General features: G+C 45.1%; 3 protein-coding genes across 15 annotated transcripts in view; 2 read left to right on the forward strand and 1 right to left on the reverse strand.

Annotated features, from left to right (window-relative positions):
• Positions 1-24,111, reverse strand: part of SETX (senataxin) — a 61,576-nt gene extending 37,465 nt beyond the window's left edge. Inside the window, exons 1-6 of one of the 7 annotated variants that reach the window (XM_061604195.1) lie at positions 23,951-24,111; positions 14,532-14,709; positions 7,509-7,707; positions 5,957-6,066; positions 4,060-4,279; positions 2,991-3,110 (exon numbers count right to left, since the gene is read on the reverse strand). In XM_061604195.1, coding sequence (XP_061460179.1) covers positions 2,991-3,110; positions 4,060-4,279; positions 5,957-6,066; positions 7,509-7,707; positions 14,532-14,708 — 826 coding nt within the window. In that variant the 5' untranslated portion in view covers position 14,709; positions 23,951-24,111. The other 6 variants (XM_061604199.1, XM_061604196.1, XM_061604202.1 and 3 more) reach the window with 6 other exon arrangements.
• TTF1 (transcription termination factor 1) lies at positions 18,071-46,379 on the forward strand. 7 transcript variants are annotated; one of them, XM_061604206.1, is made up of 12 exons: positions 18,074-19,612; positions 20,424-21,208; positions 27,737-28,578; positions 30,436-30,686; positions 32,108-32,293; positions 33,441-33,519; positions 35,770-35,900; positions 37,357-37,579; positions 39,974-40,063; positions 41,883-41,948; positions 43,484-43,569; positions 44,684-46,379. In XM_061604206.1, exons 3-12 carry the CDS (start codon positions 27,740-27,742, stop codon positions 44,893-44,895), a joined length of 2,163 nt encoding a protein of 720 aa, XP_061460190.1. In that variant the 5' UTR covers positions 18,074-19,612; positions 20,424-21,208; positions 27,737-27,739; the 3' UTR covers positions 44,896-46,379. The 7 variants fall into 7 exon arrangements, with proteins under 7 accessions (XP_061460194.1, XP_061460187.1, XP_061460190.1 ...); XM_061604210.1 differs by lacking the exons at positions 20,424-21,208; positions 44,684-46,379 and adding an exon at positions 44,092-44,647 and having other exon boundaries at positions 18,071-19,612; XM_061604203.1 differs by lacking the exon at positions 20,424-21,208 and having other exon boundaries at positions 18,073-19,612.
• A 1,267-nt stretch (positions 46,380-47,646) lies between these two features.
• On the forward strand, positions 47,647-113,030 carry CFAP77 (cilia and flagella associated protein 77). The gene is made up of 6 exons (XM_061604490.1): positions 47,647-47,913; positions 93,582-93,681; positions 94,707-94,935; positions 109,276-109,381; positions 110,878-110,979; positions 112,842-113,030. The coding sequence occupies exons 1-6, from the start codon at positions 47,713-47,715 to the stop codon at positions 113,028-113,030; spliced, it is 927 nt and encodes a 308-aa protein (XP_061460474.1). The 5' UTR covers positions 47,647-47,712.
• The last annotated feature ends 8,866 nt before the right edge of the window (positions 113,031-121,896 follow it).

Here is a 121,896-nt window from a genome sequence, read left to right on the forward strand (position 1 = left end):
AATCAAAAAGCAAACCCTTTTAGGTCCATGAGGGAAAAAGTAAAATCCAGAATAGCTGTGCCATCCTTCTACTTTTTTCCCATTCCTCTTCTGCTTGCTTTCATGGGATTGTTTTGCTGCTATGCTACTCTAGCTTTCTGTCATCATTTGTGAACTTTACTATAAACACTTAACAACCACAGCAACCACAGCAACCACAGCAACCACAGCAACCACAGCATATCCTGCCCTTTGTCCCAGAAGGAGCCCAAGGTGGCAAATGGAATACAAAAATCTATAAAACGTCTTTAAAAACAAAACTTCTTTAAAATATCTTAAATTTAAAACATCTTAAAAAACCAATTCCAATACAGATGCAGACTATGTCTCTATTTAAAAGGCTTGTTGGAAGAGGAAGGTCTTCAGCAGGCACCAAAAAGACAGAGATATTTAAGGAGATGTTTAACTGAGATGTCTATTATTTAAGGGGAGGGAATTCCAAAGGATCGGTGCCACAGAACTAAAGGTCCGCTTCCTATGTTGTGCAGAACGGACCTCCTGACAGGATGGGGTCTGCCGGAAGCCCTCACCTGCAGAGTGCAGGAATTGGCTGGGTATGTAAGAGAGGTGTGACAAACAGTGACCATGGGGTTGTATCCTATGCTAGCCCTACTCAAGAGTAGATCCACTGAAATTGATGGGCATTACTAGCTTAGGCCCATTAATTTCAATGCGTCGGACACATTTTTATATGCTTCAATCCTAGAAGACTACCCACAAGGAACCAGGCACTCTGTTGCAGGACATCAAGGATGCCTTTAGCTGCCAGGTCAATATGGAACGTTTTTGACTTTGATGGTAGAAAGCTTGATAGCCACTCACTTGAGATAAGCGTTTCTGTCATATTTTAACACTCGAGTCAACACTGACTGTATGTATGTTTTATGAAAATTTGAATAAAAATTATTGTAAAAAAAAAAAAACACTCAAGTCAACACTGGATGTTGCTTTTTGGGTGGGTGGGGGTCTCTGCTTGGCTGACGTCCTTATCAGCATGTTCCCATGTGGAACCACCTCCTCCCAAAGCTGGCAAACTGCCAAGATAAGAGATACTGGGAAATCTTCCACTATGGTTGCTAGATTTGGAGGCTTGTCACTGATAGATATGGAGCTCCCAAGTGGTGAACGCGACATAAGAAAATAACACTGATCAGCAAATAACAGCAACAAGCAAAGAAGGTCTGCAAAGCAAACCGCCTTAATAATTAACAGTGCTAACAAAAGATCTTAAGCAGCAGTAAATATACATGAGTCAATGTTACAGTCTGGAGAGCTTTTAATGTCACTAAAATGGATGCTTTTTCTCTTAGAACAGCCAAAACGGAGGTACTATAAAGTCTGAAAGTGAGTTACAAATATTCATAGGATTTCAGTCTGAAGGAGGTCTGTCCAAATATTTTTCTGTTCCTCAGAAGAGGAATACCACACCAATCTTCCAAAAAGACACTCCAAAAACCATAACGGGTGTTATGTCCTGCCTTCAAGTTGATTCCGACTTATGGCGACCCTCTGAGTAGGGTTTTCATGAGGCTGAGAGGCAGTGACTGGCCCAAGGTCACCCAGCGAGGTTCATAGCTATACGGGTGTTATATTAATAATTCTCAGTTACTTAAGTCCATTGCTTTCAGTGGCTCTACTCTACAACTCAGATGGATCTCGCCCAATAACCTCAAAACACACCAAAAAACAAAGAAGCTTCCAATGACATTTGAGGTCTGCTTCTTATTATTAGGAACTAATTGTCAGCCATCATCCCTATCCTATGCAATATTCGGCACTTTGCCTTCACCAGTCCCTTTCAATTTCCCTACCTCTACCATCTATTAGACTTCTTTCTCTCTCAAATGGATGCCCAGTAGATCTTTTCACGTCAGCAGTTTGTGTATATGACTTGTATTTTAATATTTTTTCCCTTTTACATGTGATGAACTGTGGTAGCCTATGGCTTTGAGCAATAAACATCCATCCCATTTATGCTGGCCAATCACACAATGCAAAGTTGGATAGGTTTGGAGGATGGGAATAAAAGAACACAGATTACTAACAATGGCTTTCTGCCCATTTTTCTTTATTTTCCTTGTAAGATGTGGGGGGAACCTTTGGTCCTCCCAATGTTGCTGAACTACAACTCCCATCAGCCCCAGTGAGCTGGGCCAAAGGCCAGGAAGGACAGCGGTTGTAGTGCAGCAACATCTGAAAGGCTAAACATTCCCCCACACCTGTCTTAAAACTTAGTAATAAAAATGATTAACAGAAAACCCTTTCAGGTAGTATCCAACCACATTATATTCAAAGTATATAATTCAATGAAATGTATGGACCTACATCAGTGATGCCCATTAATTTAAATGGGTCAGCTCAGACTACGAACGTTATTCTTAGTGGTGTGGATCCAACTAAGTTCAACTCAGAGTAGACCCACTGAAACTGATAGAGCTAAGTTAGTCCTATCTATTAAATGAATATCTGAGTACAAGTATTAGTCTTAGTATTACTATTTATAAGGGATTGTGTCTAACTAAGTTTTACTCAGAGTAGGCCCACTGAAATTAATGGATCTAAGTTAGCTATATCTTATTTTCAATGGGGGTCTACTCCGAGTAGGACTAACATTGCATATAACCCTAGATTTCTTACCCACTCTTCACCATGAGGTCCCAGGGTGGTTTACAACCATTCTAAAATATAACATTAAGAATGGCTTTTAAAAAGTTACAAACAAGAGATTAGGATGGGCCCCAAAATATGTACCTCAGGTGTCAACCAACGCTGGATACAACCCTTTGCCAAGAACTCAGTTAGCCTTTGCATTACACGATAGCATTTACGAATTAAATAACTGATTCAGGATACAGTTCCAGAAAAGGAATTATCTTACCCCCAGAGAGTGGACACTCAAGACTATATTTAACTTGTTTCATCACTGCCTTCAATGACTATGAGTTAGTTACCATCTTTTTTACTCTTCATGGTGTTCATTATGGATTGCATGAAGTCATTCTGCTTGTCTGGACCGAGCAGCAACGAATCCATAGCTTGTTCTTCCAGCACCATTAACAACATGCAGATACCTACAATGAGAGCAACTGGAAACTTCAGGAGCCGTAACTGGCCTTTAAGCTTAACCCTGCAATTTTAATCCACAACCAAAATGAAACCTACGTATGGAAGTACACTTGTTTACATTCCTCCCAGACTTGGATGTAAGAAGAAACCCGCTGGATCAGGCCAAAGACCCATCTAGTCCAACATCTTGTTCTCACAGTGACCAATCAGATGTGCCAGTGGGAAGCCCACAAGCAAGACCTGAGCACAACAGCAAGGCTCCCCTCCTGCCGTTTCCAGCAACTGGTACTCAGAAGCACACTCCCTCTGACCATGTAGGCAGAACAGAGCCAAGCATTTGTCTAATCTTCTATTAAAGCCATCCAAGTTGGTGGCCCTCACTGCCTCCTGTGGGAGCCAATTCCACAGTTTAACTCTGCGCTGCGTGAAGGAGGACTTTCTTTTATCTGTCCTGAAATCTTTCAACGTCCAGCTTCACTGCATGTCCATAATTTCCAATCTTATGAGAGAGGGAGAAAGGTTGCTGTGGATTTGTTTCCCCCCCCCTTGCTTGCTCCGGGGGGGGGGGGAGGCACCCTTTCCTAGTGTCATGAGCCCACAGTCAAAGCATGAAGGAGATAAGTCAGTTTTGCCTGCCAGCTACCCAGGCCTCATTTTGAAATGGCACTCCAGTTGAGCAGAGATGGGCCACAGGTCTGATTCAGTACAAGGCCATGTACATATGTGCGAGCTGGGGAGAGAGAGAGAGTTTGTAGGTTGGTTGCACCCACTTCTCTGGCCACACCCACCACTGGCATGTGGCCCTCAGACGGTTTGCTATGGGACAACGTGGCCCTCAGGTGGGGGGGGGAATTAGCCGTCCCTACAGCACCGCAAAGCTACTACAACTCCTCTTGGAAGAGGGCCGACTTAAATCCTTCACACTTTGACCTATCTCAGCATGTCTCTACTCACCAAGCCAGTAGTTTTTGTAATTGGTGGAATCGTACAGGTGGGATGGCAACAGGATGAGCTTCCCCTTCTCAACCACTGATGAGTTATAAATTTCAGGATTCTCAATGAGGCCCAGCTCTATGACTTTGAACAAGCAAGTCAGCACCTCCTGGATGTCATAGTAGTCATCTCTGTCCACCTTCCCTAGGCTCCTGGCCGCCTGGATGGCCCACCGACGGATCTGCATGTTTGAAAGGACACGGGAAATCAAGGAACCACAAACGAAACTGTTAAGGCAATAACAATTATTGGTTCAGGGCAACACAGAGGTGGGCTTTTCCACTGGCAGCACCAGTGTTGGAGAATGCCCTCCCTGCCGAAATACGAGATGCCCCATCAGGATTGGCATTTGGCCGGCCCTTGAATTCACACCGGCCAAGGCAAGCATTCCCCCCGAACTTGATCTAGTTGTTTTAAAGGCTTAGCTGTTCTAACTGTTATGCTGTTTAACTGGCTTCTTTTATGGAAATTTTTAATTCTGGATGTTTGACTTGACTTTGATGGAATTGTTTTATTGTGTATTTTAATTATGTATGGATTTTATGACATTTTATATTTGCAAACCATTTGTGCATGTAAACAGGATGGTGATGCTTCCTTTCAGTCTTAATTTTCAAGTTGGTGTGAAAGACAATTGTTACTAAGTCCAAACAAGAGGTTCACATTGCAAACCACACAGCGTAGATACCAGTTTCAAAGAATGCTTGTAAGAAGGCCATTGTCTTCCTGACAACCTCCTCCCTTCCCATCCATCCTAGACTACTGAGGGAGAAGGAACCACCTCTTGACTTGTACAGGATTGTATCCAATGTTGGGTCCTACTCAAGGGTAGACCCACTGGCATTAACGGACATGGCTATCTTAGGTCCACTAATTTCCATGGGTTACTCTAAATAGAACATAGTTCAATACCACCCATTGCGTACTCAAGTGCTTCACACCAACAAAGGAACCCTCTCCTCAGTGGCACTCTTTGCTGAAGCTCATCACCACAAATGTGTCCAGTGAGTGCAAGAATAGCATATAACACAAGGGTGGGCAACCTGCGGCTCTCCAGATGTTGTCGGGCTCCAACTCCCATCAGCCCCAGCGAGCATGGCCAATGGTTAAGGACAAAGGGAGTCAAGCAACATCTGGAGGACCACAGGTTGCCCACCTGTGCTGTAGGGGTTCAGTGTGTTGGCCTGGGACTGGGGAAACCCAGGTTCAAATCTTTATACAGCAATGTAGTTCCCAGGCACATGAAGTTCTGAAGGCGCATGAGGCCACCATCTTGCTGAAGCTAAGCAGGTCTAGTCAGTGCCTGGATAGGAGACCGCCTGGGAAGCCTTGGGATTCTTGATGGAAGAAAGGTGGGGTATAAATGAAATAAAAAAAATAAATTGGATGATCATAGGCCAGACACCACCTCACAGGGTTGCTATGAGGAGGAAAATGGAGTGGGGAGGGGCTGGGAGAAGAAGAACCATATTTTTTGGAAGAAGGGCAAAATTAGAAAAATGTAATAAACTCTGTAAAAATTATTTATGAGGACACCACAAAAAAGGAACAGCCTGAATGTTACCGTATTTGTTACACCTCGCTCTTTAGCAAAAAAGGATCTCAGAGAGGCTTAAAAAACAAAAAGTGAGGACTCATTTTTTTAACTTTCTTCTCACAAAGTAGAAAGATGGCAGCCGCCAAGAGTCTGAACCGTGACAAGGCCCTGAGCCTGCTTAAAAGAAGCAGCTTCTTCAAAAAGGAGATTATGGCCCTCTGTATTTCAGAACTCAATCCGACATTTAAGAACCTACGAAGAGCCTCCAGCCAGGGAAACAAAGAAGAAACAAGAGAAAAGAAGGAAATTAAAGCAGCTCACCACTTCATTAGGGTGTACCATGAGCAGGTAGATCCCCGGATGTTTGTCAACTACCTGATAGGAGTAGTTGGTTTGCTCCATCTTGCAAAGAGCCTCGATACACAGCTCACCTACGTTTGAGAGAAAGAGCACCAAGGATTAAGGATGTCACTATAACTATCATATGAAGGAAAATGCTACCTTCAGAAGACAAAAGTCATTCTCAAAGAATCATACAACAGGAATGGACTCTGTGGAGTCGTTTACGTTCAGATCAACACTCTATGGAGGGTTTTTATCCTATAAAGGGTCACAGGAGAGATACCTGCCTGATATTTTCATGAAATTCCCCCCAAAAGGAGATTTGGCAACCCTCCCTAGGCACCTTATTCCATCACTGAACTTCTGTTATTGTCTCACTGAGGCACAACAGACCAACACCTTGTTCTTTCAACACCGTTAAAATACAGGTGCCTACAACAAAAAGGAATCTGCCTTGGAAAGTTTGGCAGAACCTCACACTCCACATCCACAACCAAAATAAACCTAAGAATTTAACTGAACTCATCTGCATCTCTCTCAATGGCAAAACGTTAGATTTTAAGATCCTTGCAGTAGGGTTCTGGTGTTGTTGTTTTTTATCATGTTACCGTGAAGCTCCATTTACACTGATGATATTATAAAGTGGTTGTCATAATGCTTTATCTTAACCTACCTTTCTGCTGTATAAACCCTATTGCTTCTTTTTCTGTCTTCAGTACATAAATTAAAAATTAATCCCATATTGAATAAACTACCTGTTGGGCATGCTTTTAAGTTGATTCCTGCACTGAGTGGGGGGTTGGCCCTTCCAACTCTATTGTCTATGATTCTATGCAACAGGAAGCTTAATCTTCCTTGGCCTTATACCAATTCAGACCACTGGTCCATCTACCTCAGTATTGCCAACACTGACTGGCAGCAGCTTTCTAGGGTTTCAGAAAGATCTTTCTCAGCTCTGCCTTGTTCTACCAGGGATCCAGTCTGGGACCTTCTGCATGCAAAGCAAGTGCTCTATCACCGAGCTATGGCCCTTCCAATATTTGGAAGAGATATGACAGATGGATGTGTTAATGCATTTTAACGGCATTTTACTGCTATATAGTGGGTTGTGTTTTTTTAATATTGCTGTGATCTGCCTCAGGGGTAGAATATACATGCTATAAACAAAAACAATCCTCCTTGTGCACAACTTTTTATGGAAATAGGAAAAAAAGCCAGTCAATACACCACCTCCAGTTGTATTCCCAGAAGACCACCGCTAAGCGATTTGTTACAACTTGCTTTCGACATCTGCTTTCACTTACTACTATGCTTAGGGCAGCTCAATTAAGTTCAGGCACCACCAGATACTCGAACTGAATCAAGAACTAATCTGAATCATTGTTCTTTGCTGCTAATCGAACCATCTCAATAATGAAAGCGGCAATAATGAACCATCATTATTCATGAACTAAATCAAGAACCAAATCGAAAACTGACACTCGAACTGAATCGAGAACTGAATCAAGTTCTGGAGCCACCAGATACTCACTGAGACGTTCATGAAGCAGCAGATAGGGGTACTTCAGTACTTCCAGCAATGGCACCCTGAGGTGCTTCTCGAAGTCAGGACCCGTGTAACAGGACAGTGGCGTTTCACTGTCTTCTTCCACGATGTAAAGGTCATCTGCCTCCTTCATCCGTTTTTCAAAGTGTTTAATAAGTCGAGTAGTTTCAACCTCCCACAGAATCTGCAAGTATATATATGTCTAAAGAATATCTAAAGAATTCTAGAATAGATATTGCAGCCGCTGACTCTGCTGCCCTAAGATGACGCCTGCTGAAAATCTGCAGATTCTAATGCCCCAAGTGGGCAAAATGGGAGAGAACCAGAGAGAAGAGGAGGCAGTTTAAAGTGGAAATAAATCAGAAGGATTTTTTTTTTTAAATCACAGCAGATAAACAACGGATGTATTCAAGTTTATAAGACATGGAGGCATAACTCAGAAGGTATTATATATGATAAATGGAAAAACAAAAGCACACTGTGCACAGATAGGTTGTATCCAAGTAAGTTCTACTCAGAGTAGACCTATTGAAGGCAATGTCCATTATACTCTGAGCAGGACTAGCACTGGATACAAACCCAAGGAAACTGAGAGGTGAGGAAGTTTAAGGAACAGCACCTTCACAGAAAAGCAGGGTACAGTAATTACACCAAGCATATAATGTGAAATAAAACTCTATGAAAGCATAAAGGTGAAATGGCTATTACATGCAATAATTACTGCAGGCTAAATGAGTTACTACTTCAGACTATTGGAAAAACCTACTTCCTACCCCTGCTCTTGCGCTACCACTGTTACGTTTCGGCCAACCAGGTTATTATTTTGATGGCAGCAGCGCCTGACCGACCTACAAGAGGGTCTTTTACAGCAGCCTGTTCTGCTTAGCACTCTCTTCCAGCGCACCCAATAGGCAACAGACACATGGGACTGTTCTCAGTGCTTTATTCACACCCTGCCATGAATACACTTCTAACAAGCAATACTCCAAGCTCACATGTAAGTTCACACATAAACCTATTAACCTGATACCTAAACAAACAGTTTACCATTCCACACATCCACTTAACCTACTAACTGAGTGACCAGACCAGCAAGGAGGTAGTTCTTACTAAACTTGGTGTTAACACTGGTCAATTGTTGTGCAGCCCCTCTGAAGGGTTGAGCGGTGGTGAAGATGATGATGTCCCTGTTGCTACCACTGGTCATTATATAGGTCTTGCTTCACCTATTTAACCCCAGGCATTCCCAACTTAACTCTTGCCACCTGGCATGTAAGGGCTCACAATCATCCCATATTTTCCTAATAATAATAATAATAATAATTTAATTTATGTGTCGCCTATCTGGCCAATGGCCACTCTAGGCGACGTACATCTCGGTTACAATAAAATACATCATAATAATACAATACAAACGATAAAAACTCTACACAATGACAGTTCAGAGTAGTAGGCAATTTGTCAAAAAGATTAACCCTCCCCGGAAGTCCCGAAGGCCTGTCTGAAAAGCCAGGTCTTCAAGGCCTGGCGGAATACATTCAGGGAAGGGGCGTGCCGAAGATCATACGGGAGGGAGTTCCAGAGAGTGGGGGCCGCCACTGAGAATGCCCTCTCTCTAGTCCCCACCAACCTAGCTGTTTTAGTTGGCAGGACTGAGAGAAGGCCCTGTGTGGCTGATCTTGTCGGGCGGCATAATTGATGGCGTTGGTCCTATAATGCATACAACAAATGACCTCACTTGGTTTTTTTCCCTCTTTGTGCATATTATTCCAAAACTTACACTATTCATAAACATGAATGCTTTCCTTATTCTCTACCACTATCAAACATTCCATCTTGCCCTTAGCCTGCTAACATATCTAATGTTCCTATCAGCTGTCCTTAGACGCTTTGCTTCAACCAATTCCAGGCTTTCTAGCTGTATCACTATCCTTAATGAACCTAAACATGTCCCTACAGCTGGTATTAAATTCACTCTCCTTAAGGGTCCTATCAAAGAGCATATTCTGGGGTTCCAGGCTCTCTCCAACCCCACAAACATGACGTATCACAGCCTAACACCACCACGCTAGTCAAAGTATGCTAAATTCCCAGCCTTATAGCAATGTGGAATATACGAGAGAATAAGGGGGGGAGGAACTGTTATAGCTACCTATTGGTAGCAGAACTCCCAAGAAATGGACTGGTGCAAACTCGGATGCAAGTTAGTAGAAATCAAACCAGTGTAGGAAATCCAAGAAAAATTAATCAGGAGAAAAACAGTAAAAACAAAAAATTAAGTGAAAACCGTGAAGTCTGAGTTTCACCAGAGAATAAAATGACATTAAAAAACAAAATTAACATGATTTTTGTAAGGAGAAACGGAACAGGACAATCTGCACACACACAATCAGCATTTTAAAAAGTACAGAGCGAATATCAAAAGCAGGATTAAAAACTAGGAAAGGAGAGGTGCGTTTAGCTCTAAAAAGGCACTAAAAATCTAATTAAAATGGAAAATTAAAAGCTCTTCTCACCTGTACCAGAAGTACCATAATGTGGGGTTGAGGTGGGGGGAGCAGGCAAGCCTGTCTAGGGTATTAGTAGATGGCTAGCCAGGAGAGGGGAAAAAGCTCTTTGCAACTCAAATTTCTTTACTGTCTAAAGACAAGGGGTTTTTCCGTTTATTTGAGGGAGAAGGCTAATGCAGTCCTATGCACTTATCAGGAACACTATGAGCCTGCCAAGTGCTTGGGAAGAGGCAGCATCTCATCCTTGTATCTTCTGAAAACCGGCCTATTGTTCCAAACCTCAACCAGAGCCTAGTCAGCATTATCTGTCATTTCTCACATTTCAAAATTCTGGCTGGGAGAGATCAGGAATGACAGCCTTGCTTGCAAATCACGTTTCTGAATCCACCACTTCCTTTGCCGCCTGTAGTTTGTGTACTCCGCTTAAACTGGGCCTACTTGGCGGCCAAATACCTCAGCCTTTTTGTAATTCGGCCACAGTCTTCAAACAATGCGCTTGAGCTCTCCATGGCTGTTTGTTGACTCACTGTACCAGCTTTAAAAAAAGGGATATATAGCCAGGATCATGGAAGGTTACAGCAAAGGCTAATTGGGGTCACTGGTGCAGCAGAGCAGTACCAAAAGGCCGCCTAAGTATTAAGTCAAGCAGAAAATGAAGCAATATATGACAGGCTAGGCCTCGCATACAAGAGAGAGAGGACTGCAGCAATAACCTACAAAGCCTTGTGGCACCTTAAGACCAACAAATGTGTTAGTAATGGTGAAAACGACTAAGGCTCCATCCGCACTACACATTTAAAGCACAATTACACCACTTAAACTGTCACAGCTTCCCCCAAAGAAGCCTGGGAAGTATAGCTTAAGGGTGCGGTTAGGAGACCCCCTATTTCTCCTTCACAGCTACAATTTAGGATTTTGAAAGTGAAATTCTTTTTCACGGGATTCTTTTTAAGGAGATAGTTAAACCACTCTGGAAATTATAGCTCTGTGAGGCGAATAGGGGGTCTCCTAATAACCCCCAGCACCCTTGACAAACTACACTTCACTACCGAAATTTAAAGACATGCCTGTTTACCAAGGCATTTGATGGCTGATAGGTACTAATTTTGAAGGTTGTCATGGCCATTAACTCTGAGAGTATTTGATTGTTTTTTAAATGTTTTAGATGTGTTTTATTTTAAATTGCCTTGTTTTAAAATGGGTCTGATGAGAGCCTTGAGCCCAGGAACACCTGGAGGGCTAAAGGTTTCTCATCCCTGCTATAACGTAATTCTCGGCATTTTCCCACAGGCTTGTTATGGTCTGATGAGCTGCTGGCTGCCAAACAGTGCCTCCTTTATCAACCAAGGTCTCTCACACAGACTGCTGTCATGGCTGTTCCTGAGTTCACTGAACCCACTAATCCTTAAGGTCTGGCAAAGCCAGGTTTATTGGGGCTGGGGAGTGTTGATGGGGGAAATGTCAAATTGTGAAAAGCTGCATTATTTATTTAAAATGTTTATATAGCACCCATTTTATTTGATTTCACTAAGAATTAAAGACAACCGATTCAACAAAACAGTCATAATGTGATGCAGGGCAGGCCTCAAACTGGAAACTCAGGCAGCCAGACCCAAACACCTCGTTTTCCATCTCTTTGCTAGAGTTTGCTGCCACTTGCAAGATTTCCCCACCCCTCTTTTAGAAATCCATTCATTTAGGGGTCACTAAAGCAGCGCCTGCAGAGGCTTTGCTTGGAGCCCCCAAAGCAACCAGGGCATGCCAAGACAGTTCACTCTGTTGTTATTGCCAGCCAGCCACCTGGAGGTGGACGTCCCCTGAAGGGGCTCATTTTTTTTTTTTAGTGTGTGTGTGGGGGGGAGAAGGAGCAGAGGGGATATCCCCATACATTCATCCGGAAGTACATGGGCAGGATGGGTGGGCACACACAGGGGTGCGCAAGCAGCGCGTATGGGCAGTGCATGCGCATGGAGGAGTGATGCATGCATGAGGCGGTGGGGGAGGTGTAACCATTGGAGTTGGGGTGGTGTGGGATGTTTGTGGGGAGTGTAAATAATTTTATAATTTCTCGTATATGCATCATAATTGTCTTATGTCTGTATGGTAGATGTAGATTTGCAACACAATTTGACTGCATTATTGATGTTTTCCCAGAAACAATATTAGTTTCTGGGGAACTATAATGGGGAATTTTTATATATCCATATATAAAATAGGAAATATATTTAAAGAACTATAAGAAGTAGAAAAATTAAAAAAAGAGCAACAGACCTGTTTATTGTTAACCTTTATATTGCTTAAGCGCTGTCTTCCGTATGTCCTATAGCAACAGGTGGGCCAGGTATGCTTGGCATACCAGGAACAATGGTATAACGTTATGCTTGGTAGCGACTGGCCTGAAGAGCATCAGTCAAGGGGACAGCAGAACAATGCTATAGGACTGTGCCTGCATACAATTGAAGTCTATTTGCACATGCCCTCTTCTATCTAGGCAATTCTATTACCTGATTGGTTTAGAAATATTATTATTAGTTTACTTTATTATTTAAAATATTTCTATCCCGCCCTTCTACCCTTCTATAGCACACATATATAACAAAACACACAATAAAAACACAAATTAAAATGTATAAAATACAATTAAAATACATAAAATGCATTACACACACACACATACAAACATGTATATATGTGCCTACAGATATAAAAGAGTGAGAATAAAAGAACTTAAAAGATAAAAATAAAAGATAAAAATCTTTGTTAAACAATGTCAGTCTGACCCGTCAGTCCCAACCAAAGGCTCTCCGGAACAAAATAGTTTTTGCAAGTTTCCGGAAGACCATCAGGGAGGGAGCAAAGTGGGCTTCTTGGGGCAGGGAATTCCAAAGTCTGGGAGTCTGGGAAATACTACAGAAAGGTGTAACGTATTGCTTTAAGGTAGCTGTATGATTGGTGGAATAGTTTCTTACGCTTGATTTTGAGCTGTCTAAAAGGCCCATGCAGACAGTGCCACGTGGCAGTCCCCACCAGTTGCTTTAGGGAGGCTGTCTCTGCGTACGCTCGTATAGAATAAAGGCCTACTTTTGCCTGAAGCCTGTGTGCTCTAATTCCTTAAGGACCCCCGGTCCAAGAACCCAAAATTCCCCATCAACTATTTATACGTTATGTACTTTCAGGATTTAGTCTTAGGACATATTCCTGAAGAAATATATCAGAGAAGAATCTGAGGCAATAGGGGTTTAAGAAAATTGCCATCCTTGTACAGTCTCCATTCTCCATCTGAGGAAGTACGAAACGGGATGCCATCTAGGAGATCCCGTTAACAACTGGAATATTTGGAGCATTTAATTATATCAATTTGGCAGCTAATTAACAACTGGATTAATTAGAGTACTTCATGGTGTAGCACTTTATAGATGTTTATTTGGTAGCTCATCAGCTTGTCTTACTTACAGTATTGTAATTTTTGTACACATTCATATTAACAGCATTTTATTTTTGCCTAATTGGTTCCTGTTAGTTCCTTCCCTGTTTTGTTCTCATGCTGAGGACCTTCTTCTCCTTTTGGCTGCCAACACAGCATAAGCCAACTAGCTGATCAGGCCAACTAGCAGGTGAGGTTCCTACCAAGCCTGGAGTTGTGCGGGGTGCTTCTCAGATGGTAAGTGATTTTCATTCAAGAAGCCCTGCCCAGATGGTCAGGTGGGATTTACTTAATTAATACATTGTGGTACATCAAAGGCTTGTGGTCAGCTCACACTCTTGCCACACCACGCAGCTTCTTGACACTGGGTTGTATCCAAACCTAGTCGTACTCCACATGCTTGGGACTCAAGTATCTAAACGAACATCTTCCCCAGTATCAACCATCTTGGATCCTACTATCAGCAAGTGAGGCCTTTTTTTGGGATGTCATTACCAGGTATTGCTCAGTTGGTGGTGACCCATGACAAGGTCTTTTCAGTGGTGGCTCCCCATTTGTGGAATGTCCTCCCCAATGAGGTGATTTGTCCCTGTGACTATTGGCTTTCAGAAGGAATCAGAAAATATGCCTGTTTACCCAGGCATTTGATAAGCTGAAGGAGATCGTTCCTGGCATTCCGGAGATCACTGGATGAAGGTATGCTTTTAACTGTAACTGGTTTTTAGAAGGTTTCAAACTATTTTTAGAATGCTTACTTGTTTTGTTGATGCATTTGCCACCCTGGGCTCGTCCTGGATCAAGGGCGGGATATAAATTCAATGAATAACAACACTCAGAATAGACCCACTGAAATACATGACTAACGCAGGCCTATTAATTTAAAAGGGTTTGCTCTGTAATAAAACTTATGTTATGCAAAACCCATTGACCAAGCCCGCCAGCTGGATCATGTTCCCCACCCCTGACCTATCCAATTACAATTGGCCTTCCACTTGCCCAGATCTGCTATGGCTGCATCAGCCATCTGCCAGCCCCAACACAGGATACAGTGGGCTATAAATGAAAGCAAATTACCTCATGGAACAATGGCAACTCATCCCTTGCTTTATGGTACACATCCACACACTCCAGGCAACAGCAGAGGTCATCACTGGCTGCATCAGATTCCTTTTCGGGCAACATACGGGAGGCATAGCTTTTTAACAAGATGGCAACTGAACCACCAGGGGTGCACCAACAACACGTACTCATTCTGCAGATAAACACATAAACAAGAAGGAAAAAGAGAGAGGAAATAATTATTGGAAGACATTAACACAGAAACAGCCTCAGCCAAGTTCAACAATGTAAGAAGCTGCCTTTCATGGAGTCAGACCATCGGTCCATCTGTATTGCTCCGGCCATGGGCTTTCAGGTTTGAGAGATACCAAGGAAAACGATAAGACAGATTCTTGGTTTGCTTTCAAGGAAAGAAATTTGTTGAGTAACTTACAGCACAAGGGCGTACCCAATAAATGGGACAGACTGAATGGTCCTGCAGAAACCAGTGTCAGTCTGAACAACCCCACTGGGCAGCAAGAGTTTCTTATATAGCCAACTTGTTTACAAGGCACAGTGATGATTTTATGTAAGTGATTAATTGCCACAAAACATCAAGTCATGGCCTATCAGCATAGCATTCAATTGCTTATCTTATTAACAAGGCACTTTCTCAAAACAGTAAGTAATTGCTACAAAGCACTAGATCATCGCACTAACTAATGCTACTGATAAACGGAGCATCTTGGCACCCTTCAGCGAGCTTCCTGGAAGAGCATCAAACTGCTCCCTGAAATGTAAACTTGTTAGCCCTTTAGATAAGATACCAGGTAGGCTCCAAGCTGATTGTTTACATTCACCTTACTTCTCACAAGCTGCCAAGAAGATGCTAAATCATTACAAACACTGACAGGTACCAAGGCTCAAAGAAAGAAAATCATACACAGGGTTCCCTAAAAGCAACCATACATGTGCCTTATAATGGCTATATACATGTATTTGCCTATGGGCCTACACCATCTAGCTCAGTATTGTCTACACTGACTGGCAGCAGCTCTCCAGGGTTTCAGGCATGGGACGTTGCCAACTGGAGGTGATGGGGATTGGATCTGGGACCTTCTGCATGCCAAGGAGATGCTCTACCACTGAGCTGCAGCCCTTTCCCACGAAACGTCCATACACAGACCCACACTTGTACATACAAGAACCTCCAATATTATTTTGTTATCCGAGAATGACATTGCCAAGGTCACTTACCTCTACCCCACACACACACACACAATCCCTACTACCTGCCGGTATGAAAGGGGTACAGAGCAACTGGCTCCTAAGCTCAAGCATCACCATTACCCAGCTCATATGCTAGCATCAACACATGCCTGCTGTGCAAAGGTTTTCCCTTGCTTAATTCCTCATGATAAAATCTAAACTGCACACTGACCACTGAAATCTCACCATGAATGAAGTGAATGAAGGGGGGGGATTTACAGCCTGTTCCAGCAGCCAGGCTTTCCTTAGGAACGGCCAGGGGGGGCGTAGCTGAGCGGTTCAAATCACCTCAACCACAAACTCCCAAGATGATAGACCCCTATTGGTCTCACCTCAGCCCCTCCCCCTTCCATTTGAAATATGGTGATACTAGTCTACCTTGCAAGGCTGTGGTAAGCATCACTGAGATAAAGGTATTATTAAGAACATCTGGATGTGCTATACAAACGCTAAACAGTATAATTCCCTGCAGCGTTTGCTTTTTATACAGAAAATGGTAAAAGTATATGTAAAGCTGCTTCCCTCATTTAATTTCAAGCTGAGACTAAAACAACTCACTCGAGTCGTCATGTCAAATCATGAGCATTTGACATCAATCCAAGATGTCAAACCAATTTGAGCTTCCAAATATGCAAACAGCGGGTTACAGCTAGTGGCCTGCTTTCTTAGTGTCTGCTTCCCATTGCAACGTCGAGGCAGCGTGATGACCTTAGCTATGGTCTGTCAAGTCAAACTTCACATCACACCATGGTTTGCCACCCCACTTCAAGACATGGTTTCCAATCCTGCCAACCATTATTTGCTAATTCAGGTATCATGCTAAACAGTAGCTAATCTTCCTTAACTGCCTCTGAATTGACTGGGATGCAAATAAATAAAATCTATCCATAAACACATATTAAGCAGACAAATGCAAGCCAAACTGCCACTCTCTCCCCTCCCCCTATTTGCATTTGCATTTGCTCTTTTTTCTTGACTTAACCACTTCCTGTTGCCACCGTCTTCTTGCGCTTCTTGCATGTTCTTTGGAACTTACTATCTGCCCATGTTTTGTTATTTGTTTTATAAGCTAACATACCTCAGAAATAAGTTTGAAACAAAAGCACCGGTAGTGCTTGCTTAACATTAATAAGCAAGGAGTTCCTCAACGCAGCCACAAGCACACTATGTGTCTCACAGCACCTCTCCTGCATCTGAAAACATACCTCTTCTCCCAAGGCTAATCTTTGACTCGGCTTCTGTTTACCACTTCCTGGTCTCATCTTGTTTCTCTTCTCCTGTGGGGCATGTCTTCTTTAGCCTGTTAGCCTGCATGCAAGGTGGGTGCCCTACCACAGAGCTATAGATCTTCCTCACGAAATACAGCTGTTCCTTGGCTTGTATGATGTCACCCCTCCCCCAAAAATCCAATTCCAATATCAGGACAAGCAATTTCAGGATGTGGCACACAATGACATAGACCTCACTCTTCTCACTTCCAAATTCATGTGGACGTCCCCTGGATTTCAACAAAACTCATTTCTGGGAATAACAATTTTGCCATCGGTGTAATGGTTACAGCAGCCTTTCCCAATCTCTGGGTCCCCAGATGTTGCTGCACTACAACTCCCATCAGCCCCAGCAAACACGGCCAATTTTCAGCAATTATGGGAACTACAGTCCAGCAACATCTGGGGACCCTAAGATTGGGAAAGTGATTATGACTGTAAAGAACCCCAAATCCCTGCCACAGGTTTTTGGGAAGTAACTCGACAGCTGCCAATTTACCAGGACTAGAATAAAACCAAAACTAACCCTGCAGGGAACTGTCACCACCCCTTATCTGGGTGCACTGTAGATCAAAAGGAAATCCAAAGTCCCCAATAAACGTGCCAGGGATTCCAAGAAGCAAGAGCCACAAGCCACACTCACTACGTCTGGAGCCTCAGTCCAAAACTCAGCTATTCAGTAGCTGTTTGTCTTGCGGTCAAGTTACAGGATTTAGAGCCACACTGGTCCCAATGAACACACACCAAGTAAATGTGAGATCATTTATGAGGACAACAACAGCCAAGAAGCTAGATGACCAATCTGGGGCTCTCTGGGGATGGAAAGTTTCAGGAATTCACCACAAGCGCAGATGGGCAGATTTACTGCCTCCACACACAGTGTCCACTGTGGCCTTGAGCGCTAGGCACTAAGTGATAACACAGCTGTCTCCCCTCAGCGCTAACAAGCTGCACCTGCAGCTACTAAGGCGGCCTTGATTTTTCCAAGTGCTGATGCATCCCAAAATTCCATGGAAGATGTTACCCACAATCTGAGCTGAGCCATTTTAGTTATGTCAGCCCAGGTCTCCTTCATGAGGAGACTAGGATTCCAATCCCCTCTCAGCCAGGAAGCTCGCTGGGTGACCTTGGGCCAGTCACTGTCTCTCACCCTAATCTACCCCACAGGGTTGAGGTCTGCGGTATTGCGCACCACATCCTGGAACTGCTCGTGCTCAAAGGTCAAGAAGAAGAGAAGTCCAGCAGCCAAGGCCGCTCTGAACCCTTCTTCTTCCTCCTCTTGTGGGAAACAGGCAGTGTCCCCTGGGGACAAAAATGCACCCCACTCCTCCATTGAAGAGTTTTGCTGTTCTGCTTGGCGTACAGAAATTCTTATGACCTGATGCAGTCCGTAGCCTTCCACTGAAGTCTTCCTAGCACAGTTTTTAGATACCATTTTGGGGCAGGAAAGGCCCAGTAGCAATATATGAAAGCCTTGCCTTCAACATTTTGTTCACTGTTCTAAAAGAAAATCTTCCACAGTCCATTATTTTTCAACTGTTCCAACTGGGAAATAACAGACAGGAAAAACATTCCCTCCCCCCAAAAAAAATATTTTCCAGTTTTTTTTCACAGGCCTTGATACCTCTAAGCTGTCCTGAAAGCACCTTCAGGGTTCACCTTCTACACTGCAGACAATGTTTGCAGCGTACTTTCCTCTTCAGTCTCCCCCACAGTTCAAGAAATCAGATGCTTAATAGCATTCCATCTCCTTATGGATGCAGAAGCCTCCCAGAGGGAATATCAGTTTTTAGGTCTTGGAGAGAGAACAAGTATAGCAGAAGTGCGAAAACAGAGAGTTGAAGACAATCTTGCACAAGACTACCACCATTTCCTGTGGAAAAGGCTCATCTGCTCCAGGGAAGGAAATCTCACCACAATAAATACAGGCTTAATACTAAGGCAAGGGTGAAGAAATGGAGCCGTCCGGATGTTGTTGGGACTCCAAATCCCATCAGCCCCAACCAGTGTGGCCAGGGCTGCAACACAGCGGTGAGAGCACCTGTTCTGCTCAACGACTGAGCTTAAAGCCAAGCTCCACCAGTGTCCAGTCTTCTACGGGTGTGTATGAAATTATGCTAGTGTGTCCTCGCTGCAAGACTCTTGCATTGCTTCTGTGAAAGAAGACCCAACTCACCCCCTCCCAAGGCTCTGGCAAGCACACGGGACTTGGAGGAGGGAGGGGCTGGGGAAAACCACAGCTCACGGCTGGCTGGCGGATAAGCAAAGCTGAAAATGTATGGAAGCCTGTTGATAGGCCTCACGATAATTAACAGGGGGCAAGGAAATTACTCGAACTTAGAAAAGATTGCAAACGAGGCCTCTGATAGCGGGAGGCAACGGGAAAGCTTCTGTGGCGGAAGAAGAGTTACGAGACATTTCCACGCTATGCGAGTGGCACAAGAGAGATAAGTGTGGATGTTTCAAGGCTAAAGAGAGATGTTTCAAGACAGGATGAGAGGTGCATTTAAAAGAGAAGTGGCTGTTAATGGAGGGCAGCATCCAATGCATCCGTGTTTGATGAAGCAGGCTCTTGCCACAGTAAGTTTGCACGTTTTAAAAGGCACTGCAAGAATTTGCCTTGTTTTCACCGGGGGCGGGGGAGAGAAAAGGAGAGAAATAAAACAAGGCAACTTCCGGGGGTGGGTGGGAGAATAGCATGGGAAAAGGAAGATCAACTTGCCCCCCCCCCAGCCATTGGCAATGAGCTTCCTTCCTATCCTTCCGGTCAGAGAGACCTCTGCTGTTGTCTGGCCACTGGACAGGTTTGTTTTATTTTGTTGTTGTATTGCTTTAATCTGCTATAAGCTCTTTTAGGAATGATTTGATTGAAAAACAGGGCATACATTTTTAAAATGAATATGGTGGGCTTAAGGAGGAGTGTATGGCCCTATCTGCACCATACATTTAAAGCAGCATCATACCACTCTAAACAGGCATGTCTCCCCTACCCCACAAGCATCCTGGGAACTGTAGTTTGTAAAGGATCCTGAAAGCTGTTAGGAGAGACCCCTTATTCTCCTCATCAGCTGATGAGCAAGGGGTTAAATCCAGCTCAGTTTGGCAGGATTCAGTGCAAACCCTTTCCTGAATCTGGAAGGGGTTTGTATTGAAAACCCCTGCTAAAACAAGGGTTCCACACATACCCCATTTTAGCAAAGCGCTTTGAAGTCCCAACTTCTGAACTTCAAAATGCCAAATTGTCTGACATCATTGTGACATCATGTGACTGACAAGTAGGCAGCCCATGAGACCAATCCTGATAAAGATCTGGCCTGTGGAGCCAAAAAGGTTTCCCACCATTGCTCTGTTTGAATAACACTGTTACATTCCTCTGTGTTCTCTTCTCCAGGCCAAACATACCTGTTCCTTCAACCTTTCATCAAACAACTTGTTTTCCACATCCCTGACTATTTCCGCGACACTCCTCTGAACCCATTCCATTATGGCTACATCCGTCTTAAACTGCATTTCCCAGAATTAAGACACAGTATTCCCAATGAGGTCTGATTAACACAGAGTAAAGTGGAACCATTTGTTCTCGAGACATACTCCTGGGAATTTATCTTTGTGATAGATTTCAGCTCCTGCCAACAGCTCTGGAAGTTAAATTTAGCTAAACAGCAGGGTATGAACATTAACAATAGCTTCCAGAAGACAGCTGGAAACGAGAATATATCAAGCAGTTTCTGCACTTGGTAGAGGACAATAATACATGGAAAGTGCTGCTGGGTCAGACCAGTAGCCTGCTTCTCATAGACCAACCTTTCATCCAAGAAGTCAACACACGGGTCTTCACCTGTTGTTGCTCCCAGCAGCTGGTTCTTGTGGCTAATCACTACTGAGAGACCCACATGCTTACCTAAATCCTTTTTAAAGACATCTAAGCCTCTGACTATCACCACATTGCATGGCAGACAGCTTCATAAATTAATTAAAGCTTTGGGTGAAGCAGCATTGCATTTTGTCTGTCCTGAATCTCCAATTTGCAAGAAAACTTGCACCAGGAGTTGGAACTTCCAGGAGGCTGGGGTAGAGGACTTGCCAGCACTGCCCTCTCCCAAATTTCCCTTTTTGCTGCTGCTGGGTTTCCTCTGAAGGAGCAAAGAAGGAGCCAGCTGAAGATCATCTAGCCTGGTGAGAGGACCCCTCCCCTCTGAACTGTATTTAAGTTAGGCTCTGTTAGGTTCCTTGGAGTGTATTAAGACCTGCATAAGCAGTTAGAACTTCCAGGAGGCTATGGAAGAGACATTATGGTCATTGCTCTCCTCAGCATTTCCCTCTTAGATACTGTGGGTCTCTTCTGGAGAAAAGAAAAGAGCTAGCTAAAAGCCATCTAGTCTGGTGAGAGAATTCCTCCCCTTTGAACCATATTTAAGTCAGGTTACTTGGAGTGCTGCTCAAGAGCTCCATTGCCTTTCAGCTTTCTTTTTGCTGTGTATTAGATTATTTCTTTGGTAATATTCAGTTTATTCTATGTTTGCTAAATGGTTTTGCTCTATTTGAATTGTTATGTTTTGTAGACAGACTTCTCTCCCCCACCCAGTGCACTGTATTTTCATCTTTTGAATGATTGTTGAGAATTACTTCAGGTACAGCTTACTGTAGAAAGGTAGCATGTTAACAAAAGCAAGTTTCTGAACAGGTGGTAGATATTTTGGGGAAGTGTCCTGTGCCTTATCACAAATCCCTAGGGACTTTCCAGTTCTAGCTCCCCAACTGTGGAATACACTCTGCAGGAAGGTCTACCTGGTGCCTTCCTTAACATCATGATATATATATTTTATTGCGGCCGATGGCCAATACAAAATCATCATACCGTTAAAACCATTTTTTAAAACAAATTAAAACCAGTGTTGATACTCCTTATATGGACTTTTGATTTAGCAGTGTTCTACGAATTATAATTGCTGTGGCGCAGAACTCCTCTCCTCTGAACTGTATTTAAGCCATGTTCTCTTAAGCCTTCTTAGAGTGCAGGAAGACCATAACCTGGTCTAAACACTTGCTAAATTGTTGGTTTTTGTCTTATTTGAATTTATGGTTGCCGTTTGTAAACTGGCATCTCTCCCCTACTATTATTTTGAATGTTTGTTGCAAGTTGCTTCAGGCACAGCTTGCTGCAGAAAAGTGGCATATAAACAATCAATTTCATCTGACAGCTGCACATCCTGGAATTATAAGTGAGAGAAACATCTTTCTCCACACCATACATAATTCAATAAACCTCTATGACATGGGTTCTTAACCTATGGTCTGTGGACCCCTAGGGCATCTATCTGTGAGCTAGACACAAAAAACAAAACAAAATCATGTTCCAACACTGTAAAATAATCCGTATGCAAGTGTTGTGTGTGTGTGTGTTTATGTGCATTTTTCTGGGGAAGGGGTCCATAGCTTTCACCAGGTTTTCAAAGGGGTCTGAGACCCAAAAAAGATTAAGAACCACTGCTCTGTGATGTCTTGTCCTTAGTTACCTTTCTTTTAAACTTAAGAAGCCCAAATGCTAGTGGCTTGTTACTAAACTACTGAATTGTTACTGTGGTCACAGGATATGACCAATATTGCCTTGTGGTGTGTAACTTGCAATCAGTGTTGTAAGATTCATATGTTGGATTGTTCTGTCAGCCTTTCCTCTTAGAGTGGCTCCTGATAATCTTTGGTTGCCCTTTTCAGGCTTTGCAGTATGAAAGGCACACAGGAAGCTGTCTTTTACCAAGTCGGCCCACTGGTCCACCTTGCTTGGCTTTCTTTACGCTGACTAGCAGTGACTCTCCAGTAAGGAACACTCTCAGCCCTAGCTGGAGATGCTGGGGACTGAACCAGGGTCCTTCTGCATGCAGTGCAGATGCTCTATCATTTCTCTCCATTTTGGGTAGGATGGGGGGAAAAACACCAAGGAAATTATTACATGCTGGGCTGCTGGGGGGGGGAGGGCAGGGAGATATATATGGCCACTTCTATGGTGGGTTGAAGCATTATGTTGTAAGGGTGAGATACATAGGAGCTCTCTCATTTACATCTACACGTATTGAGGGGGAAGAATCAAATACATGAGAGCTGATTCCTGTGGGGGGGGGTTCAAGAGACAAAAATCAAACAGTTTGGGGGGGCTCTCTCAGATGTATTAAGGAGAACCAAATTTATTGGGGGGGAGTTCTGCTGTTTGCGTGTGAAAAAGGGAGGGAAGCAAATACATGGGGGTCCTCTGCTGTGGGTGGGTTGGGATGAGGTAAATGCATGGAGGAGCCTCCACGCCAGGTGGGTCAGGAAAGGGAAAGTCAAACATACTGAAGCCCATGTGTGTATAGAAGAGAAAGAGTAGCCCAAATATAAGGGGAGGAGAGAAGAGGATGGCTGTGGGGGAAGAAGGGCCCAATGCATGGAGGGCCCCTCTGTGTGGGTCGGAAAGGGGTGGGTGGGAATGAGCCAATTATATGGGGATCCTCTATCACGTGCAAAAAAAAGAGTCACATACATGCCAGACCCTTCCTGGGTATACTTTAGGACAGCAGAAGAGACAAATACCGGGGGGGGGGTAGGAGGAAGGCTCCTGTGGGTCATATACACACACACAGTATGTGGGATCTTTCTGTGGGGTGGAGTGGGATGCGGGGAGAGATAAGGCAAAGGCATTTTCTAGATTGCCTTAGAGGGGGGAGAAGAGGAAAACGTTGTGAGGTGTCTCGGGGAGGGAAGAGTGTAGAAGCGCCCCTCCCCTCATTAATAATAATAATAACAACAACAACATTTTGTCCTCCCCTTCGCTGCCCCCCTTCTCCTCTAATGGGGTAGAGAGAACAGAAGCGCTCCCCTTCCCCTCACTAATAATAATAATAATGATTTATCCTCCTTCCCCGCCTCTTTGTCGCCCCTCACCTTCTCCTCTAGGCGGGAGCCTCCTGGGCCAAGCTGCTGCCATGGGTGTGCCCGCAGGCTCGGCCTTCTTCGCGTCTCGCCCTGCTCCTCCCGCCTTCCTGGCCTCAAGGCGGGCGCCGGGCGTAGCCCTCCCACTACACACCCGGGCAACTACTCTCCCTCCTCACCTCCCTCCTCACTCTCCCGGCCTCTCCCGGCACTTCCGGTCAGACTGGCTCCGCCCCCATGCAACGGAAAAGGCCGGCCCACCCAACACCTCCCCTGCGCGCGCTAGCTCCGCCTCTCCTCCGGCTCCGACCATAGAGTTAGGAAAGAAGCAGAAAATCCAAAAGGGGTTTTAACCGGAAGTCGCCATGATGGCCCCTCCTTACGCCCCCCCTCCGTTAAGTCTATGGTTGAAGCTGGAAAAAAGAAAAGGAAAAGGCCCTCCAACCCACCCACTCACAAGGGTGGAGAGTTTTACTCAGAGTGACCTATTGCAATGAACGGACCGGATTTTAGTCATGCCTTTCATTCTTAGTGGGTGTACTCTAAGGAGGACTAACATTAGATATAATGGTCACACCCACATTTAATGCATATTTCTCCCTCCCAAAAGAATCCTGGGAACTGTAGCTTGTTAAGAGTGCTGCTGGGAGTTGTAGTTCTGTTAAACTACAGTTCCCATGATTCTTTGGGAGGAGCTGCATGCTTTAAACGCGCTCTCAATGTATTTAATTGTTTATTTGTTTAAGAGTATTTGTACCCCACTCTTCAGCCAAAAGGTTCCCAGACATACAGTCAATTAATACAAGCCAGTCTCTTTTCACAGGCTTTACAATCTAAAAAGAAAACACCACACACAAGAAAAAATGAGCATGGAGGGAAGAGGAAAGAGGCAAGCTCAGGCATCAATTCTTCACTAGTAGTTCTATTGTCAGGATCACTCAGAATTCAGAAAAGTCATGATCATTCAGACCATGATATTCCCGATCTCTGTGTATGGATGTGAAAGTTGGACAGTGAAAAAAGCAGAGCTTGGAAAAGTTACTTTTTTGAACTACAACTCCATCAGCCCCAGCCAGCATGGCCACTGGATTGGGCTGATGGGAGTTGTAGTTCAAAAAAGTAACTTTTCCAAGCTCAGGAAAAAAGTGGATAAGAGAAAAATCAACTCATTTGAAATGTGGTGGTGCAGGAGAGCTTTGCGCATACCATGGACCGCAAAAAATACAAATAATTGGGTGTTAGAACAAATTAAACCAGAACTATCACTAGAAGCTAAAATGATGAAACTGAGGTTATCATACTTTGGACACATCATGAGAAGACCTGATTCACTAGAAAAGATAATAATGCCGGGAAAAACAGAAGGGAGTAGAAAAAGAGGAAGGCCAAACAAGAGATGAATTGATTCTCAGATCTGAACAGGGTGGTCCAGGCCAGATGCTATTGGAGGTCGTTGATTCATAGGGTCGCCATAAGTCGTAATCGACTTGAAGGCACATGACAACAAAATGTGCCTATTATTATTATTATTATTATTCAAAAGCTTATAATATAGCGCTTATATGCTCAAACGAACCCTGGCCCTCTTAGGTGGGTCCACGTGGTTTCCAACCCTGCTCTTTCTCTTGGGGAGCTCGGAGTGGCGGACCCAACAACAAGCCTGTGAGGTGGGTTAGCTCCTTGGGGGGGGTGGAGGATCACCGTACTTAAATTATTCCCTCAAAAGCCAACCAACTCCAACCTCATCATTAACCTACACAGTGGAGCCCAAAATGGAGACTCTTATTTCTCTCCCGCCCCCCGCAAAAAAAAAAGCAACCCGGAAGTTGGGCAGGGTGCGTCGACTCTAAACATTCTAGCCTCCTCTCCTCTATACATTTTGCCAGCAGGAAGCTGTAGTAGCGTACAGGAAGCGGAAACGAAGCCCGTGGCATGTTTGAGTTGAGAGTTGTTCCGTTTTTGGCGCTGCTGCGGGGTGAACGTGCAGGAAGGGAGCAAAAGATAAAGATATATAAAGATAAACGTGCTCCACGAAGGGGCTTGGAGGGTTAGTGGGAAGACCTGGGGAGGGGGGTTCGTAGGTGTTTTTAGCAGCTGGCAAGGTTGTTGTTGACTTATTAGTATTATTAGTAATAATTATGTCTTATTTGTTACTTAAATTATATTACTTAAAGGCTGTTATTAGCGTTGTTTATTAGTCAATAATTATAAGTTTATTACTTAAGTTATTTTAAAGATTATTATTAAAAGCCTTATTTGTTAGCATTATTAGTCTTATTTATTAGCATTATTATTATTATTAGCGTTATTATACTTTGGGCTGTACTTTTCAACTGCCCAAATTGCTTTCACATGTGTTATGTGTTTGTTACATTTATTGCCCATGCTTGGTACAGGGAGCTGGACTGCTAGCTTCAGTCATCCCTTGCTGTTGGCCACATTGGCTGGGGCTAATGGGGGTATTAGGGTAGGGCTGGGGCTGTAGCTGAGTGGTCAAGCCTCTGCTTTGAATGAAGAAAGTCCCAGGTTCAGTTATCAGTGGCATCTTTCGGTAGGATTGGGAAATACCCCTGCCTGAAATCCTGGAGTGTTGCTGCCAGTCAGTGTAGACAATACTGAGCTAGATGGACCAATGGCCTGACTTGCAACTTCCTGGAAAAGGCCATATCTCACTGGTACAGCACCTGCTATACATGCAGAAGAGCCCAGGTTCAATCTCTAACATCTCTAGGTGGGGCTAAGAGTGTCCCCTGTTTGAAACGCTGGAGGTTCAGCTACTAGTCAGTGTAGACAATAGGGATGTAATCCGCAGCTGCCATGAATTTGCTGCTGATCCACTATACACACATGCACCTTCCACCACAGAGGAGGAGGAGGCAGGAGAGGAGCCCCCCCCCCAAGCCAAATGACAGAGTGGATGCTTTGGCAACAGCTTCCCCAGATAGAGCCAGACTGGTCTGGGGTGGGTGAATATCCATTTAATTCTGACCCCCTGCAGTCAGGATTGTGGAATTTTCACCCCTTCCAGCCTGCAGCCTGTCTCTTGCCCCTCAGTGTGGCGCTTCCTCTTCCTGTATCCTCCTCCGCAGTCTGGCCCTGCTTGGGGAGGCTGTTGTCAAGATCTCTGCTCCATCGTTTGGCCCAGGGGGGGGTCTCCTCTCCTGCCACTGCCTCCTCCATGGTGGCAGATTGGCGGCTAATCTGTGGCAAGCGGATCCCATCCCTAGTAGACAGTACTGAGCAAGGTAGACCAGTGATCTGACTTGGTATAAGGCAGCTTCCTATGAAGCTTTAGAGGGCACCACATTGGCTACGTCTGTTCTAGCAGAAGCTTTTGTGGACTAGACCCGCTTTTCTCAGCTGCCTAAAGAGTTACCCAACACCCACTGTGAGAACAGGATGCTGGACTAGATAGGCCATTGGCCTGATTCAGCAAGGGGGCTGACACGAATTATGAGTAACAGTGGGGGGGGGGCTTTTGCCTTCCAGCCCTGCCTGTGGGCTTCATGTAGACATATGACTGGCCACCGTGAGAACATGAGGGTAGACTGTGTGGGCCACTGTCCTACTCCAGCAGGCTCTTCTTATGTTCTCATTGAAGCTCACTGGGTGACCGTGGGCCAGGGTTGTTGTGAGGATAAAATCTAGCCTCCCATTAACTCACCGGCCACCTGAATGAGGCTTGTGGGCCACTGCTTGGGAACCGTGCCTTAGTCTTTAAAGTGCCACAAAACTGGGTCCAATGTTTGAGTTTTTACCCCCCCTCTCTCGCTCTCCCTCACCCCCCCCCTTTTACAGAAAATGTTTAACAGGGCAGAGGCATTGACTTCAAACGGCTTTCACCTCTTTGGCTTGGCAAAGAAAAAGAAAAGCGGCAATTTTAACAGAGAGGCGAAGGCAGGCCTTTGTTCACCTCTCTCATCCGATCATTCCTCCGTTTTTTCTTGGCATATTGAGGGTCAGGATACAAAGAATAGCAAGGTCCCTGGAAAGAAATCAAAGGAGAAGAAAGCCAGGAAAGAGCCTTCAGACTCCCAGGTAGACAATCCTTGGGTCACTACAGAGAGCGAGTCTAATAGCGAGGCTGGAACAGGCACTTGCGTCCGCAAGAAGAAGAAGAAGAAGAAGAAGAGGAAGAAGAAGACATGTCGGCCTTGTGAACAAGAGGGTGGTGGTGACCTCTATGTCCCTGAGACTCCAGAAAGGGCAGGTAGCCAGCCTGAAGATGATGACTTTGACAATGTGGGCGCACTGGAATCCACGCCCTTTTGGAAGAAGAAGAAAAAAGCACTGTTACTAGCAGAGCAGGTTGAGGCCAGCAGAGCTTCCAACAGGCACAGGGATGCTGACCTCAGTGATGCAGAGGGCACACAGAGAGACTTCTTTGCACCCTCTCCTCCCTCAGCACCGCAAACGCAGGATTTGAACGTTTCCCAGGAGGTGGTTGAGTTGGAATTCAACAGCCCTGTTGCGCGAAAGAAGCTGCATAAGCGCAGAATAGCGCCCAGCGCCCATGATTCCATTGCTACCAATGTTGGGCTCATGGTGGAAGGATCCACCAAGTCTGTTGGAAAACGTGAGCAGGTACTGCAGCAGTGTGGCTCTCCACTTAAATTGTCCAGTTCAGTGGGCGATAACAGGTGAGCTCCTTACCTTGGAAGGACTTTCTAGGCAGACACAGGGAAAATATAGCTACTTCGGTGTTTTGGGCGCTGCGTTGCGAGCGTTGAAAGGGTTCCGAGCACGTTCTCAAGGCTAAACTAGGCTGGATAGCAGCAGACCTCTTGTATGCCTCTCTGGAGGATCGGGGTTTCAGAGAGGCACCAAAAGAGGTCTGTGCATGAGGAAGGTTGAACCTTCCCTCCCTTAGCCTCTGCAGGTGAAAAAGGCACTTGTAGTTCCTGCCCTCAGGCTTACAGTCTTAAACACATGACACAAAAGGAAAGTGAGGGAAAAGGCAGGCTTGGGCATTAGGTCTTACATACAAAGTTGAGCAGGTCATGGAGCTGGATCCTAAGCATCACAGGAGGGCTGCCGCTTTCTCTCCCGTTGGTGGCCCCCGTGGTGGCAGTTGATAGCTAGAGCCGGGGGGGGGGGAGAGGGGGAGAGACTCAGCTGGATCTGGCTTTAGGCATGATGGAAGGTGCCCAATGGGTGCATTCTCTCATTTTTCTGGTGGCCTGGCTTCTTTTAGCCAGAAAAGCAAGTTTTAAATGTGGTCTAGTGGTTAAGTGCTGGGAGACCAGGGTTCGAATCCCCACACAGCCATGAAGCTCACTGGGTGACCTTGGGCCAGTCGCTCCCTCTCAGCCTCAGAGGAAGGCAATGGTAAACCACCTCTGAATACTGCTTACCATGAAAACCCTATTTGTAGGGTTGCCGTAAGTCGGGACCGACTTGAAGGCAGTTGTGATGCATCCTTCCCTGGCTCTCCCTGTCAGGTTCTTACCTGCGCGTGGCTACTGCCTGTCACTAGGCACCACCAGGGACTCCACCAGTCCGGACCGCTCTCTCTTATGGTTTCTCTCCCTGCTCTAGCACAGATCTCAACAGATCCCCCTGCTAGGCAACCACCAGTAACGTCCCAATACTAGTATTCCCAGAGACTCTGAATACTGGTATTGTTATTCTCTTCACCGCTGCCACCATTTGTTACAGTACCCCTTCAGCCTTGGTCATTACCTTACCCTCCCTTCTGGTCTGTGAAACCCCAGCCAAGGATCAGGCCTTTGGTAAACCAAATTAAGTATTTATTACAGATAACAAAGCTAACAAGATTAACAAGATTTCTTCTTAAGGCACATAAGCATATGGTTTTACTCAATACTAATCCGAACTCCACCTCCCTCCTGGTAAACAACTCTCTAAACCCCACCAAGCAATCCACTCTTTCTCTTCTCCCCCCCCCCGATTCCACTCTCACTCTTCCTTTTATACATTCAGCCATTTTAAAAACTCAGCCAATCATCTTGCATTCTACTGCCCATTCACTCCCCCTCCTCTTTCACTCCACTTACCATGTATCTTCTAAAACAACACATACCATATATACATTAATATAGGAACATCACAGCAGTCCATTTCATTTTCAACACATTTGAAAACAAAGAGCTCAAGGGAGTTTTGAACCAGGGGCTTTGAACCCTTAATTGTTTTTTAAAAAAGCACATTCTTACTTAATATTTTTTGCAAACACTTGTTCGCAATCTTGGCTGCGTACAAATATGGCAGTAAATAGTGTAAAAACTACCGTGAAATTGCATTCATAATGTGGATACAAAATACGCCGCAAACCTGCGTATCAGATTAATTTGTCGGCATAGCTGTATCATCCCTTGGGGAAAGCCTGGATGAACAGATGCTTTTTAAGCACATGGCTGAATTGTGATTATGTATTTCATTTAAGAATTGCATCCCAAAGCAATTTATAATACCGATAAATGCCAGTACTATCAGGGCTGACCTTCTGCACACTTTACATTGTGCCCTCACAACAGGCTGCAGAAACCCCCAACTATTGCCTGTTCAGACGCAGAGGAGTCGTCTCCCACCAAAAGTTCTGCTTCCAGCACCTTTTTCCTAGTGGACAACGAGTTTGTGGAATCTTCTAAGCTTAATGTGAAAGATCTGGACTCTGTCACCCAGGAACTGGAGGAGTTCATTCCTCACATCAGGTGCCTGAGCACTTCAGCGGTCAAGCAGCTTGCTAGTCGAGATCTGATCAGGTTTAAAAACTTTAAGAGAGAAGGTACGTATGACCCTAAGCGAGGATGCTTGTTGCTTGGTCGGGCTCTTCAGTAAATCAAACGGCCCAGCAGTGTCTGTGTGTTTGTGTAGTCTTCAAAGCATTACGTAAAGGGGATTAACCCACCCAAAGAAAAGAGCAAGGCTCTCATATGGAGAGAATGGGAGGGAACACCACATCTGTTGAATGCACTTTAGGGAAAAAACAGAGTGTTCTTTCACTTCTTGGGAGGCCAGGGTTCAAATCCCCTCTCAGCCGTAAAGCTCACTGGATGACCCTGGGCCAGCTACCCCATTTCTCAGCCTAACCTATCCTCACTACCTTGTTCTGAGGATAACACGGGAGGAGGGGGGAAACCGTGTACACCACCTTGAACTCCTTGAAGGAAAGGTGGGATACATACGTCGAGCGTGTAATGTGTGATTTAAGATGATTATGAACTGCTTAATCATTTACATTTTTAGGCTGGGTACATAAAAATGAGCCATGCATAAAATGAAAACAGTAAAAGCATCCTGAAACCGAGCACTAACTTAAAATGTCTGCTGGAACAAAAAGGGCTTTGTCATGAGCCTGAAGTTCAGCAAGGAGGGTGCCTGTCTAATCTCAGCTGGGAGTTCTACAGGCTTGGGCCCACTACACTGGATTCATGGCTTCTAGTCGTTAAGAGCCGTGCATCTGAGCCACGGGGGACCACTGACAGAGTGGGATGGATATACGGCAAGGGCAGCCTATAATATATCCTAGACACACACACACACACACCCCAGTGAGATATAGAGAGAGATATGGTACATTGCCCATAATACATACATATATATATACAGAGAGAGAGAGAGAGACATATACACACAGACATGTGATCCGTGTGTGCTATAGCTGAGATGGGGAACCTATAGCCCTCTTGATGTTGCTTGCAGCAGGGAAAGGTAAGGGTGTCATGTTATTGAATCCAGTTCAGAAAATCAAAAGGCATTGTTTATCCTCCCCGGGGCTCACATGCACAGCTTGTATCCACCAAGAGCTGTGTGCGTTCAGTATCTTGGGTCCATATTTATTGGGAGTTCACTTCCAGTTGAATTAGATGGGGCCCCTTCCTGTTGAACTTACAGTGCTTACTGAAGACTTTTTTTTTTTATTCTGGCAGGCTTTTTAATTGAATCCTGATTTTTATAGTTTTAACTCATTTTTTTTCTTGTTTCATTGTATGGAGTCTCCTTTATGCTGCTTTTTGCTCTCTTAAACACATCTTAGAGACAAGAGTTGGGAGCAGACAAGTAATCTGTGCCCTAGACATCATCACGCATCCCTGAAAGCCACAAAGTCCAGCTTATGGGTTTTTTTCATGAGTGACAACACTTAAAAGGCCTGGTCTAAAATTTGACATTTTAACTTTCCTGTTTTTCCCCCTTTAAATGTTTTAGGCATTTCAGTGAAGTTTGGGAAGTTTTCAAAAAAGGAAAATGATCAGCTGGAGCGAAACATTGAGGCCTTCTTGATGGAGAGTGGAATAGAGTCTGCAGAAAAACTGCTGTTTGCTCACAGGTTTCCCCAGGAGAAAGATGCCATCAACAAGCTGAAATCTGAAAATTTGTTTGGTACAAAGATTGGTCAGTGTTCGGGTTGTTTTTTGCTTGATAGCAAGAGGGGGATCTTGTGGAAGGATTTGCCTTTCTAGTATATTTGTGAAGCTATGTACAGTAAATTCCCTCAACTTTATTCCAGTCAAACCATAACCCATACCTGTATTTGTAAAGTTTTCTGTGTTCAGTGCATTTGGACACGTCTTAAGATGCCGTAAGCAAATTTTGCATGATGGTTCCTGAGCTGGAGGAGCAGGTTTTCGTCTTACGTTTGGATACTGTTGGATGCAACTTGGATCAATATGGTGGACTGAACCATAGGTACTTAGGAAGCTGCCTTGTAACGAGTCAGACCAATGGTCCTTCTCGGTCAGTATCGTCTACACTGACCTGCAGCAACTTTGCAGGGTTTCAAGATGGGGGCTTTCTCCCAACCCTCCATGGAGATGCTAGGGGTTGAACTTGGGACCTTCTGCGTGCAAAATAGATGCTTTATCACTGAGCAGTGGCCCTTCTCCAAAGGCTTTCAGAACTGCGCAGAATTCCAAACTGCACTGATTTTTTTTCTTAGAATTCTCGAGCTATGCCAGATAACAAGCCTGCTAGTTATAAATATACCGATAGCCTGAGGCCCTCCAGATGTTACTGGACTAAACCCCTCCATCTCCTCTGATCATCGGCCATACCAGAGAGCCGCAGCGCCTCCGTTCCTATGATGGGTGGAGATGTAAGCTCATCAACCTTAAAGGGCTTAAGCATATCTTTTTGCCATTTAGCAGAAACCCCCCCAAAATCAATCTCTCAACATGGACAGAACGTTCCACAGAAGGAGAACGAAAAGGTTCTTCCTGTTTTCTAAAGCTCAGGTGCATCTATTCTGAAAGGGAAATCTTTGCACATGCTTTCTGATTGTTATACTTAGTTTTCTTTATTCACGCCTCTAGTAACGTCCGTCTGAGGTAGATCCAGGTTCAAATCCCTACTCAGCATATAAAATGCAATGAATAAATAATTACAGCCTGGAAAATCACTGTTAAAATAATGTAACAACAACTTTAACTCCATCCATTACAGCAAAACCAATAATCAGCTTAGCTCCTTAACAGGCCCTGTAAAAAATCACCCTTAATTACAGAATGCAGATCTGAATGCATTTTCATTGTTTCTCCCGAAGCTCAAGGAATTCCACGGCCCTGGAGACTTGTATATTACCGAGCAAGGAAAATATTTGATCCTCAGAATTATAACGGGAGGTAAGAAAAGCCGCCAGACTTCTCTGTGTTTGCGGGTGGAGGGTTGATTAGCAGCCTGACACTCTAGGAGATGTCATCGTACGATTGCTGCCTTATACAGAGTCAGGTCCCTGGCCTAGCTAGCTCAGTATCATCTCACCATTGTTCCTCAACCTTGGGTGCCCAGACGTTCCTGGACTACAACTCCCATCATCCTTGGCCATTGGCTCAGAGGCTGGGGTTGATAGGAACTGTAGTCTCACAGCATCTAGGGACCCAAGGTTGAAGAACAGTGGTGTACACTAACTGGCAGCGGCTCTGCAGGGTTTCAGGCAGGAGTCCCTCCCAGCGCTACCTGGTGGTTTGTAGCCCATCTAGTTACATGTATAGCCAAAGTAGAATGGATCTCCGCTTTAGCCTGAAGGTCTGTATCTCCCCTTCAGGGCCTCAGCATTTCTTAGGTATTCAGCTTGTGAGTGTTTCTGGCAGAGGGATGGGTCAGAGGACAGTCAATGTAAATATTGTTAGCAGCACAGGTGTCTTATCAGTTGCTTCTAACAAGCTTGAGGCGAGTGTGAGGTAAGCGCATAGCTTGCCAAGAGATGGTTTAAAGGTGCCAGGACGCCTTGGCTATCTGCATCACTAATTAGTAGCATGATATAGCCTTTTCTAGTCATTAATACTTATTTGAAGGTGCCTTGTTAACCCAAAGATCAATAGACTAATACGTTGAGATGCGATGACTTGATGCTTTGCAGTAATCAGTCATTTGTGTAACCTCATCATTGTGCTGGTAAACTTGTATGCTATAAAAGTGTCTCTTGTGCCCAGTATGGGTGACACCAGCTTCTGCAGGGCTGTGTCTCTGATTCACTTTTATTGAGAGCACTTGCTGTGTGCTGTAAGTAACTCAAACTTTATCTCTTTGTAAGCAAAACTCGTGTCTGCATCTCATCTCTGGTATTCCAGCAACCTGAAGTGTTACATGGTGCCAGGGTTTGAACCTGGGACCTCCTGCAAGCAGTAAAGGTGCTCCAGCACTGAGCTACAGGCCTATTCCCAACCGTCAGCAAAAGATTGGAAGGGACTGGTTAGCCTAGAGAAGACTCTGTGCAGTAGGCCAGGATAGCATTCTTCAAATCTCTGAAGTGCTGTCATGCGTAAGACGGCAAAGACTCAGGAACACGGGAAGTTGCCTTGCACTGAGTCAGACCATTGGTCCACCTACCTCAGAATTGTCTCCACTGACAGCGGCTCTCCAGGATTTCAGGCGGGGATCCCTCCCAGCCCTACCTGGGGAATGCTGCCGGAGATTGAACTTGGGGTCTTCTGCACGCAAAGCAGTTGCTGTGCCACTGAGCTACAGGACTCCTTTTCTGCAGCCCCAGAGGGCAGGTCTAATGGGATTAAGTTACAGGAAGGGAGATACTGGCTGAACAACGGGAGGGACCTTTTTGACAGTCAGAGCAGTGTGATAGCGGAACTGGCGAGCTACGCAGTGTTGTGTTTTCCCTCGCTGGAAGGTCTTCAAGCAGCAGCTGAACAGCTCTCTGCTGGGGATGCACCAAGTTTGGATTCTCTGCATTGAGCAGCAGGCTGGACCAGATGATGTAGGATTCTATGAAAAAGTTTTATTTTGTGCGAGTCCATTTACAAATCGCTTGCAGTGATTTCACAGTAAAAGCATCCATTTAAAAAAGCCTCAGATTGCAATACAGATGCAGACATTTAAAAGGCTTGTTGAAAAAGGGAGATCTTCAGCACTTGCCAAAAAGGCAGTAGAGATGGCGCCTGTCTGTTACTTACCAGGTGGGGGCCACCCTGCTAAAGGAGCTCCTGGTAAGAGAGTATCTACAGGAGGCCATCTTCTGCAGAGCTCAGTGTTCAGTTGTATATATAAGGGGTGAGGTTGTCTTCTAGGTTCAGCCATTTCCTCCTGAAATGGCTCAGTTACCAAAGGGTGCCCATGGGATCATTTTATTTTATTTAAGACATTTATATGCAGCTTAAGTATTTACGTTTCTCAGCAGTGTACACAAAACCAAAACAGAAAATAAACATAAAAACGAATCTTAGAAACCAGTCTTAGAAGATTTATTATTGTTATTGGGAGGTACCTGTCGGGACTGCTTTAAGCTGGATTCCTGCAGTGGGCAGGGGGTTGGACTGGATGGTCTTATAGGCCTCTTCCAACTCTACCTTTCTATGATTCTAGATTAATGAGAAAAGCAATCTCTCTCTCTCTCTCTCTCTCTCTCTCTCTCTCTCTAGGTATTCCGAGGTGGAGAAAAAGAAACTCAAGAAGTATCAAGCCATGTACGGTAACAACTGGAAAAAGATCTCTGACTTGATGTATCGAAGCAGCCACTCGGTTCAATTAAAATATTCTCAGATAAAGTGTGGTACGTTAATGCTCTTCCCCACTCACCCCTGGTCAGATCTCCCCAGTCACTATCTAGTTTAGCAAATTATCTAGTTTGCCATTAACGAGCGGGGTCCTGCAGGGCTCAGTCCTGGACCCAGTACTCTTCAACATTTTTATTAATGACTTGGAAGAGGAGGCTCAGGGAATGCTTATCATATTTGCAGATGATACAAAATTGGGAGGGATAGCTTAATATCCTGGAAGACCTTTGAAGGGATTTTGATAGGCTGGAGCATTGGGCTGAAAACAACAAAATGAAATTTAACAGGGATAAGTGCAAAGCTCTACACCTAGAGAAAAAGAAACCAAATGCACAGTTATAAGATGGGAGATACTTGGCTCAGCAATACTATGCATGAGAAGGATCTTGGGATTGTTGTTGATCACAAGTTGAATATGAGCCAACAGTGTGATGCAGCTGCAAAAAGGGCAAATGCTATTTTAGGCTGCATTAACAGAAGAATAGTTTTGAAATCTCATGAAGTATTAATTCCCTTCTATTCAGCACCGGTTAGGCCTCATCTTGAGTACTGTGTCCAGTTGTGGACACAAAGTATGGTGATGCAGACAAACTGAATAAGTTCAGAGGCGGTCAAAAAGGATGATCAGGGACTGGAAATAAAGCCTTATGAAGAGAGACTGAAAGAACTGGGCACATTTAGACTTGAGGGGAGATAGGATAGCCCTCTTCAAGGACTTGAAAGATTGTCACACAGAGGGCCAGGATCTCTTCTCAATTGTCCCAGAGTGCCGGACATGGAATAATGGGCTCAAGTTACAGGAAGCCAGATTTTGTCTGAACATCAGGAAAAACTTCCTAAGTGTACGACAGTGGAACCAATGATCTAGGGAGGCAGTGGGCTCTCCCAGCATTGCAGGCATTCAAGAGGCAGCTGGACAGCCAACAGCCGGGTATGCTTTAAGTTGGATTCATGCATTGAGTAGGAGGTTGGACTCGATGGCTTATAGGCCCCTTCCAACTCTATGATTATGTGAGTCTGTGATTCTGTTCCATGATCCTGTTCCTGACAGTAGCCAGCCAAGTGCTTCTTTAAAGGAGACTTCCTGACATAAGCGCCTGCAAAATGTCCAGCGCTGATCACAAATTACATAACTTGTAAGAAATGGTTCTTTTAGTGTGGCAGCACCTGCTCTTTGGAACTCCCTGCCTCTTGACACCAGGCAGGCGCCTTCACTGTATTCCATTCGGTACCTGCTGAACACTTTTTTGTTTAGGCACATCCAGAAACATGGATGTTGATCGGTTTTAATTTGTTTAGCTAGTAGCTGTTTAAGTTGTTTTAAATGTGTGTTTTTAATTACTCGTTTTGAACTATTGGTGATTTTTAATGTGTGTGTTTTTGTAAACCACTTAGAGATTTCTCTACCATTAAGCGGTATATAAATCTGGTATGTTTATTTTATGGATACAGATCCCAAGTCTGGCCCTTGGAGTGAAGAAGAGACGGAGAAACTAATTCAAGCCGTCGAGGAGACGCTGCGGTCTAAAGTGAAAGGGTTGGATTCTGCGTTGACGGCGGAAGACGGGGAGCAAGCGTTGATGCTCCTGCGTGAAAATCTCTACAAGGGCATTTCGTGGATTGAGATCGAAGCCAAAGTGGGGACCCGGCACTGGAGGCAGTGCAAACAGAAGTGGTGAGCCCTAATGCAGGGGTTGGGAAGCTGTACCCCAAATTCTCAGCATCGCTGGACACTATGGAGGTCCACAGCTCAGGGGTAGAGCATGTGCCTTGCATGCAGAAGGTCCCAGGGTCAGTCCCTGACATCTTCAGGTAGGGCCTATAAGTCTCTCTTGACTGAACCCTCGGAGAGCTTCTTCCAGGCAATATAGGCCAAGGGTCTGACTCGATGCAAGACAGCTTCCTGTGCTCCTATTAAATTGGCCCTTTACAGGAATACCCCTCATTAACCTACGCAATGGGTCCAGATCGAGTACGTAAACCGAAAATGTACTTAAAGTGAAGCACTACCTTTTTTCACTTATCGATGCATGTATGGCGCTGCAGTCGTCATATATGGGCATAACTGATGTAAATAACGCGTTTATAACTAAAATAAACACAGTAGGCCTTATTTTAACAGTACATACTGTAAGCAAGTTTGTAGTTGGAAACTGATCAGGCAGTGGCGTCATGCCGTTAAGTGTCCGTTCTTGCGAAGCGAAGTACGTAAACGGGAATGGTGCTACTGTAAATATGTCCGTACTAGCGAGTGTCCGTAAAGTGAAGGTCCATATAGTAGGGTATTCCTGTATTCACAACCCATGAGGACTAGAATCTTACTTTTATCATTTGGGGAAAAGGATCATAGCTCAGTAGCAGAGCATCTTCCTTGCATGCAGAAGGTCCCAGAGTCAGTCCCTGACATCTTCAGGTAGATGGGAATTGTCCCCTGCCTGAAATCCTGGAGTGCCACTGCCGGTCAGTGCAAACGGTGCAGAGCTGGATGGGTCAGTTATCTGACTCTGAATGTAAGAAGTCTCCTTATACTGAGTGAGACCACTGGAGGGCTCCTTCAAAGAGGCTCCCTTTAGCCAACGATCAGCTTTGAAGCCTCTGCAGCGTGGCAAAATGCTCCTAAAACTGGAGCGTTTTCCCTTCTGCAGAGAAAGCCATTTGTATGCAAAGCGCTGGGGGAAGTGCTTTGGATGCAAACTGCTTCATTTGGAAGGAGAGGGGGGGAAATGCTCCTTTTTAAAAACGGAGCATTTTTTTCTTTCCAAAGGAAGATTGCAAAGTCGCCAGCGCAGCACTGCCCAAGCACTTGACAATTGTCGGTGCTTTGGGGCTTGCCTGCGCAAGCACTGTGCAAGCCCTGCATTTGGGGTTTCCCAAACGCTAAGCTCAGGGCTTGGGTAAGCACCCAGGCGCAGCGCTCCCAGAGCACCAACAATCAGCTGATTGGTAGGCACTTGGAAAACACTGCAGAAGGTGCTTTGCAGGCACCATCTATCAGTTCATCAGCAGTGCTTGCAAAGCCTCTTTTGCCCAAGGCCCTCCTCACCTGACATCATATATGACATCAAGTGTAGGGCAGGTGGGCACGGCTTGGCCAAAAGGGCTTCACAGGCCAAGGGGGGGAGGCCTGGTGGTCCGCAGGTTTCCTGTCCCTGACCCAGAAGTACAAAGGGTCTTATTTCGCATGAAACAACCAAGTCATGGACCAATCAATAACTGGTGAACGATAAAGAGGAAAACTCAAGACACAAACATTATGTGACAAACATGTACGAACAAAAAATGAACAATATGTGTCTTGAGAATTAAGCAACCAATGTGAAACTTGTACGTAAAGAGGTGTAATAAACAGTCCAATTCGATTCTATCAGTTGATGGAAATTCCCAAATGTATAGTCGTTTCGGTACTACTTCAGAAGGGACGGCTGTCCTGGACGGCAGCCGAGCTTGGCTCTGCTTATTGCTGTAGCCTCCCCAAAGCCAAAGCAGAAACAAATTTTGTCCAAGGGAATAATTATCCCACCAATATCCCCAAACCCTCTAAAACAGGGCACAAAATGCCAAAGGAAGATGACCAACTCGTATAAGGCCTCTTCTATGTGCTTACAAAACACGTGTCACTCCAGCATAGGAGTGGAGAAACCCTTTTTTTCAGTCCAAGGGTCACCTCCCCTTCTGGGCAACCCTCCAGGGGCCACATGGCAGTGGTGGGCGGGGCCAGAGCAAAAGTGGGTGGGGCTGAAAATGTAAATTTTACATTTGTACACCAGGCTAGTTTCATCTCTCGCTCTCACTCACACACACTCACACCCCTTGTATACTCCATCCGGGGGAGCAAGAGGCATTATCAGAGTTGAAGGATGCATTGCAGCCCGGCAAGAACACTCAGGGTACACAGCAGGGCCAGCGAGGGGTGTGTCCTAGAGAGAGGTCTGAGGGCCAGATAGGGAGCCCTGGAGGGCCACTTTTAGCCCTGGAGTTCCTGAGGTTTTCCAACTCGGGTGTAACACATCGAGGAAGAGCAAGGCAACGGGTAACAACTGAAATCAAATTTTTTATCTTTTTTTAAAAGGCTTTCCGTTTTAACCAAAAGGATGTCCGGTGGGCAGACAAGGAATCATGGACTTGAAAATCTACAGGTCAAGATCAACCTCATTGAAAGGTATTTGCCAAGTTGTACCCAGGTACCCTATAAGTACCTGGAATTAGTCTAGGATCAGGTAGCCCCTCCATTGTACAGCTCTAGAGTAAAATAAGCGCAAGTGCGTGTCCCCCCCCCCCCCCCCAAAAAAAAAGACAGATCCCCTCTCCAAAGAGCCTATTTAGGAATATAGGAAGCTGCCTTATACTGAGTAATATCTGTTGGTCCATCTAGCACAATATGTCTGCACTGACTGGTAGCAGCTCTCCAGGCCTTCAGGTGGGGAGTCTCTCCTAGCCCTACTTGGTGATGCCATCGGCGATTGAACCTGAGACCTTCTTCATGCAAAGCAGTTGCCCAACCACTGAGCTACAGCCCTTTCCTGCTTCTCCATGAAATTTCAGCAGCCACATAGTTCATATTTTATTTGTTTGTTTATTTATTTGCGGTCAAAGACCCGTCCTATTATAGGCAAATAGCAAAATACAGATCAGTTAAAACTTTAAAAAGAAAAATAGCAGGTATAAAAACAGGACATTTTATTCTTCTATAAACAAATTAGTCAGACCAAACTTTGGATTGTAGTATTTGGGCGGCATATATAAATTTGGCAGCTCTAATTGTAATTTCTTTATTGGATCCTGATAAAAGATAGCAAATCATGTTATCCGGGGCCATCGTAAAGATGTTTTCCGTTACGTTGGATAAAAATTTATATCGTATGGTTTCGTATATTGGGCAATCAAACACGACATGGAAAAGTGTGTCAATATTGCCTTTCCCACAGAGGCATAGACGCTGATCATAGGGAATTCCTTGGTATCTCCCTAAAAGTAATGCAGAGTGAAGGGAATTAAATCTGGCCCTACTGAAGGCCAGACGAAGATTTGGAACTGTGAGAAAGTCCAAATACGGAGCATGATTGTAGGGGTCTACCTTTAATTTAAAGTGAATGGGAGAACAGGTTTTTGTAGCCATTGTGGTGGCTGTTTGTAAATCTATATCCTTGAGTCGAGTACGGATATCACATTTAGCCGAATTTATGGTTTGGGTTGCTAAATATTCAGGTGATAGGCCTATTGAGAGTAGTTTACTCCTAATTTTTTCATTCCAACTTGATGAGAAGGAATCACTCCAAAGGTGTATTAGGTATCCCAAAAGATGTTCATAGGATAATCTGGCCCAATAGTTAGAGGCCGCCGTCCACGCTAGGCATTCTATGGAGGGAAGACCTACTTCTAATCTGAGGGCTGCTGCCGGAACGCATCTCGATACGCCCAGAACCCAACGTAAAAAGAAGGAAAGAACAGCTTCTACTGCGGAATTAAATGCATGGATCCAAATAGCAGCTGAGGGATAATTTTTCTTTGAAAAACCTGAATAGCTGCAGGCACGTAGCTTCCTCCTTTGTGGAAAAAGTAGCGGAGGATTTTTTTAGCGGTAATGCGTGCATTCAAAATAGCAGCCCTTATATGTGTAGCCCAATTCAACGACGAATGGAAAATGATACCTAGATATTTGTATTGCAAGACCAAAGCAATTTGTTGTCCTTTTACTGTCCAGGAGCCGAGTGATTTGCGTCTCGAGAACACTAACAGTTCATATTTTAAATAACAACTGAAGGTCCTGGGAGATTACTTGGAATTCCCCCAAGAGAGACAGAAAGAGGGTGTTTGTATTTAAAGTATCTGCAGGCATGCTGAGTTTTGTCAGTAAACCAAGATAACTTGGCCAATGGAGGTGACTGATTAAACCAGGAATTGCTCGTTCGTGTGGATGGAATTGACTGTCGTTGAAAACTTGTAATAAACAAATAACCCAAATTGCTTCTATATTTCAGGTTGTATGAACTGAACATTGAGGACACAAATGAAATCGACTGGGAAGATCTCTCCACACTTGTAGGGTAAATTAAAAACAATAGTCGGTAATGCAGGGAAATGGCTGGCAGCTCTGTCAAGAGCGTGGGGAACCTTTGGCCCTTCAGATGTTGGTGGACTACAACTCCCATCAACCCCAGCAGGCGTGACCCATGGCCAGGGATGGTGGGAGTTGTAGTGCAGCAACATCTGGGAGGGCCAAAGGATCCCTGCGCTTGTTCTGGATGGGTGTGGTGTCAATTCACTTAATGCAGGGATGGGGAACCTGTGGCCCTCCAGATGTTGTTGGTACACTAACTCCCAACAGTCCAGGGATGATGGGAGCTAGAGTCCAGCAACATCTGGTAGACCGACAGCCTCCCCCCCATCCATGATCTAAGAAGGAGCATTCCCTACTTCATGCAAGATATGGAAGAATGCCTCTCTTTAGAAGGCATGAAAGAGGGAAATGCCTCTTTTTTTCGTCAGGGATGGAGAGCCTGTGGCATATTGCTGGACCCCATCAGCCCCAGCCAACATGACTAATGGTCAGGAATGATGAGCTGTAGTCCAACCACATCTGGAGGGCCACGGGGTTCATGCAGAACGGCATGCCCATTTGAAGCAAATTGGGAAATACCCATTAAGGAAAGAAGTTAATGCGTTATTCCCAGCTAGAATCTGGTGATTATGGGAAATTTGAAAGACCTGTTCTCTTGATTTTGATTGATATATCGCTTGCACGTCAAAATTGCTTCAATGCGATTTACAACATAACAATCGGTTACAAAATGCATAGATAACAAATACCCAGTTATAATTCAATCAGAACAATAAAACCAATTAAAAGCATGGCAATTAAAACATTAGAATCAATAAACAAGATCAGAAATTCAAGTACTGGGGTCCGCTTGCCAAACAGGTGTGTCTTTAGGAGCCAGCTAAATGCTAAGCCCGCCTCCATGTTACCACAAACTGATAATCATTGGATAGAGTGAGACTTATTCAAGCCAAAGAGCATGTTTCAGGCCTTCAACGTTTGGCACATTTTTGCATCCCACAGTATCTGAAAGTACCTGGGACTTGCTTGGGTATCTTGGGAAGGAAGCCCCTATGCTTAATCAGAGACCCCCACACTGTGGGGTCCCAGCAACAAAAGTGGGATGTAGCAAGCCAGGAATTGGAGGAGGCATTCATTGGATGGCCACTGTGAGAACAGGATGCTGGACTAGATGAGCCGTTTACTGGACTGTTATAAATACTCACTCTGCTGTTGAAATTCATCTTCCCATTGTTTTATACAACTGGTGTACTATCTAGTCTGCTGTACTGTTTTGCATTCCTTCTAGTTATTGAGATATTGATTGTTTCATTCATTGTGTGCGTGCGTATATATTCATAGATCTTCATATCTGTACATTTGTTTTGTTTTCCTTTGCTTCTTGACTTGGTCTTTTTGTTTCTTTACGGCAGAAGTATTGGCATGCAGTCTTTCCATTTCATCAAACATGAGACGCTCACGTCTTGTTTGTTACTTATGCAAATGCGGTCACTGAATAATTTTTTTTTTTTGTACACCCAGAAACGTCCCTCCGGATTACGTCCGGAGCAGATTCTACAGAATCAAGGCCACCCATGTCCCTCGTTGGAATGAAAAAACCTTCCCTGGTGAGTTTTGGGGGAATTTCCTCTAGCTCAGGGACATGAAATCTGTGGCCCCCTCAGATGTTGTTGGGACTACAGTTCCCATCATCCCTGACGATGTTGGCTGGAGCTGATGGGAGTTGGACTCCAGCAACATTTGGAGAGCCGCAGATTCCCCATCCCTGACTACAGTGTCTTGTTTTCTCTGCTGCATGTGAATTCCTTCCATGTAGCCCACGGGTGGAGGACCTTGGCCCTGGGGACTGAATGTGGCCCTTCAAGACTCTTACTGGCCCTTGGGACTCTCCCCAGGCTATACCTCCTCCCCACCTGCACCCCATGGGGAACCTCAGGCCCAAGGACCCAGCGTGGCCCTCTGAGCCTTTCTGTATGGCACTTGGGACTTTGCCCAGACCCACAGTCCATCCCCAACCACATCCCCTCTACCCAGGCCATATCGGCCCTGCCTTGCACCCTCCATGGGTGTTTTTGAGTGGTCAGAATGTGTTCTTGAACTGTGATCATGCCTCTGGCTTGTCTGGATAGGAGACGGAGAGGCTGTGTGTGACAGAGAGAGAGAGAGGATATGGCCACTTTCAAAGGTGCGTGGTGGTGGTGAACCAAGAATGCTTTAATGCTACCCCTCTCTGCTTTCTTGCGTGCTCCACACAAGCATAAAATGGCAGGGCAGTTGGAGCAGCGACGGCCCCTTTGCTGGCATTAAGGGCCCAACCTTGCTGCCATCCACACCCTGCTGGACTCCCTGAGAGATGCCGGCTGTGAGTTCTGGCTTCCGCCCCGTAAGCCTTAACGACTGTTACAGTTTGTACTACCTTGGTCCATTTGTTTGCCCTCCCTCCAATGCCCAAACTCGCTTTTAGAGGGATAAGAGCACAAGAAGAGCCTGGCTGTTAGATCAGGCCAGTGGCCCATCTAGTCCAGCATCCTGTGCTCGCAGCAGCTAGCCAGATCCCCGCTACAGGAAGCCCGAAGGCAGGGCCTGAGCGCAGCAGCAACTCTCCCCGCTTCCGATTCCCAGCAACTGATATGAGGCGTGCTGCCTCCGACAGGGGAAGTACAGCATAGCCATCATGGCTAGTCGCCAATGATTGTTGTTGGATTTTTCTGCCTTTCAAAGAAATTATCGATCACCTGTATGAAGTGACGCTGCCGGAGTTAAAGAGGAAGATGGCAAAACGGACTGCAGCGGTGAAGCCCAGCCAAGCTAAAGACTGTTGTCAGAAAAAAGTTTTCCAGTTCAGCGACATCTTTCACCACCGCGACTGGATCTCGGACACTGACTCATCCTCAGAAAAAGGAGGGTCCAGTGATTCTGATGCTGACAGCTAGCAGAACTCTTGAGTTCTTATACCTCCACTGAAGATGAGAAGAAGACATATTTTCTTAATATCAAAGAAAAAAGTTAAATGGAGCTCCATCTTTATTAGGGGGGGTTGTACTTAATATTTGACTATCGCTAAACCTTTGAAGAAATGATGGGCACGTTGTTCACCCTCCGGTCCCAACGGCATGACTGCTCAGTTGCTGGAAAATCCCTGAACAAAGATGTCTGCAAAGTATTGGTGCCATTTTCAAGGGCACCATTGGCACTGTCTTTCTATAGGCATGGAACTTTGCCTTTACGAAGATGGCAGTGGCCTGCTGAGCCAAGGGAGGCAAAGTCCCAGAGAGGAGAATGCAGCCCCTTTGCTCCTCCCCATGTAGTCCAAATTTGATCCTGTGGTTTAGCTCTCTCCAGACAAACAACAAATTGTAGCCAAGGTTTGTTCTATGGTTTGCAGCTCATGGTTTGTCCGGGAGGGGAAGCTAAACCACCGCCGCTCCAGGTGTGGGTGACATGCTAAGCCAACCACAGCTTGGCTCAGGGCAGTGGCAAAGCGGCTGCAATCTCCTATGCTGAGCTCGTGCATTCTTCTCACTTGTGCTAAGCTGTGGTTTGGTGTTGCGTATGCGCAAGGGTGCTGCGTGCGTTACCACTCTTGCTGCAGGGTTTTCTGATGGGTGGGTGCACCATGGCTGCATGGGTGGCGGCTGTCAAAACTCCATTGGTAGCCTAATAGTGGACCATAATCAGTGTTGTAATCTCTTTCAAGGCCTCTTTAATAATAATAAAAAACCCATACCAAGGATGGTATCCAGTGTTAGTCCTACTCAGAGTAGGCCCATTGAAAATAACAGACATGACTAATTTAGATGCATTCATGTCAGTAGGTCAGCTCTGAGTAGGACTTAGCTGGAAACAACTCCAAAACAGTATTGCCGACGCTGGGTATGATCCAGCTGTCCTCTTCTGCATGTCAGGAGTAAGGAACCTTTGGCCCTCCGGATGTTGCTGAACTACAACTCCCATCAGCCCCAGCAAGCATGGCTAATGGCCAGAGATGAGGAGGCTGTCGTTCAGCAACATCCGGAGGGCCAAGGGTTCCCCACAATGCCTGCTCTGTGGGATCCAGCTTTACCGAGATCAACGCTAGGAAGAGAGGACAGATCCCCACTGCCATCTATTTGTAGAAATATGCCTCGGGATCCTGTCGCAGGAAGGTGGTGATGAAGGGGTGTTGTGTGAACTGGCAGGCAAGATCCACTTCCACATTCATAGTGTCAGGTCATGGCGGGTGCAAAAGAAAAAAACTGTTTCAAATGGGCATAAAACGTTTTTTTCACCCTAACGTATTTCATAGAATCTTTTTTTTTGCCAGGGGCAAAATTTTATTTTTATTTTTTTGAAAAAAAAAGGTTTTACTGGTCAGATTGAGAAGATGTGTTAAATGTATCTGATAATGACTTCAGGGTTGTATTTGTATACTATTTTTAATTAAAAAGTTTTACTTTAAAAAAAAAACAGCAATTCCACTTCTCATTTAATTGAACCCTTCCTGCATACTTGTGCGTGTTATTTCTTTTCTTGAGCACTAGCAACTTGAATAGCTGTTACGTCTATTAGTTATCCCCTAAGGCTTTGGCAGAATTAACTCTTTTTTTTAAAAAGCCACAATGCCTAATTCTGAGATAACCATTGCAACATAAAGAGGGCTTTGCAAACTCTGGTGCACAAGCGTTGTTCAGGAGGCGTCCGTGACATGTCTGTGAGCTTGCGGTTGAAGGTGGGAGTTGGCACATTCATCACATTCATTTTGATTTTGTAATTTTTTTTATTTTTTCCTTACATTAAACTTTATTTGAACTTTATGGTATGCAATGTGTAAGAAATAAAAGAAGCAATTAGAATATAAGTCCAAACTGTGCAGCGTCCAGCACAGTGCGTGAGGATTTCTGCAACAGGAGGAGAAAATCATTAAGTGGTCTGTTAAGGCCCTCATCAGTTTTCAAGTGGTTTGTAGCTGGTAAACTCTGGGAACCACTCAGCTAAAATGTCAGAAATAAAAAGAACAAATAATCAGCTGACAGCCTTTTGAAAAAGAGCTATGCTTTCAACTAGCTGGCTAAAACCTATAGCGATGCAGTGTACAGCTATTGAAAACTAAAAATTAAAAAGCTCAATGGGTGGTGGTCCTCCTGTCCCATAAAACCAAGTCAAAATTCCAGTCCTCATGGTTATGAACTAAAGACTGGTTGAAGTAGCAACATAGGGGGCTGTCTTACAACCTTCAGGCCATCCAACCCTGGAGCGGTTCTCAGGCTTTCCTCCTTTTTTGCACATCACCTGCAAGCAAGCAAAGCGGTTTCGTTTTCCTCTTCTCTCTCCCCCCCCCTCCAACCTTTTTGCACAGTTTGGTTAGCAACCCTTCGTGCTGGTGCGATTTGCGCCCTCTGCGTCACAGCTGAGGCTGTCCTGTTGCAACGTGTCCTGCTGTTGCCCATTGCTTTATAAACACGGTTAGCGTTCCACGTTGCCGTGACAACCGGCCTCACCATTTCCCAGAGGGGGAGATCTCACTGCCAGAAAGAGAAAAGAGAGCAAGGAAGTCTCTTGACAGACGCATCGTTGTGCTCTGGGGTTGAGTCCTCAGGTTTGGGGGTCCTTTCCCAGGAGGGCTGTGTGTGTGTGTCTTGCAAGCCCTTGATGTGGCAGTGACGAGTCTCTGTCCTCATCCTTTCCTCCCACATGGCGCAGCCCTGAGGAGTGAGGAGCAAGGCAAGGATCTCTCTTGTCCCCGAGCAGAGGGCACCTCGAGCGTGGCAGCCATGGCAGCCGAAGCCACCACGGCCAACACCCCTGTGAAGAAGGCCGCCGTTATGGTGCGCCTGCCTCGGCGCCGCAGTGTCGGCCAGATCTGTCCCCCGCCACGGCGGCCGATGACTCTGTCCGAGTTGTACCCCGGCTGTGAGAACGAGCGGCTTGGAGTGACCCGTGACAGCATGCTCCAGAACCATCTCATCGCTAAGGTGAAGGGCCTCGGGGTGGGTGGGGGGCGGCTGGGGAAAGGGAGAGTCCCACTTCTGAGTACCCCGATGATTTGGGTGTGCAGCGTTTTCACTCGCAGCTGGCTCCAGGTTTGACACGGCCCTTGGCAAAGCGCCCTCTGAAAGCCACCCTATGGAGACATAGGAAGCTGTCAGCCCTACCTCGAGATGCAAGGGATTGAACCTGGAACCTTCTATATGCAAAGCAGATGCTCTACCAGAGAGCTATGGCCCTTCCCCTAAAATGAACTAAGAGTCCAGTCCTCATTGTTCTGGATTAAAGGCTGGTTTCAATAAGAACATAGGAAGCTGCCTTACAACTGAGTCAGACCCTTGGTCTATCTAGCTCAGTACTGTCTACCCTGACTGGCAGCGCTCTCACCGCTACCTGACGCTCCCATACATCGTCTCAGCTTATAGATAAGTCCTCATTAGAACAAATGCATATACACCTGTCCTCTTGTTGCTCTGGATTAGAATAATTAAAGCAGAAACAGCTGTCTTGCCGGGAGCGAGTATTGTGCTACCATTTTTTTATATGCAAAGTTAGGAAAACAATAAAATAAAATAAACCACCCATAAATATGACACACACCAGAGGAAAATGGGTACACTTCCTTCCTTGTAAGATAAAGTGGTCTGTCTGGAAGGGAGTGAAGGTGAGTCCGTGTTACAACAAAGTTCCAGTGATCTTGAATCAGCAAGGAAAATGGAGAACTTGGCAAGCTGATGATCACGTAGGATTAGAACAGCAGCCGCCTGCAGGTGCCAGATTAGAAGGCAGCGCTTGTTCTTCCAGTAGTTCTTTGCAGGATGAGCTGACTTTCCCTTTAGATGTTCCAACAGAGCATGGAGCAGAAATTACTTGGATGGGTGCTAGCGCAATTTATTATTTATTAAACTTATACCCTGCCCTTCCTCCTGGAAGGAGACCACAATGCTAAGTCCCTAGGTTTGACCTGACGTTTCAGAGTTTTGGTTTCCTGCTCCTTTGGGGCCTACCTGGGGATTAAAGTCACCCAGTGGGAGGAGAGGAACGGTGTGGGGGGGTGTTTTCTTGGTTTGAAAGGAATTTCTACAATTAACCCTTTCCCCCTGTGCCCTTTTAGGCTCCAGCACTGACCCCAACAAATACCACTGCTCTCCATCCTAACCTCAGCAGCTGTCACCCCTAATTTGCAAGGCATTGCCCTTTATTTCCAAGGTCTCTGAGTGTGACCCTCAGGGGACCTGGGAAACCGAAGCTGAAGTTCCTAAGGCACCCTAGATGGTTATTGTTAAGTAGTAGGGTGTGTTTCTGCGTTGGGATCTTCCGAAACAATAGACCAGCTGGTTCTCCCCCCACCCCACAGACCACTTGAAAATGGCTGAGGCTCTTGGCAGACCACTTAATGATTTTTCTGCCTGTTGTAGCGATGGCCATGCGCAGTGCTAGACGCCAAATGATTTTTATGTGTATTTTTAATTGCTTCTTTTAATTCTTATATTTTATTGTATTCAGATTGCAATTCAATAAAACACCGTACTGTATATGAAAAATAAAAGAAGCAATACAAATATAATTAAAAAGCAATTGTGAATACCTAACACGATGGATGTGTTGCCTCCTGTCTTCAGCCACCAATCTAGGTATGCCACAGGCCACTGGAGTGGTTGCACTGCTTTGGGGGCGTTGTGGGGAATTAAAACTGTGGACAGCCGTAGTTGCCTAGTATTGCTTGGCCAGAATTTTTTCTTTAAGGGGTGTGTGTGTCCAGACTAGGCATCCCCTGTCAGTTGCCTGAGGAAGCTGGATGCTGCCACCAGTGGTGCCCAGTGGCACTTTGCACGTACACATTTTTGCCAGACCACAAGCTAGAAGTTACAACAGGGTTGCAATGCTGAAGCATGCCCCTGTGGAAGTCAACCTCTTCCGAATCAACAGGACTCGCTGCAGGGGGCAATGTGTTTTAGCATCAGAGCATTAGTGTGAAAGACACCATTATTTCTCTTTTGGAAATCTAGTCTATGGGACAAAACTTTTCCATCTTCATCCTTCCTCTGAGAAAACAAACAAACACACACAGCACTCTGTTTCAACAATGTGTACTGTAGGGTATTTTTTGCAGCTGTTACTTGCCTCTTCATCCTCTAGGGGGCAGTCTCTCATCAATTTCTTTAGTTCACAGCCTCTGTCCGCAGTCCAGGGTTGCAGATTTAAAAGCGCATAGGATGCCCCCTTATACTGAGTCACACCATTGGTCCACCTAGGCCAGTATTGTCTACACTGACTGGCAGCGGCGATTTCAGGCAGGAGTCCCACCCAGCCCTACCTGGTGATGTCAGTGACTGAACCTGGGATGTTCGGCATGCAGGGCAGGTGTGCTGCCGCTGAGCTATGACCCTTTCCCTCAACAGAAACACTTCAGCCCGAACGAAGAAACTGCCAGAGGCAATTTGGGAGAGGGGGGTGGGGACTTTCTCTTAACCCAAAGCAAAATCCAAATGTGCCTCAAGGTGGTAAGATGTTTTTAAAGCTTGTTTTGAAAAGATGTTTTTAAGGATTTTTGTTCTAATATATGTTAAAGTCTGTTTTACGATGTTTTAGAGGGGTTTTAGTGCTTCTGTTTGCTGCCCTGGGCTCCCATGGGGAGGAAGGGCGGGATGATGATCATGATGATGATGTCCCACAACAAAGCCACATGCGTTGTGTCAGCAACAGGGCTTCTCTGCGTCCATTTCTGTTTGAAAAACCATAGGCAGCTTTTTTTTTTTACCCATATGCATTAATATTGACTGCAACAACCACCACTGCAATGGTAAAAATTAATGGATTTCACAGGATTTTTTTTTTGGTCCTAGACGTTTTTCATTTTCAGAACGAAAATCATAAATGGGAAGCGACTGAAATTTGGGGACGTTGCTTAAAACTGCTCAAGTGACAATATCCTGTTGTAGATCTACTTTTATTAAAGTCTGCAATGAGAAGTGAACCCCCCACCCTGGGTATATTTTAACTTCACTTGAAGAGATGCTTACAATATATATATATACACCCTTGCATTCAGTGGTGCCCGGTGCGGGGTGGAAGGTGGGGAGCCCAGCAGTGGGTGGGGCCAGAACCAAGGAGAGGCGGAGCCAACTTCTCATTTGATCCCAATCCACCTCTCTGCTGAGTTCTATAAGAGCAAAACAGACTAAAGAGTTGGAAAACTGACAGGTGGTGCCACCCTCTGGGCTGGATGTGAGGAAGAAGGCAGGCAGGTGGGGGCTGGCTGAGGGCAGATTGAGGTTGTAGGCATAGTTTCCTGTTCACCCTAATGGCCCAGCCTCCGCTGGGTACCTTCTTTACTGTGGCTAATGGTAGGGCTGGCTCCAGTGGAGCCCAATCTCTATGGAGTGCAGCACTGCCTACTCTGACTGGCAGCACCTCTGCAGGTCTCAGCACCTTCTGCAGGGCTCCGTACTGGAGTCAGTATGCCACTGGATACCAGCTGCTGGGAATTGAAAGTGGGAAGAATGCTCTTGTGCTCAGGCCCGACTTTGGGGCTTCCGATTGGGGCATCTGACTGGCCGCTGTGAGAACAGGATGCAGGCCTAGGTGGGCCACTGGCCTGATCCAGCAGGGCTCCTCTTAGCCCTGATAGCTGAGAATGGAACCTCCACACCCAGAGGCAGTCTATCTCTGAAAGGGGAACAACAGTGGGAGAATGCTGTTGCGTGCCTTGTGGGCGTCCCATGGCTGTATCTGATTGGCCACTGTGAGAACAGGATGCTGATCCACCAACCAGGCTCTTCTGATGTTCTTATGACTCTTCCAGGCTCAACAGTTTTTCCCTTGCTTACTCATGTGCAATGGGGGGGGTACAGCAGCTCGGAGCCACTCTGCTTGCCGGTAGCTGTTGCTTACCAGGATAGAGAAGGGAAGAGGCAGAGCTGCATGGAGGTCAGCAAATTGCAAAAAATACCACCAGCAGCAGTGCCGGGTTGACTGTAAGCCTCTTCAGGGTGTGGCAGGGTTCTAATTAAAGTTCTCTTGCTCCTCTGAGTGGACAATATTTAGACTATGACTTACATGCCGCCCAAACTTGCAATTAGCTTGTTTGCAAATGGATAGGATTCCAGCCTTTTTGTAATTCCCATTTCTATTATGGGCCCTGAACTATGCGCTGAAATAGTAATATGGTCATAATTAAAAATGAGATTTTATTACAAGATAATCCATCTCTTTTTTGCACCGGTGTGGTTTGTATGATGAAGCAGACAGAGTCGGGGGCATCCACTATCTTTGCGCATGCTCAGATGTTGCTTCAGCGAACCCGTTTGGTCATGTCCATCTGGCCAGTCTGCAAACCAAACACATGCACCAGCCAGGCAATGCTCATTATCACCATCATAATCTATTGATACTTTTTTTTTAAGATTACGTTTGTTTCCAACCTTCCCTCTTAGGACCTCAAGGTTCCCCATATGGTTTCCTCCACCCCAGTTTTATCCTCTCAATGACCCTGTGAGGTAGGTTACACTGAGGGACAGTGATTAGCTGAAAGATCCTCCAGTGAGCTTTGTGGCTGAGAAGAGATTTGAACCCAGGTCTTCCCTGCCCTAGTCCAACACTCTAATCCCTACACCATGCTGCCTAGGTTAGGGTTAGGTTTTAACTGCCTATCCTAGTATTATTGTTATTTGATTTATATCCTGCCCTTCTGAAGGCCATAGGGACATAGGCAGCTGCCTTGTACTGAGTCAGGCAATTGGTCCACCTGGTTCAGTATTGCCTGTACTGACTGGCAGCAGCTTGCCAGGGTTTCAGGCAAACCGACCTCGAATGCCATTGGGGATCAAACGTAGGACCTTCTGCATGCAAAGCAGCTGATCTACCACTGAGCTCCGGCCCTTCCCCAAATATAGGGGAAACAAATCAATATACGGGCAGCGATTTGACTTTCAGCCAGCCTCTGCTACAGTGATCTGTCCAGGGTCCTGATGGACTGTGCCTTGCCTGACGGGATCCTGCACAGCTTAACTAGGCTCTGCTTTCTCAGAAGAGTTGGTGGTAGCTCTGCCCTGGCTGTTAAGGCCACTGCTTCAACCTGGCCTCCTCTTAGCCAACCTGTCTAAGACAGGACACCTTCCGAAGACCACTGAGCCCAGCCAGAAAATTCCTGTTTCCCTCACAGAGCTACAGTTCTCAGAGTTTTCTGGGAAGAGGAAATGACTGCTCAACCACTCTGACAAACTGTAAGTCTGTGAGGAGAATAGGAGTCTCCTAGCAACTCTCAGCACCCTTCACAAAGTACTTTTCCCATGATTCTTTGGGGGAAGCCATGACTGTTTAAAGTGGAATAAAAGTGGAATAAATATGTGATGTGAATGTGGCCTCTGTGTTTCTGGGCCATGCCACTGTCCTGCACCCCCTTACAGCTATCCTGCTGCCCTGAGATGCAATGGAGCACACTGAAGTAAGATCAGACTGCTGCCAGTCTGGTCAGCCGTTGTACATGGAAAGGAGCGGGGGAGTTGCCAGCTTCGCCTCCGGCAGCAAAATGTCTTGGACTGGCTGTGCAAAGTTGTCTTTGCGATGTGATGAATTGATGTGACAGCTTTAAGTTCCGCTAGTCCACGTTTCCCACGGGGGGAGTGTGTGCCTTGTCCACAACTGTGAGATTGGTTGAAATGCTGGGATAATGACCATGCATTATAGCACATTAAAGCACTGATATGGGCTGAAATATAATCCCCCCACCCCATAAGGTCCAAGACGGCCATTGAAGCCCTCTCATTGCATATACACCACACATCAAAAGAAAGTGGCTTCCCCCAAATAATCTTGGGGGCTGTAGTTTCTTAAGGGTGCTGGGAATTGTAGCTCCGTGAGGGGTAAACTACAGTTCCCAGGGCTCTTTGGGGGAAATCATCTGCTTTAAATGAATGGTGTGTAAGTAGCCTGAGACTGAGTTGCAGTAGTGTAGTGGCAAATTCATGATAGAAGCATACAAAATTATACATGGCATAGAGGAAGTGGACAGAGAAGTTTTTTCCCCTCTCATAACATTAGAACTCAGGGACATTCAGTGAAGATGAATGTTGGAAGGTTCAGGAGTGTCAAAAGGGGGCACTTCTTCACACAGCACATAGTTAAACTATGGAATTCGCTCCCACAAGAGGCAGTGACAGCCACCAACTTGGACAGCTTTAAAAAACGATTAGACAAATTAATTGAGGATAAGGCTATCCACGGCTGCTAGCCATGATGGCTACATGCTCCCTCACTGGTTGGAGGCAGTACTGTATGCTTCCAAATGCCAGTTACTGGAAACCTCAGGAAGGGAGAGTGCTGTTGCATTCAGTTCCTGCTTCTGAGCTTCCCATAGGTATCTTGCTGGCCACTGTGAGTACAGGAAGGAAAGCACCAGCGAGGAGGGCAGGGATGGTGCTGCGGCCAGGTTGGGCCGGCGAGGGCCCCTTCCCAGCCCTTGGGACCACAGCCAGTGCCTGGCCCAGCCAGCCATTGGTGCCAGGCCTGCTTATGAGAAATATTAAGTGGCAGCTGAGCAAAGGCTTGCCAGGACCCATCAATGGAAGGAATCCAGGTGTCCATCAAAGGGCACATTCCTACCACCACCACTCAGAAACCTGTGCAGGTCTGGTTTGTATACGTGCAGGGTCTGTTCATACAGTCTTCTGAATGCACTGGTGTTGGGGTGGAGATTCCTGCCAGGATCCTGCGGTTCCCCTGCCCCCCTGCATTTTCTCACTCTAGATACATTGCATGAAAAGAGTTTCAGTTGCCTGAGATCTGTATAGATTGTTCTAGGTTTGCCCTTTCCGAAAGTGTTCTGCAGCCCTTATTTTGTTTCAGTCCTCCATGGGGTGCAAGGGGGACGTGATTCAAAGGTGTGCTTAAATATGACTCCAGTAAATGATGGTGTCTCATTATATCGCCAATCACACCATCTAAGCATTTTTTTCCTCCTATTAAAATTGCCGATTGAAGACCGTTAGCTGTTTATCAACTCCAAATTACATTTCTTCTCTCTTAGGGCCTGAGTCTGTTGGAAAATGAAAATTCTCAACCGTCCTCCTAGTTAGTAAAGAGAGAAGCTTCCAAAAGCTGCATTTTTTTGTTTTCAGGGAAGTGTGTGTGTTTGTGTGTGTGGAAATAGCATGGATGGGGGGGGGATAGACAAACACAGATTGCACCTTCAGATCTCCCCCAGGCATCACGCTTCTTTGTTCTGCTAAGAAAAATTAACCTCAATCTTGGCTCAAGGTCCCCGGATTGATTATCATAGTCATTTAAATACTGTAATCTCATTTGCGGCATCAGGGAAAGGGAGCGAAAGGAAGAAGAATTAGAAATAAAAAAAGGAAGGGAGTGGGAAGGAAGAGAGAAAAGAGCGAGTGGGGCGGGAGGTGTTTGTGTGTAAGGTGTGTGTGTGGGGGAAATGATGAGAGAAAACTGAATAAATTATCTGACAAAAGAGAAGGCTTTTGGCTTTCTGCTTACGGAGCCTATTTCGAGATCCTTCCACTTCATTGGAAAAGTTGATGAAGTTTAAATGAAGCAGAATTAGGAAACTGGGGGCAGTTGGGTATTGACGGGAGCCTGGCTGAAGAATGTTCAGTTCAATAGGGCTGGGGTTGCTCACCCCCCCATCTCTCTCTCTCAAAGAGGGGGAAAGGCCTAAATGGTATAATCTTCAATCAAATCTAACATTGAGGATGACAAGGCCGGGGTAATGAGAAGGGGGCAAGGCAGGCATGTTGGTTAAAGAAATTAATCCCTCTTGCTGAGCCGAAGAGTTGGGCTTTTGATGTCTATTGTACAGCAACGGTTCCATCCTATCTAAATGCTAACTAACTAGGAGTGGGGTACGGGGCTGTGCTTTTCATGGCGGAGGCTAATCTGATAACTATTTTATCCTCTCGCTTCGCACGCTCCAGTTGTCCCGTTTCTCAGGGACGGTCCCATTTGTTTTGATGCTTGCTCGTTTTTCCCTTTTCCCTGTGCACAATAAAACACAGTCCCCAAATTTGCCTTTTTTTTTTTTTTTGCAGGGAGCGGCTGCCTTTCAAAATGTTTTAATGTGAGTTATTAGAACCAGTCGCGTCACCTGGTCACCTGGGGCGCACAAGGAATCTCTCTGGGTGACCCAACTGCAAAAAGTTGATGGATCCTAGTTCTTTGGTTTCCCCCACTCCTTTTAAGCCACAATACTATCAGAGGCACTATGCCACAGAACACCAGTTGCTGGAAACCACAGCAGGGCTTGCACTCAAGTATAGTTTCCAAATCGCTTGAAGTATTAGTTCCCCTCTATTCAGCACTGATTAGGCCTCATCTTGTGTACTGTGTCCAGTTCTGGTCTCCGCACTTCAAGAAGGATGCAGACAAACTGGAACAGGTTCAGAGGAGGGCAACAAGGATGATCAGGGGACTGGAAACCAAGCCCTATGAGGAGAGACTGAAAGAACTGGGCATGTTTAGCCTGGAGAAGAGAAGACTGAGGGGAGATATTGTAGCACTCTTCAAGTACATGAAAGGTTGTCACATAGAGGAGGGCCGGGATCTCTTCTTGATCATCCCAGAGTGCAGGACATGGAATAATGGGCTCAAGTTACAGGAAGCCAGATTTCGACTGGACATCAGGAAAAACTTCCTAACTGTTAGAGCTGTACAACAATGGGACCAATTACCTAGAGAGGTAGTGGGCTCTCCAACACTGGAGGCATTCAGGAGGCAGCTGGACAGCCATCTGTTGGGAATGCTTTAATTTGGATTCCTGCGTTGACCAGGGGGTTGGACTTGATGGCCTTATAGAACCCTTCCAACTCTACTATGATTCTATGTTTGTGGGCTTCCCATTGGGGCATCTGGTTGGCCACTGTGAGAACAAGATGCTGGACTAGGTGGGCCGTTGGCCTGATCCAGCAGCCAGGCTCTTCTTATGTTCTGACAATCGGTAAAGACAAACTGTCTGTGATAGCAGGCCTGCCTGTGTGTCTAAACTTGGGTCTGCCCTATTCGCTGATATAGCAGAGTTCAGGAGACTGGTATGTGGAGGTGCAGTTCTGAAATGTTAGACTCTCAACTTGAAGGTTTCCAGGGGTCTTTTCTTCAGATGCTTAATTTCCAAATGTCATAAGCCAGTCCTGTTGTGGTTTGGGATCTTCCTGCTCAGTCTGTTGAGTGGGGGCCTGGATGTATGTCCCAAACTCCTGCCTTGACAGTATCACTGCCTCCCTGCCACCCAGTTGTGGGGGAACAAATTGATACAGTTCTCATTTAAAGGCGAATCTCCATAATTCACCCTTTTCAAAACAATTGGGTGAACCCAAAACACAGCCGTCCTTTGGAATTAGCACTGGTCTGAATTTTTGCAGGGCAATTCCCTAGCCAAGTTATGCATATAACAGTGCGTAGACTAGGGCAAAGTGTCTGTGAAATTGCATGTGTTAGGGGAAATAACACACAAAATTGTACTATATCATGTAGAATGCGTAAAGGTGAAACTGAAAGAAACTGAAACTGACAGATTCACTCCTTACTAGGGATGGAAAGATCTGTCAATTTCAGTTCTCTCAGTTTCACATTTTTCAACCTTAAATTTGGTTCTCCCCATTTCTGCAGCAATTTGCAATTTTTAAAAAAATCCTCATGACAATTCTCCAGCATTTCATTGTGAATTTCTCCTGACACATTTTTGTTGGCGGTTTTGACTAACCTACACATTTTTGCAAGCAATTCCTCATCCAATCGTGCATTTCCGTATGTCATTTCCACTCATATGGTAGTTTTTGTGCACACTTTCCCCTAACATATGCCTTTTAAAAACTGCTTTGTTGAGGAACTGCATTTCAAAATTTGGATGTGCGAATTTCCAAGGATGACTGTGTTTGGTTCTCATATTGTCTCAAAAAGTGTGAATTTGATCAATTCAGCTTTAATGCAAATGGAATTGAATTCCTCCCCCCCTCCATCCCTAGTCTGTATTCACCCATTGTTTTCCTACAAATGCCCTTCTGGGCCAGAGCACACAAGAGAGATTTGTGACAGATTGTGCCCAATTTATCTTTTCAAATCCTATGTCAAAGGGCACAGAAAGAGGCATTTGCTAATGACACAATCACATTTTGGGCTCGTTATGATTTTGCAACAGTATGAGAAAGCGATGGCCGCAAGCAAGAACCTGCGTGTTTTCTAGGTGTACTGTTTCCAAGACGATCAGAGGGGCGCCATGTTTCTTCCAGCCTTCCTCTTTGCAATCTTCCTGGTCGTAATACGTCTGTCCAAACCTGATGCTGCTCATTCCGTTGAAAGGTGGTTTCATTTTCTACTCAAAATTGCTATGGGGAAAGGATGGGTTGGGGGAACAACAGCCCTCACTTTGGCGAATGAGTGTTGTGTACAAAACGTGACAGATCCTCTCTCCTGGCGGAAATAAAAGATAGCCCTGGGTAGCGGTGCTTAAAGTAGATTTAACACGGCAGCTGAGCTGGAAGCAGGGGGGGGAATCATGTTTCTTTTCAGGAGATGGGACAGGCAGGATTAACCAGGGTGTTGCATATGCTGTGCAGTAGATAGGCCCGAGCAATCCATCACTGACAGAGGATATTGGAAGGAGGGGGATGGCTAGTATGTGGGGCCCATGCCTCCCTTCACGGGTGGGAGAGGGTGTGGGGGTGAACCCCTGAATTGGGGCTTGCCTTGTCGTCCCAAGTCACACGGAGAATTATAATGCCTGGCAAACCAAGGTTTGTTTCCAACTAATTTCCACTCAGAGTAGACCCACGGAAATGAATGGGCCTAAATTAGCCATGGCCATTATTTTCAATCAGTCTTCTCTCAGTAAATACATCAAGGCCCAAAAAGTTCAGGGGGGGGGGAACCAGATTTTTCTATTTATTTTGAAGCTTTTCTTGTTTTGTTTGCTTTTTTTAATAAAAAAGTGTCCTCCCCTTCGTGAATTTTTCCATTCTCCCCCCCCCTGGGCGTTCATATCTGAGCAGGGCTAACACTGGATAAGCCCTCAACTTACCAAGTGGTTGGCAAGTTGTATTCGTTTCAGAAATCAAGGGAATCTGGGAGGCCCGCCTCAGTGTTTGGCAGAGCAGGGCAAGATGGCCGGCTTACCAAGGGGTAACCTAGGCACCATTCCTTGACAAAATGGCTGACTGTATTCGCCTTGCGTTCCCTTGATAACAAACACAAAATGGCCACTTTGTGCAGCAGCAGGGCACTATTAACCTAGGGTCGTAGACAACAACGTTTTACTCAGTGTAGATCCACTGGGGAAAAATGGTCCTAAGTTAATCAAGCCCATTCAGCTCAATGATCGGATACAAACCATTGCTTCTTTCTCCTCAGAACATGTTCCTAAACCAGGGTATTTTCTGCAGTCCTAGAAATCAAGGATTTGTCGGCGTTAGGAAAAATAAATCCCTTGGTGTCAAGTTACATGAAGACTGGCACCACAGGGCGCTGTATAAAGCGCCCTTCATCCTGAGGGTCATTTGTATGTATTGTCCCCTCAGCCGTTTGGTTATCATGTTCATTGGGGAGGGTGGGAGGAGAGCATCCCTTTCACTGACATTTCCCCACTTTAAGTCAATATTAACTTGCCATGGGGAAATTAAAACTCCATTAAGAGCATGTGCAGCCGTTCCCCATTACCGACGCCGAGCCCGCAATTAATTGGGTTTGTCAGATATCCCTTTGCTCGAGGAAGGAGGTGGAAAAGGACCGCCCTCCACAACCATTCCCCGAAAATTATACCATCCAAATAAACTAATGAGGCGATAACAGTGATTATGAGCCAGAGTGAGAAAATATGGTTTGCCTCGCCTCTTTTTCTTTTTTCTTTTAAAATGAAGAGTTAACCGCCAAGATGGCTGAAAGTCATCATTAAGCAAAATCAGCATATGGCAACATTAAAAAAAAGGGGGGGGGAATGGCATTGTAACAGATTAATTATATTTTATGTCAACAGCTGGTCCTCTTAATAGAAACGCCTTTTTTTACAGGGCATTATTGTTTATAGACCTGCGGTACAATTGTCTTCATCTGGATTTAAAGGGGCCATTTTAAAAGTATTGGGGAGTTTTAAACAAACAAACAAACAAACCCTTAAGTGTGGCTGTCAACCAGTCAGAAGCAGCCATGAATTGATTCACAATATAGTTTTGGAAAGTTGGTTTGTTTCGTGCGCCTCTTAGCCAGGCGTAACCCTGAATGATGGTTTGTGTCATTTGACATCCTGTGTTGGGTGCGTCATACCCACTGTGTGTGTCTGTGTGTGTGTGTGTGTGTGTGTGTAGAGGGGGGCTCCCTCCTTCTTGAGTCAGAACCCACCACCACCCCAAAAAAAGCTAGAGTATTTGTTTATGCATCTCCCACATCCCCCTGAAAAGGAATAAAATACCACACACACCAAAAATGGCACCAATTTGTATAAAATCTTCATTGGCTAATTTGTATGTATACATGCAACTTTAACAATAATTAATGTAGATAGAATCATAGAATTGTAGAGTTGGAAGGGGCCTATAAGGTCATCAGGTCCAAGCCTCTGCTCAGTGCAGGAATCCAGCTTAAAGCACACTAAACAGGTGGCTGTCCAGCTGCCTCTTGAACGCCAGTGTTGGAGAGCCCACCACCTCCCTAGGTCATTGGTTCCATTATCGTATCGCTCTAACAGGCAGGATGTTTTTTTCTGATGTCCAGTCGAAATCTGGCTTCCTGCAACTTCAGCCCATTATTCTGTGTCCTGCACTCTGGGACGATAGAGAAGAGATCCTGGCCCTCCTCTGCGTGGCAACCTTTCAAGTACTTGAAGAGTGCTATCGTATCTCCCCTCAGTCTTCTCTTCTCAAGCCTAAGCATGCCCACTTTAGGCTAAACATCCCCTAGATAAAAATGCATCTCACGGTGGGAATGACAGTGACCAGATAAGCTGGATACGCCCTCAGTGGCTGTCCAGGGCACTCCCTCTTGACAGCCAACTTCAGAGCCATGAGCAGAGCCCAGCTGGATCAGGCCAAAGGGAGTCCATCTTGTTCAGCATCCTGTTCCCACAGCGGCCAACCACTTGTGAACCCCACAAGCAGAACCTGAGTGCAACAGCATTCTCTCAACATATGATTACCAGCAACTGGTATTCAGAGACATACTGTCTCTGACAGTGGAGGTAGAATGTATCCATCAGGGTTGGTAGCCATTGATCGCCTTACCTTGCATAAATTTGTCTAATCCTCTTTTCAAGCCATCCACGTTGGTAGCCATCACCACCTCACATGGGTTACAGGATTCCTTCAAATAGCGGCCTATCGTCTCTAAAGTAGGACACCCCATCAAGAGCATGACGCTTCCTCTACGGAGACAGCCGCACTGGCTTCAGGGTTTGTTTCCAGCCTCGATTCAAAGCGCTAGTGATGACCTTTAAAGCTAGTCTGAGACCAGGATGTCTGAAAAAAGACCATCTTTACCCATATGGCCTTCCCTACCTTTAAGAGAGCCAACAGAGGCCCTCCTGCGTTTCACGACAATCCCTGAAATGTAATGATCTGGCTGAGACTCAGGCAGGAGTTGACTCCCTTGCTTGTCTGAACAGGAGGAGAGAGTGGGGTACGCAAGTATGTGTACAAAGGCTGTACAAAGGCAAAATTTCACATTTGTTGCTCCACCCACTTTTGCCTCTGGCCCCGCCCACCACTGGCATGTGGCCCTGAGAAGGTTGTCCAGAAGGGAATGCAGCCCTCGAGCTGAAAAAGATTTCCCATCTACCCATAATTTAGCCAGTTGTATTGCCTTCAACAGTGTGTGTGTGTGTGTGTGTGTGTGTTTTGCTTTGCAAAATTCATCTCACACTTTCCCCAAAGTAGAGCTGGGGGTGGGGGGGAAATTGCTTTGGTGGCTTCTCTATTTCCTCTCTCTTCTCCTCTTTCTTTTTTTATGAATGTTGGGCATTCTCGCCGCAGAGTTCACGAGACATGAAAATCCAGCTAAGCCGAGGTGGTCCCAGACCATAAGCAAACTTAATGAGAAGAAAAAGATTTCGGCAAGCGTTTCATCTTTCCTACAATATCTCTCCACTCTGATCTTGGAAAAACAACATCCCTCCCTCCCTCCCCCCCCCAAAGTCGTACAGCAGGGCAAGACTTTGCCATCGTACTGTGCAAGAAAGTTTGAGTAAAAAAGATGGGCTGCTTGAGCCATGAGAAGACCATTGTAGGCGAGGCTTTGCAAGTTCCGTTGTTTATTAAAAACCTGTTGGTGGCATCTGTCCCTTAGTGGCAATGCTCCAATTGTTGGGTTTAAAATAAAAGATAAAAACGTAAGAACAGAAGAAGAGCCCTGCTGGATTAGACAGAGCTTGGGAAAGTTACTTTTTTGAACTACAACTCCCATCAGCCCAATCCAGTGGCCATGCTGGCTGGGGCTGATGGGAGTTGTAGTTTTTAAAAAAGTAACTTTTCCAAGCTCTGGGATTAGACCAGTCTAGTCCAACATCCTGTTTTCCCACAGTGGGCCAATCAGATGCTACCAGGAAGCTCTCAATGAGGGCGATGATAGGTCACTCCCCCAGTTGGTCACCTACGACTTGTAGGCATTGCTGCCTCTCTTCCAGGCAGTAGCATATAGGCGTCATGACTACTAGCCATTGACATTTTTATTCCTTCTCCATGAATTAGTCTAAAGCAAACATTCCCAAACGGTGGACTATGTAGACCACCAGTAGTCCACAAGTTTCATTTCAAATGGTCTCCAGTGTGCCTGTAAAAATACAATTAAACATCATACAGCATCTAAAACAGCGCATTACAGTTTATTTGTTTATCACATTTATAGGCCACTTTTTCCTACAGGGAGCTCAAGGCAGTGTACAAAGATGGTTCTCTTGCTCCCCATTTTATCCTCACAACAACCCTGTGAGGTAGGTTAGGGTGAGAGAGGCAGTGACTGGCTGAAGGTCACATCCAGTGTGCTTCACAGCTGAGCGGGGATTCAAACCCTGGTCTCCCAGGTCCTGGTCCAGCCATTACACCATCCTGGCTCTCGCTACATTATCAGAAAAGTCATGGTCTGCCAAAACCCTCAGCAATTTCCAAATGGTTGTGGGGTAAAAATGTTTGGGAACCACTGGTCTAAAACCCTCTGAACTCTGTTGGCCATCTAATATTTTATTACACTTTCGTAATGCCGGAAAGTGCCTTCAATGAGGATTCAGGGTGGCTCAACCTTTTAAAACTGCATTTATGCTTCTGAGCCCAATTCAAAATGCTGGTAGGAATGAAATATAATAGATCGATAGATGGACGGACGGACGGGCGGACGGATGAGGCCTTCCCTAATCTATTGCCCTCCAATAGATTAGGGAACTCCAACTCCATTCCAACTCCATTCATTCATCATTCATTCATTCATTTCTATCCCACCTTTCCTCCAAGGAACTCAGGGTGGTGGACCAACACAGCTCTTCCCCTCCCCACGTGACCCTCACAACAACCATACAAGATAGGTTAGGCTGACAGACAGTGACTGGGCCCTCATGGTGATCCAGTGAGCTCCATGGCCAACTTTAATGTTCCCTCAGCCAGCCTCCCTTCCCCGTGCCTGCCCTCTTTTTGACAACAGGTTGTAGCCAACGCTTGCCTGTTGATATTAATAAACATGCCAATCTTAGGTCCATTAAGTTCAGTGGGACTACCTTGAGTAAAATGTGGTTGGATGCAACCCAACCAGTCTGGGGAGGTGGCAGCACTAGCTGTCAGTTTCCTCCTCTTTATATTATTTATTTTACTTATTTATTAAATTTATATGCCACCCTTCCACACAAAAAGGGGCCCAGGGCAGCAAACGGGTGATGAAACACTAAACACATCTTAAAAACAACACATCTTTAAAAACAAAGCCTCTTAAAAGCATTTTTTTAAAAAGAAAATCTTTAAAAACAATTCCAACACAGATGCAGACTGGGATAAGGTCTCTACTTAAAAGGCTTGTTGAAAGAGGAAGTTCTTCTGTAGGCACCGAGGACAACAGAGTCTAATATTTAAGGGGAGGGAATTCCAATCGGGAGGTGCCACAACCTTTACTGTGTTGCCTTTGTACAACTCAGCAGGGAGGAGGATGGGGGGGGAAACAGGATTAGTTGGCTCTGCCGACAGTTGGCCTCCTTGCCTTCTGCCCTCCCAGTTCCAAATGGGCACCAGCCACCGCTAGAATCAAGAGACTGTCGCAATCAAATACTCTTTGTCTTTGCTGCCTCGGGGCAATTGAGAACTAGGTGTTTTATTGACTGTTCCTCGTTCATCCAGCCCCTCTCTGCTGAATCCTGAACGTACACCCACCTATGCTTTTGTTTGTTACCTTACTTATTTATTTAAACACCTTGCACACTTGCTAATGACCTCTCTGTAACGTCACAGACTGTGTATATTGCCTTTAGTAATTTATATCCCCCCTTCCTTTGGAGCAGAGCCCCTCTGTGTCTTGGAGAAAGCGGAACAGTTGTTTTAATAGATTTGGGTTTTTATTGGCTTGCCTGTTTGCAGCAGGGCATAATAATCATAAATTATGAAACTAATAAGTGTGCCACAAAACAAACCCAGGCCGCGGCCCTCCCACTTCCTTTCCCCAACTTCGGGAACAGGGCGGGCGGGCGAATAATTTATGGAGACAATCTTGCAAATTTAGGAGCATAATAAATTGCTGGGTCTCCTTTCCCCTGTCCCGGTTGAGGCAGGGCGGCTGTGTTGTTTCGCAAGCTATAAAGCCTCCTTCGGTGTATTCCTCTCATCTACGCCAGTGAAAGGCCCGCGCCTTGTGTCAGATAACAGCTACCTGGTTGGTTGCTAAGACGTCGGCTGCAAAGATCTCCCAAAACAGGTTCAGCTCGGCATACTTTAGTTTTTTTTTTTCACAATAATTTTTATTCAAATTTTCATAAAACAAACAAAACAAAATCATAAAACATTCAAAAACAAAAAACGAAACAAAACAAAAATGATTAAACAAAAAAATAAAATGTTGACTTCCCATTTGTCGCAGATCAAATCAGTTATAGGTCTACAATATATAACAATCCTGTCTCTTAAATTATATTATAAAATCACTTTCCTCCAGTAGTTATCTTAATTAAACATCAAATCTCATAAACATTACTTTATTCTTTCCACAAAAAGTCAAAGAGAGGTTTCAATTCTTTAAGAAATATATCTATCAATTTTTCTCCAAATAAACATGTCGATTAATCCATCTCGTTAATAATAATAATAATCTTATTGTCATAACCATAGTCCAAATAAACATATCGATTAATCCATCTCATCAAAATCTGTTAGGTCCAATAATTTCAATAACCATTATTCCATTATCCATATTAATTCCATCTTCCATCTTCAATAGTCCTGTTAAGTCCAGTAATTTCAGTGTCCAATCTTCCATTATCAGTATTCCATAATAATCTTTCTGTCATAGCCATAGTCATATAATAAGAGTCTGATGGGAATTTCCTCTATCCCAAATATTTTCTTGCCATCGATTCTGAATAAGTTGCTGAAATATTGTTGTAAAGTCATATCTGTGTTCTTCTTTTTTACAAAATGCACTGGCTCATCTCTTGAGAGTTTTTCCATTGTCACATGGCTGCAGTTAATTCCATAGATTTTCTCTATATCAAGCTCCATCACGTCATTCCAGTCCAGAAGATTATCCAAGCCATTGATAACTTTATCTCTAATATCTTCATTAATTTCTTCAGAGATAACGTTAAATTCCAAACAGTAGATTTTATTTCTAATATCCATAAACTCCAGATCTTTTTCCAATTCCACATTTGTTCCAATCTCCAGGGCTTGTATCTTCCCTTTATTTTTTCTTTTCTCATCTCTGATCTCATTCTCCTCTCTCACAGGATCCCCTATTTCTTTAAGCTCCTGCGTCATTTTGCTCAGTTCAATTTTCAGCTCCTTACTGCCCTGTTGCAGGGTTTGTTTCGTTATCTCAATCTCATCCATTATTTTCTGAAACAATATTACTTCCAGATTCTCAGCCACTTTCTTGATTGCCATTTTTAAAACCACGAAAACAAAACAAAACAAAAATAAAGAAGAACCACTTCTTATTTCAGCAACAATTGGGTTAATATTCCAGGCTTGATGACATCACAGTATAAACAGAGCAGCCTGCCTTATCTCTCTATGTTCAAGAATACAAAACCAATTTAGTTCCCAGCATCAAAACAGTTAGTGGCGTCGTGAAGAAGCAGATTCGTCAAAATAAAATAGACCAAAAAGAGAATAGTCCCAGACAATATAATGTTCCAAAGTTCATATTTTTTTATTTTTTCTCATCGGAATAGAAATCCCTCTTCTGTTTATATCTTTAGAATGCAATAGAATTTGCAATAGAAACAGAGATAAGCTGTTAATTTCGTGAATAACAGAGAAGAGTTATAGCTCACCCAGAAGTTCTTTAAAGCTGATTCATTTGACAAATCTCTTTTTGCTGCAACAATTTAAACCAAGTAAAAAAAATAATAGAAAGAAGGGTGCTTGCCTGTTAGTCCATTTTCTCTTTGAAGAAAAGATAAACGTGTTGCATTAATCAGATAGAGCTTGTTCGGAAGTCCGCCCGGCATTGCTGGCTGGACCTTTTCTCATAAATTAATGAAATCCAGTCCTCCCAACAAAAACAGGCTTTTGAGGTTGATCTCTACGTTTCTCCCTGCCCGGGAGAAATTTCATCAGTCAAAAAAAAAAATGTTCTGACTGATTTATATCTGAATAAGCTTCTTCTGAGGCGGGAGTCCATCTCAAAAGCAGGCACAAGCGAAGTCACCCTTCCCGGAAGTCCAGCTCGGCATACTTTAGTGATGAGCCCATGGCGGGTCTCGAACTGGTGACTTCAGGGTTTACAAGGGAGAGTCAGCCTATGAACCACCATCCGTTGCTGGCAGAATGAGGGAACTGCAGGGAGATGACGTGGGCCAGCAAGGAAGTTACTTAATAAAGAATAGGCCAGAGAAATTCATTAGTTATATTTATTTGTGTTTGATGTGGTTTCCAGGTTTTTATTGCCTACTGTGCTGGGTTTTTGACTGATGACTTTTAAGGTTTTATTGATTGTTTTATCTGGTTTTTAATGCAAGTTGCTTTGAGTCCCTTTAGTGAGAAAAGCATCTAATATTTATTATGAAAAATAATAAATAAGGATGTGATATTTCCTGGCTCCTTCCTGTAAAACAAGGGTGAGGAACCTCAGAGCCAGGGACCAAATGTGGCCCTCCAGGCCTATCTATCTGGCCCTTGGAGCTCTCTCCAAGCCATGCCCCTTCACTGGCCCCATTGGATGTCTTTGAGCTGGAACTCTGATAATTCCTCTTGCTTCTGTTGATGGTAGATGGAGACTGTGTGAGTTGTCTAGAAACTAGCCTGCTGTGCAAAGTGGGTGGGGAATTGCATCCATTGCTCCACCCCTTTTTCCATCTGGCCCTTCCCATCACCAGAATGTGGCCCTCGGAAAGTTGCCCAGGAAGGAATATGGCCCTTGGCCTGAATAAAACTTTTCCATCTCTGTTCTGAAATCTTCCAGCCATTCCCTCTGATGAAGACCACTTGGGTGACCAGTGTCCAACTTGACATTGAAGGAACTCCTTCCCATTCAAGATCCACCAAGGGCACCCTTTTAATGGGTGCCATTTCTGCATCAGATTCAGGCAGCAAGGGTGCCAAGGTAGGGAGTGGAGACTGGTGGCTTCAAAGTAAGTGGGGCAGGGAATCCGCTCTGGGCTATAGTCCAAACTTTTAAGGAGCTGTCCTGAGTGCTGAAACGTATCCCCAAAGTGGTATCAGCAGCTTAGAAATCTCATTGGAAATTCAAAGTAAAACCTGGAGTGGATCCACCTCCTCACTGACATTGGAGCCATCAGTCTCCACTGTAGGGTAGGGGTTCTCGGTAGCTACCCTCTTGCTTATAGAACTTCCATTGCGACTCACTCATGGCCAGGGCAGATGCCCACTGGTCACTGATTGGACTTGGCTGCCTCACAGCTCTCCTTGGCCCCGAATCTAGCTCATTTAGAAATAAATGATTTAGAACAGGGGTTCCCAAATTGTGGTCTGTGAGCTTCGTTCATGTGGTCTGCGGCATGTCTGCGTGAAATGCTCTTGATTTTTCTTGCTTATTTTATCCCTTATGCTGTATTTTATTGTATAACTGTTTCAATCCCAGGAAAGTGAGTGCGTGGCTGTCATGACATTTGAGGTGGGGGCTTGCCAGCTCTCCGCTCAGTCCGTGAACCGTCACCATTGCAGAATTGAGGGTTTTCTGGTTGTGGAACCAAAGGTGCAGGATTTCATCCTTTCCTGCCTTGTGCCATTTACACTGCTGTCCTCACAGCCTGGCATCGAATCTGCCTTTGAAACCTTTGGCTTGCAACAGACACCCTTGCCCAGGCCATCCCTGGGGGCTAGCTCACCCTTCCAGACCAAGTGGCAATTACGCTGTGAATTCAGCCTCTTAATAGAATTATGTTAGCTCACTGCAGTCTATTAAATGTAAAATAAGCCATAATTTAGCAGGAAGAGAAGGGGAGTGAGGGAGACCGCAGAAAGTACCTTGACTTACCGAGTTTAAATGAAGGTAGGGCTTGCCAGCCATATGCAAATTGCCTGCCTTTTAAAGTGAACCGTAGAGTTTGCTTTATTTTTTCCCCTCCGGCATTTAACGACTCAGAACACAATAAATTAAGCCACAGGGGGAAATCCCTGGTGCTCTTCATTTTTTCTTTCCTTTTCTTTTTGCAAAGTGGATTGCTACCCTTGTGGAACGAGAGTGATCTTGCATTTATTTATCCTGAATCTTCACTTCAACCCTTACATTCAGCCTCCTGCTTAAAGCTCACAGCAGAGAAGGTTCTTCATCTAAAAGAAGACGATGATATTGCAGAGCTGGGAAAGATGCAGGAAAGGGCAACCAAAATGATCTGGGGTGTTGGAGCATCTCTCCTGCGAGGAAAGTTTACAACATTTGGGGCTTTTTAGTCGAGAAAAAAGATGGGTGATTGAAGGGGGGAGACATATAATGTTATTTATTTATTTATTTTATTACATTTCTAGACCGCCCTATAGCAATAAGCTCCCAGGGCGGTGAACAGCATAATAAAACAGATTAAAATACAAGCGGATGTAAATACAATACAGTACACAATAAAACATAATTAAAATTCCAAATTTAAATTCAGCAACAGCCCCTTCCTGGCTCTGACGGGTCCTGGTTCTGCTTAGGACCTGACATGACAGCAATGTTGTAGGCCAGATCTGGCATCCCCTGCGCAGCGCTGAGCATGTGGACGAAGGCTAGAGACACACAGCCTCCTGGAATGAAAAATGCCATAGCAAATGTTCAGGTCGAATCCTGCCGAGTTGTTTGTCTTTCCCATGTCGCTGAGCATGTGGACGAAGGCTAGAGACACACAGCCTCCTGGAATGAAAAATGCCATAGCAAATGTTCAGGTCGAATCCTGCCGAGTTGTTTGTCTTTCCCATGTACAAAGCATGTGAACGCCGTTCAGGAGAAGGCTTACAGATGGATCACACATTTAAGAGATAGAGAGAAAAAATTAGCGACAGTTAAAATACAGCTGGTCCTGTTATTTTTTTTCCCCTCTGTCTCTCTCCCTCTAATAAAAACACAGCATGGAGAGGCCCAGTGGTGTCATTCATCTAGTTTTTCATTTCTCTGCTTTTCCCTGTTCTTGCTGCCTTTCTCCAGCTGTTGGCGACTCCTTCCCTCTCGCTTTGATCTATTAGTTTTCTGCAGAAATGGGGTTTATAAATCATTCTAATGCAGCCCCGGGAAAGACGGTGCTTAGTGTCGAGAGATATACATCGTGGCTAACAGCCACGGCAGGGAGGAAAACCTCTCATTTCCGAGCAGGGCTTTGGCGACAGGTTACTGATAGTACTTGCGGTCGTTTTCTCTACACACACCCTTAATGTCTGGCTGCACGCCACCAGGATTAAGCCCGTGGGGAGCCTCCCCTGCACCTCTCTGCAATATTTCAAAACTTCCTTTTTCTGCCGGCCACTCGTGGCTTGCAAGCAAAAGCTCGCCAGGAGGCAAGGTGGGCGAGGGGCACTGGAGATGGAAGCAGACGCCAGTGGGAATAAACTGTGTGATTGCTCTATTGCAGAAGGAAAAGGGCAGCATTTTTCTTCTTTTCATTAAGGGAGTGTGCAGTTTTTAGCCTGATCAAAGTAAATAAATAAATGAGCCAGTGGGTTGGCCATTTCTACGAGCTGCTGTCCTTTCTCTCCCAGGAATGTTTAGGGCACCTTCACGTTACCTATTATTTATTTAAAATTTCATTTAAGCAGCAGACATGTCTGTTCTGTAGATTTGTACAAATGAGCGGAGATCGTCAACGGTCTGAGCTGCATGTGTGCCAGTGTGTGTGTTTACCTAAGTAGCAGGCTTTTACCCTGCGTTAGGATCACTGGGACTTAAGACTTCGTAAAATAAGAAAAGCGACTTTATTTATAGAAATACATAGTAGATAGGAAAGGCATGCCTAGTTCTAACTAACTAAGCTGGAGGCGCAAAGCCCAGACGTGGGAGTTGCCCTCATGGCTCAGGAGAGAGAGCAAAGATAAAGGTGTCTCCTCTCTCTCAGACAGTTGAAAAAAGAGAAGAAGGGAAGGGCAGAAAGAGGAGGGGCAGATAAGCTTCCCTAAGCATATCAATCTGGGATAGAAGGAAGTCAGGTAAAGGTAGTCAAGCCTAGCCATCTGGAGGACCCTAACTCTATCTCCCTTCCGGAACATAAACAAAAGAACAAAGCAGGAGTTGCTCTTGCCCCACTTCCAACACACACATGCACCCTTTGCCCTAGTATATGCATCTTTGTACACATAAGTTGGCTGGTGAACTACATGGCAAAATTCAGAGAACTGCAAATTTTGAAGGACTGCTGTGTTTCAGTTGGCATATTGTTTCAGAAGTGCAGGTCAAATAAGTTCACCTTTCAATGCAAACTGAATCAAATTGCCCCCCTGATGAGAGTTGTAGTCCAGCAACATCTGGAGAGGCACAGGCTCCCCATTCCTTACCTTACCTGAAAGGTAGCTCTCTTACTACATTTTTCCCCCAGTGCCATCTAGCTGGAACAATATTGGGGAAAGGGTGTAGGAATAGATGGACTGAAAGTGGTCTGAGCCAGAAGGCTCTTCATACTTTCTTCGCATAGAAACATAGGAAGCTACCTTATACTGAGCCAGACCCATTGGTCTATCTATCTCAGTATTGTCTACACTGACTGTCAGCAGCTCTTCAGGGTTTCAGGCATGAGTCTTTCCCAGTCCTGCCTGGAGATGCCACTGGGGATTGAAGGTGGGACCTTCTACATGCAAGACAGATCTTCTAACACTGAGCTACGGCGCTTCCCCTTGCGAGTGGCCTGTCGGGATTTTATTACTAGCCATTACCTGTCATGAGAAAGAAGGAGGGCCCATGCACACACACATTTGCTATTGGGATGTTCCCTTCCCCTTTCTGTTTGCAACGTGATGCTCTCGGTTATGACCGATCTCGAACAGAAAGCTGGAAAAAAGAAGGCTTTCGATAAACACCAACTGTGTCCTTAGAGCCCTGACTGCTAATAAAAAATATTGAAGGTGAGTATCGAGTAGCACAAAACAATGCGCCCTGGGCACCGCCGTGCTCAAAACATAGCAACCTTCTGCAAAGCATGAGAACCTTTTCTTCCACACCCCACTCTCTGACCTGTGCAGCACACACACACACCTTCCATCTGTCCATCTTCCTGTTCCTTGTAATTGCCTTGTTATTGTCGATGGCGTGAACACGCATCAGCTGCTCCCCAGAGAGACCTAGGGGAGCCGTTGAGTCTTAGCTAAACCAATAGCTCAAGCAATACTGCCCCCCTGTCGTCTCCTCTTTGATGGCCTGTGTTGAATAAATCCTCTACTTCTCTTTGCTGAATGGACACAGCGACACGACCAAAGTTTCAGATTTATGGCTTCTCTTGGACGAAGGGGATTTGGTGCCTCTGCTCCACCCTCCAGACAAACCCTACCTTCAGTAGGAGTGGCGGAGGCTGTTCTGTTAGGGCAAGTGGAGCATTGGCCCACCAACTTCAGTCTGCCCTTATTAGCATCCAGGGCTCTAAGGACACGGCCGGTGTTTATTGAAAGCCTTCTTTTCCCCAGCTTTCTGTTCAAGGTCGGCCGGACCGAGAGCATCATGTCACACACTGAAGTTGGTGGGCCAGTGCCCCACTGCCTCCCTACTGGCAACCAGCCCATGGGGCGACCCCCATGTCAGCTCCCTCCTCTTAGGTTTGCTGTTGCCCCCCCCTTGGAGAACTCAGCAGGGAAGAGGATGGGGGCAAAGCCAGAATGAGTTGGCTCTGCCTGTGACTGATTCTGGCCATCACTTACTATGCCACATTACCGCTCCTAATGGGCACCTGCCACCCCTGAGCACAAGCAATAGTTTAGGGCAGAGGAATCCCACAGATTCATGCCAAGGGGGAAAACCCAACATCAGGAGATAAATTGAGCCCCGCTGGATCAGACCAAAGGCCCATCTCGTCCAGCATCCTGGTCTTGCAGTGGCCAAGCAGATACCTATGGGAAGCCTCTAGATCAGGGGTGAGGAAGCTCCTGCCAATGGGCCAGATTGGGCCCACCAGGCCTCCCTGTTTGGCCTACGGTTGGCAGGCGAGGCCTTGTTGGCAGTGCTGCTACCAGGGGTTGCCCAGTTGGCGATGAGCCATGATAGGACCTTTTCAGTGGTGGCTCCCTACATATGGAATGCACTCCCCTGTGAGATGTGTTTGTCTCCATCACTATAGGCTTTCAGGAGGAAGTTGAAACCTTTTCTCTTTACCCAGGCATTTGAGGGCTAAAGCACACTGTTCCTGGCAGTTTGGAGGTCACTGGCTGGAAGAATGCTTTCAAACAGTAACTGTGTTTTAGAACGTTTTTGACTGTTTTCAGAATGCTTTTCTTTTGGTTGCTGCTTATTTATTTATTTATTAAATTTATTAGTCGCCCATCTGGCTGGTTCTCCAGCCTCTCTGGGCTACGCACAACATAAAACATACAATTCACATTAAAACTTTAAAATTCCAACAATGACACTGAAACACTGAATTGCTTTGTTACATTCGCCACACTGGGCTCCTCTGGGAGGAAAGGCAGGATATCAGTTTAAGAAATAAGTAAATAAATAAATAAATATTTGTGGCCAAGCCAAGCCCAACTGCCTTGCACCTGGCATTATATATGACATCAGGTGCAGGGCAGGCAAAGATGTTGCTGGGGCAAAAGAACTTGGGTGCTGCTTTGCAAGTCCCGACAACCAGCTGATCACCAGTGTGGGTAAAGACAGGTCAGTGGATGCCACTGTGATGTCAGGTGATTGACAAATGTGTGGCCCCACCCACTCGTCAAACTTGGCCTATGGGGGAAACAAGTATCCAGGACCCCATCCCTACTCTAGGGAAAGCCCAATTATTTCTCACCAGTGCACACACACGGGGTTGCATCCAGTGCTAGTCCTACTCAGAGTAGACCCACTCAAGTTAATGAATCAAAGTGGGACAAGTCCATTAATGTCAGCTGGTCTATTCTAGCATTGGCTACAACCCCATACATGCTCAGCTGCATCTAAGTCCTACTCAGATTAGAACCACTGAAATGAAGAGACCCAAGTTAGCCATCTCCATCAGTTTCAGTGAGACTCCTCTGAGCAGAACCAACACTGCCTGCGACCTAATCATCATCATAATGAGGCCTGTACAGAACTTCACCAGTGAACTGTTCCCCGTGTTATCAATTGTGCCCACAGGCAGTGTGAGGAGGCAGCCACTGGCATTTTCCATCTAAGGCAACGGGTAGTAAGCCTCTTTCAGTCCCAGGGCCACATTCATCCCTGGCCGACCTCCCCGGGGCCAAATGGGTGAGGCCAGAGGCAAACAGAGAAGGACCGAAGAGATTGGGCACCAATAACATTCTCACCTTGGGTGCATCTAGAGGTTGATAAAAGCTGGGCTAAGGAGAACAGGACAGATGTTGCTTACATCCAGTGGTGGCTGGTGGCGCCATGTCAGTGGGGCAGTGGAATCCACTCCAGGTTTTAGTCCGAACTTCACTGCTTACAGCGCCTCGCACACAAGGGAGAAGAGACTGCGCATACATCTGCTCATGTGATATATACAGGGTTGTTGTTGCTTTTCGGGCCTCCTTGTCTTTACAAAATGAACGAAGGAATACCTGGATATCCAAACACACACACACACACATGCACGCACAAACACACACATTCTAGATCTTCCATTTTTCCCCTAATCTGTAGTTTTCTGGTGTTAGCCAGGCTTATAAGACACATGCTCCCAATTAGCTGCTTCTCTTAATTTAAATGCTTCATAAATTATCTCTTGCGCTGGTGGATTATCACTTCATAATGCTAGTTAGCATTTAAATAAATAGCAGCGATGTAGGAAATTAGAGGAGGTTTACAGTCTTGAGGCGCCGGCGTAATGAAGGAAAATACCATACCAGCTGAACAAGGTTTTGCAAAGCGGGGGTGGAGGGCGAGGAAAGAGAGAGGAGCAAAGGAGAGGTTGCACGTTCCAAACTTGGCAACCTGACGCTTTAGGAGGGCAAATGTTGGGTTGCTACGGCAACCGTTGAGAAGGCCTCACCCCAAACGCCAACATTCTGCTCTGAGGCAATCGGGATTCTGCGCCTGGAATAAATTACGCGAGTCATGCACAAGGTTTAGTTCCACTTTGCCTTGTTAAGGAGCTGGTGTATAATGGTGGGATCATTCTGCAGACTCAGATCTCAGCCCAGCTACAAAATCACCAGAACTGCCTCTCCGTTTGGTCTGTCCTGACCCTCCCCTCGATTTTTTTTCCCACATGTTGGTTGGTTGGAGATCTACAGTCTCAAACTTCAGAGGACTGAGAATTGCAAGAGATAGCTGCCTGTCAGTCTCTCCTCCGTCCCAAGAGTCAGAAAAGGGCAGAGCTTGAAAGATTACTTTTAAAAAGTAATACATTACAGTTATAGTTACATGGCCCCCAAAAAGTAGTAATTACTGTTACAATTACAATTGCTCTGAAAGTAACTGATTACTTTACTTTTACTCAAAAGTAATTGCTACAATTACATTTTAGTTACTTTTTTAAAAAGAATTGCCTACAAAGTGCTGGCCGTGGCTGCTGCACATCTAAGTAGCCTAAAACAACATTAAAAATAAGCACACACATACAGAGGGTAGTAGTATATATTTTTTATCCATAAGATTAACAGAATGGCATAACAGAATCTCACATCCCCTCACCCCACCCCCAGCAATGATGATACCCCAACACACATATTTTTTGTATATATATATTGCCTCCAGCTCTTTTCTCCTTCCACTCCTGTCAATTTTTAAACAATTGTTTTCTCCACCCTGTCTCACTCTCCACCTCCTCCCTTGTCGCCTCCTAAGCACCCATAGAGCATGAAGGAAGAACAACACTGCACAGAAGCTCAATTTAAAGCACATGATTTTTATTCATTTTTATTCATTCCTTGGCAAAGTCCTGGAACGAGTGGTTGCCAACCAGCTCCAGACACTCTTGGATGACACTGATTATCTGGACCCATTTCAGTCGGGTTTTAGACCCGGTTTTGGCACGGAGACAGCCTTGGTTGCCCTGTATGATGACCTCTGTTGGGAGACAGACAGGGGGAGTGTGACCCTCTTGATTCTCCTTGATCTCTCAGCGGCTTTCGATACCATCGACCATGGTATCCTTCTGGGACGACTCACTGATTTGGGAGTGGGCGGTACTGTATGGCAATGGTTCTGCTCCTACCTGATGGGTCATCTCCAGAGGGTAGTGCTTGGGGAGCATTGCTCGGCACCCTGGGATCTCCAGTATGGGGTCCCGCAGGGGTCAGTTCTGTCCCCCATGCTTTTTAATATCTATATGAAGCCACTGGGTGTGGTCATTAGGAGCTTTGGAGTGCGTTGCCGTCAGTACACTGATGACACGCAGCTCTGTTTCTCCTTTTCATCTTCTCCAGGTGAGTCTGTCGGTGTGCTGAACTGATGTCTAGCTGCGACAATGGACTGGATGAGAGCTAACAAACTGAGGCTTAATCCAGACAAGACTGAGATGCTGCTGGTGGGTGGTTCTCCTGACAGGATGGGGGATGTTCGACCTGTTCTGGAGGGGGTTGCACTCCCCCTGAAGGAACAGGTTCATAGCTTGGGAGTTCTTTTAAATCCATCCCTGTCACTTGAGGCTCAGATAGCCTCGGTGGCATGGGGTGCTTTTTACCAACTTCGGCTGGTGGCCCAGCTACGCCCCCATCTGGACAGAGAGAACCTCGCTTCAGTAGTTCATGCGCTGGTAACCTCGAAATTAGATTACTGCAATGCGCTCTACGTGGGGCTGCCTATGAAGTCGGTTCGGAAACTGCAGCTTGTGCAGAATGCAGTGGCCAGACTGCTCACGGGGACCAGACGGTTCGATCACATAACACTGATTCTGGCCTGCTTGCACTGGCTGCCTATTTGTTTCCGGGCCCGGTTCAAAGTGCTGGTTCTGACCTACAAAGCCTTACACGGCACAGGACCACAATACCTGTTGGAACACCTCCCCCGTTACGAACCTGCCCATACACTACGCTCATCATCAAAGACCCTCCTCCGAGTTCCTACTTATAGGGAAGCTCGGAGGGTGGCAACGCAGAAAAAGGCTTTTTCTGTGGTGGCCCCCAAACTGTGGAATGATCTCCCAGAGGAGATACTCCTGGCGCCAACGTTACTATCTGTTCGGCGCCAGGTTAAAACTTTTCTCTTCACCCAGGCTTTTTAACATGTTTGTATGTGCTGATATTGTTTTAATTTTTAACATTTTAAACTTTTAATGTGTTTATATTGTTACACGTTTATTGTATTTTTGATGTTTCTTGTCTTGTGAACCGCCCAGAGAGCTTTAATGAAATAAATAAATAAATAAATAAAAATTCACAAATCAGAGGAGCAGAAGACTTCCCCTGCTCCCCCCCCCAAGTAATGCACAAAAGTAATGCTGGAAACATTACAATTACTCATCAAAAGTAATGAAGTTACTACTCGTTCTATTACCAGCAAAATGTAATGAAGTTACCCCTCTTTACTCAAAAAAGTAATAAATTACAAGTAATTTGTTACTTGTAACTAGTTACTTTCAAGCTCTGGAACAGGGCAACCCTAAATCACCTTATGGTACAATAATTTTGCCTGAGTCCATTAAATTGAGACTTCCACTAGCCTAAAAGGCAGAGCCTACTTCGCCCCCCAGCACTGGCAATCTATACCCCTCAGGAATGTGCATTCAGCATGCCAGAATTTAACAGGCACAGCTTGACGGGCAACAGCACACGCCCTCATTACACCTTTTTCAGCGAGGGTGACATTCTAATGTGTCAAACCACTTTGCTAGGGAGCAATGCAGCTAATAACTTTTTTATTCATGCCCAAGGGCTGGACTTTGGTCACAGCTGTCACAGAGTGTGTGACATTTTTTTCATCCTTTTAAAAAAAAAAACACAACACACACACCATAATTTTGACACAACAAGACTTTTGTCACATCTGCAAATTGGGGCAAAGTTCTGCGAGGATGTCAGTATTAAACCCTGGGCTAAATTATAAGTGGTTGAAAGTTTGCTGTGGTTGCTTTGGTTTGGTTTAAAAAACAACTAACATCTCACTGTTAAGATTTGCTGCACCAGTCCATGGATAATTAGTCAAGTACTGTTCAAGTACTTGAAAGTTTGCCACACAGAGGAGGGGCAGGATCTCTTCTTGATCACTGCAGAGTGCAGGATATGGAGTAACGGGCTCAAGCTACAGGAAGCCAGATTTCAGCTGAACCTCAGGAAAAACTTCCTAACTTCCAGCCCAAGCGCTATCTCTAAAGGCCGAGGGGCGCCATGCAGAAACAGAAGAACCCCAAAGGTTCGCAAACAGAAAATTCCAGTTTCAGTCCCCACTGGCACCTCCGGGTAGGAGTGTGAAGGACTCCCTGCCTGAAACCCTGGAGAGCTGCTGCCAGTCAGTGTAGGCAACCCTGAGCTAGATGGACTAAGGGTCCGACTCGGTGTAAAGCAGTTTCCTAGGTTCCTATGGAGCTTCGAACAAGGGAAAGAACATAAGCAGAGCCCAGCTGCTGGATCAGGCCCAGCATGGCCCAGCATCCTGTTCTCACAGTGGTCAACTAGGTGCCCACGATGGAAAGCCCACAACCAAAACACACACACAAGCTACGCTGAAGCATAACTGACTCATAAGCCTCCTGGATGAGGTCAAAGGGGGCCCATCTAGTCCACCATCCTGTTCTCACAGCGGCCAGCCAGATGCCTCAATGAGAAACTCACAAGCAGGGCATGAGCGCAACAGTGCTCTCCCCACTTGTGATGCCCAACAACTGGTATTCAGAGATAGACTGCCTCTGGGTGTGGAGGTTCCATTCTCAGCTATCACCGCTAGGAAGAACTTGGCTGCTGGATCAAGCCAGTGGCCCCTCTAGTCCAGCCTCCAGTCCTCACAGTGGCCAACCAGATGCCCCAATGGGAATCCCACAAGCAGGACCTGAACACAAGAGCAACTCTCCCCTCCCACAGTTTCCAGCAACTGGTATTCAGAAGCATGCTGCCTTTGACAGTAATGACAGCATGCCTTTGGCAGGGGCTGTTTGACCTGCCCAGCCCATCTTTTCCAGGAGAAACCACATGTACCTGGTGCCTGCATCTCTCTCTCTCTCTCCAACTGATCTTTCCAATCCTATTTCCTGCCACTATTTTATTTTGTTTTACATCCCCTGTTCTTGTAAAGGGATTGCAAGGGAGGCGCTTTTTAAGCTGCACTTCAGTAAGTCAATATGAAAGTTCAAAATTATTTAAAGCTTCTTAAATAGGATTATATTTGATTTCTTGTGGGAATTGTAGGGTGCAGCCTGCGAGAAGTCATCTCATCTACACCAGTGTGATTATTTTGAGCAAAACACTAGAGCCAGGATCCAAAGTCACATCCGTGGGCTGGCAGGCGGGCGGGCAGGCTGGCTTGCTACATGACCACTGCTCCCACAAGATGGAGGGATGGCCACCAATGTGGATGGCTTTAAAAGAGAATAACACAAGTTCATGGAGGCTAAGGCTATCAGTGGCTACTAGCCACAATGGCTCTGTTCCCCCTCCATTGCTCTTCTGATGTTCCACCTCCACAGTCAGAGGCAGTATGCTGGGGAGAGCAGGAGAGATGAGTGCTCTTGCACTCAGGCCCTGCTTGTCGGCTCCCTTTGGCCCGATCCAGCAGCCAGGCTCCTCTGGTGTTATGCAGAATTTGCTTACGCCATATTACAAACACCCCCATTTCAGAAAGTGGGGTTATTATTATTATTATTATTATTATTATTATTATTATTATCTTTATTTATACCCTGCCATTTTTCCAAAACTGGAACTCATGGCGGCTTCCAGATAAAAAATACAAATAATTAAAAACATACAAAGTCTACATTAAAATAAGATTAAACTATTTCCAATATTAAAACCATACACACATATAGCTAAAAAAGTTCAAACTAGTTTAAAAATGATATAGTAGACATTAGCAATGCAGCACCCTTCACACCCTATTCTTAGCCTTCAATTCCAAAGGCTTGTTGGAATAGGAAGATCTTTGCTTGTCGGCGGAAGGACTGCAAGGAGGGGGTCATTCTTACCTCCCTAGGAAGGGAATTCCAAAGCTTAGGGGCAGCCACCGAGAAGGCCCTATCACGCCCTCTCATGGGTTTGCCATGTGGTGTGCGTGGGATGGAAGGGACTTCCAGAAAGCTAATTAAACCTCCTTGGATGCGTCAGACTCTTGTGTCCTTTAGAAAAAAATAGAAAAAACATGTAATTATTCCATATTGAAAATAGAGGGAGAGAGAGAGATGCTTCCATGTTTTCCTGCTATACAGAATGCTAAACCTTGATTAGGATTAGGAATAGTAGAAAAAAGTGGATAAGAGAAAAATCAGCTCATCTGAAATGTGGTTCTGGAGGAGAGCTTTGTGCATACCATGGACTGTGAAAAAGACAAATAATTGGGTGTTTGTTGTTGTTATGTGCCTTCAAGTTGATTGTGACTTATGGCGACCCTATGAATCAGCGACCTCCAATAGCATCTGTCGTGAACCACCCTGTTCAGATCTTGCAAGTTCAGGTCTGTGGCTTGCTTGATGGAATCAATCCATCTCTTGTTTAGCCTTCCTTTTTTTCTACTCTATTAAACCAAAAGTATCACCAGAAGCTAAAATGATAAAACTGAGGTTATCATACTTTGGACACATCATGAGAAGACGTGATTCACTAGAAAAGACAATAATGCTGGGAAAAATAGAAGGGAGTAGAAAAAGAGGAAGGCAAACAAGAGATGGAGAACTGCTGCTTGGTTTTCCTAACGCTAGTTTTGTTTTCTGAGCATTCTCACCTGGTGATTCTGTAGTTGGGTGAACATCTGGAACAGGGGGCCAAAACAAACCAGGATTAAGCCAGGATCGTGGGTTAGGGTGTAACAAGAAACCATGGTTAATGCAAACTGAAACTTGTCAGCCAACTTCAAACCATGGCTTCATAGACTATAAAATTGGTCAGTTAAACTGAATAAACTGTGGAGTACTGCAGGGCTTGAGATTTGCACGCCTGGATTTTGCAGTGCAGTTCCCCAGTTCTCCAAAAATGTGCCTATTAGTGGGGAAAGTGTGCATATACATGCATATATGAGTGAAAACAACACAGAGAAATTTATTATATTAGGGCAAATTGCATATGAACATCTGTATATTAGGGAAAATTCACATTAAAATGCTGGTGAATTTTCATGACTTTTTTTTAATTGCACACTGAGGGGGAGAACCATATTGAAGATTCACCTGTCCCTATATCTGGTGTACAGGGCGGTTTCGAGGGTGGTGTCAGGAAGAACCCAGAACAAACAATTCTGGGATATTTTATCAGAAGCAATTCATAAATTAAATGAGACACACTGAGTTTTGTTTTGGTTTTTGCAGTTTAATGTCAAACAAGTTCAATGATAGGCCTTTAAACCCTGCTAAGAATACGCACACACCCCAATGCCCCAGTCTGATATAGTGCTCCCAGCTAGTGCTTAAAATAATGCTTAACACAGGGACAACAGTAGGCATATCAATTTCCAATGTGCAGCTCATGTCAATTTCCAGTGCCTGACCCATGTTAATTTCCAATGCACAAGGCCTATCAGGCAAAATTATTTTTAAAAGATCTTTCCACTTAAGAGCACCCTATTTTCAAGTTGCAAGTTAAAGTCTGGCCAACAGGGCCTCTCTCTCTCTCTCTCTCTCTCTCACACACACACACACACACACATTTCACCAGAGCTTGGAAAAGTTACTTTTTTGAACTACAGCTCCCATCAGCCCAATCCAGTGGCCATGCTGTCTGGGGCTGATGGGAGTTGTAGTTCAAAAAAGTAACTTTTCCAAGCTCTGCATTTCACACACACCACGCTTGTGCTTAAGTGCGTTTTCTGTCTTGCTGGCCCTTTAAAACCAAATTCCTAAGAGTTCATTTGCATTTAGATCTCTTTGGTTCCTTCTCATCTGAAGACAAATCCTCACAAAGGCTGCTTAATTAGACCAAATTAGATTTCCACCCAGTAGCTTGTCATTCATTAGAAAAACCCGCTGTTCTTTTCTCTCCCCCCCTCCCCAATCCGCTCTTTTTCTATAATTCCAGCACGACCTAGGCATTCCCCCCCCCTGCACCCACCCTCAAAATGTTCACTTCAGATTCAAGAGCTTGGCTTGGTGTGTTCAATGTAATATAGACAAGGGATAAAACTCATTCAGTCCCCGACAAACCTGCCCGTTTTGTGTCGGATACAGTGTTTTTATCCATAATGGGCTATTCTCTTTTGTAAGCCCTTGGCAATTACTTCCGTGATCCCAAAGCCACATCTTTTGGAGTAGCCCCACTAATGTCAGTGGGAGTGCTCTGAAGCAAGGGCAGCCTGCCAGCAATTTCACTTCATTAAGGCATCTGATCTTTTGGTAATTCGGCAGACTCAAAGCTAAATTCAAACAATTTTCTTCTGACACAACTACGATTGTTCACTTCATTGCCTCATAAGAATAGGAGAACAGCCCAGCTGGATCAGGCCAAAGGCCTATCCAGTCCAGAGTCCTGTTCTCACAGTGTCCAACCAGATGCCCCAATGGAAAGCCCCCGAGCAGGACCTGAGTGCAAGAGTAACTTTTCCCCACTTGTGATTCCCAGCATACTGTTTCCAACAAGGGAGGAAGAGCATAAGAAGAGCATAAGAAGAAGTATTTGGAAGCAGACTGCCTCTGACCGTGGAGGCAAAGCATAGCCTTTGGGCTAGTAGCCATTGATAGCCTTATGCTCCATAAATTTGTCTAATCCTCTTTTCAAGCCATCCAAGTTGGTGGCCATCACTGCCTCTCGTGGGAGCAAATTCCATGGATCACCTATGCACTGTGTGAAGAACTTCTCTGCTTGTCCTGAATCTTATTTATTTATTATTTATTTGTTACATTTATACCCCACCTTTCTTTTCATGAAACCCAGGGTGGTTTACAGATGGTTCCCAGGAGGTCTCCCATCCAGGCACTGACCAGACCTGACCCTGCTTAGCTTCAGCAGGGTGCCAGCCCCATGTGCTTTCAGACCATAGCCTGGGACTTACAACCTTCAGCTTCATTGGATTGCCCCAACATCTAGAATTATTGGGGTGGGGGCTTGTCTCTGTTCATTTACTCCATGCCATGCAGAACTTTCTACACCTCTGTCATCTCCTGATTAGATTGTTGTTATATGCCTTCAAGTCGATTACAACTTATGGCGATCCTATGAATCAGCAACCTCCAAGAGCATCTGTCCTGAACCACCCTGTTCAGATTTTGTAAGTTCAGGTCTGTGGCTTCCTTTATGGAATCAACCCATCTCTTGTTTGGCCTTCCTCTTTTTCTACTCCCTTCTGTTTTTCCCAGCATTATTGTCTTTTCTAGGGAATCACGTCCTCTCATGATGTGTCCAAAGTATGATAACATCAGTTTCATCATTTTAGCTTCTAGTGATAGTTCTGGTTTAATTTGTTCTAACACCCGATTATTTGTCTTTTTCTCAGTCCATAATGTGCCTTTTTTATGGTATACTCGGCTTTTTTCAATTTTTTTTAAAAAATGTTGCATCCTTTCCTCATAGGGGAGTATCTCCATCCCCTTGATCATTTTGGTTGCCCTTTTCTGAACCTTTTCCAACTCTAGAGGATCCTTCCTGAGGTGAGGTGATCATAAGTATACACAGTATCCCAAATGAAGCTGCACCATCGATTGGTACAATGGCCTTATGATACCGGCAGTTTTATTTTCCGTACCTTTCCTAATAATCCCAAGCATGGAATTTGCCCTGTTCACAGCTGCTGCTCACTGAATTAACATTCTCATTGAGTTATACACCATGACCCCAAGATCTTGTTCCTGGTCAGTTACCACCAGTTCAGACCCCATGAGCATATATGTGAAATTAACAATTTGTTTTACCTGACATGCATCACTTTACATTTGTTTACACTGAATTGCGTTTGTCATTTTGCCACCCATTCACTCCATTTGGAGAGGTCCTTTTGGAGCTCTTCGCGATCCCTTTTTGTTTTAACGACCCTGAACAATTTAGCGTCATCAGCAAACTTGACCACTTCCCTGCTCATCAGTAACTCTAGATAATTTATGAGCAAGTTTAAAAAGTACAGGTCCCAATACCAATTCTTCGGGGACTCCACTTTCTACATCCCTCCATTGGGAGAATTGTCCAGTTATTCCTACTCTCTTCTTCCGACTTCCTAGCCAGTTCCGTGACTACTAAACTTACTCAGGAAACTTTGGTGAGGTACCCTGTGGAAAACTTTTTGAAAGTCCAAGCACACTGTGCCAACCAGATCACCTCTATCTATATGCTTGTTGACACTCTCAAAGAACTCATTTTAGCCACCTTGAAAAAACCCCTCCTTTCCCCCCCAACGTTTGATATTTTAATGATTTGTTGCAATGTTAACCTTTCAGAAGTTTTGGACTACAACTCCCATCAGCCCTAGCTGACACATCTGTGCCACAAAGGTTGAATAATGTGTAGTTTCACATGTCAAGAGGCACACAACTGTGCATTGTCCAAGCCAGGACTTCTGGGAGATGGATGCTTCAGGAATTTGATTTCTGTGAATTCCAGTGTGAACTGACCTGATCATATCCAGGTTCAGATCTACACTCAGCCTTGAACCTCACTGGATGAGCTTAGGTCAATCACTTTGTCTCTCTTTCTCTTTCTCTCTCTCTCTCCCCCCCCTCACAGGGTTGTTGTGAGGATGAAATGTGGAGGGAGTAGATCCATGAGCAATGTCTTAGCTCCTTGGAGAAAGGGTGGGATATTAAAATACAACAGCAGTAGTATTATTCATCTAGCTCATCTAATTTATATTTGTTTATTTATAAATACATTTCTGTACCACTATTTCATTTGTTTTTAAAAAACTAGCTCATCTAGTTTATATTTATTTCTCTGTAAACACACTTCTATACCGCTATTTATTTATTTTTTAAACAACTAGCTCATCTAGTGTATATTTATTTATTTATAAACACATTTCTATACCACTATTTAACTTTTTTAAAAAATCAAAGAGGTTTATAACAAATAAAAACTGAACAATCAAAACCATTAAAAAGTACAGTAAAAACAAAGATCAGCTCCAAGTATCACCAGACATAGAAGGAAAGGAACGGATGGGTGGGTGGGATCAATCTAGTTCGCACTGTAGTGCGAAGCTATCTGATTTGCAGTTTGCCATGCCATATGCGAACCACAATGCAGCTCCCCTTTGAAATTTGCACATCTCCAAATTTTGCGATGCTGTTCTTGAACCAGAAACATTTCTCCATGAGGGCAAAGCATGAACACAAATGCATTTATTCGTGACTATAATGGGTATAGTAGGGGAAATGCACACTGAAATGCTGGCAAATATTTGTGAAGGCCTTTCTGAACAACGGTTTGCAAACCAGTGTGACAAGGTGGTGAGCTGAACTTCAGATGGAATAATAAGAAAAAGGAGAGACCAAAACTGACAGAGTCATCCATCCTTAATACAAGGATATATTAGTAGTGGAAATGGGGTTTTTTTAGGAGAAAAAATTGCATAGGCTGCAGTGGCATCCGTGACACCCACAGACACAGCCACACACTCCCTCTTTAAGCCCACACATCTGATCAAATGATTGTTCTCTCCTAAAAACGCCAAACCTTTCCTTCTTCATCATCTGCCTAAACCCGATGTGTGGCTTTACAGTTCCCCCAGGGCCGCTCGGAAGCGCACGCCTCACATGCCCTTGCGCTTTGTACCTCTCCGAGTGTAATCAAACATCAAGCTAAGTAGCAAATAAATCTCTCCATCTCATAAGCTGCGCAGCGAGATCATGTAAATGCAAATGAGAGGCTTGATTTCAAGCTGTCGTGGAGGGAGGGAGGCGGAGGAAAGACTTTGCCTTCACAATCTCTCTGTTTGGCATGTGCCCGTAAATCAGGAATAACCATTGTAATGGGAGGGTGATGAGGAGTTTTACTATGCAAGAGGGTGTAATGAAATAAAATAAATTAAAAAAAAAAAACACAAACCACCCGTAGCAGAATGGAATAGAAGAGAAAGACGCAGGTTTTCCGGATGGGCTGGAAATGGCACAGTCACAGGAGTTGCAGATGCTTCTGATGAGGTCCAGTCCTAGGAGTACCGTCCCATTCAGGGGGTGAAGAAAATACATCCTATTCAAAGAGATGTCAGAGAAGGTTCTCCACCCGCATTGTGAGGATGATCTTCCTTCTGGTGCTTCAGGGCGCACGACAGACATAGGGCTGTGTATCCAACCACATCCTAGTCAGCGTACACCCATTGGAAGGAATGGAACTACCGTGCAAACTTTGGTCTGTAACTCTGTGGGGTTAAAAACGGTTGAGAGGGAATCGCCACCCCACCCCACCACCATACGCGCAGTCTCTTCTCTGATGCAGGTCTCCTCTTCCCAAGGCCAAGTTTCAGGGGAGCAGAGGTGGTTGAAGTAGCATGATGCCCCCTACAGGACACATTTGACATCCTTGAGCCACGCTGTTTCATTCTCTTTGGTTTCTCTTTTTCTTTCTTTTTTTCACATTTGTACCCGTCACTTCAGCAACAAATAATACTTCCAGAAGCTGTTTGTTTTGGGCATTTGCTGCAAATTTGAAATCAGCCTTGTTCTGTTCCTTGTTCAGGATCTGTTCCTCCTCCTCCTCTCCTTTCCCCCCCCCCACATTTTTTGTTGTAGTTAAATTGTTTTGTTGATGTGTTGGACACCCTGAGCTTCTTCGGGAAGAAGGGTGGGATATAAATTTATCATCATCATCATCATCATCATCATCATATTATTATTATTATTATTATTATTTCAATCCAGGTTTTTGGTGTGGCTGTGTGCCCCCACTCCCTTCTTCTAGATTGGGATCTTTGAAAATAATGATCTCTCCATGTGTGGGTTAGATATGGAGAGGGGCCAGTCCGTTTAGCTCTGTTTCTTATTTTTCCAATATTCAATGCAATTCTCCCATCAGTTTGCAATTTATTTTGTTTTTAAAAGTTCTCATGAAAATGCATCAGGATTTCAGTGCAAATTTCTCCTCATCTGCATGTTTTTTTGGGTGCAATTTTGCCTAACTGACACGTTTTTGCAAAGCAATTCTCCTTACTGCAATGCCTTTTTGGATTCTACTTTAACTAACATATTCATTTTGAGGCACACCTTCATAGAATAGTAGAGTTGGAAGGGGCCTATAAGGCCATCAAGTCCAACCCCCTGCGCAATGCCCTACCTTGCCCTACAACATGCATTTTTGCAAGCATTCCTTTGCAGGAGACCAGCATTGTACAATTCAGAGGCATGCAAATTTCAAATGATGGCTATGTTTCAGTTCACATGTTGTTTTGGAAAGAGCAGATTTGCCTTCAAATGCAAACTGAATGGCATTCTTAGGGTTAGAGAGATTAATGTTAGGCAAGTTTCCAATTTGGTCCAGCAGGTGGCTCTGCTGAACACGAATTAAAAAAATCAGGCTGGATACACACACCATATATTTGAAGCACATGGCTTCCCTCAACGAATCCTGGGAACTGTTGTTTATCCCTCACAGCGCTACAATTCCCAGCACCCAGGATGTAAGTCCTCAGGATTCTTGGGGGGAAGTCATGTGCTTTAAACATGCTTTAACTGTGCTTTAAATGCACTGTCTGTATGCTGCCTCGTTCCCAGAGTGTGGATCTTTATGTAGCAACATCCCACATGCAAGGGGGTAAAACCCAAGGTCTGCAAAAGTACAGAAGGTTATTAGAGACTTCCATGGGGAGGAGAGTCCAAAATGGTCCAATGATGCCTGAGCGTGCTCAGTAATCCTGGAATGCTGTCTGTCTGCTGGAGTGGAGTGGGGGGATGGGAAACCAGGAAGGAGAGGAGATGGAATGGAACATCTTGGGAAAGGGCATGGCCGGCTGGCTGGCACACCCCATAATACAACATTTTGTTGCACTTGTAGATGCATACAAGCCACTCCCACTTCAGAACTGCATATGCATGCATCAGGGTGAGTACCTAACCCACAGAGTTTTGTGAGACACAAATAATCATCCATGGGGCCTCTTATGCAGCCAGAACTAGAATACATGATGAACTAAGGGAGCAAGCAGGTTCACAGAACATAGGAAGACAGAGGATTGCCTTATACGAAGCCAGATGGAGGAAGGGCTCTAGCTCAGAGCATCTGCTTTGCATGCAGAAGGTCCCAGGTTCAATCCCCAGTGTCTCCAGATAGGGCTGGGGATGCCCACTGTCTGAGACTCTGGAGAGCTGCTGCCAGTCAGCGTAGACCGTACTGGGTTAGATGGACCAATGGTCTGGCACACTGTAAGGCAGCTTTAAGTTCTACTCCAGGATGGAAGGATGTGTCAATTTCAGTGCGGTCAGTTTCTCATTTTTCTAATCTTACATTCCGTTCTCCACATTTCTGCAGCAATTTACCATTTTAAAAAAAAATCCTCATGAAAATTCTTCAAGGTTATAGTGTGAATTTCTCCTAATACATTTTTGTATGTAGTTTTGACTAACAAACACACATTTTTTGCAAGCAATTTATCCTAATATAATGCAATTGTTTGCATGTTATTTTCACCAATATATTCAGTTTGTGCACATGTCCCCCTAATATCTGCATTTTTGTAAGCATTGCTTGGTTGGAGAACTACATCTCAAAATTCAGATAAGTGCCAATTTTGAAGGACGGCTGTGTTTTGGTCCTCATACTGTTCTGGAAAGTGCACATCTGATAAATCTGGCTTTAAATGCAAACGTAATTTCTTGCCCATCTCTACTCAGAGTAGACCCATTGAAATTAATGGACCTTAAGTTTAGCCATGTTTGTTAATTTCAGTGGGTCAGAGAAAATCTGGCATGAAATGCTAGATCCCTGAAAGGATCTCTCTCTCTCTCTCTCTCCTGCATTCCAGGCAAACCTCTGTTGGTGGTGAGGCTTGATTTCTCCAAGTGGAGCTGTAGATATAATTTTTAGGAGGATCAGCTCTCCTTCCACCCAAAGCTGTAAAGGAGCAAAGCTTGCAGAAGATGATTAGGGCTCGCCTGGAAGATAACAAGAGATGGTTTTAATTAGAGTGGAGAGGTGGGGAGAAAGGCAGTGAAATGACATCTTAATGAGGTTTAATGAAGTTGTCTGCTGATAGGGACAGCTGTCAGGAGACAGAGAGAGAGGGGGGGAGAGAGAGAGAGAGAACCTGCATTCTAGCCAAAGCAGGTGAAAAGCCTAAAATGTGGCCGTTGTGCTATTGGAGTGGTAGATATGTAAAAAACAAACAAATAAATAAGAGTATCACCTTGTGTGAAATTTCAGACCTTCCCTCTGCTCTGTCATTCTGGGCACCTCCTCACTGTGGCACTAAAGATTCAACCTGCTAGGGTTTTTTTTTTTCTTAGCTGGAAACCCAAATATCACCACATTTTGAATTTGTGCATTTCTTACTATTATCTTACAAATAATTGGATTGTAGCCTAGCGAGATGACAGAGAGAGCAAAGGTGACTAGAGAAAGTGGGAAAGTGGGCATGGCTGTCCCTATCATAAAGGGGTCCTGCACTTCTGAATTTGCTTCTACAGTACTCGTTCTGTGTTAGAGATAGTTCCTTGAGGGAAGCGTCATGGCCACATTGGCATGTATGACTTTATTTCCTTGTAGTAGTAATCTTTGGGTTTCTTTATTCTTTGAACTACCAGTCTTAACAGACTATGTATTTCTGCACTCCACTGCCATATATACATCAAACACCAACGGTTATGGGCCCAGCTTAAGTTTGAAGGAAAAGATAGCGGTACTGGCAAGTATTAGTGGCCTAGCCTTGATCCCAGAACTCCAACCTGAAAAATTCCATGCATGGCTCCGCGCCCCCCCCCCACTGCTGTTGTTTAACTGTCTTACTGTGATTGGTTATGCTGCCCCATTGAGTACTTTAGATTGCTGCTTAAGTTTTGTAATCATGTAGTTGCATTTTACATTTTTAATTCTGTGTGTGATATAACTTGGGAGGGCTTACTCAGAAAAGAGGCGTAGAAATACTGGAAATGAAATAGAATAAATGTTGCCTCTCCACCTGCCCATCCCCAAATGAAAGATTCTCAATCTATCTTAGACGAGACAAGGTATGGGATCTGTTGGCTGGTGCCAGTTCAAAAGCTTTCCATCGACCTAACAGGCTGGTATCAATTCAAGCTCATTCTTTGTCCACTAGCTGCTGTTTCTACCAATCCGTTTTCCCCCCTCACAAAAAATATTGATGTTGATATCAATATTTTGAAAGGAGATATCGACACACAAAGGAAAATCAATCAAATTACCATTCTTAATATAAATATTTTATAGCCATTTTTTAAACAAAAATATCTGCAGAAAATCACTACATTAAAATCCAATCCGCAACAACAGAGAATAAATGAATTGATGGGAAATTTGGTACCAACTCCGAATTGGGGTGGAATTCTAGCACATCCCTAGACAAGCCAGACATAAGGGAAGAAAACAGCCCCTTCACCTTTAGACTTAACTAATAGGGCTGGCATACAATTCAGTTCACATTTAAAGGCAAGTCTATCAAATTTGCACTATCCAAAACAATATGAGAACTGAAATGTAGTCCATCCTTCAGACCTCTGAACTTTGCGATGTAGTTCGCCAACCAAAGAACATTAGCAAAAATGCATAGATTAAGGGATATTGTGCATGAAAATGAATACATTTGTGAAAATAACATACCAAAAAGCATTATGTTAGGGGAAAATGGTTTGTAAAAAAAAGTGTATCTTAGTCAAAATTACATACAAAGATTCTTTGTTTGCTTGCTTGATTGTTTATTAAATTTATATCCTGCCCTTCCTCCCGGAAGGAGCTCAGAGTGTCAAACGAAAAACACCAAAAGCGCTTTAAATCGTCTTAAAAACAAAAGACTTTAAAACATATTAAAGCATCTTTAAAAACATATTAAAGCAAAACATCTTTAAAAAAAACTTTTTAAAAAGGTGTGTTTACTAGGAGGAGACATTTGTACTAATGAATTTTCATGAGGATTTTTGTTTTGAATCGCAGATTGTTGTACAAATGTGGAGAACTGAATTTAAGACTGGAAAAGTCAGAAATGGAGGGAACCGAAATGTCTGCCGCCACCCAAACCTCCTCTCTGTCTCTTCCCCCCCCTTCCTTTTAGGCCAACAAGATGTCGTGGAAGCTAATCTCTGGCTGGCTTCACCATGGAGACCCTGGTCAAGGCACTAAAGCATGGGTCAATTAATCCCACAGACACCACAAAGCCAGGGTACACATCGGGAAAGAAAGGGAGTTAATTTTAAAACTAAATAAAAAAGACAGCTATTGTGTGCCCACTTCCCCCCCATACCCCCCTCTTAAGCCTTTCTTCAAACCCCCAATATCGTTCATCTGCTTTGCCTCATTCGTGCTTGTCCATCAGTTGGTCATTTTGTGACCTTTTCTGCGTGCAAGAGAATGGTGCACAGAAGGCCTGTCCAACCAGGACCGTTTTCACAGTCCCAGCACAATTTGGGGGGCTTCTTTGCAAGGACATTGCAGTTACAAAAGGAAACATTCAGGTTGGCATCTCACTGTTTTGAATCACAAGCGATTTTGTGAGGAAAAGGGTTTGGTTGTACCCAACTAAACTCTTCTCATAATCAGTGGTGGCTGGTTGGCCCATGTCAGCGGGACAGTGAAATCCACTCCGGGCTTTAGTCCGAAGGTGCTTCGGCACCTTGGACACCTCTTTGAAAGTCTGGACTAAAACCCGAAGTGGATTCCACTGCCCCACTAACATGGAGCCACCATTGAAATTAATAGCTCTAAGTTAGTTGTGTCCATGATCTTCAGTGGGTCTCCTTTGAGTAAGCACTGGAGACAATCTTTTGGCAGACCTGAATTGGGATAGGGCTAGAGCTGAATCAAACTTTCTCAGAAGTCTATTTTTCTGAGAACATTTCTAAGATTTTTTTTTTGTCCTAGAAAGAAGAATCAGTTACTGTACAGGCTTTTTTCTAAACATTCTCTAAATATTTTCTTGTGCGAGTGGCAACCACCATTTCCCATACACCTTCAGGACAACGCTAGGCCCGTGGCATTGTAAGAGGGGGCAAAATGGCATCCATGCTGTTGGATATTACTGCTGGTGTAGCAACAGCAATAAGAAGGCAAGGACCCCTCTGCACCCTACATTTAGAGCAGTATCATAACACTTAAAGGAGTCATGGCATCCCGCAAAGCATCCTGGGAATTGCAGTTTGTTAAGGGTGCTGAGAGTTGTTAGGAGATCCTGGGAAGAGGGGTCATTGTTCAACCACTCTGGGAACTGCAGCTTCGTGAGGAGAATAGGGGTCTCCTAACAACTCTCTCCACTCTTAATATATTACAATTCTTAGGATTCTTGGGGTGGGGGGGAACCATGACTGTTACAATTGTATGATATTCCTTTAAATGCATTGTGCAGATGGCAACAAAGAAACTGTGCTATAGCCACTGCTAATGGGGATGGCGGCCCCTAAGAAACTGTTGGAGAATCTCGCCTTCCTCTGGGGAAATTCAGTCAAATGTTTTCCGTTTCCAGCCTTACCGGATCAGGCCAAAGGCCCACCATGGTCTAGCATCCTGTGGTCTTGCTGATGCCCTAAAGCAGCCTTTCCCAACCAGTGTGCCTCCAGATGTTGTTGGACCACAACTCCCATCAGCCTCAGCCAGCATTGCCAATGGTCAGGAAGGATGGCAGTTGTGGTCCAACAACATCAGGGGGGGAGGAAGGGAGGCATCATGCGCTGTTGACAGTGTTGTTACACTCGCTCTACTTCTCAGAGCGCCAGCTGTCTCTGGGAAGCTTACAAGTGATTATGGCATTCCCCTCTTGCTTGCTCCCAGCATCTGGAAATCAGCTAGAGTCATTGTTGAAGTAGCAGTCGGTGGTGGCTGGACTAAAATCCACTCTGAGTAGCATGCCGTCACTAGCCCATCATCACGGTCGTCATGGAGAAAGGATCTCTCCTCCAGGCCTTTCCCTCAAGATCCATTCCTTTGGACTTCTCCTGTGCCCATCCTTCTTCTCACCCACATTTATTTATTTATGTATTGGCTACTGTAAATTGTAAATTGTATTCTTTTATTGATGTATTTTGAAGTATTTTATTGATGTATTGATGTATTTTTATGTTTGTGTTTTTTTGTAAGCCGCCTTGAGGGCCTTTTGGCCGAAAGGCAGGGTAGAAATAAACAACAACATCAACAACAACAACAGTAGTAATAGTAGTAATCATCATCATCATCACCATCACCATCATCATCTGGAGGCACACTGGTTGGGAAAGGGAAGCCCACGAGCAGACCAGAGTGCAAAAGCTCTTGCCCCACATGCAATTCCCAGCAGCTGGTCTTCAGAGGCAGGCTGTCTCCAACAGCAGAGGCACAACACAGCCATCATGGCTAGTAGCCACGGATAACCATGCGCTCCTTGGATTTCCTTCTTTTCAAGCCATCTCAGTTGGTGGCCACCACCGCATCCTTTGGGAGCGAATGCCATAGTTTAGCTATGCGCTACTCAAAGAAACCCTTTTCTTTGGTCTGCCCTGAATCTTCCGTCATTCAGCTTCAAAGGATGTCCCCGAGTTCTAGCGTTATGAGAGGGGGGGAAAAAACTTTCCCCTCTCTGCTTCACATTGTTTCTTATTTAAATTTGCACGCCTCTTCTCCATATCAATTTGCTCAAAGCGACTTTCTCCCCTCCGCACCCTGCATAATTTTTGAAGACTGACATTGCACCAGGGCGCCGACCGATATGAATTAGCTTTGCATCATTTGCTCCCGTCACAGAAATCTGGGGTTGGGGTCTCTTGGCAGAGTTAACACTGGTCTGTTTTCACTCCTTGCAGCCGGAAGTTGGGAAGCCCCGCCGAAGTTGCTACACTCTCCCGGGGTACACTTTCAACTATGGTTTATATTTGCACGGACTCGATGGCGGCGTCCCCGAAGGTAGGGTAAGACGGGATGGATGAAACCTTCCTGTTGATTTCCACGGATATATCTCCACCTTTCTGCATTTCAGGCCACTTTTTGGAGAAAGGGAGCATGCCTTCTTTAGCATGTCTGCGGCTTTCTGAATCCCCTTGTTTGCATCTGCAGTTGTCTTAAGGCCGCCGTCACTCACGGTGGTGTGCATGGTTCTTCTCCTTCCCATTTTATCCTCACAACAACCCTGTGAGGCAGGTTGAGCTGAGAGACAGTGACTGCCCCAAGCCTACCCTGTGAGCTTCGTAGCTGAGTGGAGATTTGAACCATGGTCTCCCAGGCCCTAGTCCAACACTGTTAACCATTATACCATGCTGGCTCTCTCTCTCTCTCCACACACACACACACACACACACACACCCATGTGCTTTGCAAGGAGAGGAGGCCGCAGCATACCTAAATGGATCTTGCCAGAAGGCACTGGAAGCTTTTGGAAGAGCCTCAGGCCAGTTTCTCTTAGCCACACTTCCTTTGGGTGCAACATGGTACCTCCCCCAAGACATTCCAGGAAGTAGTGGCTTGTGGCGCCATGTCAGTGGGGCAGTGGAATCCGCTCCAGGTTTTAGTCCAAACTTTCAAGGAGCTGTCCAAGAAGGTGCTGAAGGACATGGGCACAAGGCCTACTCCAAATATCGTGGGTGGAACCCTATCCATGGTTGCTACACAGGGGCAGCTGGTGTCTCAATGGCAGCCTTGATACATAGTTTTAACAAGCATTTTTAAAAATTTACTGATCTTATTTTATGTTTTGATCCTTTAAATGCAACTTGTTATTTTTAAAAAAAAAAATTGCTTTTTTATTTCTACATGCAGGGAGTTCCCACATTCACACACACACAACCATGCAATCCTCCACCTGAAAGTGACACTGTCTAGGAACAATTTTAACCACACCCACCTGCTCAGCCGGTCTCTCCCAGGAACGGCTTCTATAAATGCCCTTCACCATCTTGACTGTGGCTGTTGCCCCGCCCCTTGTCTCTCCCCAGCCATCGGCCACTGGAATTCAATCAAGCCCCGAGTCCTTTTGGCGAAGGAGAGGCCCCGCGATTACAAGACCTCTAACAATAAAGCCATCAAGGACGGCTTTGTCACAGCACATGAGAACTACCTGTACTGCAAGATGAAGGACATCCGCCTCAACGAAGATGATGAGCGGCGCTTCAAGAAGACGCCTCCAAAAGTACCCGTGGACATGACCTACGGCAGGCCAGCACGGTGAGCGTGACAAAGGTGGAAACTCCTAGAGGGATCCCCAAAGCAGCTGTGGTGGACAATCTGAGCATATTCATAGAATCATAGAATAGTAGAGTCAGAAGGGGCCTATAAGGTAATCAGGTCCAACCTTTGCTCTTCCTCAACGCACCAAGGTTTGCAGGGGGAACGTAACTGCGTTCAGCTGGATGCAGTTGGGATCCATGGTTCAGTCAGGATGGCCTGGGGTTCCCAATTTGACTGTGGTTGGCAGGGGCAAATAACCTTTTTGAGATCATAGAATCATACAATCATGGAATAGTACAGTTGGAAGGGGCCTGTAAGGTCATCAAGTCCAACCCTCTGCTCAACACAGGAATCCAGCTTAAAACATACCCAGCAGTGACTCCAGCTGCCTCTTGAAGGCCTCCAGGGTTGGAGAGCCCACCACCTCCTGAGATCATTGGTTCCATTCTCGTACCGCTCTAACAGTTAGGAAGTTTTCCTGACGTTCAGTCGAAATCTGGCTTCCTATAATTTGAATTCCTCTACTCTTCTTTACTTTTTTGGCAGGGAGGTATATTCCGACCCTCTTATACACAGCAGTGGACATGGTGGTGTTTTCCCAGTACAGGCAATGCTACAATCCCCAGGGTCCCCTAGAAAGAGGAACTGATGGTTAAACCACTCTCAGAATTGGAGCTCTGTGAGGGGAATAGAGGGGTCTCCTCACAACTCTCCGCACTCTTCACAAATTTCCCTTCCCAGAATTTGTTGCTGGGGAGGAGAGGCATGACTGTTTAAAGTGGTCTTAAATATATTCAGTTGTACCTGGTGAAGTTCTACTCAGAGTAGGCCTGTTGAAATGACTATGGCTAAACTAACCCATTTAGCTATGGACCTACTTTGAGTAGGATTAGCATTGAACGGAACCCATTGTGCAGATGGGCCCTTATTCGTCCGTTCCCATTGAGCTCAACAATATCTGTAGCACAGGTCCTTCATCCCTGCCACAGAGATTCCCAAAGCCCAGAAGATTGGACCCAGCCTGCCACTGTTTCTGTGGACCTTATGGGTCTTGTTTTCTTTTGCTCTGTGCGGGGTTGGGTCATCTGTTACATTTAGGGATGGAAAGATCTGCCAATTTCAGCCCTCTCCGTTTCTCAATATTTTACCAATTTTAAATTCAGTTCTCCTCATTTCTGCAGCAATTTGTGATTTTTTTTAAGTCCTCATGAAAATTCTCCAGCATCTTAGTGCAAATTTCTCCTAATAAACACATTTTTGTAGGGAGATTTGACTAACGTACACATTTTTGCAAGCCATGTCTCGTAATGCAGTGCAATTTCATATGTTCATTTTTACGCACACTTTCCCCCTAACAGCTGCATTTTTGTAAACATTGTTTGGCTGGCAAACTGCATTGCAAAATTTGTGTAAGTGCGAATTTCAAAGGATGGCTGTGTTTCAGTTCTCAAGATTGTTTTAGAAAGTGCAAATTTGATAGATTCAGCTTGAAATGCAAACTGAATCTAATTTCTTGCCCACCCCTATAGATTTCATTTTTTATATATATAAAAAAAGCTAACTGCTAAGCTATGTTTTGTTTTTTAAAAAAAAACATTGGGGAGAGAGGGGGTAATGGGCTGCATGAGGACTGGAGATGTGATGAACGGCAGTGAGTATTTTACGCGATAGCAAATGGGCTGTGCATATGCAAATTGAATGGATTTTAAAATGGTATTTAATGACAATTTTCGTCACAGGCATTAACATTAATTGCAGCCAAATGAAAATGCAGCATTAGGTTGCTGTTAGCAGCAAACGCCCTGCCTATAAAGCTTTATCTTGATCAGAAACAGCCATCATGGGTTTGACAAGGCTGCCTGGTAAATTGCAGGCAAAAGAGCTTTTAAGCTGCAAAATGATCCCCCAAAGCAGGCCGGAATCAGCATCAATTTTGCTTTATTTCTTCATAAACGGAGGTTAAATGCCTGCCTGAGAGACATACAGGCGCAGTTTGGAAGTTTGCTTTTTCTAAATATATATATATATATTAAGAAATATGGAAACTCCCGAGCCAGGCCAACTGCAGAGAGAGAGGGCGCTATTAATTTAAAGTTATTATGGCCTATCCTGGATCTCCTTTAATAGCTTCCTTTTATGCAAGCCGGCTGTATTTATCCTCGCACGTTAAAAGCATGTTATAGACCAAATCAAATTACTGGCTCGTTAGACCCACTTTAGGTTAAAAAGAAAAGCGAAAGCGAGGGGAATAGGGTTTAACCCATTTTTTCCTGAGTGGCAGGTTTAAGAGTTCCCACCCGCGGAGGAAATGGCCTGCTGGACCCAAAGGCTGCCTGCCCTTTGGGGGAGTCGTGGGGCCAGTTTCAACTGCCTTACAGCCACCGTCACTTCCCCGCAATGTCCACATCTCATTTCCCCCCATCTTGAATTCCCTTCTCTGCATTTGAGGATTTTTCTTCTGAATCCCTCAGGAAAATTCATCGGCACTTTATAGCGAATTTCTTCTGATGGACCCACTGTCGGCATGCAGCACCCAACAGACAAAAGAGAGTCCCCTATCCCACTCCCAATGTATGCTTGGATAAATTCATGGAGGAGAAGGCTATCAATGGCACCTAGCCAGGATGGCTATGCTTGTCCGTCCACGGTCAGAGGCAGCGTGCTTCTGAATACCCATTGCTAGAATCCACAGGAGGGGAAGAGTGTGCTCTTGCGCTCAGGTCCTGCTTGCAGGCTTCCCAAAATGGGCATTTGGCTGGCCACTGTGAGAACAGGATGCTGGACTAGAGGGGCCACTGGCCTGATCCAACAGCCAGGCTCTCCTTACGTTGTCAAGATTTCGTATCAGGACTCCAGCACCGAACATACACATTGCAGGCACTCTTCTGAGACCCCATCCAGTTCTTCATTTTTCATTTTTGGCAAATTAAGCCGTTCCCTGTACTACAGTGTTAAAAAGGCACATAAATGATCACCATTCGCTGCTTCCACGTGATTCTCCCATATATCTAAATCATAACTTAGGTTGGAGACAAGGCCATCATTTTGAAGAGAGCGGAAAATGAGCTGAGGGCAACTGCAAGAGAAGACTACCACCAACCACCACCTCCTTCCAAACACTGCTTAATCCAGAGGTGGCAGAGCCTCGTCTAGGAAAGGGTGAATCCGTCCATTTCAGTTTCTCATTTTCGCACTCTTTTAAGTTTGCTTCTCCGCATTTCCACGTTGGTTTTCGATAGATCTACATTTTTAAGTCCGCCTCGTGAAAATTCTTCAACTTTTTCGTGTGAATTTCTTCTACTATGAGCATTTTTGCAATGCAGCTCCCCGTTATGGTGTCAAGAGAGAAGGGGATTCATCTGCTTAGGAGCCACCACCGAAAAACGCCCCGCTCCTCTTTGCGGGAGATGAAGGAGCTTTCATCATGCTTGGAGCAACTTTTAGGAGCCTTTGGGGGAATGGTGCCTGGATTGTGCCACCACTGTGTGTTTCTGGCTTTCTGAGGTCACCTGCTTGCGATAAACATCCCCAGAAACCTGGCATGGGGGCTTTAATTGTCTGTTTACCTTGGAAGGTCATGCACTGGTTTATCTCAAGTGTCACTGTCCAATGTGTGTGTGTGTGTGCTTTCCTCTCACTCCTCTCCGCCTCCGTCTCCTTTCCTGGGGAAACTGTTTTCCACGAGTCACATGGCTGGCTTTTGTTGCAAAGAGTCATAAAAAGGACATTTTTCATCTCCTCTTTTTCCTTCCCTTCCTCTTAATACCAGACACAGATTTATTCCCTCCCTGATGCCTGTGGTGTTCTGAAGCTGGGACGAGGGTTTCGAGAAGGCTCTGATGGGACAATAATTGATAATATGGCTGCTCCCAGGAGCCTTGTCCAGGCCTATAGCCTATTCATCAGCCGCCAGAGCTCATGCCAAGGTCAGCGCTAACGAGGACGTGGTAGGGTCCCCGGCTGCCCCCATGGGGCATCCTCCAATCAGATCGCTCGGATCCATGCCCCAGCCTCCGCTCTTTACAAGGGCTGCCTTCTGTGAATCAGGATTTGCAGCAGAGAGGCTGCCCTCGGAGCAGGAGCGCTCCATAACGGATAAATCAGCTGCCTTCACGCTCTCGTCCAAGGCTCTGGCGATCACAAGCGGCCTCCAACGAAAGCGCTTCAGTGTTTAGGAAATTGGTTAAATTATTAAAAATCCTTTTAGGAGCACAGGAAAGTGTCTCATGCTGAGCCGGACCTTTGCACTACCATTCCACTAGCCTGGTACTGTCTACACCGTTGGTTCCCAAACTTTGCTCCCCCCCCCGCATGGATCACTTGAAAATTGCCAATGGACCACTTAATGGTTCCCCCCCACCTGCTGTAGCAATTGTAATTTATTTGCTTGTCTGTTTATACCCCGCCATTCGGCCCAAGGCCCTCAGGGCAGCTTACAGAAGACACAAATATCAAAATACAATATAAGAATACATCAATAAAACAACAAAGCAACACAATTTACAAAAGACAATTTACAAGAGTTAAACAACAATAACCATCATAATCTACATTTCCAACTTAACACTTGCAGCGCTGAAATTGGCCCCAAGGTACTGTCTAAAAGCACATAAGTCCACGAGTCTACTACCTAGCTGGAACTATGGAAGTATGGAATACCCTGTGCTGGAAGGTGCAGGATTTTTAATCCGGGGTTTTAATGGTATCACAGTTTGCGGTCCATAGAACGGTCATACCATGAAAGAATATGATAAGAAATAAGTGGAAATGGACTGCCTTTGATTCCGACTTATAGCAACCCTGTGAACAGGGTGTTCATGGTATGTGGTATTCAGAGGTGGTTTCCTCAATAAATAAAAGAAGCATTAAAATTACAATTGAAAAAGCAATATGAATATTTAATGCATACTTGCCATGGGCCACCTAAATGAACCTTGAGGGCCACTGGTGGTCCACAGTTTGGGAATCCCAATCTACATTGACTGGAAGCGGCTTTCCAGGGCTTCTGGGTCATTCCCAACCCTACCTGGCGATGCCATTGGGGATTGAACCTGGGACCTTCTGCCTGCAAAGCAGATGCTCTAACCACTGTGCTATGGCCCCTTACCCTACAACCCTTGTGGTTAGAAAGGTCCCATGATTAATCAGGCCTTTAAAAAAAGGCATTCATTATCTTGAACACAAGCGCTTTTCATGGAATCGCACAACGCATTGTTCCCCAGCTGTTACGATTTATTCTTTCACAGTCATGGTAGACTAGTAGATCGGGGCAGGGGACCTTTCTTTTAGCACGGAGGCGCTTTCCCTTGTGGCAAACTTGCCAGGGTCCTAATGCCAGTGGTGGGCAGTGCCAGAAGCAAAAGCAAAGTTTACCTTTGTACAGAAGGCTAATGTCTACACATACACCCCTCTGTCCTTCATCCGTATGAAGCTACCCGGACCCTTAAATCTTCTGATGCCCTTCTCCTGTTCCCCCCTCGGAGGGAGACTTGGAGGGTGGCAGCAAGGGAGAGGACCTTTTCAGTGGTGGCTCCCTGTCTGTGGAATGCTCTCCCCAGCAGGGGTGTGGTCATCCAGGGTCTTGGGGGGTTAGACCCCTTACTTTTTTTGGAGCAGTGTCCCAGCAGGGTTCCTGTGTCTCCAGCATCTTATGAGCCAATCAGCATGAAAGAGGTGTGTGTTAGCCACTGATAAGAGTCTTCTAACATGCTTTCCTGTCCTTTCCTGTGGATTGGAGGCAATCAGAGTGAAAGGAGCTGGGTCAAACACTGACAAGACTCTTTTCAGTAGCTAACTCACTCCTCTTTCATGCTTAGGGACGTCTGTTGTTGTGGGAGAAGGCGTTAGAGAGGATCTCATTCTCAACCCAGCAGCGAAAAAAGGGGGGGTGGCTGTGATTCTCATGAAGGGACCCTGCACTTCTAAATTTTCCACTGCACTACTGTTCCCTGGTGAGGTCCACCTGGCTCCTTCACTGACGTCTTTTCAGTGCCAGGTAAAGACGTATCTTTTCCCTGCCCAGGCATTTGATAGACTGAGTTGAGATGATGTTGTTTGCTGTTAGCATGCCGCCAAAGTTTCCTGTGGTTGCACCGGGGTGTCGCTGTTGTGTCGCTGTTTTATGGTTTGGTTTTTATAGCATGGATTTTGTGTTGTTGTTGTTTTTTTTTAATAATTTTTATTCAAATTTTTCAAAAAACAAACAAAACAAAGTCAAACAACAAAAACATAACAATACAACAAAAGAAAATAAAATAAAATAGTTGACTTCCGATTTGTCGCAGATCAGCTATAAGTATATAATATATATCAAACCTGTCCCTTAATATATACATACAGGATCACTTTTCTCCATAGGCTATCTTAGTTAATCGTCAAATCCCAATATCATCATTTTATTTTGATCTTTCAACAAAAAGTCTAAGAGAGGCTTCCATTCCTTAAGAAATGTGTCTGTCGATTTTTCTCTAAGTAAACATGTCAATTTATCCATCTCTACTAAGTCCATTAATTTCAATAGCCAGTCTTCCGTTGTTGGTGTTGATTCCATTTTCCACTTTTATTTATTTATTTATATATTTATTTATTTGTTTCATTTTTAGACCGCCCATAGCTAGTAGCTCTCTGGGCGGTGTACAAAACAGATTAAAAATACAATATTATAATAAAATCAGTCACATATATCAACAACAATATTAAAATAAAACGTAGACATAAACATTAACATTAAAAACATTAAAAAGCCTGGGAGTACAGCCAGGTCTTAACCTGGCGCCTAAAAGAAAGCACCGTAGGCGCCAGGCGTATCTCTTCAGGTAAGCTGTTCCACAATTCGGGGGCCACTACAGAAAAGGCCCTAGATCTGGTAACAATCCTCCGGGCATCCTGGTGAGATGGTACCCGGAGGAGTGCCTTAGATACTGAACGAAGTGAACGGGTAGGTTCATAGCGGGAGAGGCGTTCCACAAGGTACTGTGGTCCCACACTGTGTAAGGCTTTATAGGTCAAAACCAGCACCTTGAATCTGGCTCGGAAACAAATAGGTAGCCAGTGCAAACGGGCCAGGACAGGTGTTATATGCGCAGACCGATTGGTCCTCGTCAATAGCCTGGCTGCCGCGTTTTGCACCAGCTGAAGTTTCCGAACTGTCTTCAAGGGCAGCCCTACGTAGAGTGCATTACAGTAATCCAATCTAGAAGTTACCAGGGCGTGAACAACTGAAGCGAGATCGTCGCTGTCCAGATAGGGGCGTAGTTGGGCTACTAAACGAAGATGGTAAAATGCATTCCGAGCCACCGAGGCCACTTGAGCCTCAAGCGACAAGGAAGGGTCAAAAAGGACCCCCAAACTACGAACCTGTTCTTTCAAGGGGAGTGTAACCCCATCTAGAACAGGATGAACATCCACCATCTGGGCAGGGAAAGAGCTCACCAACAGTGTTTCAGTCTTGTCTGGATTGAGTTTCAGTTTATTAGCTCTCATCCAGTCCATTATCGCGGTCAGGCAGCGGTTTAGCACATCAACAGCTTTTGTGCATATAATAATCTTGCTGCCGTAATCATATATAATATTATTCTTCCATATTTCTTTTCTATTTGTTTATCCATAAAACCCAATAAAAAAAATTCTGGTTTTGACTGAATATTTATCTTTAGAATTTTTTGCATCATCCTACCTATCTGTGCCCAAAATGATTTTGCCTTTTTACACAGCCACCACATATGATAAAATGATCCTTCTTGTTTTGTGTTTTTTTAATGTTGTTTTAAGTTGCTTAGAGACCTTTGGATAACAAGCAATTAATAAATCTAATACATCATCATCAGGCAAGCAAGAGGCATTATCAGCAAGGCCTCATTTCAGGTCAGGCCAAATCATTAAAGGAGATGACGAAATAGGGATGAGGAGTGTGGCCTGGAAAAATGGGGTGTGGTCTGGGAAGAGTCCCAAGGGCCAAACAGCAAGGGATGGAGGGCAGCTTTTTGCCCCCAGGCTTGAAGTTCCCCACCCCTGGTCTGCAGCTCTCGTGGGTATCAGATTTTCGGATAGGGGTTTCCCAACCCTACCTGGTGATGCCAGGAGTTGAACCTGCCACCTGCTGCACATAAGGCAGACATTCTACCCCTGAGCTACGGCCTTCTTCCAGGCTTCTGTGTGCTTTGCTTCAGACTCATCTTAGCGACAGTGAAGCAAATTTGAGACGCGCTCATAACCGCGCACACTCCTCGACGCATGGCGATGAACGTCTGATAAATCTTTTTAAGCGTTCTGTTTACAACAGAATTTATTCTTCCAACGGCCTCGGCGCATACGAGCCCTCTGAGTCAAATAACAGATCTTCCGACACTTAGAAAAAAGCATTTTCCTTATTGGCTGCCCGTGGCGAAGTAATTTATATTGCTGGTTTTCCTCCTTGCAATTACGAGGGCGGGTGTGTGTGTGTGAAGGCTGATGAAAATCCGAGGTCATCTGTAGTTTTTTTTGGGGGGGGAAACCAACCACAGTCCCTTTTTGTAGCCAAGAAAAGGCATTTAATTTTTTTTTAATGTCATGAGCTTTAAAATTCACATGCACCCAGGGTAACCATTGATTTGACTGAAGACCTTTGCTGGCGTTCAGGATCCAGAAAGACTGATCTCTAAATATTTTCCACCGATGTGTTTTTGGGTTTGCGAGGGGGGGTGGCTGGCTGGCAGGGGTTGGTGGCTTGTTTCATTTTTTCAGAGAAAGGGAAAATGAAGACAAATGGAGATAATTTTTAAAATGATCCTAGAGGTCTCTCTGTGGCTTTATTGCCAGGTTCTATTTAGAGGACTATCTGTAAAGCTGTGTATGTGTGTGTGTGTGAGTTTGCATAACATAGCTTTATGCTTCTCAAGCATCTTAGGAAAAGTATGTCTCTGTTATGCTCCTGTCTTCCTTGTTGGCTCTTTCTCCAACACCAAAGACCCCCCTCCCACTTCTAATTGAATCCACCCATTGCAAAAAAAAACACAAAAACTAATAAGCTAACAAATTGCAAATGGCCTTTTATAGCTTGACTTGGAAGTTGAGGCCTTCCTGACACTTTTGCGCCCACGTTCCCTCCCCTGCCATTATTTTTTATGCTCACCAGGCTGAGAACAATTAAAAAAGATAACCAAATGCCCAGCGGCCCTCTTTTCTAATTAAGGTGCAAGCACCAGGGCTTTGGAGGGTAGCTAAGTGCTTCAATTACCTCACTCTTCTCTTTCCCCCCCCCTCATTCTGCCGACCTTGTTAGACCAGACAGGTCCATTACCCAAAGGGGAACAATTAAAGCCAGCAAGAGAGAGAGAAAGAGAAGTTTCAGGGGGGCGACAGGCTCTACCTGCTGCCTAGGCCAGACCTGTGTCTGTGGATACATTTCTTTGCTTGCTAGAGAGCGGCGCAGACTCTGCTAGCTCCTGTTCATCTCTTACTAGGGACGCTGTTTGGTTCACATTTAAAGTTGAATCTATCAAATTCGCACTTTCCGAAACAATATGGGAACCGAAACATTGCCATCCTTCGAAATTCACACTCTTCCAGATGTTGCGACACAGTTCTCCAACCAAAAAAATGTTTGGAACCAAAACAATGTCTCCAGCCAAAAGCCGGGTGCATAAAAATGAATAAATAAAAATCACATGCAAAAATGCACTATATTAGGTGAAATTGCTTGCAAAAATGTGCTCATTTGTCACAACTGTATTCAAAATGTATTATATTAGGAGAAACTCCTTGCAAAAGTGTGCACATTGGTCAAAGTTCTATACAAAATATGCTCATTAGGAGAAATTTGCACTAAAATGCCAAAGAATTCTCACAATTTTTTTGGTAAAAAACCACGCAAATCGCTAAAGAAATGCGGAGAACTGAATTTTAACATTTTAAAAATGAGGAATTGCAAGGGGCGAAATTGACAGATCCTTCCATCCTTGTTTGTTACCATTTGGGGTGGAAGGAGAAATGGGGGGAAAGGAGCCCCTAGCATTGGACAGCCATTGGGCGTGCTCTTCTTTAGACGAAGGGACGTTGCTCAGTGGCAGAGCCTCTGCTTTGCATGCAGAAAGTCCCGGGTTCAATCCATGGCATCATCTCCAAATAGGCCTGGCAGAGGAGCGCTCCCCAAATCTGAAACTCTAGAGCAGCCTTTCCCAACCAGTGTGCCTCCAGATGTTGTTGGACTACAACTGCCATCTTCCTGACCATTGGCAATGCTAGCTGAGGCTGATGGGAGTTGTGGTCCAACAACATCTGGAGGCACACTGGTTGGGAAAGGCTGCTCTAGAGAGCCACCACCAGTCAGTGTAAACAATACTAAGCTGGGTGGACCAATGATCTGACTTGGTGTAAGGCAGACTCCTCCGTTCTCACAACTGTACTTGCGTAGCAGTTGGAGGGCCAGATTAGGACGGGTGAGACCCAGGACCAAATTTCTACTAAGCCACGAAGCTACTAGCCACGATGGCTATATTCTTCCTCCATGATCTGAGGCACTTTTTCCTCCCAAGACCAGTTGCTGAGGATCCTAAGGGGCAGAGTGCTGTCGTACTGAGGTCCTGCTTGTGGGCATTTGGCTGGCCACTGTGAGAACAGGACGCTGGTCTAGATGGGCCACTGGCCTGATCCAGCAAGCTCTTGTTATGGACTTCCTCCCTTGTCAGAAGCAGTATGCTGGGAATCACAAGTGGGGAAAAGTTATTCTTGCACTCGGGTCCTGCTCAGGGACTTCCCGTTGGGGCATCTGGTTGGCCACTGTGAGAACAGGATGCTGGACTAGATGGGCCTCCTTTGGCCGGATCCAACAGGGCTCTTTTTGTGTTCTTAAGCTCAGTCAGTGTTCTTGAGCCAGACTCTCTCTCTCTCTCTCTCTCTCTCTCTGCCTAGCCTTGAAAACAGGTATAGCTCAGTGGTTGAGCATCCCTAGTGCATATGAGAGGCCCCATGATGTGGCAAATTAAAGTTAAAATTGGAAAAATGAGGAACCAGGAGAACAGAAACTGTCGGGTTCATCCATCCCTTGCCACAATACTCGTTGTCGAATAACTTAGCCATCCCTCTGGATATTGTTACAATTCCTTTCTTGCCTCCCAGCTTTATCTAGAGTCAGATCCGTCACACACACACCCCACTTTTAAAAGAAAATGTGTAAGCCACCTGATAAAAAAAATTCTCCAAGAAAATGTCTACCTGGGCACTTTCTGACGGCATCATCCTAGCCCCACCCATTTCCTCACCATCGCTATCTTGTTCTACCCTGACGAGAGGAGGCTGTCCTTGCTTTTCTTACCAGGTCCTAAAGCCTGTGTTGTTCATAGAATCCTAAAATCCTAGAATAGTAGAGTTGGAAAGGGTCTATAAAGCCATCTAGTCCAACCCGCTGCTCAATGCAGGAATCCAACGTAAAGCGTGCCCAATGGGTGGCTGTCCAGCTGCCTCTTGAATGCTTCCAAGAGTTGTTAACGAGCTGTTGCATCAACTCATATAATGTATAAAGAAGGACTCAGAGGTGGTTTTTTAAAAATTGCATTTTTTTATTTTCCACATGAAAAACTTAACGATAAATCTGAAAACACAAATAACAGAGTGGTGGAGTGCTTTCATGATACACAACATTTGTTATCAAGAACACAGAAGGTATAGGCCCTGAATGTAAATCTAAGACCAACCTCGACGAGGTATAGTCTCATACCAACCTACGCCAGATATCCCCTCCAAAGGGCTGAGTGCGTTTGCAGACGACTAGGGTTGTCTTCCTGTTTATTTACTTAGCTAATGAAGGGGAACCACCAGTAGCATAGTGGCAAATTCGGAAGTGCAGGGTCCCTTCATGATAGTCACACCATGCCCCCTTGCAGCCACACCCCCTTTCCCCCATCTCCCTTGCTTTCCATACTGTCTCCGAGTCCACATTTCACTACAAGAGACATCCCTAGGAGCCAATCAGCACGAAAGGAGAGCCAGTGAGTTAGCTACTGAGAAGAGTCATCTCAGTGGCTGACTCACCTCCTTTCACTCTGATTGGCTCCAATCAGAATGAAAGGGCAAGGACTCTTCTCAGTGGCTGACACACTCCATTTCATGAGGATTGGCTCGTACTTAGGAACCTGGCTGAGACCCTGCTCCCAAAAAAGTAACGGGACTTGCATACACCCCTGGGAACCAGATTGTATCAAGGACTCAGGGGGTTATGTTTGGGGAGTTGGCAGGGGATAGCACTTTGTAAGTTTTGCAGGGGGGGGAGTTTTCAGGAGGAAACTGACACACAGCCCTAGAGTGCAGCGATGTCACTTTGTCTCCTGCGCCTCACTCACAGGTTGGCGTCGTGCATAGATTTTAATTTTAACAAAATAGCTGTCTCCAGTGAAAGGATCATCAACGTCTGAAAAGGTAAAAAAAAAAAAAAAATCTCCGTCTTCAGCTGAACAGACTTCGGAGCTGTCATTGATTTTCCAGAAAGAAAAAAAACCAGCCTCTGGCTATTCAACCAAATTAGTAGTCACTGATGACCAATTATTTTGCCCCGCTGTGAAGGCGGAGGCGTAACTTAAAATCCAGTTTGTCAGACCCAAGGCTTTCCCCCTGAAACACCTTTCAACTGGTGTGTACTTAAAGTCCCTTAGAAGGTTCTGATGCTTTGGGGAAGTTTAATCCTCCGCATATGTATTAAAAAAAAAAGTTTTAATGAGCTGTGGGGATATGATGAGCCATCATAAGAACAGGCTGTTCTACTCTCGGTAGAGAACTATTTCGCCAAACGGGCGAATCGTACCTGTCAGGATTTATACATACACACACCCAGAAAGTGTCAGTCTTATATTTGCAAATTATAATTATCATTCCTTGTGTCTCCTGTCCTCCTTCGCCCCCCCCGCCCCCCCGCCAGTACCTTTGGGTTTTGTTTTTTGAAAAAGAGAGAGAGAGAAGCCCTGACTCCCTGGTATCTGTCACAAGCGTGCCAACGGCTTGTATCCAACTGGGAACGAGTTTGCCACTAATTTTTTTGTAATCTTGTAATCTTGAATTTGTCTTTTATTGTTTTTAATCTATGATGCAGCCCACCCTGGGACCTCAGGATAAAGGGCGGGTAATAAATAATAATTTAAGGCCTACACAGTTTTGAGTACAAAATAGTGTTCCTAATTCATTATGCTGTGTGTGGGTGGGTGCGCAGGTGTGTGTTTGAATCCTTGGTGGGGAACTTCCAGCCCACAAGTTTGATGATGATGATGATGATGATGTTGCTGTTGTTGTTCCGCCCATCCACCCAAAGGAGCCCACGGCAGCAAACACATAAATGATAAAACAAAACACCCCAAAGAATCTAAAAAACACTGTGTCCCTCATGCCAACTCTGCCTCTCCCAAGCTGGAGGCAGGAAATCCAGATGGCATCCACCATCTTGGCTCCATGATCATCAGCATTATGCTATCCTTAGCAATGCCAACATCCCTCAGAGGCAGGCCACCTCTGCCTGCCCAATGGTAGGGCCGGCCTTATATCAGGGATGTGGTGAGGCCCATAAAGCATGTTAGAGATGTAATCACAAAGAAAAAAGAGAGAGGCACCAGCATTCCTGTCATCTATGACATTTCCTGCCCCCCCCCAAGAATATAAAAAGGATGGTCTCTTTGTATATGAATGACCTCACGGGGTGCAGAGCACTAGATCATGCACATAAACATTAGCAAACACGGGTATAGCTTAGGCTCCTCTGAAGCATGCAGCCCACAATAATTAGTAATAAAAGTCACGGCAGGAATGAAAAGAAGCCAGGGGAGGGGGAGAAATGGGGAGTGCAACCATTTGCACATATGCCAAAAAATGGGTGCCGCCCTTGCCTTTTTCTTTTTTCTTTTTAAGAGTAGACTGCAAAGAAGAATGCATTTAACAACTGGCCAGCATTGACTTCAGATGGAAACCCACTCCTGGAGTCCTCAAGATGTTGGACTACAAGTCCCGTCAGGCCTGGAGGGCATGGCAATTGATAGAGGATAATGGGCATTGTAATCCAACCGCACAATCTAGAGACATCCAAAAATTTCATGAGAATTTTTTTTTTAAAAAGCAGTAACAGCAAATCACTGCAGAAGTGCTGAGAACTGACTTCAAGACTAGGGGGGAAGAAAGAGAAACGGAGAGAATCCAAATCGACGTATTCGCCCATCATTCGGCGGGTGGGAGCTGTGAGTCCAACAACAACTGGAGGGCACCCCATTGCCTTCCTCTTGCTTGAGATGGACCTCGACCTGATCTGGCATGTCACGATTTTATCAGTTGTTTGTTTCTAAATTGCTTCTCTCCTGAGATCTTTCCCTTCCAAATCTTTCTCAGGCCCTCCACGCCTTTCTTTCAGCTGCTGCAGCACAAATACAAAGAGATTTGGATGGATCAGCAAAGAGCCGTCATCAAAGCCGAGAAGGCCGAGAAAAAGCAAAAGGTAAGGAGACCTTTAGAAGATATTGCGGGTTTTGCCAGCCATTGGACGAAAGGGTAGGGCTGTAGCTCAGTGGCAGAAGGCCTCACGTTCAATCCTTGATGGCATCTCCAAACAGGGCAAGGAGAGACTCCTTGCCGGTCATTGTAGACAACGGAATGTTTATATTCATTATTTATTTATTTTTTAAATGTATCTCCCACCCATCCTCCCAGTAGGAGCCCAGGGCGGCAAACAAAAACACTCTAAAACACCTTAAAAACAGCCTTTAAGATACTCAAACAAAACATCTTTTAAAAGCATGTTAAAACGAAACATCTTTAAAAACATCTTTTTTTTAAAAAAAAAGCATCTTAAAAAGCAGTTCCAGCACAGATGAAGGTCTCTACTTAAAAGGCTTGTTGGAAGAAGAAGGTCGTCAGCAGGTGCCGAAAAGACCACAGAGATGGTGCCTGTTTAATATCTGAGGGGAGGGAATTCCAAAGAACAGGTGCCACAACATTACAGGTCTGCTTTCTCTGTTGTGCGGAACGCACTTCCTGAGGAGATGGTATCTGCAGGAGGCCCTCACCTGCACAGTGCAGTGATCCACTGGGTATATAAGGGATTACAATATTTCAGGTATTCTGGTCCCAAGCTGTATAGGGCTTTGTACACCAAAACCAGAACCTTGAACTTAGTCCAGTAGCTCATGGGCAGCCAATGCGATTCTTTCAGCAGCGGGGTGACATGTTGGCGATACCCTGCCCCAGTGAGCAGTTGCACCACTGCATTTTGCATCAGGCGCAGCTTCTGGACCAACCTCAAGGTTCCTACATTCCTTTATACTGAAGGGCCATAGCTCAGGGGTAGAGCATCTGCTCTGAATGCGGAAAGGCCCCAGGTTCAATTTGATTGGCCACTGTGAGAGAAAGATGCTGGAACAGATGTGCCATTGGTCCAGCAGGGCTTTCCTTATGTTCTGAGGTTATCATACTTTGGACACATAATGAGAAGACACGATTCACAAGAAGAGACACTAATGCTGGGAAAAACAGAAGGGTGTAGAAAAAGAGGAAGGCCAAACAAGAGCTGGATCGCTTCCATAAAGGAAGCCACAGACCTGAACTCACAAAATCTGAACAGGGTGGTTTACGACAGATGCTATTGGTGGTTGCTGATTCATAGGGTCGCCATAAGTCGTAATCAACTTGAAGGCATGTGACAACAACAAAAGCCTCCACTGCTGGAGGTGCCATGCCTCTGAGTGCCAGTTGCTGGGAATCACAGGTGGGGAGAGTGCTGTTGCACTCATGACCTGGGCTTGTGAGCTTCCCGTTGGAACATCTGGTTGGCCACTGTCACAACAGGATGCGGGACTAGATGGGCCTTTGGTGGCCTGATCTACCAACAAGGCTCTTCCTTATGTTCTTATGCCCTCGACACAATGCAAGAGAACCTCTGCCACAGCCACGTTCTGTTTGGCGGCCCTCTTACATGTGCCTCTTACTTGTCTTCAGAAACGCAGGGGAAAGACTTACGATACACGCACGACGCTCCTGAGGAAGTTCCAGCCTCCGATGCAGGCAGAGCCGCTTTGGCAAATGCGTCACTTTCAGAAGGTACGTCAGAGACACCAACAAATGGGTCGTTTCCAACTTGCATGCCAATGCTGATTGCAGGGGTCCGGAAGAGCTGGCTGACACCACCTGGACCTCTGGAAGGGCCATAGCTCAGGGGCAGAGCATCTGCCTTGCATGCAGAAGGTCCCAGGTTCAATCTCCGGCATCGCCAGGTAGGGTCAGGAGAGACACCTGCTTGAAATTCTGGGGAGGTGCTGGATGATGTCAGCTGATGGGCACATTTCTCGGCAAATCTCTGCTCTTCTTTGCCTTCATTTTCAGTGATGCACAAGTGGTTGCTCTAGGAATGTGTGCGGAGGGGAGTTCCTATATATTTGCATCATTTTCTAACTTTCTATTTAATGGTGTTCTCAGTTCAGAGAAATAAAGGGCTTGCAGGTTCCCAGAGCAGCCACTCCATGCAATCCCAAGCAGGACGCTTTGATCAGAAAAGACTGTGTGTTCTTCCCCCCACCTCCTGCCCTCAATGTACTCCACCAATCCCCCTGCCTTTGCTGGCATATATATTTGCATATGTCAGTAATAATTTATCCCAGGTACCTGTCAGTGATGGTCTGCCGCGGCAGAGCATGTCAGCAGAAGAACATGACCCAGGTGCTGTTCAAACAGATTGCGCTGAAGTCGCGCACAAGATGAGGTTGGAAGCCTTTGCTTTCTAACTTCTCTGCCTTTGGGAGGGTCCTCTTCCAACCCTCCAGGGAGGAGACACGGCCCAGGATTCCTTGGGCAGCTGATTCTACTAGCCTACCTGTTCTTACCCTTGTACTGGTGCAAGTCTGTAGTTTGCATTTAGCAAAATCAAGCGGTTAAAAGCTTTTCCTGAGCTTTTCCAGTCAATTCAGGCTGCGGGGGGGGGGCTGTTTCTACACAGGGTTGGGAGATAAATTCGATTCAGTTCTCATTGAAAGCTGAATCTATAAAATGCGCAGTTTCCAGACCAATATGAGAGCCGAAACACAGCCATCCTTCGAAACCCGCACTTCTCTGAATTTTGCAGTACAGTTCTATAGCCAGACAAAGGTTGCAGAAAGGCATGCACTAGGTAAAGGTGTGCATCGAAAGGAATATATCCCTGAAACTAACATGCAAACGTGCATTTGGAGAGATGGCTTGCAACCATGTGTGTATTCGTCAAAGCAGCATACAAAAATGTCTTCAGTAGGAGAAATTCGCACGAACACACTGAATTTTCATGAGGATTTAAAAAAAAAAGTTGGATTGCTGCAGAAATCTAAATGTAAGATTGAATCAGTGAGAAACAGAGAGAGCCAAAACTGTCAAATTTTCCCGTCACTAGATCTACATCAGAGATGGGGAACCTAACGCCTGGATGCTAAAAGCGGCCTTCCAGGCCTCTCTGCGTGGCCCTCACATCTCTCCCAGGCCACATACCTCACTGGCCCGGCTTCCCACCCTCTTTGAGTTGTTTTTGTCTGGCTGAAATGTGTCCCTGAACTCTGACAATACCTCTTGCGTGCCCAGATAGGGTCTAGAGAGGGGTGGGTAAGTCTGTGTAGACGCTAGCCTACTGTATGAAGGTATAATTTGCACTCGTTCCTGCGCTCACTTTTGCCTCTGGCCCTGGCCGGCACTCCCATGTGGCCCCCACAAGGCTGCCCAGAAGGGAATGTGGCCCTCAGACTGAAATAGGTTCCCCATCCCGATGTGTTCTTCCCTTTGTCCAGAGGGCACCATGTTGGCTACCACAGCTCTAGGTTAACAGCACCCCATCCTTCCAGTTGCCTTTGCCCATGCCTCACCCCATCCTTCCAGCTGCCTTTGCCCACGCCTCACCCCATCCTTCCAGCTGCCTTTGCCCACGCCTCACCCCATCCTTCCAGCTGCCTTTGCCCATGCCTCACCCCGTCCTTCCAGCTGCCTTTGCCCACGCCTTACGCCCTTCTGAGCTTCATTCATCCTCTTTGCCAGCCTCCTCGGATGGCTACTTTGCGATCAAAGCTCGGGGCTGCACAGCGGTGGCCAAGGCCAACGGAACAGCTCAGCAAAAAGGCTGGAGATGCCAAGGGTAAAACCCTTCCCTCCTCCCCTGCCGCCGCCCTCCTTAATTGCTTCCCTGTCCACCTTTTCTGCCCTCCAGGCCAAGACTCTGTGACATTACACAGTCATTCAGTCGCTAAAGGCTAGACAAATGGAATATTTTCGCATTTGGATGCAGAGTTCAGGCCCCACTGCCCCAGAATAATGGCCGACACTATTAAGCCAACCGTTTGATTTAGAGGATTTCATGCCGCCGTATAGGCGTCCTTATTTGAACATCTCTTTGTGGGGAAATAGCCCTAATTTGTGCCTCCTGGGACCCTGCGGGGCACGGTTTTGCTCCTGCCAGTTCACTGACCTAACAGGAGTGGGCTGCGGAAGGAACCAGGAACATGCTGAGGGCGGTGCAGTGGATTAGTAAAAGTTGCTGAACTGTGATATTTCCAGCAGCATAGACAGGCTGGCAATTGCTTAGGACATAACTCTTTGGGAATAGGGCCGAATTAGCATCCTTTCCATCCTGCCTAACAACCATCAAGAAAGAAAAGAACAGCTCCGTGTAACATAGAACTTTGCATCTCCCTTCACTAAAATCAGCTTATATATATATAAGTATAGACCAAAGAGGTATACTGGCCGTATATGGGGTAAGGTGATCCTTCAAGTAAACTTTCAGTTAATTCTGCCTACTAATTACCTCAATCCAGAGCTTGGAAAAGTTACTTTTTTGAACTACAACTCCCATCAGCCCCAGCCAGCATGGCCACTGGATTGGGCTGATGGGAGTTGTAGTTCAAAAAAAATAACTTTTCCAAGCTCTGCTTCAATCCTATTCACCTTGACTATCAATGTGAGCTGCAGCTGTTGACCAAATAAATAATTTTTAGTCGTCCTTTTCATGGCTTAATTTGTTCGATTAGAAATCATTGGCAAGTCAGCAATCCCATAATACAGACTTTGAAGAAAGTGCAAGAGTGGAATTATTATTGTTATTATTGTTATTGTTATTATTGTTGTTGTTATTGTTGTTGTTGTTATTGTTGTTGTTGTTATTATTATTATTATTATTATTGACCCACCTTTCACCCTGAGGTCCCAGGGTGGGTCACGGGGCAGTTTAAAATACATGATTAAAAACAGGGAAAAACAGGCTGGGTCCTGCAAATCTGTGCCTCAGGTGTCAAAGGGCAAAGAGGTGCGTCTTCAGCATTCCCCCAAAACTGTACAGTACAGTGAAGTTGACAGACGCACCTCAGTGGGGAGGGAATTCCACAACTTTGGGGCTGCCCCAGAGGAGATCTTCTCTTGGGCTCCCCCCCCCCGAGCTTCTGAAGGCAGCACCACCACCAGGAAGGACCCTTCCACCGGTAATAACGCTGAGAGGGTCTGTGAGGAAGGAGGAGGTTTTTCAGATATTTGAGGCCTGAGTTGTTTACGGCTTTAAATGCTTGAACTGGGCCCAGAAACAAATTGGCAGCCAAGTTAAGCTATTACAGTAACACACCAGAACATAGGTTGTGGGGAAGGAAGTGTCTCCTTGGCTCAGAGGTCTCCATTGTGGTGCTGCCAACTCTTGCCATTGCTCTCAGTAAGGGCCCCCCTCCATTATTTAGAATCGCCTCTGAAACTGATCAGCGGTTTTCAGGCCCTCTTCTCAACACCCCCTTCTGGTTTATTTGTTTAATTTGTTACATATATGTCCCATCTTTTCCTCCAAGGAGCTCAAGGTGGCATTCACAGTTTCCCCCGGCCCCCATACGCTTCTCACAACAACCCTAGGAGGTAGGTTAGGCTGAGAGACAGTGACTGGCCCAAGGTCACACCCAGTGAGCTTCATGGCTGAGTGCGGATCCGAAACTTGCTCTTGTAGGTCCTAGTCCAGCACTCTAAACCATTACACCATGCTGAGTCATTTTTATAAGAAAAATATGTATTCCAAAAAATATTTCATTCATGGCTATGTTTTCTTTAAGACTTGATGGAATGGGTCTGTTTAAGTGCACCAAACCTTCACATCCCTCCAGTTTATGTCACTGTGGCACAGTTTGCTACCAGACTTCATGGTAGGCTGGGACACCAGACCCAATCCAAGGTGTCAGCATGAACATATAAACCCCTAGATTGCTCGGAACCAAAGTTCCTAAAGAGCGCCTTCCCCAATATCAACCATCTTGGACCCTGCAATGGGCAGGTGAGGCCTTGGTGGTGGTGAAGTGCATCTGACTCCCTTGTTGTTGACTTTCAGGAGGAATTGAAAAAACATTCCTGTTTACCCAGGCATTTGATGGCTGAAAGACACTGTACCTGGCAACCCTGAGACCACCGGTCTTAATAATGTTTTTAACTGTTTCTAGATAGTTTTATCTTTGGCGTGTTTGCTGCCCTGGGCTGGTACGGGAGAAAGGGTGGGATATAAACAGAAATAATAATAACAACAATAATAATATTTCACAGCGTAACAAGGAACAGACAGGTCCCTACCCGAAGAAGCTTACAATTCAAAATCCTACATAGTGAAGGCTATAGAGCAAAGACAGCCTTCTGGAAGTTTTGGGGTTCCATTAGTCCCAGCCAGCCTGGCCAGTGGTCAGAGATGATGGAAACTGTAGTCAACAACATCTGGAGGGCATCCCTTTGGCAACCCTTGCAACAGGAGGAGGCGAGGCAGAAGGGCCAGAGTCGTCTACAGGAGGAGAGGACCTTTGCCATGAGAGCCGAGAGATAAGAGAGGCGAAGCCATGATGGGCTGAGAATATATATACCAGGACCTACCGTGGCTGGTGCCCATTGAGGCAGGTGGAGCGGAAGTCAGGCAGCCCAACGGTAGCTGGAGCCAATGAAAGGCAGTCAACTAATCCTAGTTTTCTCCCCATCCTCCTCCCTGCAGAGTTCTACAAGGGCAAAAACTGAGGCTAAGGGGGAAGAAGCTGATAGGCAATGCTACCCCTGAACTGGTTGTATGTTAGGCAGCCAGGTGGGGTGGGGGCTGGTTGATGGCAGGCTGAGATTGGTGGGGCCCTGCTCCATCCGCTCTTACGGGCCAGCCTCCACCAACCAGGACAGCTCCGCTTGCTATGGGATGCAAGCAAGGAATTGACAAGCAAATGTTTGGGTACCTTGGCAAAAAGGCTTCATCTGCAACCTAGTGCAAACATTAAAATAAAATCAAAGACTCCTTCGCCAGACGATGAGCAACTCTCTCCCAAACACACCTTTTGTTGCCTGGGGAGGTTTCATCAGGTTAAAAAAAATAAAAATTCCAAAGAGAGTAATTAAGGAATTGCCCACTGTATCAACTTTTCCAGAGCAACCCTTGGTGCCAGAATTTGACACCCACTGGAGACCTGATACCAGCACACAGCCTGATCTTTCCTAAAAACAAACAGCTGAGATTTAACGTGCACATGCGTGTTTACATTTCCTCAGTTTCTTAGAAGGAAAAGCATGATATTTTAGAACTCAGCTGACAGGTAGAGCTCAGAAGGCTCCTCCCGCTCTTCTCATGTCAGGAAATTAAAATCCTGTATTTTTAGTTAAATAATCAGCCTCTGAGATGTGGGTTACATGGCGGGTTGGTAGAAGTGTGCTTGCTTGCTCCTCGAATGTTGCATTTCCTGTTCTTTCTGCTCAAGAGCAGAACTGGGACAAACGAGGCTCCCCAGCAGGACCTCTGGTACCAAACGTTTGCGGAGGGAGTTTACAGATATGGAGAGGGTGCATAAGTTGGCCACCTCTCCTATGTCCAGGGACAGGCCTTGATTTCAGGGATGTGGAAACTTTTTTCAGTCTGAGGGCCTCATTCCCTTGTGGGAAACCTTCCAGGGACCACGTGCCAGGTAGGGGCGAGGCCAGAGGGAAAAGCGGACCGAACAACAGATGTAAATGTTACCTTTTGTACTGTAAGCTAGTTTCTAGCCAAACAGACACACACATCCATCCATCATCCATCCATCCAAGCAAGAGGCATTATCAAACTTCAAGGGCATGTCCCAGCCAGTCAAGAATGCTCAAGCCAAGCAGGACCAGTGAGGGGGTAGCCTGGGGAGCATCACAAAGGCCAGATAAGTGTGCCTGGAAAACTGCATTTGGTCCCTAAGTTTCCGCACCCCGGTTCTCTTGGAAGAGATGTGAAGTTCCAGTCCAGTTTAAAGGTAAACAGTCCTACAAAGGGAGACTTGCAACGGCCTTGACGTTGTCCCTCAGTAGTTGCAACACCTGGACTGCAGCCTGAGCAGTCACAGTCTTCCCCACTAGGATTATTTGTAGAGTTTCTGTTTAAATTACTATATAGCCATTATTTCTAATGACTTTTTATTGGAGTGTGGTATATATTGCAGCAGAGTGCAGAGATAAATCGTCTGGCAAGACTATTGGTTGAAAGAATTAAAGCAACTTTAGGTTTTGTTACTACTGGGAAATGAAGTCATTCTGGCTAAAGACATACACGTGGCAGAGCCATGAGGCTTTCACTCAGAGGCGCTATTGTTGACTGACTACAAAGGAAGAGGGAGGGAGGAAGTAAAGACTTTGAAAAAACACACAGGTAGTTACTAAAAAAGAAATCGGTGAGGGAAGAATAGGTTGCCTTTATGTCTATCGCCCACCCCCCACTATTTCAAGTTAATTGCTACAAATATTGGTCCCAACAATTTTGCCAATATTAGGTTATTTACTAGTTTTACTGTATATGGTATGTTTGAATATTCTGTGCACCCACTTTGACATTTCCTTGAATACAAGTGGTATGTAAATGTGTTTATTTTTAAATAAGTGAATGAAGTCTGTTGTGAGGATGAAATATTGGGGATGCCACTTTGAGCTCTTGGAGGAAAGGTGGGCTATAAATGTAACAAACGGATAAATATATATTTTAAAAGCATGGCTGTAGTCAGAACACACAGATCTCATCAACTTGCTCTGTACATGGTTTCAGCATTTAACTTAATTAAAATTAAACAAAGGGGCATATTGTCAAAAGCTCAACACATAAAGCAGAGTTCTGCTGAGTCAAACGTCTAATCTCACTATCTGTGCGGTAGTCACATTCACGCAAGGATGGATTCAGTTCACATTGAAAGCTGAATCTATCAAATTTGCACTTTTCAAAATATGAGAACTGAAAAGCAGCCATCCTTTGACATTCACACTTACCTGAATGTTGCAGTACAGTTCTCCAACAATAGAATTCCTACAAAAATGCATATTTATTTATTTATTTATTTATTGCATTTATTTATTCGTGGGAAGTGTGCATAAAAATTATAATAATAATAATAATAAAACTTTATTTTTACCCCGCCCTTTTCCAATAGGACTCAGAGCGGCTTACAACTAAAAACAACATCGTTAAAAACATACAGAATATATTATTAAAAAAGAATTAAACTATCAGGGAAGTTAAAAACTACAAGATATAAGTTAAAATAGCAAATAATTTAAAATAATAAAACCATATAATATGATCACCAAGCCTATAAGACATTAATCCTGGTCGTTCTCTGTCCCAAATGCCCGCTGAAATAAAACAGTCTTTACTTGTCGCCGAAAAGACGGCAAGGAGGGAGCTGATGGTACCTCACTCGGGAGGGAGTTCCACAACCTAGGGGCGACCACCGAAAAGGCCCTATCTCGTGTCCGCGTAAAAATGAATATACTACTGAAACTAACATACACCCATGCACTGTATTGGGAGAAATTGCTTGCAGAAATCTGTACGTTTGTCAAAACGGTATATATATAAAAATGTACTTATGAGGGAAAAATTGCACTAAAATGCTGAAGAATTTTCATGAGGGTTTTTTTTAAATCAAATCACTGCAGAAATGTGGAAAACTGAATTTAAAACTGGAAAAATGAGAAGAGAGAATGGAAATTGACATTTCCTTCCATTCTTTAATAGTGGGGGAGACTAAGAGGTCTGTGCCTTCGCTCAGTCTAACCTCCAGGTGCTCACTGTTGATGGGCATCACCAACCCGCCTCCTGCTGTCTTTTCTAGGGTTCTCCATCTTCAAACCCAACAAGGTTGGAAAGGTTGGGAAAATGAGAAACAGAGGGAACCGAACTGACAGATTCCTTCCATCCCTGAGGTAGACAGCCTTCCCTTAAATGCTCCGCCTCCCCATTTAAAGTGGCCTCCCACCATTTTCTGCCGATTAACCCACCAGTTCAACCCAAACCTCTGGCCCTCCGCATCCAAACAATCCGCAACATGCAACCCCCCACTGTTCCCCACCGCACATACTTTTTCAGAGTTTGGCTCTGTTATGAACTTAGGTAACGTCTTGTTGTGGGTTTTTTTTTTCCTTTCAAAAATATAACACCTGCTGCCACTCTCTGCAGCTTGTCACGGTGCTTGTTGACAACCTTATTGAAAGTGGCTCTCGGCGTGACGGAGGCCAATCTTTCAGTCCCAGACACTATATGAAAGGGAAGGAGTTTTGAAGGGACGAGAGGAGTTGCAGGCGGGTGCAAGGAACCCATCAATATACCGTGGATTGAAAAAAAGGCATCCTGATCCTCCATCAACGGATGAGGCTCCTCACCTGAGCCCCCCAGCGCACCGCCTCCAATTAAATCAAAATGGTTTGTTTTTAATGGTCTTTTACACTGACAAGTGGGCTATCATTCTGGGCCGCGATAGCTGTCAGGGAGGCGAAGCAAATTCTCCGTTGATAATGCCCAATGGTTCCAATTAGGAGCCAAGGCCGCGCCTGGTGCGCTAACGATCCCCCAGCTTCCCACTAGGCCCCTTCGGTGCCGGCTGTTCCGACTTGCCTCCGCCTCCTCCTCCGCAAATTACTGACACAAAACGGAGGCGCCCCGGCGTCTCCTCACCACGCCAGGCCCGGGCTTGTAGGGCTTAATGAGGCGATGGAAGTTTTTTTTTTCCCTGGCTTTCCCGCTAAATTCTTTTCTTGTTTGACAGCTGCTTGAGTGTTGACCTTATAAAAGATTTAGTGTTTCTCATTATTTTCTGCCAAGCATCGCAAGTGACGGCTTTCACAGATATCATTTGCATCCAGGCATGTGTGTGTGTGTATGTGTACACAGAGAGAGATGTACTACAGGGTGTGCACCTGTGCATGTATGTTTCTGGCTGTACCCCCCACCCACTCTCCGGAAAGCCACCTCCCACGGGTGACACAGTTGCTTCCTTCTCAAGCCTAGCATTGTTAAACTCCCACAGGCCACAAAAATACAGATAAATTTGCTGGAGAAGGAACTCAAATTAGGAAGTGTTTTTTTTAAATATATATATATATATTCACAACATGTGCCAACCCTATGAGGCCAGAGGCAGAGGTCTCCAGTGCTCAGGAGCGCTAGATATTCAAAGAAAGCGCATGGCATGCAGCCATTGAGAAGGCAGAAGGAAGAAGTCATGTTGGACTGTTCCCCGCCACATCAAAAACTCACTGCCTTGGGAAAGCTAGCGCATCAGCAAGCAAGGGACAAGCCTACCTTATTTTAATGATCTGCTATTTTTCTATGGATAGGGAGGTTTGTTTCAGGGAGTTTCAACTGAGCAAAATGACAAGGGCTTTCGTTCATCTTGTCTCTCTGGCATTCACTGTCTTTCTGTGCATCTTCCTTGCACATTGAGACATTGGAATGAAAATTTGGCACGCTACATTCAGAATGCTGTTCTGAAACATTCAAGCTCTCCTGATTTACGACGGTCTCGGGGTGGGCAAATCAGGCTGGGTCATGTCACTTTTCACAGGCATTTGCTCTTAAGTCTGTTTTATCTTATTCCTGCATTAATCTTTTTTTAAAAAATCTGCACAAAAATGCCCATTTAAAAATTTGTTTGCTTTATTTATAAATCACTTCATCTTTTTTTAAAAAAATTGTAAATGGTGTAAAGCATAAAAACAATGAACACTACCATTAAAACGAAAACATAAAACCAGTGAAACAGTAGCTTAAATGCATATAAAAACAGGAATTCAGGGAAATAATAAAAATAAATTTATTTGGTTATTTAATTAGTTATTATAAAAGTATTTCCATACTGCCACATCATGAAACATCATCTAAAATACAGAACACCATTAAAACCAGTACAAAATTATAATTAGAGCAACTGGCTAATCAAGCAAGTTTTTTAGATAGCTGCATAGGCCTATCAGCATATGAAAAAGGTTTCAAGAGACCCCTGAAAGTCAAAAGTACATATTTTAAAAATGTATTTTCACTCAAAACACTTGTTTCAGAATGTGATTGCTCTCGAGACGCACATTTCAAAATGTATTTTCTCTTTTTCAAGAAACGAAACAAAACTATTGTTGATAATGCTTTCTGAGTGGACAACTATGCGAGAGAACATTTGGGAACGGTGTGATTCCTCACGCATACCCAAGCTCCCATTTGTGGGGCAAATTGAGACACTTTGTATTGGAATCAGCCCAAGAACAAATATCTTAAGCACGCTCAGAATAGCGTCTAGAACACTGACCTGATGTTTTTCTTTTGCAGAGATTTTTTTACTGTGCCCTACTAGAGCTTTTCTACCACTTTAAGTGAACCTCTCACCCCCCATCTCCAGATGTTAAATCCCTGGTGAAGTGGGCAGGAAGAAATGCTATGCACTGTTGCACACTAGGCCAGTGCTAGGGTAGAGCGGGCACCGCTGGTCCATGAGCTGCATTCAGGGCGACATGCCCGCATTACACATTCACATTGATTTTTCATTGTATTTTTCATTGCGTCTTTTATTTCTTATCATTTATTGTATTACGACGTGAATTCTATGGAATGCAAATTTCAATACAATAAAGCGCAATATAAGATACAAATGAAGCAATTAAAATACAGTTAAAAACCACACAGCATCTAGCTGCAACAGGCAGAAAAATCCTTAAGCGGTCCACCAAGACCCTCCGCAATTTTCAAGC

This window comes from Rhineura floridana, chromosome 20, assembly GCF_030035675.1.
Source record: "Rhineura floridana isolate rRhiFlo1 chromosome 20, rRhiFlo1.hap2, whole genome shotgun sequence".
In the NCBI taxonomy this organism is placed as follows: Eukaryota; Metazoa; Chordata; class Lepidosauria; order Squamata; family Rhineuridae; genus Rhineura; species Rhineura floridana.

What these genes read in the sequence shown, in the direction of transcription:
- TTF1 (XM_061604203.1), top strand. Translation starts at nt 19,511, where the DNA reads ATGTTTCAAGACAGGATGAGAGGTGCATTTAAAAGAGAAGTGGCTGTT. An exon ending in TGAAGCAGGCTCTTGCCACA is followed by an intron (nt 19,613 to 27,736) that starts GTAAGTTTGCAC and finishes CCCCTTTTACAG; the next exon opens with AAAATGTTTAACAGGGCAGA. An exon ending in AAGATCAACCTCATTGAAAG is followed by an intron (nt 40,064 to 41,882) that starts GTATTTGCCAAG and finishes TCTATATTTCAG; the next exon opens with GTTGTATGAACTGAACATTG.
- CFAP77 (XM_061604490.1), top strand. Translation starts at nt 47,713, where the DNA reads ATGGCAGCCGAAGCCACCACGGCCAACACCCCTGTGAAGAAGGCCGCC. An exon ending in ACCTACGGCAGGCCAGCACG is followed by an intron (nt 94,936 to 109,275) that starts GTGAGCGTGACA and finishes AATCTTTCTCAG; the next exon opens with GCCCTCCACGCCTTTCTTTC. An exon ending in AAATGCGTCACTTTCAGAAG is followed by an intron (nt 110,980 to 112,841) that starts GTACGTCAGAGA and finishes CCATCCTTCCAG; the next exon opens with CTGCCTTTGCCCATGCCTCA.